We start from the raw sequence: 144,179 nt of genomic DNA on the forward strand, positions 1-144,179 counted from the left end.
TTAGTTTGTGCATTCTGAAAGCAAGTTAGTTTCACACGCCTAAAACGTCAGAGTTGCTTCTGCGAAAGCATTGGTCCGGCCTTCAAGTTCTGTTAATGAGGTAGCGACTGGTCTTCATTCGAAAGGAACCGTAGAAGAAAGACCAGCCTCGAACTAGTGCTCCTCACTGGAGGGCTGGCCCTTTTCTCTGCACCATCGACCTGCAGAAGGAGCGACCGTTACATTTGAGGGGAGGGAGGAAATGTTAAGGCAGCTTCAGGATCAGAGCCCTCAGGAACGTGGGCTGGTCCTCCCAGGCATTTCCCCACCAAAGTTCCCAGAGGCCTACTAGAGCAGCCCTGGCGCAATTTTCGCTCTGGCCGCCTGGTAGAAGCGTGTGCACTCGTTGGAAGCAAAGGGCTAAGAAGAGAAAATGGGGCAGGTCTGGCTGGAATCTCTGGAATCTCGAACTATCTGGATCTTCAAGAAACGGTTCCAGGTTTCCAGTCAAGGTCCTCTCGTATCCCCAAACGGGTCTACTTTGGAGACTGAAGCCTGTCTCCCGAGTGCGAGTGGAGAGTTCCTATCTGGCTTCCGGGACCCCAACGGCCTTGGGGAAGCCAAGCCTAGTCCAATAATAAGAATCTGCAGGTTCAGCCTGCTTCTCGGGAACAGAAAATGGAAGGCCAGTATCCAATTCTGGGAGTTGAACCTCAAAGGCTTCCTTGGGTCCCCCGATGAGTCCTTATGAAAAAAATCTGTGATCCCAGAGCGCCACGGCGCTGCCAGAGGCCAGAGGTACCGGGTTCTCCCACGCGCCAGAGCCTAAAGTGGCAGTGGCTTCGCAGGGGTTAACGCCACTGGCGTCTCTGTTCCCTGCCCTCTCGGCTTCAGAATGAACCTTTCCGCTCTCTCCCCTGCTCCCTGGCTGCTCAGTTGTCAGGGGCTGGACTTGGGGGCAGGAAGGGGGACGCTGTAAACAAAGGAATGAACAGAGGCGTTGTTTCAGACGCGGGCTTTAATCTAAGAGGAAGAGATTAATGGGTTATTGGTGACCTCTGCGGCGGCCAATTTTCCACCTGGGGCGCCGCCGGGGGCAGGTGTCAGCAGCTCCCTCCCAGCTTCTGCAAACTGGTTGCCTGGAGTTGATTGCTACTTGTAGCCATCTCGTTTGTAGAGTAGACCTCCCGCTGAGGGCCTGACAGGCTGTAATCTTAAAGGGAGCGTATCTCCAGGTCTTTTCTTCTGCTGCACTTCTGGGTCCGCTTGACCTGCCCAACGTAAAGCCTAAATCCTGCATGAATCTCCATCTCCTTCCAGGAAAGCCGCTTCGCAATCTGAACTGTTGAGAGACTTGCTGGAGGAAGAGGCATTTGAGAGCGAACTTTAGGTTTGGAGAAGAATTTTCTCACACGAGAAGATCGTTGTCTGTGGAAAGCGGAGGGACGTAGTGTCCATGCAGGCAGGGGATCTCTGGGTGCAAAAACGCCCCGAAAGTGGAGATGCGGTGTGCACCCAGATGCCAGTGGTCAGGGCCCTGCGGCTGCTCCCACTATCCAATCCCTCTCCTGCTTTGCAGGGAACTCATTAAGTAGCCATTAGTCACCCAACGCACACAGATACACAAGATGCTCCTCCGCCCCACGAATTTAAAAAAAAACCCGCGTAAAGTTTAACCAACTCAGCTGCTAGGCTGTCACCTTGGGGGGCCGGGGGTGGCAGCAGGTCGGAGCCGGAACTGTTGACCCTGCTCGCCCGGTGAGCAGCGGACAAGAGAAGGCTTTGGGCGAGAGGGAATCGCTGTAAATTTGGGGTCTCCAGTGGCAGGAGTGGTGCACCAGTGTGTGTGGAATGCCGTTGAGGTGGGAAACCTTGCCAAAGAGCGGCCCCACCTTTCCAAAGAGCGCCCCCACCTCCGCAAGACTCGCAAACAGTCCTGAGAGCGGCGCATCCCACCAGCCCCAAACCACCACCAGGCTGCCTCCCCCACCTCCCTCGTCTTTTAAAGCGTTCCGGGCTTTAAAAACCAGTCCGGCTGTTGGCCTACTCCACGGGAAACCTGCCCCTTGGCCCCTTGGCGGGCGCTCTCTGGCCTGTGGACCCCCAAGGATCGGAGATCGCTGCAGGAGCCCCAGGTTCCTGAAACTAGCGCAGCGTCCCAAGCGGGGTCAGGAACGACACATCCCCTCTTTAGCCTTTGTCTGGGCCCAAGCCCGGCTTCCAGAAAAGCAGCACATGAATCTGCACCACCCCCTCGGCCCAGTGTGCACACACAAGCAGGTAGATTTATGGTGCCCTGCCCCCATCCCACCCCATCCCCCAGCCAGCCAAGTCCGAGGACAAAGCGCCCCACGGCCATTTGAATGCTAATGTCTGCGAGCCTAGCCGCCGAGCTAGCACAAAGGCTGGCTGGGCCCGGGGCGCACGCGACCGCCCAGCCCGCCTCTCCTATCCCCCAAGGGCCACTCGACGGACTGTGTGACCTTGGACCAGTCTCCCAGCCTTAGTTTATTCTCGGGAGAAGTTAAAGGACTCCCAGAGTGCCTAGCAAAGGCCTGCTTGTGATTCTGAGTTACAGTCCCCACGACCACAAACGACGCCAAGGACCCTGCGGGCCCCGGGGACTGGGGCAGTGTGCGGAGGCGTCCGCAGGACTCGGCTGGCAACACGGTCCGCTGCAGAACAAGCGCTGGATAGAACGAATTATACTTATTCTCCCTCGGGTTGCCTTCTCTCCACATCTCTGCCCACATTACCAACGCGATCGTGTGCAAACAAGGGGCGTGGTCACTTGCTAAACTTCCCTTCCAACCCCACTTTCACCATACCAAGAGCTGTCAGAGATGTGGAGCTGTGCGAGCCTGGAAGCTCTGTACCCTCGAAGGTCCGGTGAGGTGGGCAAGGCAGGGCTGACTGAGCCCCTTCAGCCGCCCGATGAGTTGTCTAAGCAAGCTGAGACCGAGGCCCGGGTTCTAGTCTAGCAGCTTGGCACCTTTTTTTCTGTGCCGCCAGTTAGGAGTGTTGTGAGTTGCGTCTCAGTGTGCTGTCAGCGTACATTCTGCCCTGGGAGTATCGTAAAGGCAAGACGTTTACCTACCCTTTGGTTTCCCCTGGCGCCCAGAGCCTGGAGAAGTTCAGGGTTCCTGGCAGCCCCCTCAGCTTGCAGAAATCAAGGTCCAGGCTGACGGCAGCCGGCGCCTGGCAGGCTAGGGGATCCGCCAGCCCTGAGGGGTTCGGAGAGGCGAGGGCTCGCCCCTGACCATGGTGCTGAAACAACAGCACCGCTTGGGGCAAACGACGCGCCGCAGATAGTGGTTTGCTTAACCCGCAAAGTCACCGGTCCACCACCTCTACCCAGGTTTACAGGCCGGATCCTCTAAGGAGGTCCCCGTGGACACACAGACCCAGAGAACGGTCAAGTTTCCCTGGGAGTGTGGTGGAAAATCTGCGCTATGCGGATGACTACTTCGCTACCCTAGCAAAGCCTCCTTTTCTCTCCGTGGGCCGAGGGGACTTTTCTTGAACATGAGCAATGTTATGGCCATGTCTGAGAGGCCAGGCGATGGAGCAAGGTTGGAAGTGCAGGGTTCCGGCAGCTTTAGCTGAGGGAAACTAGTTTGGAACTTCGCCCACAGCGAGGGGGCGGGCCTCATTCTCTGAGTTACAATTGCGTTTTCTTTTTCCTCATTCTAAGATCAAGAGCAAAGGGGATAGTAGCGTGGTTAAGGGCAGTGACTTTATAATCACATCGACATGGGCTCTACTTCTGAACTGCCAATAACTGGTGGATTGCAAGTAGACCCCTTTGCCTCTCTAAGACCCATATTTCTCATCTGTGTAGTTGAGGCAACAAATAGTAGCTGTTTCAATGGACTGCTGTACTGATTGAATGCACTTGCCCTTGCAGGACATAAGCTCAACCTCAGTACATGACAACCAAATCCACTGCCACCGAGTTGATTTCAGCTCAGTGTGATCCCAAGGGCATGCTCCCTAGGAATCTGAGGCATTAAACCTACAGTGGAACAAATAGACTCTCTTTCTCTCATAGAACGGTTGGACTGACAGTGAGCATGCTATCATAAAATGTGTCTGACTCCTTTATTTTATCTTCTTTTCCATCTTTCCTATTCTCTATGATTTTACTATGATCTTTGTATATTATAGCCGTACAGTTGTGCCTATGGACCCTGCAGTGGTTAGAGGCTGGTTTACTTTGACACATGGTATTTTCAATATTCTTCTCTAGCACCACAATACAAATGCATCGATTCTTCTACTGTCTTCCTTTTTCAATGTTCAATTTTCACGTGCATATGAGGCAATGGAAAATACCATGGCTTCTTCTCAAAGTAATATCCTTGTTCTTCAAAACTCTAACGCAGTCTGGTGCAGCAGATTTACCCAATGTAGTATGTCTTTTTAGCTCCTGACTGCTGCTTCTATGCACATTGATTGTGGAACCAAGGGGGGGAAATCCTTGAAAACATCAATCTTTTCTCTATTTATCATGATATTATCTATCAATTCAGTTGTGATGATTTTGAGTTTGTAATTCATACTGAAGGGTACAATCCTTGATCTTCATCAGCAAGTACGCCCACTGAGCCTCACTTACAGCAAGCAAAGTTGTTCTACTGTATATAGCAAGTTATTAATAAGTCTTCCTCCAATCCTGATATCATATTCTTCTTCATGTAGTCCAGCTTCTCTGATGATTTGCTCAGCGGACAGACTGAACAAGCATGAATGCTCTTACATGCCTTTCCTGATTTTAAGCTATGCAGTGTTCTGAATTCTGTTCACAAGACATCCTCTTGATCCATGCACAAGTTCCTTGTGAGCAGAGTGAAGTGTTCTGGAATCCCCATGCTTCTCAAGGCTGTCCACAGTTTACTATTGTTAACACAGGTTAGTTCCTTTGCATAGTCAATGAAACACAAGTGATGACCCCAATTAGAGCAGCCAGTCCACAGAGAGGACCACATGGGCAGCCCACTATGAGACATGACAGCACTCACTGACCCATGGCCCTGCAGGGAACAGCACCTGAGACACAGTGTGGGAATTGCGCCCTGAGGCAAAGCACTGGGGGAGTGCAGCAGAACAACAAGGGAATGGAGCAGCAAGGTCCCCAAGGAATGCTGAAGGTGACCTTTGGGGCCAGGGCGTGGTGCCCCAACAGACTGAACTGGAAAACACTCCTAAAGGCCAACAAATGATCCTTGAACTAACTACAAGCTTTTCTTTCTTGTTGTGTTTTGTTTTGCTCTTTGTCAGTGGGTTGTTGTTGTTGTTTTGTTGTATATTGTTCCTTGGTTTTGCTCTGTCTTTTTTTTTTTTTGCATGTTATTATCTCTGCAGGTCTGTCTGAATAAGATAGGCTGGATGGACAATCTGGAGGAGAAAACAACGGGACCAACACTTCCAGGGGGACATGGGAGAGGGGGAGGTAGGGGGAAAGGAAGTGGTGTTAACACACCCAGGGACAAGGGAACAACAAGTGATCCAATCGGTGGTGAGGTGGGTGTGGGAGGCCTGGTAGGGCATGATCAACGGTAATGTAACCAAGAGGAATTGCTGAAACCCTGGTGGGGACTGAACGTGATCGTGGGACAGGAGGAAAGTCAAGGGAAATAGAGGAAAGAGCTGAGAGGCAAAGGGCATTTATAGAGGTCTAGATAAAGACATGTAAATATGCAAATATATTTATATATGAGGATGGGGAAATAGATCTATGTGCCTACATTTATAGGTTTACTATTAAGGTAGCAGAAGGACATTGGGCCTCCACTCAAGTACTCCCTCAATGCAAAAATACTTTCTTCTATTAAATTGGCATTCTATAATGCTCACCTTCCCTACACAATCTCTGAAGACAAATGGGTGCATAAGCAAATGTGGCGAAGAAAGGTGATGGTGCCTGGCTATCAAAAGATATAGCGTCTGGGGTCTTAAAGGCTTGAAGGTAAACAAGCGGCCATCTAGCTCAGAAGTAACAAGGTTCACATGGAAGAAGCACACCAGCCTGTGTGATCACAAGGTGTCGAAGGGATCAGGTATAAGGCATCATCAGAACAAAAAAATCTTACCATTGTGAATGAGGTGGGGAGTGCAGAGTGGAGACCCAAAGCCCATTTGTCAGCCACTGGAGATTCCCTTGCAGAGGGGTCTAGGAAAGGAGACGAGCCAGTAAAGGTGTGATGTAGCAACGCTGAAAAATACAACTTTCCTCTAGTTCCTAAATACTTCCTCCTCCTCCTCCTCCTCCTCTTCCTCCCCCCGCCACTATCATGATCCGAATTCTACCTTGCAAGTTTGGCTAGACCAGAGGATGGACACTGGTACAGATAGGAACTGAAAACACAGGGAATCCAGGGCGGATGATCCCTCCAGGACCAGTGGTGTGAGTGGCGGCACTGGGAGGGTAAAGCAAGTGTGGGTTGGAAAGAGGGAACCGATTACAAGTATCTACATGTGACCTCCTCCCTGGGGGATGGACAACAGAAAAGTGAGTGAAGGGAGACGTTGGATAGGGTAAGATATGACAAAATAATAATTTATAAATTATTAAGAGTTCATGAGGGAGGGGGAGCAGGGAGGGAGGGGGAAAATGAGGAGCTGATGCCAGGGGCTTAGGTGGAGAGCAAATGTTTTGAGAATGATGAGGGCTATGAATGTACAAATGTGCTTTACACAATTGCTGTATGTATAGATTGCGATAAGAGTTGCATGAGCCCCTAATAAAATGATTTTTTTTAAAGAAACACAAGTAAACATCTTTCTGGTATTCTCTGCTTTCAGCTAACATCCAGCAAACATCAGCAATGATATTCCTTGTTCTTTGTCCTCTTTTGAATCCAGCCTAAACTTCTAGCAGTTCCCAGTCAATGTACTGTTGCAATAGTTGTTGGATGATCTTGAGAAAATTTTACTTGCATTCAACATCAAAGATGTTGTTCTACAGTTTGAGCATTCTGTTGAATCATCTTTCTTCAGAATGGGCACAATATGTATCTCTTCCTGACAGTTGGCAAAGTAGCTGTCTTCCAAATTTCCTAGCATAGACAAGTGAGTGCTCCCAGTGCTTCAGAAGTTTGCTGAAACCTTTCAATGGGTGTTCTATCAATTCCTGGAAACTTGTTTTTAGCTAATGCATTTAGTGCAGTTGGAACTTCTTTCTTCAGCACCATTGGTTCTTGTTCATATGCTACCTTCTGACATGGTGGAAAGTCAGCTAGTTCTTTTTGGCACAGTGTCTCTGTGTATTCTTTCCATCTTCTCTTGATGCTTCCTGCGTCATTCAATATTTTCCCCATAGGATCTTTCAAGATTGCAATTCAAGGTCTAATTTTTTTTCTTGAGTTCTTTCCAGTTCTGATATGCAAAGCTTGTTTTTTCCTTTTGTTTGTCTAATTTTAGGTCTTTACACATTTCATTATAATATTTTACATTGTGTTCTCTAACTTCACTTTGAAATTTTCTTTCTTTCCCCCAAGCCAATTTTATCCAGCTTTATTAAAGACGCTTTCCATAAACAATCACGGTCTTCAGGCAGGATGTGGGCAGACGATCACTAACAGCATACAGCAGCTTTCAAACTCCCTTCTTCAATGGACCATCAGAATCAGAAAGCCACTGTAAAACCCACTGAAGTCTTCAGCTGACGCTCTGAACAAGGAAAGTTTAGAGTGAAGATGGACATTTCACATTTAACATGTTGTCATAACAACTTTTCACAAGCCAACCCTGACTTTCAGAAATGAAAAGAACAGGGCAGAATTACCAATCTGATGATCCACAATCTGAACAAAGGTGGCGCTGCTCTTTTGAGGGATGCCATGAGGATGGCGTCACTGGAAAGTCCAGATCGCCCAATAATCTAACAACCAATGTTTTGAGGTCAGGTCCCAACAGGTGTCTGGTTCATGGATGCCAAGTCTGTGCTAAAGGCAGAGAGGGAGAGGAAGATATGGAGGATGTAAAAACAAAGGTGTGCTTTTCCCCTCTCACAAGGTGTTTGTGCCAAGGTGGCCCACGTGTGTCAGTGTCAGGGAATCCCTTCTCCTGGGAACCCAGAGGGAGTCTCTCACACCTAGCAGGGCAACGTGTTGTCTTCCACTCCATCCAGCTTTGGAGACAGCTTATGAGTAACATTTGCCCCTGCCCCCCCCAAGACAACAATGAAGTGTTCTGTGTGCTAAAAACATAGCTTAAAAAAAAGTTTAAAAAGTGCATTTTTATAAAACTTGATAAACACAGTATTTCAAACTGTACAGTCACCAGAAGTACACAGGTATCAAAAATGCACACACTTTGCATCTCGAGCCTTTCAGCTTTCCGTGCCTGCTCTGTGTTGGCGTCTCCACCTCCCATCCTTGCCAGCCTCGCTTTCCCGTTTCCCTTTGGGCACCTTCTCTCCCTTCTTGGCAGGGGCCTTCTGAAGCTTAGCTGTGGTTTTGGAGGATCAGGTTTAGCATATAACCTTGCTGACCTCCTCTGAGGTTCACCCTTCACCTTGACTTTATCGCCCTCAGCATCCCCTTCACCCTTTTTCTTGGGCAGGTTGGCGGTAGAGGTGCACATTCACTGGACTCGGGGATGGGCAGCACACAGGCTTTGGTTGATCCGGGGGTGATTCTCGCCTCTTCACACTGCTTCCCTTTGAAATGTTCTATGCAGCTCTTTTACTTCACCCTTTCTTCCATCTGCTTTAGCTGCTATATGTTAAAGAGCACGTTTCCCATCTATCATGTGCCCTCCTGCTTCTTTTCCATCGCCGAGTCCATATTGTTCATCTACTGCTCCTTCCTCTGTGTCCAACTTGTGCATTCCAGTCACCAGTAACTGCCGGTGCATCTTGATCTCATGGTTCATCCATTTCCAACTGAAGTCATTGGTAAAATTCTCCAACTTCTTCATCACTAGCTTTGGTGGTTGGTGCATAAATTTGAATAATAGTTGTATTGAATGGATTTCCTGGAAGGTGGATAGATATAATTCTATCACAGACTACATTGTGCTTCTTGATGGATTTAGCAAGATCCTTTCTGGCAATGAATGACACACCATTCCTCTTGTGTTATTCCCAACATAGTAAATCTTATGACATTCTGATTCAAAATGGCCAATACCAGTCCATTTCAGCTCAGGAATGCCTAGGAAATCTATATTTATGTGTTCCATTTCATTTTGACCACTTCTAATTTTCCTGAATTCACACTTTGCACATTAGGAGATGTTTGCAGCTGTCTCTCCTAACCTTGAGTCGTGTCCCATCAGCAAATGAAGATCCCGGGAGTTGCCTTCCCCCCCCCCCCCGGCTTTACCCCCATCACGTCACCATGTCGACTCCCCTCCAAGAATCCAGCTGCTCTGCAGTCACATTTAGAACACCCTCGGACCTGAGGTCCATCTGCCGGCAGTATCACTGACAAGGTTCTTCCTTGGTTTAGGCCAGAGTGTCAACTTCAATTAAAACGCAGGCCATTCGGTGCAACAGGCAAGATTCACGTGAGCCACATCACATTGACACATTTTGTTAAATTTCTCTTTTGAAGTGAGGATTGCGGAATATGGACAGGATAATTAAACCACTATATAATTGCTTTTATTTAAACATGTATTTTTCTTAATGTATTTATAAAACTAAAATTACTTTTTTTTACCTGAAACATGCCAGCACTTTCCTCCTACTAGTTTTCACTTACCTCTTATGTTGTGACCAGAAAATATGACAAAGTAACTAATAAGACACACAGAATGTTGGACAGCTGACAAACGTGATGCACGATCGTAATAGCTTCCCTCTAAAAATGTTAACTAGCACTGCCCAAGGTATGATTCATAACAGCACAACCCAGAGTGCGCTTTTAACCTTTTCACTACTGGGATCTGTTGACATTACATGACACTGAGAGTGGCAGACACCGGATGGAGTCAGCTCATTTATACACGTCCACAGGCCCCCAGGAAAGGCACTGGGCCACGCGTATACTCGTCTTCAGTAGTTAAAGGGTTAATGAGGAAATTGTGCATACGGTATTGACTCGATCTCCGTAAGCACTATTTTTTTCTTAACAATATTTTCTATTTTCATTTTATTTCAGAGCATCGCGGGCCACAAAGTATTGCCTCGGGGGCCGTATGCGGCCCTCGGGCCGCCAGTTTGACACCCCTGGTTTAGGCTTTGGGGATCAGCCACTGTTTCAAAGCTCTGCAGCAGGTTTCCACAGGCTTCTTTCTCGGACGTGAGGAGCGGGGTCCTTCCTCATTGTCTTCTCTTACCAGGGGCGCAGTTTCCAGCGCCACAGCCACACAGCCACCGCACTTGGCAAACTGACAGACAAGTGGTGGCCTCAATGCACCAGGTACAGGGAGGAGAGATGCTTTCTGCTGAGTGGTTTGTGGCCACGTGGTGCCACCTTAGAGGCTGCCTTTCAAATCGGCAAAGGAGTTCTGGTGACTGGCATTCTGAACCTACCCAGCAGCCCTGTGGGCCGGCCAACACCTGGCAACTTGCTTCTGGGAAGATTACTGTCCCGAAAATGCTCTGTCCCAACTCTGCTCTGTCCTGTTGAGTCTCTGTGAGTCAACAAATGGACTCGACTGTACCTCACCATGTCCTATTTACTACCTGTTTTCTACTCCCCACCCACCCTCCTAGACAGAGAGACAGACACACACACACACACACACATCTGTGCACACTAATGCGGCCACACACACTTTCCTAAGGGCAAACACACCAATGTTCAAGGAAAGAGAGACTAGGTAATTCCAATAACTGTTATATGTTGGACTGCTAACTGCAAGGTCAGCAGTTCAAAAATACCTGTCACTCCATGGGAGAGACAAGACTTTCTACTCCCATAAAGAGTTCCATTCTCGGCAGACCACTGGAGCCAGTTCTATTAGGTCCTATAGAGTTGCTATGAGTTGGAAATGACTTGATGGCAGTGAGTGTGGTTTGGGGTTTGGAGCTGAAGCAGAAGTCACCCCTCCTCCCCTAGTGCTGGGTTGGCTTCAAGGGGAACCCAGGAGGGGACTGCTAAGTGAGCATTCAGAGCCCAGTTAATCCTTGCCTCTCACTGACTGCTTTCAAAGGCCTCCCGCCCCCACTCCCAAAGGCAGAGATTTAGAGCGTCTGGGCCCTGGACACTGTACCCACTGAAGGGAAATTTACTGCCTCTAGAGAGCCAGGGCCTGCCTTGGGGTCTTGAATGCATCTTTTTCCCCTTTGCCTCTGCTTTATTAGGTTAATCATTGCTTCAATTGGTTGCCATGGTTTGGGCAAACCCATGGCGACTCTGTAATGGAGCCTGAAAGACTTGGGCCCCATTTATCATCCTCAGTGTTTGGGAGGCCCAGAGCCTCATGTGCCTCCCTCGGGATCTGGACACCACCCTTCTGCTTGGGGCCCCCAGGCCCCTTTTGAACGAGGAATGAACAGGTGGCGACTTGGAGGAGAGGACCCACAAAGGTGGGGTGAGCCCTGCACTGTGTGCCCCTCCCCCCACTCAACATGCGTGACATTGACACATTCACACATAGTCACATACGCTTGCACCTACACACACACACACACACACAAACACACGCTCAACCCCAGGATTCTCGACACAGAACCCAGGGTTCAGGACACAAGTAGTTCTGCCAGACTTCCTTGTTTTATGGCATTGACCGGCAAAAGAATGGGCCTCAGTGAGAAGGAGGCGGTGCCTACCCCTAGATGTGGGCTACCTGAGTCTTGGCAGAGCCAGGTGTTGTCTCCCTCTTTACTCCCTTGTTAAACACTGAGCAAGCCTGCAAGAACTTGCAGACGGACATGTGAAGGCTAGTGAGGAAGCTAAGCCACAGAGAAGTTTAGCAACATGTTCACGATCACACAGTCAGGGGACGCCCAGGGTAGAGTCAGCCTGCTAAGTCAGATTTCATTTTATTTTATTTTCATTAGGGACATTTTAGAAATAAAGGGATCAGTATAACGAACGCCTAAGCATCCATCACCAGAGTCAACAATTTTCAGCTCAGAGCCAACTATCATCTTTCACCCACATGGCTACCCGCTGCCCCAGCCCAGCCTCCATGGGGAACCGAGAAGCAAATCGCACACATCACACACCGTCAACCACAAACGCCTCCCCAGTGTCCTCTTGGCTCAGAGGAAGATGTGTAATAGAGCAGGGCCGCTAAGCACATTGACGACGGCCAACACAAGGGCTCCAATTCCAGCTCTGCCCCTTCCTGGCCGTGCGACCTCCAGCCAGTGCACTGGTGTCTCTCAGCCTCAGTTTCCACATTCCCACTCTCATTGGGGAATGGTGCCGATTAAATGAATGGTTGTGCTCCGCCTTAGGGCCAGGGGCAGAGTGAAAAACAACTAATCAGAACACATTGCCTTAGAATTGATTCTGACCATAGCAGCCCTCTAGGACAGAGCAGAGCTGCCCCATAGGGCTTCCAACGCTGTACTCTCTGTGGAAGCCAACCACACACCTTTCTCCCATGGGTCGGCTATTGTGTTTGAACTGCTGACCTGTTTGTTAGCAGCCAAGCATCTACCCACTGCACCGCTAGGGCACAGTAAGCCCCTAGTAAATGGAGTCTGCACAACTTCCATTCTTACCGCCTCTGCGCTGCCAGCAGATCCCGGACTCTTCCTGGCTAGCAGTCAGCCCGTGGCCTCCAGCTTCCGGCTCTCTTTGCGCCCGCCCTGGGGTAGATAGCAGGGCACTTGGCTCCCTGGGTTCTCAGGACACAGACTTCGGTGGGGCGCTGGCTCCAGGACCTGGAAGCCTCTGCTGTGGGGGGTTATGCTCAATCCTGCACACAAATCCCTTCACCTCCAGCCTCCAGGGGGGAAACCAGGCCCAATTCCTTCTGATGTCCCCGTGATCAGGTGCCGTGTACAAGGTGGCAAGTGCGTGCATGGCCCTGTGCGTCTGTGAGCACGGTGGGACGCCCTTTCGTGTGAGCAGCACATTCTTGTGCCGCAGTGTGCTCCCTCTAGGAGCCCCTGGTTAGCCAGGAACCAGGCCGGTAGCAACTGGTGGAATGAGGCGTGACGGCATCAACGCAGCACTGCGACTCCGGGGAAAACAAGTTTGAGGAGAGTGGATGAGGGCCGTGCAGAGGACACCGCGGACGTGGGGAGCAAAGGAAGGAAGGAGCCAGCTAGCGCGTGCTTCCTGTGCGCGTGAGGGCTGAGTCCCAACAGATGACCATGGCCCTGAACCCAGCCATACAAACAAGCTCGCACCATCAAGTTGAGGCGGTGTCACAGCGACCCGACATGGCCGGGTAGAATTGCCCCAGTAGGTTTCTGAGACTGTAACTCTTCGCAGGGCATCAGAAAGCCGTGACTTTCTCCCGAGGAGAGACTGGTGGATTTGAACTACCGACCTTCCAGATGGCAGGCCAACATGTAGAAACACACAGAAAAAACGAGTTTCTTTCAAGTGGCCCCAGGGGACCCCCAGAGTGTGGTTACATTTTCTGAAGGAGGCTGCCAGGCCTTTCTTCCAAGTGGCCTCGGGGTGCTCTCCCAGCTCCCACCTTGAGTTAGCAGGCACCCACAGTTCCCCATGTCTCTGCATCTCTGTTATTGGCAACTCGTTTTGGGTGGAGGGCTGCCTCTGCCTAAGCTTTCTTTGTGCCACTCAGTGAGATCAGAATCCCTACTCCCACTTGGCAATGGTCAACCCTGAGATGGGGAGGAAAAGTAGCCGGTGCTATCTATTAGCTGGTGAGAGCCAGCGATGGAATCTCCCACCTAGGTGGTCTTGCTCCAAAGCCTGGGGTGTCTAACCACCGCTCTCGGTAGCAGGCTTTCTCTCCCTGTTACGGTCTCAGAAACCCACAGGGGCAGTTCAGCCCTGACCTATAAGGGTCGCCATGGCGTCGGAATGGGCTCAGTGACAATGGGGTTGCTCTACCAGCCCCCCCCCAATTTTTTTTAATATGGAACGCTTCATGAATTTGCGTGTCATCCTTGCGCAGGGGCCATGCTAATCTTCTCTGTATCGTTCCAATTTTAGTCTATGTGCTGCCGAAGCGAGCACTACCAGTCCAAATTGTACTGTCCAACCTAGACTTCCAAATGTTTGGTTTTATTCGTTGGCTTTGGGGTCTTTGCAAACACACCCACCAGGAGAGAGGAAAGCTTCACGCATCCTCATGCAGCTCCTGCAACCACCGCCTCCTGGCCAGCCTGGCTCTCTCATCCATTCCCCTCATTTCCACCCGTCACCGCTGCCTGCATGCACCTGGGTTTTGGAGGAGAAGAATTGTAAAGTGAATCTAAAACTTCTATTGTCTCCCTGAGTAAGTAAACACCTCAGTGTCCTTTGTGGGTTTTTTGGTTATTTTTTAATCATTTTGTTGGGGCTCTTACAGCTCTTATCACAATCCATACGTAGGTCTATTGGGTCTATGTACATATGTTGTACACGTTTGTACACATTTGTACATATGTTGCCAACATCTTCTTTCTACTTGAGTCCTTGGTATCAGCTCATTTCCCCCTTCCCTAACCCTCTCTCCCTCATGATCCCTTGATAATTTATAAATTGTTATTATTTTTTCATGTCTCACACTGACCACAGTCTCCCTTCTCCCACTTTGCTGTTGTCCATCCCCCTGGCAGGGGTGTTAGATGTAGATCATTGTGATAGGCTCCCCCTTTCTTCTCCCACCTTCCCCGTCTGGTATCCCCTACCTCCTGGTGTCACTACTCTCATTATTAGCCCTGAGGGGTTTATCTGTCCTGGATTCCCTGGGGTGCAAGCTCTTAACTATACTAGTGTACATGCTCTGGTCTAGCCAGATTCGTAAGGTAGAATTGGGGTCATGAGAGTAGAGGGGGGAGGAAGCATTAAAGAACTGGATAAAAATTGCATGTTTCATCAGTGGTATACTGCACCCTGATTGGCTCATCTCTTCCTTGTGCCCCTCTGTAAGGGATGTCCAGTTGCCTATAGATGGGCTTTGGGGCTCCACTCTGCACTCCCCCTCATTCACATTGATATGATTTTTTTTTGAGTCTTTGATGCCTGATACCTGATCCCCTCAACACCTCATGATCACCTCAGTGTCCACTTTTTACATAATAAAGTCATTTAAAACACACAGCCATCGTCATACATCACAGAAGGAACAACTCTGAAATACCGTGCTCAGACACAAAAGGAAAGGGTAGTGGTAGCTGCCCACCAGCAGTGCCATGGGAAAAAGACGTGGCTGTCCAATTCTTACAGATGTAAGGCCTTGGAAACCTATGGGGCTGTTCTACCCTGCCCTGCAGGGCCATGCTGGGTCAGAACTGATGGCGCTGGGTGAGGCTGGGATGTTTTTGCTTCTTGGTTTGGGGTTTTGATCCTTTGTAAAAAGAGAAGAGCAAACAGAGACTCCCTGACCTTGGATTCCCTCCTTTCCTTTCCCCAGAAGGTGAGCCAGGGGCCCCTGCTGGAGATCCCAGCACCAAGCGGCCAGCCCCCACCCCTGTTCCAGCTCCACAACATCCTGGCGTCATATTGGGTTGACTTTGTGCAAACCACCCCTCACAGAATGGCCTCCACACCAGCCCCAGCCTGGGTTTGCCTGAGGACAGTCTGTTTGCAGCACCCAAGAGGTCCTGTCTGGGGATGAGCCAGATGTGGACACCTGCAGCCTGATTCCCCTGGCCCCATGGCCCAGCTCCACTGTGGAGTGTCCGCCGAGGCAGCGGAGCCGCCGCTGGAGATAGCAAGCAATTTGCAGGAGCCTTTGGGAGACCCTGGTTTGCTGCCTCTGGTGAGTGGAGGTCCCGAAGCCCCCCACACGCATACTGCACACACACCCCACAGCTGGTAGCCCAGAATCCACACCCAGGAGGCCAAATTCAGCTGTCTCCTCCCTCCGTCTTTCTCCCTCTCCAATCTAATGACAATCCAAAGAGCTTCTGATGGGGTTTTAAAAGATGCACCTCCATTCACCGTCCACCAAGCATGAAAATCCGGCTGTTGGCCGCCATTCTCCGGCCTCCAGGCCCGGCAGCCTCGGGGCTCTTCGCTCCCTTTTCACGTCCTTTTGTTGGACTCGCCTTTATTTCATTCTTCTGTCTCTTGCACACACCCTCCTCCCCGCCCCTCCCTCCATCCCGGTCCTTCTCCTTAGCCCTCCCCCAGCACTCCCAGTTCCTCTGTCCACAAACAAAAAGCATTGGACCCAGTCTGGGAATTTCTTTACAGCCCCCAGGATGAAACCCAACCCCCTCGGACCCGCCTCTGCTCACTCGGTGCTTTTAAAAGGTGGCAGCAAAAAGCTAGGCAGAGCTCAAAAGGCCTTGGGCTTCCGGAACAAAACTGTCTCTTGCCTGGCTGGAAATGGCCTCTGGGACCACTGGTTTGCACCACTGGCCTCCCAGCTGTGAAAGTGGAAGCCCAGAGAGGGCAAGGGACTTGCCCAATGGCACACACACACACACACACACACACACACACACACACACACACACAGTTAGTGGCAGAGCAGGGCCCAGAGGCACAAAGACTAGCTCCCCAGTCTCGATTCCCTCACTGATGGCCATGACTCTGTCCCCACAGTGAATAATCCATCCCCCTTTATGACGCCCTCTCCAAGCCCAGGGCTATAGCTTGAAGGCAGGTATCCTCTGGGTCCCTTAATGCTTAGCACACGTAGGTGATAGAGAATGGTGGAGGCGCTGGTGGTGATGTTTTAAACAAAACTTAACAAATAGAACTTGGTGGGGGGGGAGGGGGGGCGGGGGGGGGAGCTGCCTCCTTTATCTTTGGGCCCCTTAGCAGCCAGTCCAAGCTTTGTTACTAGGCCTTAAGAATGATGGCTAAGTCTTTGGGTCCAAGGGAGAGGGGTGAAGAGAGGCATGGTCAGCACATCCCTCTGAGGACAATCCATGCTGAGGGGAAAGCGCGGGGGACCCTGCCTTTCTCCAGCAGGCAGGGCGAGGAGATGGGGAACGCTCAGATCCTGCCAGGCCCCGGTTGGTGAAGAGACGGATGGACATCTCATCTGTGACAGCATGAAACCAGAGGGATGAGACACTGGCGATTTGTGGAAGAATGCGACTGGAATTGTCTTCACTGGATGTCTGCTGTGGGTCAGGCTCTGTGCATGTGATGGGCATGGTGAGAGAGGGTCACTGTTGAGAACCTACAATGGCCTCGGACGGGGCTACAGGTCAGGTTCAACAGCACACCCCAGCCAAAGCTCAGCTTCTTTTTGGCTACAGAAGTTGACCATCTTGGTGAATGGCGTCACTAACCGCCCACCTTGCCTAAGCCATGCTCAACTCCGCCCTGTGACTATACACTACAATGAGTGCCCAACCAACTCTCTCTTCTTCCGCTGACCTGGACGGTTGGCCCAGGCACTCTGAGGTGCCGGCGGGAGCCCCATAGCTACCTCTGCTTCCGCCCCAGCCCTCAGGCCACTTCCACATCTCCCCAGCAGCACAACGCTCCCTCATTAGTCTAGGAATTGTGGTCAAAAGCAGGAGCTGTGGAGTCAAGCTCCTGGATTGAAATTACACTCCAGCCACCGACCAGCTTGGTGGCCTTAAGGACCCTCTGTTAACCTCAAATGTCCTCAACTGTCATCTGTGAAGTTGGGCTAACTGTAGTAACTTTCTCATGAGATTGTGACAAAAAAAAATCCACGCACAGTCGACAATATACAGTAAACATACAGTATATAAAAGTGCTACTGAGACTGCAGGAGCCCTGGTGACGTAGTGGCTACATGTTGGGCAGCAACCCGCAAGGTCAGCAGCTGGAAAGCACCACTCCCTTCTGAGTTACAAACTCGGAAAGCCAGTTGGGCGGTTCTACCCTGTCCTATAGGGTCGCTGAGAGCTGGCATCAACTTGAGTAGAGTTGAAATGAAGGAACAAGCAAAAAACACTGCCAGGCCCTGCGCCATCTTCAGGCCTGCTGGTGTGGCCCGCCATGGGCAGCTGTTGCGTAGGGCCTGCCAACCCAGGGTACGCACCTTCCCACACTCTATGACACAGCATTCGTAGGTTTAAACCCCCAACCCGAAAACCAACTACCCTGGGTCAATTTGAATTCATGGAGATGCAACGCAGGTAGCTTTTCTCCCAAGTCCCCTCTGGGTGGGTGCAGAGAGCCACGAGTCAACCTCTGGAAACCATTCTAGAAAACTGTGCTAGAAAACCTCTCCTTTTTGGCTAGTCGCCCAGCACTTCACCACACACACACACACACACACACACACACACACACACACACACACACAGACTCTTTCTTGGACTAAGGGGAGGTTTCGTGGACGAAACTTGCAGTCCCTTTGGTGGGTACTGCAGAGGGGGTTGGGGTGGATGCTTCATGGACATTGCAGAAAGGACTTGGTATTTTTGTTTGTGCTCCCTTGAAAGTGGCTCCAGGGAACAGCCTGGGCCAGGGAGCAGGGCGATGATGGTAGGAGAGAGCCACAGCCTTCTGGGGCTCCCCATCCATCAGCACTGACACACCTGGCCCCCTGCAAGGGCTCCGGGCCCAGCTGCTGAGCAACGGCAGGTACAGAGCAGAAGCCCTTCCCGCAGCCTCAGCGCCCTCCTCTTAGGTCAACAGACAGAGCAGGTCCTGTCGGCCAGTTGGGACGGGAAGATTAATGGAGCAGGTGCAGGCTGGGGGCAGACAATCACCTGGCCTGACAAGGTCCCTTCTGGAGATTGAGTGCCTGACCTGGACCGTGAACCAGGCTTAATGCCATTCAACCAGGCAGCCTGGCTGCAAGTGGGTTGGAGGAGTGAGCCTGCCTCTGTCGCCCACTCTTCCCCTGTTCGTGTGGCCCCACTCCACATAGAGGGGTACAGAGATCCCCCCTGGAGCCCAGCCTGTGATATACAGCTTTCACCTGGTGGGGGATTCTCCTTGTTTGTCTCAATTTCCTGACCAACTCATTGCAGAAAAGCATGCTGTTGTTGTTAAGGATGTCAACTCACTTTTAGACCCATCGCTACTTCCTGGGAAGGAGTAGACCTGCCTGGCAGGGTTTTCTAGGCTGTGATCTTTATGGGAACAGAGAGATTACCAGGACTTTCTTCCACAGAACCACTGAGATCAAACCACCACCACGCCAGTACCCACGGAACACTCAATATTGCTTCCACAGGCTCCCTCCGAAAAGAATAAATCAGCAAAGTATTCAACCCACCTGTTCATCATCTCACTCAGAGGTTAGCACTGCTCACACAGGGACGATATTCTTCCAAACTTTCATGGAGAGAGAGAAACAGACAGGGAGGTGCCCTTGTACTGTTTTGTTTTGTTGCTTCCTATATTACAAACAACTCCCAGTGTCAACAGAATGGAGTGCTACTTTGTAGTGGTTATATAATCATTTGTCAATTTGAAAGCATTAAGAGTGTATGGGTGGAGTCTAGCCTATCAATCAGGTAATTGCCAATGAGGCCTCTGTGTGGGCATGGCCTTCTCCTGAGGATTCTGGGAACTCCTGTCTTCCTCCCTGGAGGCGGGAGACAGTTTCTCTCTTGATTCATTCTCTGGGAGACATTGCAGCTGACAAGACACATGGAACTACACTAGTGCCCTGAGCTGGAAGAACCACATGGAGACCCCTGCCAGCACTGAGATGCTTCCACTGCCACTGGATCCACAAGATCTCCCACCCACTGGCCTGTGAACCTTCCTGCACTTGGCGTCATTGCATGTGTTGCATGAGTCTGAAGAGGACTTTCTAAACTGCTATCAGACCTACGGGCTATTATCAGTCTTCTGGACGTGACCTGGACGGGGCCGGGATGTTTGCTTGATGTACAATTCCTCTTTACACAAAGCTCTCTCTTACACACAGATGAGTCTGCCCGGGTTTGTTTCTCTAGTCCAGACCAGCACGTCCTTCTTTATTTTAATTGCTACACATATCCATATTCTGTTTCTTCATCATTTATTTAACCCCCAATCCCGTTGTTAGATAGGTGGAGTGTATCCAATGATCATCCTTTACAAGCAACACTAAGATGAGCATGTTATACAAACAGCTTTTCACAATTTCTGTAGGAAAATGTCCCAGAAGTGAAGTTGCCGAATCAGAGGGTGTGGGCTCTTCAAGGCTTCTGATGCATCCTGCCACCGGGTTGCCTTGAGTCAGAATCGACTAGACGGCAGTAGGTTCAGGCTTGGGTTTGGCTAAAGGGTTATTTGTTGCCAGTTGCCATCGAGTTGGCCCATGCACTGCCCCGTGTTCATTCTTTGTTGGTGAGCAGGTCACGGTGATTCGAAGGACTTTCCTGGGCTGGTCTTTGGAAGCAAGCCACCAGGCTTTTCTTCCTAGTGCACTGTGCACTCCCAGCTCTGCTGAAAGGGGCTCAGGATTATACGTAGGTTTACTGGGGCCTGGGCGCTGCCCCTCCTGGACTGTATCGGTTTTCAGAAGGCGAGTAGTTTGGGCAGTGGTGGGGCCCATCTAGCATGGACCCCACTCCCTAAACACTTGGCATCCCAACTGCCAACCAGAAAGAGGGGCTGTGGACCCGGCAGGGAGCGGCGGAGCAGGCTGGGTGGAGAGTGAACAGGCCAGAGAAGATGACGCCAGGGCGGTGGCTCAGAGGGGACAAGTTTGTGCCTAACTGGAAACATGGGATGGGTGTGCCCATTTCCTCTGCGTGAGTATTCCCGGTCGGGGAAAGCACTAGGAAGTAGGGCTCGCATTTTGAGGTAGAAGGATAGGAGAAGGGACCCAGCGCTTGCCCTTGGCCCTCACAAGTGTCCGCCTTCCCCATTCTTGCCCATTGAGTCTTTCTGGAGTCAAAGCCTTGTTCCATGTCCAGACCTAGAGGGTCAGCAGAGACACCTTCTCTAAACCATTAGCTTTGTGGCCCGTGAGCAACTCAGGGAGCACCTTGGCCCCTCAATTTTCCCATGTGGAAAACGGGGTCAATAAACAGATTGCTCCGACACCATTGCTTAAGGACTGCGGGGGCCGACCTGGGCTGGATGAGCCTCGGGAATGAATGGCAAGGAAGGAGATGCTGCTGCTTTTCTGTCCTCGGTGCCCTATGTCCTCAGCAGATCAATCTCTGGTGCTCTGCTGCAGGCCACCGGGACCCAGAGGGGCTCCGCAGCTTAGAGACTGACGCCCAAGTCTAGTCCCCCGGGCTCGGGGTGGAGGAAAGGACAGGGGCCGTTCCAGAAGGGCTGCCAAGTGCGACTCTCTGCCCTCTTCCACTCTCTCCTTGCATCCTCCCACGGTCTCTGGGATGAAAGAGCGATTTGCTGCATTCGCCTAGTGAAGAAACTGAGGCTGCGTGGGTCTTGGTTGGCACAGCTGGTGGGCACTCCAGGTCTGTCTGATGATTCCACGGTCCTGTCTGATTCCACGGCTCTTTGGCCAGGCTGTCAACAGCTGAGACTGTTTCCCGCATCACTAGGAAGGACCTTTTGAGGGACAACTAGTTATGCCATGGGGAAAGTCCCCGCACCAGAGCTTGTGGAATCTGAGGCTGTGGAGATAGAAGGCAGAAACGGCCTCTGGAAAGCTCCCTGCCCCCTGGCGCCCCCTTGGCCTCCTCTGCATGGGGCAACCAGCTGGTGACCCCACCTTGTGCCTCTGACAATGATTTAACCACTGGGCGGGGTGGGGGTGGATCTATAAAGCTGCCCTGGGGGAGGGGTCTCATTGCAATTTTTTTGGCTCTGCCACTAGTTAGGGGTGAGGGGAGGAGGACACAGGGAGAGGCCAGGGAAGCTCCTGCTGCTGCGTGCTTTACTAAAGGCCCTGGGGGCCCACCAGGGAGCGCCTGAGATCTACCCGGCTCTCTTCCTCCACCCCGTGTGACAGCCCAGCTCTTCCCATGGACACTCAGACACTTCCGAGCTATTGTCCCTTGTCTCCCCTGCCCCATTAGGAGAGAGCCTGCTGGCCCCAGAAAGGAGCAGAAATCACCCGGGTCTGACAGTGTGGGGACCGAGGGATTCCTGTCCCAGCTCCTCCACTGCCTGTACCAGAGCCTCGTACAGGGGCCACGAGGGGCCACGCAGGCAACAAGGACAAATGCTAGTGGCCAAGTGGGCACTGTGGCCACCCAGAGAGGCCATATACCCTTAAGGATCTCAGTTACTACTTAGATTCAAGCCATTGTTTCTATGTGGTGAGAAAGATGCCAGGTGGTACAACTTTAAATTTTTTCAAAAGTAGCTGGGAATGGAAATTTGTGTACGGAGTCTTCTCAAGGTTGGCAAATAGGGTTTAGAGAAAACAAACTAAATTTGTGTGCTGAACCTAGCCGCAGATTGGAGCCTCTGGTCTACACATAGAAATCTTAAAGGGCTTAAGTGGAGAGCAAATGCTTCGAAAATGATTAGGGCAAAGAATGTACAGATTGCTTTGCATATTTGATGTATGTATATGTATGGATTGTGATAAGATTTGTATGCGCCCCTAATAAAATGTTAAAAAAAGAAATCTTAAAGTCAAAAGGAACCATAAGCATATTTCATCTGGCATAACTGTTTTGTTTCAGATGGGCAGATTTGGTCCAAGCCACATAGAGAGTAGTGGTCCATTGGGCAAGGAACTCCAGTCTTCCATCCCCAAGCTGAGCCTTGGCCCCAACATCCCTGAATGGAAGCCGCTGCACAGGGGAGTGAAGGGAGGGGAGTGAGACTGCGGGCCTCCCTCTGGCCAGGCTCCCCAGAGGCACCGCAGACATCTATCAGTACTTCACTGCACTCAACAGGCCATCTCTCCTCATCACAGCCCCTCCCTATCCGAGAACCCCAGCCTCAGCCATACCTGGGAGGACGGAGTCTACTATCCCCTCCTATCATGGAGAAGCCACGCATTGTGGTGTCGCCTGCGGCAAGTGGCCTTCCTAATATGGAAACTGAGAATCAGTCATACTTTCCCTCGAGGTCACCGACAACACTGCACCCACCACTGGGTCCCCCTACTCACAAGGCCAAAGGAAGAGTTGCTTAGTCTCTGCCGAAAGCCTGTACCAAGAGGAAGAGGCTGGGCAAGCCAAGATGGACGATTTCTGTGAAATTCACCAACCAGATCAATGGTGTTAGGTCAGGTTGACTAGAGAAACAAATCCAGTGACCCTCATCCATGTACAAGAGAAACCTTTATATCAAGAAGTAATTACATATCAAGAAGGCATTCCAACCCAGTCCAACCCAAGTCCATACATCCCTTACAAGTCTATGAGTCCCTCTTCAGACTCACGGAGCTCATGCAATGACACGGACTTCAGGACGACCCCAAACCCGTGAGTGCAGTCTCCTGGATTCAAGGTCGGTGAAAGCATGGCAGGGCACCAGTGGCTCTCAAGGTCAGCTCTCAGGGGCAGAGTCCCAGCAAACAGAAAGGTGAAAGAAGGTTCCCTGAGTCCTTCGTGTGTGTGTGTGTGTGTGTGTGTGTGTCAGAGAGAGAGATCCAAGTGAGTTTTTCTAAAGGACAGAAGACGCTTCATATTTTACATTGACTGAACACCGGCAACGTCGTGGGACTGCACACCCACACATGGTAGCCTGAGGCCAGAAAGACCCAGGCTCGGCGAGGGGGAAGGGCAAGGACGATGAAAAATGGAAAGGCTTGGCGTTCTCATGTTCACGGTATTTGGGGCCTTCCGCTGGTCGAAGGTATTGGTTGACACCAATGGCCAAATTAAGCCCACCGGGGCCTAGTTTGGGCCACCCAGGTGTACCGCCCACCTGGTTTGGGCTTGAATTGGCACATGCCCAGTAGTCTTTATGACTGGCTGAGGTTCCCCTGGTTCTCTGCAGCAACCTCCTGTAAGGGTCCTCCAGGCATGGCGAGGGACAACCCTGTCCCTATCCTGCTACTGAACACTTCCCCACTGAAGGAGTATGGACCCAAATCTTTGGGGTACTGGGTGATGACATCTCTAGCTGCTTCCTGCTGACAAAAGGGGGCACAACATGGGACTTTGGATCCACACCTTCCTACTCTGTTGGAAGGGGTTGCCCTCTCAGGGCCCACGATGAATGAGGTTGGGGTGGTCCAGGGACTGGTGGTCCTGAGGTTGGGGTGGTCCTGGGGTTGGGGTGGTCCAGGGGCTGGTGGTCCTGGGGTTGGGCGGTCTAGGGGCTGGTGGTCCTAGGGTTAGGGTGGTCCAGGGGCTGGTGGTTCTGGGGTTGGGTGGTCCAGGGGCTGGTGGTCCTGCGGTTGGGGTGGTCCAGGGGCTGGTGGTCTAGGGGCTGGTGATTCTGGGGTTGGGTGGTCCAGGGGCTGGTGGTCCTGAGGTTGGGGCGGTCCAGGGGCTGGTGGTCCAGGGGCTGGTGGTCCTGGGGTTGGGGTGGTCCAGGGGCTGGTGGTCCAGGGGCTGGTGGTCCAGGGGCTGGTGGTCCTGGGGTTGGGGTGGCCCAGGGGCTGGTAGTCCTGGGGTTGGCACACTTGGCTCAGAGACATGGGTAACCTGATGACTTCTGGAAGAAGCAGAACATGTGGACAGTTTAGGTAAGGTAAGAGTAAGGCTGTGAGATAGCAGTGCCCTTGCAGTTGGAGGTTACTGTCACGAGAAATTTAGAAAAGGAATCTTAGGACTAGAAAAAAAAATCATAGAACTGTGTGAGAGGCCTGGTAGGGATTCAGCAAGGGCAATGTAACTGAGAAATTACTGAAACCCAAATGAAGGCTGAGCATGACAAGAGGAAAGTAAAAGGAAATAGAGGACAGAAATAGGAGACAAAGACTATTTATAGAGGTCTAAATACAAGCATGTACATATGTAAATATATTTATGTAAGATGATGGGGAAATAGACCTATGTGCATATGAGATAGTTTATTGTGTCAACTGGCTGATAAACACATGTGGAGTTAATTGAAGGGCTGAGGGATAAATGGCTCAGTGAGCCTCACCTTTCTAGTTCTTGGGTCTCTTGCTTTCTGATGGTTGGACCAGGGTGCAGCTGCCTTAGCCAGTTCCCTGCTTCAACAAGCAAGGCTCACTTCCTGCAAGACATCCCCGAGGAAAAGACACATGGACCTACCCCGATGCAGCCCTGGGTGCTGGAGCAGCCGTGTGGAGACCCCTGCCAGGGCTGAGATGCTTACATGTTCACTTATTTGGCTTCCCTCCTGCAATTAGTGTCATAGTGTGTGTTTTGGTGTCGGACATGTGGGTTAACGTTGGACTTATGAGTTTGGGCAGTACTGGGTTGAGATGTTTTCTTAATGTGCACTTAACCTTTATATAAAACTTTCTCTTATACATGAGTTTCTGTGGACTTGTTTCTCTAAAGTACCCAAACTAACACAGCATATATTTATAGGTTTAGTATTAAGGCAGCAGATGGACATTGGACCTCCACTCAAGTACTTACTCAATGCAAGAACAATTTGTTCTATTAAATTGGCATTCCATGATGCACACCTTTCTGTCATGATCACAGAAGACAAATGTGTGCATAAGCAAATGTGATGAAGAAAGTTGATGGTGTCCAGCTATCAAAAGATATAGCATCTGGGGTCTTAAAAGCTTGCAGGTTAACAAGCAGCCTTCTAGCTCAGAAGCAACAAAGCCCACATGGAAGAAGCAAACCAGCCTGTGTGGCCATGAAATGTAGAAGGGAACAGGTATCAGGCATCAAAGAACAAAAAAATCATATCATTGTGAAAGAGGGGGAATGAAGAGTGGTGACCCAAAGCCCATTTGTAGGTAACGGGACACCCCCTTATAGAAGGGTCTCAGGAGGAGACAAGACAGTCAGGGTGTGATGTAGCAACGATGAAGCATACAACGTTCCTCTAATTCTTAAATGCTTCCTCCCCCCGACTATCATGATCCCAATTCTACCTTACAGATGCGGATAAACCAGAGGATGTACACTGGTACAGAGAGGAACCGGAAACACAGGGAATCTAGGACAGATGATCCCTTGGGGACCAGTGGTGAGAGTGGTGATATTGGGAGGGTGGAAGGAAGGGGGCTAGAAAGGTGGAACCAATTATAAGAATCTACATATAACCTCCTCCCTGGAAGACGGACAACAGAAAAGTGGGTGAAGGGAGGCATTGGACATTGTAAGACATGACAAAATAATAATAATTTATAAATTATCAAGGGTTCATGAGGGAGGGAAGATGGGGTAGGGAGGGGGAGAATGAGGACCTGATACTTAGGACTTAAGTGGAGAGCAAATATTTTGAGAATGATGGCAACGAATGTACAAATGTGCTTGACATAATGGATGGATGTATGGATTGTGATAAGAGTTGTATGAGCCCCCAATGAAATGATTTAAAAAAAAATCTTAGGACATGGGTGACAGTTTACTTTAAACATAGGAATCGTGTTAAGCCTTTACTGGCTTAACGAATGTGGAGTGCTGGTGAAACACCATCTTAAGACTGTCCAATGGCTCACAGGAGTGCTTGTCTGTATGCTTCGCTTCGCAGGGGTCTGGGTGAAATGGTTTCCAGTTTCCCTGGTGAATTGTGCCCAGGGTCCAGGGAAGAAGGTAATAACATGATAGGCAGCCCCAGTATCTAGGAGGAGGACTTTTACTGACCTCCCTGCCACATCGATTGCTCACCTGAGGTTCTACAGCTGTCTCCTGCTGCTTCACTGGCTGGGTCGGGCCAATCCTCAATTAGCAACTGCCCACTGGCCTGAGGATGCCTCCCCTCCTGGTTATTGGCCATAGGACAGAATACTGCTCAGTGGCCAGTTTGTTTGCAGTGGTGGCATGGCCCTCATGGAGGGGGGGTGCAGGGGTGCCTATTCCAGTTAGGGCAGTTCTGTGCCCAGTGGCCCGGCCCCTGACACACATAGGACTTGGCACTTTGTTCACAGGTCTGGGAAACCTGGGAGGCAGTTGATGGGCAGTGGTTAGCAAGTGTGGCCAGTACCTGGGCATGTCTAATGTTCGTCCTTCTCTCCTCCTGAGCCTGTGCCACCACCACCCCGGCCCCACCCCTTGATTCCTTTTTGTAAAGGGTGGCATTAGCACTAGCAACGATCCCCAGGGTCCTCCCTATGAGGCCACACCCAAGGAGGCATCATCAGGCTGTGACCTGCATGACGATTTGAATTCCATCTCTGGTAGTGACATCACCTGTTGTCAATTTGAGTCTGGAGAGTGAAGGGGTGGAGTTTAGCCTGTCAGTCAGGTCACAGCTTGATGATCTCATTTGGAGGCATTAAGGAGATAAATAGTTCGTTGGAGGTGGGACACACACTCTCCCTGCAGGACATTCCTGTTCATAAGCCAGATGGAGCTACACTGATGGAGCCAGAGCCTTGGAGCCGGAGGAGCCATGTGGAGACCCCTGGCAGTGTTGAGATGCTTACACCACCACTGGATCCAAAAGACTTCCCATTCACTGGCCTGTGATCTTCCAGCATTTGACATGTTTTGCATGAGTCTGGAGAGGACATTATAGATTGGTTTGGATACATGAGCTAATATTGGACTTGTGGACTTGAGCTAGGATATTTTCTCAATATTCAACTGCTCTTGTATATAAACCTCTTTCTTAGACACATATGAGGATCTATGGATTTGTTTCTCTAGTCCACCCAGACTAACACACCACCCCTACACTTTTGTATGTCTTCACGTTGACATAGTACCATCAAACTGCCACATAGGTCATCCAATATTCCCAGTAGCAGAATGATGGAGAGAGCAGAAATAGGGTAGGTCCATTACGTTAATGGGGCTGCTAACAGAGAGGTCAGTGGTTCAAATCCACCAGCCACTGAACAGGAGAAAAACGAGGCAGTCTGCAGAAGGACACCAGTAGTAGTTGTTAGATGATATTGAGTCAGTTCCGAACATTGGTGAGATTCAAATCATGTAACAAACAATTCGCTACCCTAATGACCTTTTTTTTAAACCTTTTATTAGGGACTCATACAACTCTTTTCACAATCCATACATGTACATACATCAATTGTATAAAGCACATCTGTACATTCTTTGCCCTAGTGATTTTCAAAGCATTTGCTCTCCACTTAAGCCCTTTGCATCAAGTCCTCTTTTTCCCCTCCCTCCCAGCTCCCGCCTCCCTCATGAGCCCTTGATAATTTATAAATTGTTATTTTGTCATATCTTGCCCTATCTGGCATCTCCCTTCACCCCCTTTTCTGTTGTCCATCCCCCAGGTCACACATGTAGATCCTTGTAATCGGTTCCCCCTTTCCAACCTACTCACCCTCTACTCTCCCAGTATCGCCCCTCACACCCCTGGTCCTGAAGGTATCATCCACCCTGGATTCCCTGTGCCTCCAGCTCTTATCTGCACCAGTGTACAACCTCTGCTCTATCCAGACTTGCAAGGTAGAACTCGGATCATGGTAGTGGCGGGGGAGGAAGCATTTAGGAACTGGAGGAAAGTTGATTCTTCATCGGTGCTACATCGCACCTTGACTGACTCATCTCCTCTAGACCCCTCTGTGAGGGGATCTCCAGTGGCCGACAAATGGGCTTTGGGTCTCCACACTGCACTTCCCCCTTCATTCATTCACTATGGTAAGATTTTTTTTTTTAATGATGCCTTATACCTGATCCCTTCGACACCTCGTAATCGCACAGGCTGGTGTGCTCCTAATGACCCTTTTAAGTATATAAAAAAAAATTTACTATGTGAGTTTGGGTAGATTATAGAAACAAATCCATATATATATATGAGAGAGCTTTATATTAGAGAGTAATATTATATTAAGAAAACATCCCAGCCTAGTCCAAATCAAATCTATAAGTCTGATATTAGCACATATGTCTGATACCAGTCTATAAATTCCTATTCATCCCTTGACAACTTCATGGAGGATGGGATAACTTTACCACAGTGTACTTTCATGTTCAAATCCCAGCTTTACTGCTATCGCTGTCATACATTTTATTTCTACATATGGAAGGGCTTCAGACAGTTTGTGGATAGAGAATAAAACTTCCCCACAAACTTTTCAATGATTGTGCCCATATTATAAAACTTCAGAATATAGTGTTGTTATTTCAACTTCCTCCAATCAAGGATATATTTTAATGTTTACATTTACCCATATACTTACCACTTCCTGCTCTCTTCACTCCTTTGTTTTGATCCGAGTTTCCACCTGGCATCATTTTCTCTTTTGCTAAAGGACCCCTGTAACATTTCTCGGAGAGAAGATTTTATGGCGATAAATTCTATCCGCTATAGGTTACTATGGAAAAACAAATAAGTCAATCTTCGTTTCTGAAGAATTTTAATTGGGAACCGAATTGTAAGTTAATAGATATTTGTTTACTTTAAAGTGACAAAAGCGTCTTCTGGCTTGCATTGCTTTTGATGAGAAGTCTGCAGTCATCCTTATCTTTGCTCCTTGGTATGTCTTTTCATCTCCGACTGCTCTGAAGGCTTTGTCTTTGTAAAAATGGCAAAATGGTAGTGTGAACAGGTACAAGTAAGAGCTGGTAACACAGGGAATCCAGGACAGATAAACCCTTCAGGACAGATAATGAGATAGCCATACAAAGAGCAGAAGGGGAGGTGGGGGGAGAAAGGGGGAACTGATCACAAGTATCTACATATAACCCCCTCCCAGGGGGCAGACAACAGAAAAGTGGGTGAAGGGAGACATCAGTCAGTGTAAAACATGAAATATAATAATTTATAAATTACCAAGGGTTCATGAGGGATGGAGGGTGGAAATGAGGAGCTGATAAGGACTCAAGTAGGAAGAAAATGTTTTGAGAATGATGATGGCAAAAAATGTACAAATGTGCTTGACACAATGGATGGATGGATTGATTGTGATAAGAATTGTTTGAGTCCCCAATAAAGTAAAATGATTTTTTGATAATGGCAGTGTAAAACTTTGTCTAACTTCTCAAGGTGGGAGAGAAGAATTAGCACCAGCCCATTCCCCCAAGACACTTTCTACTTCTTTGATGCATTCAATATTTCATTGTAATGGCCAAACAGAATTTACAGACTGCACTTATAGTTATGGGGTTTAATAAGGAATAGGTCACAATTCAGGATCAAGAATGACTCAGAATACAGTTCTTCAATCAGGACAGCTTCTTCTCAGTCATGCCCAGAGCCAAACCTCCTTCTTGCTCCCAGCCTCTCAGTCCCCTTGGCCCTCCACCTGCTCTAACGGATGTCACAGCTCTTAGCTCCCTGGGTTGGCAGGTCGATGACAGTTCTATCACACTGGTCTCCTGTTCTCTGATTGCTAGGATTTGCTGTGCTGCACCACATAGTGCCTGCGCTTCCATGGTGCAGCTTCTTCCTCTCATTCTGTGTCTCCCTTGGGGCCTAGCTCAAACACACTGCCATGGAGTCTATCCCAGCTCATAGTCACCCTAACAGCCGAGCAGGATAGAAAATTTGAGACCAATCTCCTCATTAGGGTTCCATATACCTTATTTTCATTAGGAGTCAACTCTCCAGTCCCCTTGGTAGGTCACAAAGTTCTTATCTGCATGGTCTCATGCAATTCCTGTGTGGGTGTCACAAAGACAGTAGCTAGAAGACATATATTTAATAACTCATTGTGCCTCAGTCTTTATCTTTGGTGTTCAGCAATCTGATTGTAATGTGTATTGGTTTGATTTCATTTGTGTTTATCTTGCCTATGGTTCTTGTGCTTCTTGAACTGCGGATTTATAGTTCCATTCATCACAATACCCTACATTTAGGCCATCGGAGTAGGTCTGCACCCATGCATAGCCTATTAGAGTTCTCCATCTCCCTACTCCAGCAGTTGGTTCAGGGATGAGTGCAGGACTAAATTGGGCCAATCAGAACCCTTCCTTAAGATTTTGTCCATCGATGGTAGGAGAAGAAGGCTTTTTCCTAGGGCAACACTAGGCTAGATTTATGTAGGTCTACAGCTTTCTGCAGTCACATTCTGCACTCTTCACCTCACCCATCTCTGCAGCAGAGGGGCTTAGGGCAGACCGTCTGAGCCAAGAAGAGCAGAAGTCCTGAACCATGAGTGACATGAGTGAGGCCAGCTTCACCTCTGCATGTCCTGTTTTAATGACCCAATAAAACCTCTTTCCTGCTGTTTGCAGTCACTACCAAATAAAAAAAGCAAAAATTCTATTGACTTCATAGTTCATGGTCTTACTCTAGATGTCTGCAGAGAGCATCATGTACTTTGTGTGTAGAAAGAAAATACAAAACCTCCTGTGTATGAATGGGAATCTTCCCGATGGAAAAAGTCCCATAGAAAGGGCTGAAGGGTGTGTGCAAGGATATGAAGGGGAGACTGTCCTCCAGGAGGGCAGGGCCACCTCTATCACTCCTACCCTGTTTCCCAGAAAAAAAGAGTGTCTTATATTAATTTTTGCTTCCAAAGATGTGCTAGGTCTTATTTTCAGGGGATGTCTTATTTTTCCATGAAGAAGAATGCAGTTCACATTTATTGTTTTATTAAAAGAGACCTCGCACTTCCTGTCTGCTGTGACCAGAATTACAGTAGCTTCGGGGAGCCTTATATTTCAGCGGGAGGCAAAACTGTGAGTAGGTCTTATTTTCGGGGATGTCTTATTTTCTGGGAAACAGGGTAGCACTGAGTTGTAACCCAAGAAACATTTGCTGGAGAAAAGAATTAATAGACATACAAGGACAGGGAATATTTACTTAAGTGTCTACGTTGGAGTGTGAGGTGCACAGACATCTGGAAGTACAAGATCAGGAACAAGTGATGATAAGTCTGGGTGAGGGAAGGGCACATATTCTTGAATCAGGGAGATAGCGACACTCAGATTTGGATTTAAAGGACTTTCTGATTGCAGAGGGAAGTTGGGCTGCTAACTGCAAATTCAGCAGTTCGAAACTATCAGCCGCTCCGCAAAAGAAAGATGAGGCTTATTCTCTTTTCAGCTTGTGTCTTGGACTAATTCTGCCCTTGGAGAACACCTTTACCTGTGCAGACTGTGGCCTCCTTCCCTAAGCATCTGACTGACTGATCCAGCCCGCTGAAGACTAGTGGGTACCCCTGGGTCTCTGGATCACCCATCCTGAGTCCCAGCACAGCAGCGATGGCTTGCAGGGGAGGAAATCTACCAAAGTTCGACCTGGTGGCTGATTGGCCTGCGGTCGTGGGCGGGACTGACCCTGGGAGACACCCACTTGGAAGCCCTGATCCTCTTCGGACTCATGGGAATTTCCCCAGGGGAGGGAGGCCGGTCTGTGCTATCCCACCCGTCGGGCTTGAACTCCCCTGGAGTCAATGTTCCCCCAAAAACCGCTCTGGGGAAGGAGCAGTAGGCAATGTCCCCATTCCGGGGAGGGCATTGACAGGGCGACTCTGAAATCACAATGGTCCTAGGTCTGTCCCGTTCTTCTCCGCCTGAGTCAGCGGTACCCAGGTGTCCCCCAGGGGATTCCCACCCGACGACCTCTCGTGGACCAGACTAGACCTGCGCCCACAGGGTTTTCAATGGCTGCGTTTTTCCCCAGGCGCTGGTTCAGAGACGTCTCGGTGGACTTGAACCTCAGCAGTTCAGGCAGCAGCCGAGCAACTTACCCCCTCTCACGTCCAGGGCCTCCTTCCGGCGGGCCTGGAGCGTCCCAGCGCTTGGGGGGGCCCCGAGCGGCCGGAGAAGGGGGATCCGGAGGGAGGGAGTCACAAAGAGCACGCTGTGTGGCCTCGGGCAGCCTGGCTTTTGAAGGCCGATTTGCTCCGGCTGGGCTGGAGGAAGCGAATGCTAATTTCTTCCCCAAGGGGGTCTCCAGGCTTTCCTCCCAGGCCCGGAGGGGGCGGGGGAGGGGTAGGCGAGCGGACGCTGGGCTTTCTTATGGGTCGCCCTGGACCACTATCCTCCTCCGCACACCTTCTGGGACCCCAGGGATCCCCACCACCCTCCAGAGCGCCAGAAAGGAAACATGCAGTTCAGCGAAGGCCGAAGAGGCCCACCGTACCCCGGTTTGCCGGGAGCTCCGTATTTGGGCTACAAGGTGAAAGGCGAGTCTGGCAGACAAACAGAAGCAGCCACATCCAGGACCCTGGGGCCCTGGCACTTCCTTGCAGGACCGCTAGGCAGAGGCGGATGCCCGCGTCAGCCCTCTGGATGCCTTTGGCCCAGGTGAAAGCTGGTTCGATGCTCACCCTCGCCTACGCCTTGCTAAGAGGGTGGCATCTCCACCTGAGAAGCCCTTGCCTTCCTTGAAGCCTGACAAGCTGGGCTATCTGAACTGTATCTCTTTTGAGAATGAGCCGCTTGCCTTTTCTACTTGCCAGCCCCACCCCACCCCCACCCCCGGGGGCCAGTGGATGAGGCATGGGGCGGCCCAGGGCTAGGCGAAAGATGGGAGAATGGCGATGTTGGTTCGGGCGATGAGTCAGAATCCTCTCGAAGGCAGTGGGGTTTCTATTTGCATCCGGGATCTGAGCTTTTTTTTTGAAGGTAAGATTTAGTAGTGTTTAATGAGTTCTAACACTTGGTTAATTTTAAGTCAACTAGTTCAAAGGACATAAGGATGCGTCTGAGTGGCTGCCGCAAAAAATGGGAGTGAAGTCAGGGGGAGCCTGGTCTGACACGTTCAGACAGATGGGCGGGGAGGGGGCTTGCCTCGTCAACACCACCCGATGGCTCCCTGGGGGAAGAGGCCCTCCTGCCCCCGTGCCTCCAGGGACTGGCAGGTCCCCTGGCTATTGAGAGTAAAGTGAAAGTCCCCAGCTTCATCCCTACTGCTGCAGGAGCCTCCCCCTGCCCCCTTCGACTGACTGATGGCTTTGTTCCTCTCTCCGAGGAGCCTCCGCACACACTCACCACCCTGCACCACACCACACACCTCACTACACACACACACACACACACACACACACACACACAGCCCCCCTCCTAGCCTCTGCCCTTCCCCTCCCTTTTCTCTGCAGGCTGCGAGGCCCCTCCAGGAGCCCCTTTGTGAGGTAATTGGATTTCTCCCCTTGTTAGTTTGCAATGAAAATGTCATCTATTCCAGCCCACCGCCGGGGGAGGCCCAGCCCCCATTCAGCAAGCCTGGCTCTGTGCTGTGCAGCTATTCAGGCCTCCCAGTCTCCCTGTGGGGCAGCTGTGGCCCCTTCCCCACCCGCCCGACCAGCATGCCCGGCTGGGAGTGGTCCTGACAGGGCTGGAGCGGCTGGCTCCGGAGGCTGTGAGCCTTCCCCTGCAACTGCTATGGTCACCACGACCCGCCCTCAGCAAGGAGTTTGCCTTCAGGAGCACCCACTAAGGAAGTGTGGGCACATGGAGGGCAGGAAAAAAGAAGGGAGAGGCTTCTGCCGTGAAGGGAAGTTCCACGATGCCCACTGAGTGGCAGGCGAAGAGCAGAGGCTGGGAAATTCACTGCCATAGAGTCCAGGTGGGCTCATAGAGACCTACAGATGTTGGTAGAATAGATATTGTGGGGATAGGGGGCGGTGAGGAGTCCATCATTTCAGAAGCCCTCCCGGGGCCTCCCAAGTTCCAGGCTTCTAACTGGGGTAGGGCCAGGTTAGGATGGGGTGGGAGAAAGTGGCTGACCACATTTTCAGACATCTGCCGAAGTCCTTCACCATGACTTTGTGGGGAAAGGGAAACAAGGGGAGGAAAAGGAAGGCAAGGCAAACCTGGTGCTTTCCTAAACTTGAAGATGCTAGGTAGCCAGACTAGGGGCTAAGGGGGGCTGTCTCCCCAATGCCTGCATGGGCTCACAACAAAGGGGTTGGAAAGAAAACAGGCACCTGTTAGACACCTGTGGAAAGATCCAAACTGAACATGCTCAGACACAAGCCAGGGAGGTCCCCCTGGGTGCACAGACTAGGCCCAGCCACATGACATCAGCCAGGTGTGCTTAAACTCAGCCAGTAGGATCAGTCAATACCTTCAATCACGCCTCCCCAGCCAGTGGGGTAAAAGCAGTTCCCAGGCAGGCCACCCCTCTCTCGCAGGAGAGAGAGAGAGAGAGAGAGAGAGAGAGAGAGAGAGAGAGAGAGAGAGAGAGAGAGAGAGAGAGAGAGAGAGAAGGAACCTCTCCCAGGGGCAGGACCACCATTCAGGCCTCCCGCTTGGCCCCTGGGGTCTCCTGTGCCTGTATACATTCCACGTGGTTTTTCAGCAGTGCCCTAAAGCACCGTGTGCTTTTGAGACTGTAAAACCTGAAATTTCCCCTTTCCTCATAAAAGTGCTGCTTGGCAGATTACAAACGTGCCTCCGCTACATGAATTCTTTAAGTGCTGGAAAGCAAGAATTGAGGCAAAACACCCCAGAAACCTAACAAAAGGGGAGAGGTAAGCAAACCCTCCCCACCTCCTGCTACGGAAGATGAGGTCTGAATAGGTGCTCAAATCATGCATCCGCTAAGTGGTGAAGTCTGTCTCACTCCAAAGCCCGTGTGTCGTGTGTCGCTGACGGCTAGACTGACTACTGGTAAAAAGTATGCGCTCTCTGGGATAGCATAACCATTCAAAACTAGGACCTGCACGCACACTATCTTCCCACTCACTGCTCTGGTCACAGCCCAGCTGAAGGGCAAAGATGCAGGATCAGGTCCTCTGCGCAGCTGAGGACTCCAGGGAACTCCTGTCCACCTGTGGACAGCTGGGAGCCACCACTGGGCAGGCGGAGAAGCTCAGACCCCCAGGGCCTCCATCAGGGAACAGGAAATTACCAAGAGACAGGTGAGGACTTGGCACCAGGAAGAAAGTTCTGAGACTAGATAGAATGGGTTATTTGAGTTGGGCGTGGCAGCTGAGGGGGGAGGCTAGACTATAATCAGCTGGGCCCAAAGGCACTTTATACAGTGGTTCTCCACCTTCCTCATGCCTTGACCCTTTCATACAGTTCCTCATGTTGTGGTGACCCCCAACCATAAAATTATTTTAATTGCTACTTCATCACTATAATTTTGCTACTGTTATGAATCCGGCGACCCCTGTAAAAGAGTCGTTTGACCCCCCTAATAGGGTCGCGACCCACAGGTTGAGAACTGCTACTCTACAACATCCTCTTTCATACAGTTCCTCATGTTGTGGTGACCCCCAACCATAAAATTATTTTAATTGCTACTTCATCACTATAATTTTGCTACTGTTATGAATCCGGCGACCCCTGTAAAAGAGTCGTTTGACCCCCCCTAATAGGGTCGCGACCCACAGGTTGAGAACTGCTACTCTACAACATCCTCTGAAACTCTGAGGCCAGCTAGTATGACCTCCTCTCTTTCTCACTCCCAGACTACAAGCCCTCTGGGTTCCTCCTGTTCCTTCCTAGACACCCTCTCTGTGGCTCACCATTCCCCTGAAAGGACCTCGCCATCCTAGCCACCTTCTTGGGGGTGGAATGAGGACACGGGCCCGCAGGCTCCTCCCTGAGCCGCAGTCATGGCCGCTTTTCCTCTGGGTGTGAGCGTGGCCTTCCTTCCCTGAGGAACCTCTCAACCGTGGCTGCAATTTCTGATGACCCCGTCTTTTCCCCAAACCCACTGCGGCCATTCTGACTTATCGCAACGCTGTAAGACGGAGTAGACCTGCCCCTGTGAGCTTCCAGGACTGTCACGCTGTACAGCAGTAGAAAGCCTCTCTTTCTCCTGAGGAGCTGGCTGGTGGTTTCCAACTGCTGACCTTATAGTTAACAGCCCAATGTGTAACCATGACGCCTCAAGGGCTCCTCATATTTGCAAAGATGCCGGTATTGCTCCTCTACACTCCACCTGTAGCCTCTGACCTCCCAGTGCTCCATCCTGAACTTTATTGGGTAGGTTGCTAGATTAGGGGCAAAGTTCTCTCCCCAATGCCTGCATAGGACCCCAATGCAGGGGTCGGAAAGAAATCAGGCATTGGGTTTCATATCAGCCATCTGCGGTGGAGCCGCTGCCTGGTGCAGATCTTTGTGAAGGCCCTCATGAGGAAGACCATCCCTCTCAAGGTCGATCCCGCGCCTACGACAGAGAATGTGAAGGGCAAGATCCAGGACAAGGAGGGGATTCCTCCTGACCAGCAGCAGCTGATCTTTGCTGGCAAGCAGCAGCAGGATGGACGTACCGTGTCTGACTAGAGCATTCAGAAGGAGTCCACGCTTCATCTTGTGCTGAGACTTAGTGATGGTCCTAAGAAAAGGAAGAAGTCTTACACCACTGCCAAGAAGAACAAGCACAAGAGAAAGAAAGTTAAGCTGGCCGCCTTAAAATACTGTAAGGTGGATGACAATGGCAACATCAGCTGCCTGCGAAGCCGGAGCCCGACCTTCACTACCCCCCTCCTCCCCGCTCCAGCTGGGAGCACCGCAGGAAGACGTGCTCCCTGGGCTGGGGTGCTGTGCACGGGGCTTCCGGGCCCCAGGACGAGTCTTTCCTGGTCCCAGGACAGCCCTGTTTGCCTTTCCTTGGAGCAAGAATTTAAAACTGTAAGTCCTGTGCTCAGCCCACCCGTCTCACAAAGCTGGGGGTGTAGTTCACAGAGGAAAACGAGAAGTTATCTTATTGAGCTCTCGCTCTTCCTGGACTGTGCTGCTGGCCAGTGGCCACGATGACAAGTGGGTGTTGGCTGCGGTCGAGCTGACGTGCCCAGCCATCAGGTTGTTCAAGGCTGTAGCTTGTTGAAAGTAGCATGCCAGACCTGTCTTCTGAGGCACCTTGAGGTGGGTTTGAACTTCCAACCTTTCGGCTACTAGTCAAGCCCTTAACGCTTTGCACTGCCCCGGGTCCCCAAATACCCATTATTCTCTTTATCCTATTTAGGAAGCCCTTCAGCTATGTAAATAACCCCCTGGGTGGCGGGCGCCAGGTCTGGAGTTGTAACCAATTAATTGAATGGGGCAAAGATAGACTCCTTCAGGCGTGGGACATACAAACCCTCAGCAGCCCACCGTCACTGCCGTGTCCTCTTGCACAGTAACCTGGGAGGTGCCGGGTGAAGATGGTGGAGCCACACGATACAACAGGTCCAGCGTCTGGGATTACCGTTATGAGATAACTAGCAACCAATGGAGAACTCCTGTTTGGTCGTTATTTGAGTATGAAATAAACTATTGTGCTAAACCTCTGAGATTTAAGGGGGGGATGTTGCCTTATTCATACACCAACTGACAAAACAAGCCCCCACTGCCATCCAGTTGATTCTGCCCAGAGAGACTCCCTAGGACAGAGGAGAACTGCCCTTTGGGGTCGCTGAGACCGTACATCTTCACAAGAGCAGACATCCTCGTCTTTCTCTCACGAGGGGCGAGTTGGGGTTCGCAGTCCCATGCGTAACCCAATATGCAACCACTCCTTACCGACAAAACAGCCGTACTCTAGCCGGGGGCGCAATTCTCGCCTGGAGCTAGAAAACCAAAGGGAAGAACAAGCAGAAAGAGTCGAAGAAAAAATTCTCAATCCTCAAGTTGCAATGTTGAAAGAGTCTATAGGCAAGATATTGAATGTGAAGCAGCAGATGAGCATTAACCCATGCTTATGGATTTGGGGTCATTAGACTTTGGTTCAGATCGCTTGCTTTGAGGGTGTCCAATGAATGGTGACACAGGACTCCCAGATACTTATTTTTGAATGCTCGCTTTGCTTTTTGTATGACACGTGTTAGTCGGCAGGCATGCTTCTGCCTTTGGGAATGATGGTACTGAACGTTTTGCCCTATCCCCAGCCCTTGTTGTTCATATAGATCGTGTCCAGTCACTTAAGCTTGTAGTCTGTACCAGTCAACAATTCATGTATTGCTGTCTGAAAAGCCTGATTCTACATGCAAAATGTCCTACTCTCAACAGTGCTTTAAATTCTATACCATTGGCTAAATTAATGATATTGCCAATAGAATTAAGTAGGCCCCAAGGGGATGATTTATAATATTCTTTATTTTTAAATGATAATGATGTCTCTAAAGTGAACCAGAGACATATATAAACCATAGATATATAAGTGAATTTGTGGCTTGCACTTAATAGTAGCTCTAACCTAAGAACAATTTGTTTTTATGACATGTCCTACCCTATACTCACCCTCAGGAAGAGATCACTGAAAATATAAGTGCTATCCCAAAGTGTGATGGAGAACGCAGAGAGTGCCAGGCTACCAGAAAGAATGGTGTCTGGGGTCTTCAAGACTTCTTCAGCCATCTAAATGAGGCATCAACCCCGTCTGCATGGAAGAAGCACACCAGACTGTGTGATCCAAGGATTGTAAATAATAAAATCCAAATGCGAAGGAGGGAATGGCATCAGAACTTAGAGTGAACACTCGATGTGCAGAAGCAATGGATGACAATGAAAGTCTAAATTCTATTTGCAGGGTCCCCGCGTGGATTCAACCTCCGAAGAAGCCCCTCAATCGTCCTCCAGGGGCGTGAATGGCATTGCTAGCAGACAGAGTGCATCGGAAGTGGATTCCCACTGATATCGTTAGTTTAAAAATTAACTCCTTATCCTTTGGTCTCCCTTCTAGCCCATTTTAAAATTTCTCTAGCCTTTATTATTTCCTCCTTCCTTTTTAATCGAGGTTTTCCTATGTTTTATTGTGTGTGCGCTTTTCTTTATATGAATCCCAGGATCAGTAAATTTTTAGAGACAGTAACTGGATTAATAGCTTTGTAGGGTTTTGACAGGAGAGGTTGGGGTGGGGGTAGAATGGGGAGCTAATAATGGGTACAAGAATGAAGAAAATGTTCTAAAATTGATTGTAGTGATGATCACATGACTTTTTAATGTTTAAACATAGTATGAATTGTTTGGTATGTGATTCATATGTCAATAAAACTTAAATAGTTTTACAAGAGATTGAGTGATTCAGGAAGCAGCAATGGAAGATAGAAAGAATGCTCAGAGTCACGGTAGCAAAGACAATTGGTTAATATTCAGCCATTTCAGGAGATAATATATGATCGAGACCGATAGTATTAGAGGAAGAAGTCCAAACTATTAGCAAAAAACAAGACTCCTAAATTTGACAGAATACCAATTGTAATGTTTCAACAAATAGATGCAATGCTGGACATGGTCACACACCTATGCCAAGAAATTTGGAAGACAGTTATCTGACCAACCACAGATCTCCATCTGTGTTCATTCCAATGCACTGCCACCACATTGCTTCTGACTCATAGTGACCCTGTAGGACAGAGTCAAACTGCCCCTGTGAGTTTGTGAGACTGTCACTTTTCATGGGAGTCTCATCTTTCTCCCTTACAGTGGCTAGTGGTTTTGGACCACTGACTTTGCAGTTAGCAATTCAACAGGTAGCCCACTGCACCACCACGTGTCTGTCACTTTGTCGTACTGTGGTGACTTTGTGGTGCTATGATGCTGGAAGCTGTGTCACTGGTGTTTCAAAGACCAGCAAGGTCACCCAAGATGAAAAGGTTTCAACAGAGCTTCCACACTAAGAACAGACTGTGAAGAAGGAACAGGATGCTCTCTTCTGAAGCATTAGTCGCTGGAAACCTGATGAACAGCAGGGGAACATTGCCAGACACTGAACAACTCATGAACAGCAGTGGCTGATGCCAGGCTGGAAGATGAGCCCCTCAGGTAAGATGGCACTCAAAATATGAAGATGCTCTGCATTCTCAAAGTAGAGTCAACCGACCACAATGACGTGGGTGAAGCCAAGCTTTGGGGACTTTCATTTGCTGATGGGTTATGACTCAAAATGAGAAGAAATCGCTGTGAACATATATTAGGAATTAGAACTTGAAATGTACAAAGTACGAATCAAAGCACATTGGAAGGGGTCCTGAACAAAACAAAACACATAAAGATTGCCATTCCAGACACTAATGAACAAAAATAGACCGGTATTGGCCATTTTGCATCAAACAATGATTTACTATGCTGGGAGTGACAAAATCAAGAATAGTGCTGCATTCATCATCAAAAAGGACATTTCATATTAATATGGTTGAACAATTAAATTGTATGACATGCAAAGTATATGCCAGTAAAACTCTTTATTTACTTTTAAAAATGACATTTCAAGATCTATATTGAATGTGAATGCAACATACCGGCATGAAGCAGGGAACCAGTAGAGAGGTCTGAGGGGCCGGCACCAATCCCATCTATGTGGACAGCCCCCCTTCCGCCAGAAGAGTTTGCTTCGGAGGACAGCACTGAACTACAGCTCAGGTGAAGGGGCATGTCTGATCAGAGCACATGGGAGCAAATGAGGGGAGAGGAAGAGAGAGTGGAGCACATCCTCGCCCACCAAGCCTTGAGGACGATATCCCTGCTCAGAGCAGCCAGTGCACAGAGAGGGCCATATGGCCGGTCCCATTACAAGACACGACATCCCTCACTGACCTACGGGGAACAACTCTGGAGCCAAAGTGTGAGAATTTCACCCAATCTTACCTCACCACACTGAGGCAAAACACTAAGGGCGTGAGACAGAACAGTACAGGGAACAGAGAAACGAAGTTCCCAGGGAATACCAAAAGTAAATGTCAACAAACAGACCTTTTCTTTTTTGGGTCATTGTTGTTTGTTGTTGTTGTTGTTGTTGTTGTTTTGCTTTCTTTTGTTGCTTGGTTTTGCTCTGTTTTGTTTTTGTGCCTATTATTATCTCTGAAGGTCTTTCTAGATACAATAGGCGGGATAAACAATCTGGAGGACGATTCAGGGTGGGAGGACATGGAAGAAGGGGAGGCAGGGGAAAGGAAGTGGTGTTAACAAACCCAGGGACAAGGGAACAACGAGTGATCCAAATCAGTGGTGAGGAGGGTGTAGGAAGCCTGATAGGGTGTGGTCAAGGGCTATGTTACCAAGAAGAATTATTGAAACCCAAATGAAGGCTGAGCATGATAGTGGGACAAAAGGAAAGTAAAAGGAAATAGAGGAAAGAGTGAGGAGGCAAAGAGCATTTATAGAAGTCTAAATGCAGGCATGTACATATGTAAATATATTCATATGTGATGATGGGGAAATAGATCTATGTGCATATATTTATAGGTTTAATATTAAGGTAGCAGATGGACATTGGGCCTCCACTCAAGTACTCCCTCAATGCAAGAACACTTTGTTCTATTAAACTGGCATTTCATGATGCTCACCTTCCTGACACAATCTCTGAAGACAAAGCAGGTACATAAGCAAATGTGGTGAAGAAAGCTGATGGTGCCTGGATATAAAAAGACATAGCATCTGGGGTCTTAAAGGCTTGAAGATAAACAAGTGGCCATCTAGTTCAGAAGCAACAAAACCCACATGGAAGAAGCATACCAACCAGCCTGTGTGATCACGAGGTGTCGATGGGATCAGGTATCAGGCATCAAAGAACAAAAAATCATATCGATGTGATTGAGGGGGAGTGTGGAGTGGGGACCCAAAGCCCATCTATAGGCAACTAGACATCCCTTTACAGAAGGGTCACAGGGAGGAGATGAGACAGTCAGGGATCAGTATAGCACTGATGAAACATACAACTTCTCCCCACTATCATGATCCCAATTCTACCTTACAAATCCGGCTAGACCAGAGGATGTACACTGGTAAAGATAGGAACCGGAAACACAGGGAATCCAGGACAGATGAACCCCTCAGGACCATTGGTGAGAGTGGTGATACTGGGAGGGAGGAATGAAGGTGGGATAGAAAGGGGGAACCGATTACAAGGATCTACATATAACCCCCTCCTTGAGGGACAAGAGAAAAGTGGGTGAAGGGCGACGTCAGACAGTCTAAGATATGACAATAATAATAATTTATAAATTATCAAGGGCTCATGCGGGAGGGGGAGTGGGGAGGGAGGGAGGAAAATGAGGAGTTGATACCAAGGGCTCAAGTAGAAAGAAAATGTTTTGAGAATGATGATGGCAGCAAATGTACAAATGTGCTTGACACAATGGATGGATGGATTGTGATAAGAGTTGTACAAACCCCCAATAAAATGATAATAAAAAGTAGATCTATCTTGAAGTACAATGTTGTCTGTGATAAGATAACATCTATCCACATACAGGGGAATCCAGTCAATACAGCCTTTATTCAAATCTCTGTGCCAGCCACTCAAGCTAGTGTTTCAGAAATTAAAGAATGTTATCAACTTTTGAGTCTAGAAATTGACCAAGCATGCAATCAAGATGCATAGATGATTATTATTGATTAGAATTAGAAGGTTGGACACAAAGAACGATAGTTGGTAAATATGGTCTTGGTGATAGAAATGAAGCTGGAAATCATATGATAGAATTTTAAAAGATCAACAACTTCTTAATCACCAATAACTTTTTCAACAATATAAATGAAGACTGTATGTGTGGATTTCTTCAGATGGAATACCGAGAAATCAAATGGACTACATCTGTGAGAAGAGACAATAGAGCAGCTCGATCTCATCACCAAAAAGGAGGCCAGGGACTGACTGTAGACAGAACAGCAATTGCTCATGTGTAAGGTCAGCTGATGCTGACGAAAATTAAAACAAGTCCACGGGAACCTAAATATGGCCTTGAATGTATTCCACCTGAATTTCAGGAACATCTCAAAAATAGATTTGATACATTGAACATTAATGACAGAAGACCCAATGAACTATGGGATGACATCAAGAACATCAGACATGCAGGAAGCAAAGGTCATTAAAAAGACAGGAAAGAAAGAAAAGGTAAAAGTTTCAGGAGAGATTCTGAAACTTGCTCTTAATTTCAGAGTAGCTAAGGCAAATGGAAGAAATAATGAAGCCAAAGAGCTGAACAGAAAATTCAAAGGGCAGCTCGAAAAGACAAAGTAAAATATTATAATGAAATGTGCAAAGAACTAAAATTAGAAAACCAAAAATGAAAAACATGCTCAACATAGCTAAAATTGAAAGAACTTTTAGAAAAGCAAGGCTTCAGTTAAAATATTAAAAGAGTCTATGGGCGAAATACTGACCCATGCAGGAAGTACCAAAGGAAGATAAAAGGAACCCACAGAGTCATTATATCGAAAAGAACCAGTCAACATTCAGCCATTGCAAGCGATAACGTCTTAGTGCTGAAGGAAGAAGTCCAAGCTGCACTGGGGGCATCCGTGACAAACAAGGCTCAAGGAATTAACAGAACACCAAGTAAGATATTTCAATAAGTTGTTGAAGCTCTGGAAGCAGTGGTGGGATTCAACCAGTTCACACCAGTTCAGCAGGACCCACACTGAATTTTTGTTGAGTTCAGCGAACCAGTTGTTAAAATGGTACTTAGAATCAGGGTTCTCTAAGGTGAAAATTACAAATTTACATTCCTTACTCTTTTTAAAGGTTCATCTGTGTGTAGTAATGTGAGTTAATTTTGGCCATGGGTTATAAAAAATTAGATGGAACGATGCTTGTAATATTTACTTATTCATTTCATAAAACTCAGGATATTTTCTATGAAATACGTTTTTATTCCTTTGTGTTTGTTACCTCCTAACCAAACATATCATTTAAAGAGAAAACATAACAAACAACCAGAGGGTGACACAGTGTCATTTGTTTCAGCTTGTGTTACGTCTCAAGTTGCCATGAGATATTATGAAGGGAAGTGCTCCAAGAGGTAAAAACATTGTCAGGACAATTGCTGCACGCTCAGCAAAAGGGCAAAAGAGGATTTTCCAAAGATGAGCATAATATGTTCAGAGAAGAGCAGTTAAGCACAGGACTATTGTCTGACTGACCTATCTCTAAAGGAATGGAATCCTACCCGGCCAGTGAAAGGAGAGATCACACAGCCAATAATGTTAGGATAAAAGTGAAGAATATTGCTAGTGAAGATGCCAATTAAGAAGCAACGTGGAAATAGCTTAAATAACAGCTATTGTTGAGTGTCAGGTATTATTGAATGTTTTTCATGAATATTTAAAAACTTATAATCTAGGTTTGTGTACCTCCTTTATTCTTATTTAAGTATTAACTGTATGATAAATAAATTACCCTTTCAGTATATCATCTTTTTTATACTTGAGACAGTCATTAGGGGAGCAAACTGATTGTTGAATCATTTAATCCCACCGCTGACTGGAAGCACTCACTGGCCTTTGCCAAGAAGCTTAGCTGATAGGTCAACTGACTAGAAGATTCATATTTGTACCCATTCCAAAGAAAGTTGACCCCAGAGGCTACACATATTATAGAACAATGCCACTGATAACACACAAGTAAAATGTTGCTGAAGTTCATGCAGCAGGAAGTCAGCAGGGAGCAGGGAGCAGCCAGACTCAGGCTGGATTCCAAAGAGGATGTGGAACAAGGAGTGTCATTGCTGATGTCTAATGAATCTTGGTTCGAAGCAGGGAATACCAGGAAAATGTTGTGTTTCGTTGACTCTGCAAAGACACTTGACTGTGTCCATCATAACCAACTATGGATGGCAATGAGAACAATGAGAATTCTAGAATACTTCGTTGTATTTGGACACAAACTCTCCATGGTTTAAGATTAGGAAAGATGTGTGCCAGGGTTGTATCCTTTCATCATACCCTTTCAATCTGTATTCTGAGCAAAAGATAATCAGAGAAGCTGGACTGTATGAAGAAGAATGTGCATCACAGTCGGAGGAAGGCTTATTAACAAGCTTTGATATGCAAAAGACATACCTTGCTTGCTGCAAATGAAGAGGACTTGAAGCACTTGCTGATGAAGATCAGGGACTGCAGTCCTTCAGTATAGATTACAGCTCAATGTAAAGAAGACCAAAATCCTCACAACAGGACCAAAAGGTAACATCATGATAAACAGAGAAAAGATTGAAGTTGTCAAGGATTTCATTTTGCTAGCTCCATAATCAATGCTCATGGAAGCAGCAGTCAAGAGATCAAAGGACATTGGGTAAATCTGCTGCATAAATCCCTTTACCCCTAATAAAATGATTTTTAAAAAATGATGATGGCAACAAATGTGCTTGACACAATGGATGGATGGATGGATTGTGGTAAGAGTTGTACAAGCCCCCAATAAAATGATTTTTTTTAAAAAGATCCCTTTAAAGTGTTGAAAAGCAAGTCACCTTAAGGACAAGATGCCCATGACCCAAGCTATGGTATTTTCAATTACTTCGTGTACATGTGAAAGATTGATAATGAATAAGGAAGGCCAAAGAAGAATTGATGCATTTTAATTATGGTGCTGGCAAAGGCTATTGAAGATACCGTGGATGTGTTTGTCTGGGTTGACTAAAGAAACACATCCAGAGACAATCATATGGATGTAAGGGAGAGTTTTATATCAAAGTATAATTGTATATTAAGAAAACATCCCAGCCCAGGCCATATCAAGACCTTAAATCTGATACTAATCCATAAATACTAATCCATAAATTCCTCTTCAGACTCATGCAGCACATGCATGGATGCTGAATGCAGGAAAATCACAGGCCAGTGGTGGAAAGTCATGTGGATCCAGTGGCAATGGAAGCATCTCCAGGGCTGTGATTGCCATCAGCATGGCTCCATGTGGCTTGTTAACAGGAAGGTGAAGCAGAGAGAAAGTGTGTCCCACCTCCAGGGAGGAAGAGTTGAAGTTCCCAGAATCCTCATGAGAAAGCCATGCCCACAAGGAGGCATCAATCAGGCGGTGGCCTGATTGACAGGCTAGACTCCACCCCTTAACTCTATCAAGTTGACATGAAATTATGTAACTATCACACACCACTCCTTGTCAACCTGACACCTTTACACAACTCTTTATTCATATATAATTTTTAAAACAAAGACAATAGTAAAATCATATTTGTGCCTAACAGGATAAAACTAAAATGCATACAATTCAATATGTGCCAGCTTCACTTAAACATACTATTCTCTAAGTGAACTAAACAACAATTCTATGCCTAATAATACCTAATCCATAATCAACATATAAAAGTTTGTAAGCCAGTCACTTCATGCCTTTATCCTCCCCACTTTGGGTATCTGCTCTCTATACTGCCCACTTACATCAACCCAGTGCTCTGAGAAGACAAGCATGTTCTTTGAAGTGAAGAATCTTCATTCCAGTTGGAACCTTATGAGTCTGCATCCATAAGCAAAGTCAAATCAGGACAGGCCATCCATAAAGTCAGCAGCAATATGCACCAGTTCACACACTCAAAAATCTCATCTGGTTGGGTTCTGGTCAACTTAATGTGGGTCGCCTCACTTAGCCTTACCAGGGTGTCCATTAGTCACCTCATCTTGAGAAGATGGGCCCCATCACAAATTCTCAACAACCCTACCCCCCTTGGGCTAGGTCATGAACTTCAGACCAACCAGCCTGCTCTCATCTTCTCCTCTAGTTCCTGTGAACCAGGTCCATGGGTGTCTGTGGCCAAATTGTGAAGATGGAGAGTGGATGCTTGTTTGACCCCTGCCTCATGGTAGTTTGTCTTCTTTGGCTAGCCAGAGGTCAGATATGTCCATGCTGTTTACTGGGTTGTTTCCTAGAAAGAATATGGGAAGTTAAACTTTTGATTGTTTTCTTTGGTTATTCCTGTCTAAAGTGGCAAAAATGAATGTGATTAATATATATATTTTAAGCTCAGGGGTTGAAATCACCCGGAATTTCTCAGAGACCATGATGCTTAGTAAAAATGACTGAGAGAAGGTCAAAATGGCATGATGAAGTCAAAGGCCAAAGGCCATATTTTGTATCAATAGAATAGATAGATTATACTTTGTTATAGATAGATTGACTGTGTTAAGATTGAGAGTTTAGGATCTGGCTCTACTAGGTTTATACTGCTTTCTTCTGCCTGTTGTTATTGATATAATGATTGATAGAAATTGGGAAGTATAAATAGCTTGTAAGCTCACTGTTTCAGCCATCAATTTGAATCTTTAACAGGATTAGGTCATGCCTACAAAGAAGGCTCTGAAAAGATAAGCCCCACCCAGTGCTTTGGAGTACTCAGGACATGTGCTTTCAGAGAGACTTGCCTAAGGGGCTATTGACAGACTGAAGAAAAAAGGAACTCTTTGGTTTTTTGAATTTTGAACTAGTGGTTTGTAGCTGAGGCTGGAAAAATTTGGAGCCATGAAAGAACATGAGGAAGTTCTACCCAAGATAAATTGACACATTTGGTTGTGACTGTAACCATGGGCTCGAATATGGTAGCAATTGTGGGCCAGGCAATGTTCCTTCTCTTGTACATAGGGTCACTATGAGTCAGAGCAACCTCAGAAGATCTAAGAAAAAAATACATCAACTCTGAAACTCATCTAGACCTGATAGATTGCTAAATTACAGATGATTAATCACATTTAAATTATGCAAATGATCACAGGTCTATTCAAATTAGTACAAATATTCCGATTTTGACAATAAGATCTGTTGCTGAGGAAGCTTGTACTCTGAGTCATGTATTCATCTGACAACTATTGATGGTTTCTCTACGATGTGTCTTGTGAGCTACAGTGAGTGTAAGGTCTCACACTTGTCCTCTTAGTTTCGCTCTTCCCTTTTTCCGTAGCTCCCTTTCTTCTCCTGTTGACTCCTCCTTGATTTTAAAAACTATTTTAAGGCGAACATTTATTAAGCCTTAGACAAAGACAAAGCGTATGGATGAGAACGATCATTTATACGAGATCATGATGGGCTCTGAGGGTTTGCTGAGATTCAGAGACTTCAAAGGACATGGGAGGACGAAGGAAAATGTCACCACACCACGACTAGTGTCAGATCAATACAGCCCGGTGACAAGTGGAAGCACAGAAGCAGGAGCGGGACCTCACTGAGACCTGTACGTTCCATCCAGAAAAGGTGATGAGGAGATTCTCTCTGGGGCTTGGTTGGATGCACTGACAGCCCTCACCCACAGTCCCTCCGATTCTGGCTGAAACCTGCTCACAGATGGGAGGTGGGAGGGGCTGGAGTATGAGGCACCCAGCCAAGCCCCAGCCTTGGGGAACATACTCCACAGACTTGTTCACTTCTGAGTGTGAGCTCTCCTCTTACTTTCCAGGCAGTGTGTGTGTGTGTGTGTGTGTGTGTGTGTGCACATGTATGTGTGTGTGTTCTAGAGAACTGCCTCCTGCCTCCTCCCACCCCCACTGCACAGCTCGTCTTGAAGTTGCTTTCAGAGACCCCCCTTTTGCTGCCAGCAGGGTCTGGATGACCCTGAAGGAGCCCCTCTATTTCTCTAGAGGCTCCCCAGCTTCACCCAAGGCATCAAGGAGGACAGCTTAAGCCAATCCCCAAATCCCCACTTGAGAGTACTAGGTCCCATCCAGCTCTCACTAGAGGCCTTTGCCTGGGGCCTTGCTGGAAGCTCCTTCAAGAGCAGGCTCGCTTTCTGCTGCTGTGACAGGGACTTTGGTCGGATGTTGGGAGGGAGGTTAAGGGGCAGCCACATCATGATCCCCGTGGCAGACTGCACAGAAGGGGAAGGACAAGCATGGCAACTCCCTCAGCTCTCACACCTGGGCCCCTTAGGCACTCCCTCTACAGAAGAGGTGCGTGTGCCTGGTGGTGCTGGAGAAACAAATTTGAAGTACCACGAACTGCTACAAGGACAATCCGCTCGATATTGGAAGAAGTAAGGCCAGAGGGCTTCCTAGAAGAAAGGATGGTGAGACTTTATCTCGTGAGTTTGGGCCTGTTGTCAGGAGAGAGCAGCCCCTGGAGAAGGACATGATGCTTGGTAAAAGTGAAAAAGAGGAAGAGCCTGGGAGACATGGGTTGGCACAGTGGCTGCACCCAGAGCTCAGGTTGAGGGGCTGGCACAGGACCGGGCAGTGTTTGGTTCTGTTGAGCATAAGCTGGCGATGGCACCGAAGAAGACCACTACAGAGGCGATGGATGCCTGAGAAGGACCAGGATTTGGCCACGCTCATAGCTGGGAAGGGAGCCCCCCTGGCTCAGGATGTGTGATACTGCAGGACCATCGAATCCTGGAGGCCCCCCGGAACTTTGGGCAACGACCACTCTCTCTACAGTGTTTGCTGAGTATCCACCCTGCTCCAGCACCACAGGCTAAGCCAAGGACAGTACAACACAGAACCGATCCAAATCCTTCCCACATGGGGCTTACCTTCTAGTGGGAGAGGCCAGCGGCCGTGTGCAATATCAGTAATATGCATAACCTGTTGGATAGGCGTCATGTTATTATTGTTAGTCCTGCTTGCTCAGTGAGGGGCGAGAGGGAGGGGGAAGGACTTGGGGAGGTGCTCATGCTGAACCCCCCTATAGTCTGAGAACTGTCCGGGGAGGTGTCTTCTCTCACTCTGAGGACGTCTGGGAGGTGAAACGACACCGCTCAAAGCCACTCAGCCCATAAGCTGCACTCTGCTCAGAATCCCAGCTGACCCTGCTTAGCCATGGGTCCCTGCCACCCTCGCCAGCTTCAGTCCAGGCCCTCTGTGGGGTGACTAAAGGTCCAGGTCAGCAGTTCAAACCCAGCAGCAACTCCCTGGGGGGACGATGGTTTACAGCCTCGGAAACCCTAAGGCCTGTAGGGTCTCTTTGAATCCAATGGCCTCCATGGCCACGTTTGCCTCCGTGGGTAGCGCACGCCTGCGGTGTTCCCTGTCTGGCTGCTCCCGTGGAGATGTCTTGGAACACCTAGCCATGGAGTTCTGGAAATCCTAAGAAGCACAGGTCTGTTCCGGAAGAATGAGGTCGCCACGAGTCAGGCTTGACTTGAGGATTGCCCTTCACAGTATTGTGCCTCATAGTAAGGGGAGGAGCGAGCGCACTCTGGCGGCATCTCCTTGACCGACGGGCAGAGGTTGTTTCTGGACGCGTGATTCCGAGCCGCGGGCAGGCACCGCCGCCCAGTGGTGACGCGCGGGCACGCCCGCGCAACTCATTTTCTCCGCAGAATCGCGAGCCTCCACTTCTCTGGACCTTCAGGACCGGGTCAGCTTTCCCCCAGGGCTCCAAGGCCGTCAGGGCAAGACCAAAACAGAGGCACAGTGCTCTTGCTGGGAGCCTCCCAGTCCTGGGAGATGGGTCGCTGTAGCAGTGACCTGGGAGTCCCAAGAAGGAACTGGAGCTAGTGGAGTGTCTTTGAGTGTACAAGCTACTGTCCCCAACCTGTGTGTGTGTGTGTGTGTGTGTGTGTGTGTGTGTGTGTGTGTGTGTGTGTGGCGGGGGGTGGGGGTGGGGGGTCGGGAAAAATACGGATTTGTACTTTTGTGGTGCGATGACCCATAGACCCAGGTGAACTGGAAAAGGCCTGGGTCCATGCAGGACATGTTGGCTGGAGCAGGGGAGGTGTCTAGAGCTGCAGGCAGGACCTCTGACAGGCCGGGCAGAGGAAGTGTTAGGTCTCTCTCTCGGGGCTAGATTTCAGCCTCCATCCTTGGCTCCACGAGAAAAAGATTTCACGCCAAAGCCTGGCTCGTGATCCAAGTGAATTTAATGAGAGTTAAAAGAAGCTTCAGGTTTTACGCGGCACCCATAGGATTCCTTTGACCATGCGGCCTGGCAGAGACTGCTCTGGGTCACGCAAGGATCTCTCTCCTCCCTCAATGACGACCAGACCAGCCCCTCTCCTTTCCGGTCCCTGCCTTTTCAAGGGTTACCGGGGAAGGCGTGGTGAACGACCCCCAGGTCGCTCCCATTGGCTGAATTGCAATCACCTGGCCCAGGTGGGCTGCTCCAGGTGTAATGCCCATCCGAGCCCACTCACGGGAAAATCTAGCTTTGTCCTATGCTGGCTCTCCTGGGCATGCGTAAATGGACTTCCCAATTCCCTAGGCTAAGCTGCCTAACAGAAGGACCTTAGAATCAGGCATGTGCTCAAATCCTGGCTGCCAGCGCATCACCCAGCCCATTCCTGAGCCTTCTGGAATGACGGGTCTGTCACATGGTGGTTATGGGGCAGTCTGGTGAGAAGGGGCCCTGGCTCCCTGCCCCAGAAGCGCTGGACTGCTCCCTGCCAGGCCAGCACTCCAAACCCACCAGCTGCCTCTTGGGAGGAAGAGGAGGCCGCGTGCTCTCACACAGATGTACAGCCGCAGGCGATGGAGGGTCTCTAGGACTCAGGATGCACCGATGGCAGTGGCTTTGAGGTTTTTCTGGAAGAAACAGCTGCTTTTGGAGCCGTGGAACGGTGAACATGTGAAGACAGGCAGCTGTGGCTGGTGGGTGGGGCCACCCAAAGAAAAAAGGCTGTCCTCCCAAGGGCCAGAGCTCCTGCTGCACAGCATGGCCCCACCCGGTGACCCAGGGAGCCAGCAAGGGCCACTCATCAGTCTCCAGGGTCCCCTGAGGTGAACGCAGCTGCTGGCCTGGCTATCAAGGTGTGCTTGGGGCTTATTTAACCATGATGCTATCCCCCAGCCCAGCCCCACTCATTCCATTTCTTCAGTCAGCAAAGGCTGAGTGCTTCTGTGTGTCAGGCTCTGCTGGGTGGGCACAGTGGGGGTCAGACGGTCACGCAGCAGCACATGCTGACGGATTCATTTGTTTTAACCCAGACCTCTTTCCTGCCCTGGGCATCCATGCTTTGACATGGCACAGGAAACTGCTCAGCCCTCTAGTGTGTGCACCCCAAACTGCAGGGCACTTCACAGGAGTGGGGGGCCAACCCTGATCGACAGGAGTGGGATCTGATGGAGAAATCATCCCCTTTCACCCCTTGGGTGACAGCTTGGTGTCTGTTTCCCAAGCCGCCTCAGGAGTCTGGAAAGTGGTGGCGCTGTGCTAATGCCATTGTGTTCTGGCCTCCTCAGCTGTCTTCCTTGTTGTTTCGGGTCCCCTGCCCCTCCCTCTTGTCAGCCCACCCCCATCACTTCCCTTGTAGGGAGAAGCAAGTGTCTGGGGGTCAGCTTTCAGGGGAACCCAGGCTAATCCCATGGGAACCACAACTCTCCATAGGTCCACCTCCAAGGAGCCTTGATTCGGTTATGGAAACAGAAGAGAAATTCAGAGCAGGTCAGAGAGTGATTCAGAATAAGGAGAAAGTCAAAGAAAGCCAGAAGGCCAGGAGGTGGGTGGGGAGAGGTTTGGGGAAGGTTTGTCAAGGATTCGCGTGGGGCGTTTTAGGTGGTATAGGTGTTGGTAGTTACACCATAGTTTGTCTGTTTGAGGATTGAGAGTGAAGGGGTGGAGTCTAGTCTGTCAATGGGATCATAGCCTCTGAGGCCTCTGTGGGGCCTGCCTTTCTCCTGAGAATTCTGGGAAATCTGGATTTTCCTTCTGGAAGACAGGAGACACTTTCTCTCTCTGCTCACTCCCTGGGAGGCATTGCAGCTGACAAGACACATGGAACTTCACTAGTGCCCTGAGCTAAGGAGCCACATGGCCCTACCTGGACGCAACCAGACCTCTGAAGCTGGAGAAGCCACAGAGAGACCCCCGCCAGTGCTGAGATGCTTACACCACCACTGGATCTAAAGACTTTCTACCCACTGGCCTGTGACTGTCCCACATTCTGCATCATTGCATGTGTTTCGTGAGTCTGAGGAGGACTTTATAGATCGGTATTGGACATATGGGCTAAGAATATCGGACGTATGGGCTTGGACTGGACTGCGTTGGGATGTTTTCTTAATGTATAATTACCCTTTATATAAAACTCCCTCTTATACACATATGCGTGTTTATGAATTTGTTTCTCTAGTCTACCCGGACTAACACACATGTCTTCCAGGATGGGGAGAGTGGTAGACAAGTCAGTAAGATGGGTGACACTGGAATGTTGGATCTAGGGATGTGGAGGTCAAGGGTCACCTTGGGGAGTGAGACAGGAACAAGAATCTCATTAGGGAGGGATAGAGTGAAAATCAGAGAGAGTGCAGAGCCCCATTCAAGGAGGGAGCCAGGAAGGGCAAGCAGGAGAGCATGCATCTATCTGAGGCAGGCCCTCACACTTAATCCTCAAAGTAATCCCCCTGCTTTTGAGCACTTTAAAGAGGTCTAGTTGTGACCCCACGCAGTGTGTCCTTTGGTCTCTTGCCTGCTGCTCTCATGAGCATGGCTTGTGGATCCAAGCAAGACAAGATCCTTGACAACTCCAATCTTTTCTCCATGTATCCTGATGTCACCTACTGGTCTGGTTGTGAGGATATTGATTTTCTTCACATTGAGCTGTCATCTATACCGAAGGCTACAATCTCTGATCTTCATCAGCAAGTGCCTTTAGTCCTCCTCACTGTCAGCACACAAGGCTGTGTCACCTGCACATTGCAGGTTGTTCATAAACCTCCCTCCAATCCCGATGCTGCGACCTTCCTCAGACAGTCCAGATTCTCTGAAGATTTGCTCAGTGTACAGATAGACTACGTGGGGTGAGGGATTCCAACCGACTGTGGTGTTCCTCGTTCTGTCTGAACCATGGTCTCGTGGTCCGTGTACAGGTTCCACCTGAGCACAACGAAGGATCTCGAATCCCCCTTCTTCCTAATGCTAGCCCTAGTTTGCTGTGACCCCTCATCAAATACCTCTGTCTAGTCGATAAAACACAAGCGAACATTTGTCTGGTATTCCCTGCTTTCAGCCAAGATCCATCTGATGGCAGCAGTGATACCCTCCGTTCCAAGTTCTCTTCTGAATCTGGCGTGAGTTTCTGGCAGCTCCTTGGTTATGTTCTCCTGCAGCCATAGCTGGAGATCAGTCAGCACTTGCATGTGATATGAACGCTTTTGTTCTATACGTGGGGCTTTCCTGTCGGGTCTCCTTTCTTTGGAATGGGTACAAATATAGATCTCTTCCGGCCGCTTGGCCAGGAAGCTGTCTTCCAAACTTTTTGGCGTGGCCAAGTGGGTGCTCCCAGTGCTGCATCAACCTGTTGAAACTTTGCGGTTGGTGTTCTGTCGACTCCCAGAGCCTGGTTTTTGCTAATGCCGTCAGCGCAGCTTGGACTTCGTCCTTTGGGACTGTTGGCTCTGATCACGGGCTTCCTCTGGACGTGGCTGAATGGTGACTGGTCCGTTTGGAGTATTCCGCCCATCTTCTTTTGATACTCCCTGTCCAACAGTTTGCCCGTAGGATCTTTCAATACTGCAGCTCCAGGCTTGGAACCTGTTCACTTTGGGTGGCCTCGCTGATGTATGCAGAACAGTGACATGGCTTTTAGCCTGACAGCCACCCAGGAGCCACCACCGGATGGCAAACTGACAGGCACGGAGCTCACCAACGAGTTCGTGGTTCGTATGAATGTAAGCGCAGAAACAATAGAGTGAGGCAACGTGACTCCATTCATCACGTAGTCTTTCACCACGAACATGAATCCTAAACAGTATGAAGGCGCCTGCAGCTGTGGCCCAGGAGGAGGCCCGCGGGCGCGAGGGTTGACACCGCGAGGGACCACTCCGGGAAACGACAACCCGAGTGATCAAAGCAAAGGTAATGTGGAACCGAAGCGGACACTAGCTGAAGACTGCAGAACGCTGAATGAACTGTACACTTTATAGATGTGCCAACACAACCTGAATGGATGTCAACACACACAGGTTGAATGGCGTACGCCAGACCAAGGAGGAGGAGGAAGAAGAGAGAGAGCATATTTCGAATGAATGTACTATGTAAAATTTTAGGAAACGACAGAAAGATGATCAGTGACCTAGAACCAGCTGACTGAGTGGCGCAGGCGTAAGGGGATGGGATTGCCTGAAGGGGGACAAGGAAAAAGCTGTGCCCATCATCTTGTGTGTGGGGACATGCAAACACCTGTCACTGTCCATGTGTGCAGTTGGCAGCATGCTGAGGGCGTTGCAGAAAGGAAGTAAAGGTTTGAATCAAAATCTCAAGTAAATTAGTAGTAAAAAAGTCCAGACTGGAAGCGCCTGAGTCCCCTCCAGTTTCCCACGGCAAGTCCTCCGGCATCGCCCCTCTCTGTGTTCACCGTGTGGATAAAGGACTCATTTCCTGTGTCATTTGTCTGTCTCTGTCATAGGAGGTGTCCAATTGATGCTTTGAGGCACAACAGGGAGAGGTAGCAGGGACCTCCCCACCCACAGCACTGGGGAAGGCTTCTCCACACCTGTTGGCTTGCTTTCGGGAGAGGTGTGAGGAGGTAAGTGTCAGCTGGAGTGTCCACCCAGGAGCCTGGTCCACAGACGCCGGCGCCACTGCACAGGTGTGTCTGTGTGGTGGTAGAAAGTGGGGGAGAGCAAGGTAATGTGACTTCAGATAAATGACCTTGGTGTCATCTCCCCACACCCCCATTGCCTCTGCCACCTAGCTGCCCTCTTCCCTCTTGGCACAGAGACACTCGTGCCAGAGGGCCAGGGGGTCTCGTCCAGACACAGGGCTGGAACAGGTCTCTGCTCTGAACCCGCAGGGTCCAAAGGAGGAGCAGACAGAGGCTCCAGCTGAGAGTGGGGGGCTGTCCCACCAGGAGACTCACAGCAGCTGCAGCCGCCCCTGACCTTGCTCCCCCCCGCTCCCCCCTCCCCCAGTGCCTGCACCATATGGACTGGAGGTGACAGGGGCAAATGAGCAGAGGGCCTGGGTGTCCCGTGAGATGCCATCTGAGTTCATGGCATGACTTTACTCCTACGCAGCTTGGATGATTCGTTAACTTGGTGTCTGTTTCCCTGTTGAAACCAATGGAGATAGCAAGTGCGGTCACACCCAGCTGAGAGGATTGAAGGAGCCAATGCTCAGAACATGCCTTCACCTGTGTCCTCACCTGCTCTACGAAGGATATGTGTTTGCTGTCATGGAATGCTTCGGTCCTTTCTAAGACCCCTCTGCTGTCCTTCCTCACCTCACATCAGACAACTCAGGGCAACACCCCACAGCCTAGCATCTGAGAGTGATGGGCAGTTACCCCATCACCCATCTCTTCAGGCCTGGGATCCCTTTAACGTTTTGTCACAAATGAACTGAAAGTTTGCAGAGCAGATTGGTTTTCCACTTCGTTCCAACTCATTCGCTGCAATCCCCTCCACACACCGCCACTTACACCGCGTCCTGTTTCCTTTCCTTTCCTAACCTTGGCCGCTGGGTAAATGCGGCTCTACTGATCGCAAATGGTTGGTTGTCTAAGGAGTGTGTGCTCCCTACCATTCCTGTTCTCCCCGTGGACCTGCCCGCTGCTTTGCTGAACATAGAGCCATGGGCGTGAGTTCGTTTCCAGACAGGAAAGGTGACGAGGGGCCATAGTCTAGGGGGTTCTGCCAGTCTGTCTTCAACCGGTGTGGTAATTATATAATTCATGTTCACTTGATAAATAAGCTATAGGGGTGGAGTCTAGGCTGTCAGTCAGTCTGAAGACATCTCCTTATGAGGGTGGCTTTCTGACGTCTCTTTCTCCCTGGAGGTGGGACACACTCTCTCTCCCTCAGCCTTCCTTTTCCTGCTGCTGAGACACTCAGAGAGCTGGAGCAGCCATGTGGAGACCGATCCATGCCAGCATTGAGATGCTTCCACTGCCACTGGATCCACAAGACTTTCTACCCACCAGCCTGTGATCTTCCTGCATTCGGCATCATTGCATGGGCTGCAGAGTCTAAAGAGGAATGTATTTATAGTCCAATATAGTCTAATATCAGAATTATGGACTTGATCTGGGCCGGGCTGGGGTGTTTTCTCAATATGCAATTGCTTTTTGATACAAAGCTCCCTCTTGTACACATAGGAATGTCCCTGGACTTGTTTATCTAGTCAACTCAGGCTAACACGGCTAACACAACCAGCCAGCCTGGTCTTTTGTCTTCCCTTCCATATGTTTGAAATGAACTTGTACGTCGTTAAAGAACCCAAGTCCATTTTGGTTTTGCTTTTCCTGCTGTTTTCCCACTCAGACCAATGTCTGCATCCGAAGGATAAGGAATCTGGGTGGTTTTTAAGGCTGTGACCCTTTAGTCTCTCTCTCTTAAAAAAATTTATTTTGGTTTTCAAAGAAAAATACATTCTGTGAAGTTGCACAGCCCCGGACAAATCACATCGGTAACAGTATCCCACCCCACCCCACCCCCCACAAATAAGCCTGGGCTTAGTATGACGCAGCGCTTTGTTCCCCAGTCTCCTCCCACTCTGGATCTCTTTGCGAGCTGTTGGTAGCAGTGGTCGCCGGGCACCATCTAGTTCTCCTGGTCTCAGGGTGGTGGAGCCTGGTGGTCCTGTGGTCCACTGGGCTGTTTCCATGTGTCCAGTTTTCTTCACTTGACTTTTTAATACCCCAGTTGCCACTCACCAAAGCGGGCTGTAGAACACTGTCTTTTGAACTGTTGTTCTAATTGACCTTGGCGTACCCCTAGACAGCGATCCTGAGTCCCTGGGTCCCTGGGTCCTGTGACTCAGGCCCTCAAGGTGTTTCATGGTCTGAGTTCTCGCAACTTTACCTCCTTTATGCCCCCCTGTACGCTTGCTGCAGGTAACCTGTCCAACCTATTCGTGGGTGTCCTCCTACACTCCCTCCCACACACCTTCGGCCTGCGTGCCTACGGAATGGGGACTCTTGAGGGTTAATTTCTCTTGACCTAAGGAGTAGCACCTACTTCACACAGAGAAACGGAGTGCCTGATGCCTGCAAGCCCTGCCTTCTCCAGCAGAGGGCGATCAGCACCACACTTTGCTGGTCATTGAGCCTCCACCCCACCAGACCCAGGCCCTGGTACACACATGCCTGGTAAAATAGAAGGGCAGGGAAAAAGAGGAAGCCCCTGGGGGGAGACGGATGGCGACGGTGGTGATGACAATGTGCTCAATGCAACGTCGTGAGGATGGTGTGAGACAAGGCAGTGTTTCTCTCTTTCTGTTCTAGGTGGGGTCGCTGAGTCCAGACTTGGTCAAGGAGCCCTTGTGGAGTGGTGGGGTTACACCTGGTGATAGTTACATAATCTGCTGTCAACTTGAGCCTTAAGAGTGAAGGGGTGGAGTTTAGCCTATTAATCAGGCTGCAGCTCGGTGACCTCATTTGAAGGCACTAAGGAGATAAATAGCTCACCGGAGGAGGGACACCCGCTCACTCCTTTGGATTCCTGCAGAAAAGACTCAAGGAGCTACACCAGAGCCCTGGGGCTGGAGGAGCCATGTGGCAGCCCTAAGACGCTCCCACCCACTGGCCCGTCATCTTGCTGCTTTTGGCATCATTGCATGTGTTGCGTGAGTCTGAAGAGGACTTTATAGATTGGTATTGGACACATGGGCTAATATCGGACTTACGGTCTTGACTGGACTGAGATGTTTTCTCAATATTCAACGGCTCTTGTAGATAAAGTTCTTTCTTATATGTGTGTCTATGGATTTCTCTAGTCCGCCCGGATGCACACACGCCTTGTGTGAGAAAGATGGGACTTTCCACGCCTGTAAAGTGTGTCAGTCTCAGAAGCCCACAGGGGCCGCTCTGCCCGCCCTAGCAGGTGGCTGTGAGTCAACACTGACTCCACAGCAGTCAGTGAGCGAGCCTCAGACGGACCCTTGCTTCGTGCCCTCCCCAACCCCACCCCGCTCCCACGAGGAACTCGTGCGCAGCCTGTTTCCCAGGTGGTAACACGAGTGTTGTTCTCTCTGCCTCCAACCCCAAGATTTTCCACAAGTGAATCCTTGGGAACACCACCAGATCCCGGGGAGCGGCACCCCCAAGCTGCGTCGCAAAGCTTCCTGGGCCTCGTGTCCCAGTCTTCCCATAGAGCCCTCCCACTAACGGGGGCTGGACTGAGCCCTTTCCCAACCCATCCACACCCAAGAAGCACAAAACACAGACGGGGGTAAAAAAAGAATCACATCTTTATTGTTTGGTTAATGAGCTGGTTTGAGGGGCCCCACAAGGGTAGGAAATACCAAGTTTTGATTAGTCAGAGACTCCTGTTAACTGTAAAAACATATAGTGTTTTTAAAAAATCACATAAAAAGCAGGCCAAGCAGCCACCCTGTACAAGGCTCAAGGCACCCGGGTGACTGAGAAACATGGGCAGGGGCCCTGGGGCCTAGTGGAAGGGCTGGTGGGGCCCAGATAGTGTCCCTTTATCCCCAGCTGTCACACAGACAGACACACACACACACACACATACAGACACACACACACACACACACACACATTTTCTTTCCTGGTTTACAAATCACCAAGCCCACCGCCCTGGAGAGGACGCCTTCCTGCAGGGACCCTGTCGGGCAGAGTGGAAGCACCCCACTGGGCTGCCAAGGCGGGACATCTGCACAGAGGCAGACTGACACATCGGCGGAGTCCCGCCACCAGCATGTCTGGTGGTGAGCTTAAGCCACGGCACCGCCAGGGCCCCTCAACTCCCCTTGGGGCGGGAGGGGGATAGAAACCGCTCCTCCTAGACAAGGCACCACCGAAATTAGCCCTGAGCAGAATGCTGAGAGCCCCCTCCCCGGCCCAGCCACCTCCCTAGAAGGCCCTGGAGGCAGCCCACCCACCCACCCACACGCACTGCAGGATGGTGGTCACTGTGGGGGAGGGCCCCAGTCCTGTGCTGCCCCCATCATGGACTGAGAAGCATGTGGCACAGTAGGTGGTGGATGGGGGGCGAGGCCCCTGGGAGGTCCAGCGGCTTTAATTGGGGTAGCACATGCAGCAGCCGGCGCCCCCCGCCTCCATACCAGGCTTGTCGCCAGGGTTCAGGAGCCCATCGGTGACAGAGCACTCCTGGATGATGTCTTCCACGCGGGTGATGTACAGCAGCGTCAGCAGCACCCCCAGGAACTGGGGAAAAGGGGCAGGGCCCGTGAGGACCTGCTGGGGTGTGGCACCCTGCCCGGAGCCCCCACAGGGAAGACCTCTCCCCAGCCAGGGCCCTCGTCTGTGCTGCCTGGCAAATCCCAGCATGGTTCCCTGTCCCCTCTTGGCAGAGGCCCCTCCACTCAGGGATTCCAGCCTCCACCCAGATTGACCACTCCCTCTGCGGAGCCTCCGTTTCCTCCTCTTTCAAAAGGGCGTGGTCACAGCAGCCACCCCTTAGAGAGTGTTGGGGAGACGGCGGTGGCTGCGTAGCCCAAGTCAGGCTCCATGAGCAATGCCATCGCCACCCACCGGCTCCATATCGCCCGCCCTCCCGGGATGGGCCCAGCGGACTGCTGGGACAAGGACCTTTTCAGCCCGCCCCTCTGTGCCTTCCAGCTCCTAACCCCATCATCCAAACGTTCCGCCCAACCCACACTCCGGGCACTGGCCTACCTGAGGAAGCAGGATGCCCAGCAGGATGCCCGCCATGATGGTGTAGTTGTCCATGAACCAGATGAGCACGGCGTTGGTGCAGCCCCGCACATAGATGATGTCTTGCACGTTGAGGCGCTGCGTGCAGAGAGGCCATGCAAGGAGCTGGCAGGGTCTGGCCAGGACCCACCCTGGCCCATTCCTGACTCTGCTGCTCCACACAGCCCTCCCCCGGAGCTCCTACACAGTGTGAATGAGGGGTGGGGGGCTGCAGGGCGTTTGTGAGGGCCCGTCTGTTGTCATGGGATGGGACCACAGCCCCTGGGCAACCCTACCCTGCCTGTAGTGCCCCTCAGAAGTCCCCAGACCCTCTTGTCCTAACAATGATCTGAGTCAAAGGCCTAACCCTAGGTACATGGGAAGCCCAAAGTCCTGCTGGCACATCGGTTACCTGTGGGGCTGCTAACTAACTACAAGGTCAGCGGTTCAAAACTAACAACTGCCCTGTGAGAAAAAGATGAGGTTTTCTATTCCCGCCAAGAGTGAAGGTACTGGAAACTCACAGGGCACTTTTACTCTGTCCTGTAGGGTCCCTGAGTCGGGATCGACTCGATGGCAGGGAGTCGGGTGTTTGGTGTTTGCTGAATGGCTTTCATATGCCCTGAATTTGAATGGCCGCATTTTAGTTTGTTCAGAACTTTATGAAGAGTTGGTCACTAGACTAAAAAAGCAGGCCCGTGTGGACCGGGTTTACAAGATCTGAGCATGTTAGCCCACAGCTGCCTCTGCAGCTCCTCCACTCAGGAATTCACAGGCGCACAAGCGATGGACGATGTCACCACGATGCCACTGTGTCTCCTCTGTATCGATCTACTGCCTGAGCACTGACACGCTGAAACCAGTGACATCATGGCAAGCTGTTCTCATGTCGCAGGCGTTACCTCCAGTCGTGGTGCTGACGGCTTTGACATTGGGCGTGTGGGGAGGTCACCAAAAATAGTCACCATGGCCTTGAGGTTGAGGCCGGGTCACCACGCACGTCCTATTCCCCACAGCGTTCCTGATCACTGGACCTTTGTCCCCAGGGCCCTCTGCATGGACTCAAACCTGCAACCTTTCGGTTAGCAGTGGAGCATGGTAGCTATTAGCACCATCCAGGGATGCTAAAGGGAATTACCAAGTACAGTGAGGCCCGCGGAAGCCGGAGCCCATGTAAGGCAGAAGCCGGTCAGAGAAAACACCCACACCCCAAACTCTGCCCGCAGTTGATTCCAACTGCTACTGACAGAGCAGAACTGAAATGCTCCACAGCGAGTCGAGGCTGTGAGTCTTCACGAAGGCAACCGTCCATTTTCCTCCCAAAGAGTCCTGAGAGTGCTTGATCAGCCGGTTGGTGGTTCGCAGCTGGACACTTAACCCACCGCTCCACTGGGGCTCCTTCGGTGGGAAGGAAAACTCTGTGTTTCCCACCGAGAGGGGTGTAGAGAAGCAGTTAAGCCTGCACCCTGTCCAGGGAGCAGCAGCTTTCCAGACCTGGAAAAGCCGGGCCGGCTTCCCAATTCTCGTGGTTTCACGGCATCTGTGACACAACTGGCTGTGGAGTCTGGAATGTTGAGAACCACGGCTGGTCTGGGCTCCTCAAACTTTGCCATGCACCACAATCACCGCTCCCCGCCCCCCCCAAGGTTCTGATGTGAGGGTGCTGGGCAGAGCCCTTGGCAGGCATTGATCAAGCTCCGGGTGATGCTGCCGGCCGGGGTGCCACGACTCAGAGACCTCCCTCCGACCCAGCTCACGGCCACCGAGTCACCCCGCCTCCAAGTGACAGGAGGGGCTGCCACGTGGGGTTCCGAGGCTGTGACTCTTTATGGGAGTAGAAAGCCTCCTCCTCCTCCTGAGGAACAGCTGACGGTTTTGAACTTCTGACTGGGGGGGTGCCAGCCCGGTGCACACCCACTATGCCACCAGGGCTCTCTGAGGCCTCTCTAGACCATCCTCACGGTTCACTCCCGTCTCAGCGCCACCGCCAGCTTCTCTCTGTGTCCAGGGAAGCCATGCAGGAGGTTGACCCACAGGGTCCGCTGGATTCCCATGGGTCCGGCTGAGGGAGCCAGGGTGAGCCACCACAGAGCAGAGGCTCCAAGGGCAGAGGCAGGCTGGGCTCTCGGGCGTGCCTGAGCTCTGGGGATACCAGCCAGGACTGTGGTGGGGCTCCCACAACCATGCCAGCCTAAGGGGAGCCTGGCTCCCTGAGCCCTTGAGCCCCTCTGGGTCTGCGTGGGGATGGAAAAACTCAGCACCCCCCCGCCCCTGCGAGCCCCTGGGTGGTTGTGGGCTGGGCGTGGGGTCTTTCCTGGGGAAGGGATTCAGAGACTTACCTCCTTGTTAATCGTCTGGTAGCCACACATGGTATTGACAACTTCAGTCTGGAAAAGAAACAGCGACCCTGTTGTTCTCCCCATTCCACAGATCAGAGAACTGAGCTCACGCGGGGCCCACTGTCCCCAGTCACAGCGCGGGGTGGAGCGGAGATGCCGTCCCAGTCAGTCTGGCTCCAGAGCCTGCAGCTCAACCCCCACCCTCCAAGAGATGTCCAGGGAGGGGGCATGAGGTTGCTGGGCCCTGGTGCTTGGAGGAAGGTCTGCCAACCCACCCGCAGCGCCGCCCCGAAGACCCTGCCTTTCTGATGAGTTCATCTGGCGAGAGGGCAAGGTGATTGCCGTTCCACTGGAAGGAAAACCTCAGACCACAGCCACAGAGCCAGCTGCGGTTTCCCCAGGGCCAGAGCGGGGTTTCAGTGAGCTGCCCCCAAGTGCCGGCCTGGGAAACACCACGGCCAGGAAGTCCCCGACCAGGCAGGTCCCGCAGCCACAGGGCCCCATCGACAATGAGCAAGAGAGCCCCCGGCCCCGCCCACCGTCCACCCCTGGGTGACAGTAGCTGGGTGTGGGGGGGTGTTCATCCATGAAGGCAGGGTTGGAAAGTTCCCGGCAAACATGGACTGGAAAGTCAGTGGGATGTTCCCAGGCACTTTTGAAGCCGCCCCCCTCCCACCACCCCCGTTGACTGAATGGACGGGAGGCCGCTCTGTCATCTAGTCTACAAAGCAACGGCGACCAGTAGCCCCCCGGGGTTGCTTGTGACACAGGAACAGTCCTGGTGCTAGCACAGGGCCTGGTGAGGCCGGGGGTGTTTTCCAGGCCTAAGAAGGCCGAGGCCGGGCAACTGTTCTTTCCCTGAGAGCTGGCCTCATCAGGGCCGGGAGGGGGGGGGAGTGTGGCAATAAGCCCTGGGCTAGGTGGTCACCAGGGGCCTCACACTCAGTAATCAGTGCTCAGCACCCACCCAGCAGTCAGCATTGGTTGTGGGATCTCCCAGCCCCAGAGGGAGCCGGATGTGGGCAGTGCAGTGCACAAGGACACACTGGCAGTGGGCGCCTCCCCCTCATCCATTCGTTTATTTAATCAATAAATATTGAGTACTATTTTTGACACTTGGCATGTAAGAGACTAAAAATAAAGCCCCACTCTTCCTGGGATTTATAATCTGGCAAAGGCGACAGAAAATGAACCATTAACACAATCCATCCGTGAACAACATAATATGCAAGAAGGGGACAAGAATCAGCAGGGTAACCACGTTTTGCCAGTCCTGGAGGCCAGACCCGCCCCTGCCCTCAGGGTGCAGCCCAGAGCCTGCTCTACCTCCCTGAAGGAACGCCTCCTTTCTCCGCACAGTGCTCGGCCGCGTCCTGGGTTTGACCCAAGCCTGCCTGGGTTTGACCCAGAATCACAGCCTACAGACCACACGGACTGCGGAAGACTTGCAGGCCCCGGGTCAGCTGTCCTGGGGCCTCTCGGAAAGGGAGCTCCTGAGCTGCCACCCCCCAGAAGCGTGCTCTCCCCAGCACACACGGGGTGGACATGCTGGGTTCCCCAGGGCTGAGCAGCTCACAGAAGTGACAGACAGGAGGGCAGCCTTGCCCGGGTCTTTGCCACTCCGGTGAGAAGGCCGCCCTGTGTTATAACGAAGGCCCAAACCTTAGTCTCCTTGATGTCTCTAGCATCCACCTCCCACAGCTGCCCACGTACACTTGATCCAGACCCCGGGATGCCACACTGAGAAGACTGTGGGGCAGGGGTGGACACGGCCCCGGCCAGCCCTGTGCTTGCTTTCTGGCTGCTTCCCAAACTGAACTTCCATCTGGCCTCACTTTAACACCTTCCCCAGCCCACCTGGCTCTGAGCCTGGGCTGGTGGACGCTGTGAGGACCCCTCCATGTGCCAAGAGTGCTGCCAGCTGACCAAGGAGCTTAGTTGTCCACATCTGCTGTCACTCAAGGGGATGGCTTCCGCTGAGCAGAGCCGTTACGTCCCATCCTGCGTAGCCACTCCAAGACCAGTCGACCTGAGGTATTGAGCTCTGGCCCCAGCTCCAACCCAGGACAACGCTGAAGGACCCTCTTAGGACAGCCTCCAAGGTGTGGATGAGGGCCTCTTGAGACTGCACCACAGCTGAACTCCTGCCTCTGCCCCAGCCTGCTTCCACCTCCTGCCTTCCACAGGCAGCAATTCCAAGAGCACCCACTACTGCACCTCCAGATGTGGATTGGCATCTCAGTCTGCTTTCGCAGGGACTGTGACACCTGGCACGAGCTCCTTACTGAAACCCCTGTGTCCACCCCTACCCCCATAGTCTTTTCTCAGTACAGCATCCCCAGGGTCCTGACCAAGTCTCAGTCAGACCCGCCACTCCTTCCTGGAGCCCAGCCAGCTCCCTCAAGGTAATGCAGTGCACGGAAATGCGAGTGTCCTGACTGTGGCCTTCTGGGCACCATGGTCTCTCTGATCTCGTCTCCGGTGGGTCCCCTCCACACCCACTCCAGGCATGCTAGTTTCTTGTCTCAGCTGCATCAGGACTCTGCCTAACCTCAGGGCCTTTGCACATGCTGATCTACCTGCCAGGAAGCCACTCCCCCAGGTGCCTGCCTGGCTCACGCAATCTCACTTCCTTGGGGTTTTTACCTTTCTCCGTACCTAACATCACCACCCCGCAAAGTCAGTCCCTGCTTTATCATTTTCCTACTCAGCACGGACCACCCCCAACGTGTCCAGGCACACCTGGTCTCACCTCGCTCCACTTGAGCACACGCCAGACACCATGTTTTGTATTTTTTCCAAACTGAAGGCTTGTGGAAGACCTGGGTCAAGTAAGCGTCTTGTTTTTCCGACCCCGTGCGTCCACTCCTGTGTCTGTGTGTCATCCTACGGTCATTCCCATGCCGTTGCAAGCTTGTTCTTGTTCAGAATGCTGCTGCATACTTGCCAGCGTGGACCAAACTTCCATGTGCACCGGGAAACCACAAAGCTCGTGCGGCTCCCTTGATTGTGTCATTGCTTTGCAATGGCCTGGAACCGAACTGGTGAACTTCTGAGGTGCCTGCATAGGTTTCCTTTCTTGTGTTTGCCAGTTGCCCCCCAGAATGATAGCTCCCCATGTGTCCCCTGCATCCCCAGAAACCAGAACTTGTCTAGCACATAGAAAAATTCACTAACGAATGAATGAATGACTACAAGCTGAGCTTCCACATTTCTCACTTTGGACACGCAGGCGCCGCTGCCCTCACAGGCCTCGGAAACCGCCCGAGTCTCCCCAGCACCCCCCGTGCTCAGCCAGCCATCCTAAAACAGCAGCTCAAATTTCCCAGCTCGCCGCCCTCCCGCCCCTCTGGGTGCCCTCAGCCCTGGCTCCAGCACAGTGGGTGGGGCCCAGCCCCCAGCCCCACCCCCACCCAGCAGCAGCTGTTCCATGTACAGAATCGGCAGTGGGCACGGAGTGGTGGAGGCCAGCATCAGAAGAGAAAATTTCCATGACTCTTCGGAGCATGAGTCATTGCCTAGCTCACCGCCCCGTTTTAAGGCAGAAAGGAGGCGATTTCTGAGCACCATCAATCACGGAGGGCTGACAAAGGCACTGCCTTCCAAGCAGTGGCTGCACAGGGCAGGGGCTCAAGTGGCTGAGGAGGTGAGCGCCCTGAGGGAGGTGGAGGCTACTGTTCGTATCACCACCCCCCTCCCAAGCATCCTTTTGCTGGTGAGCAGCAAGACCTCAACTCCAAGGTCACCGGAATTCCCCAGAGCGAGGCCTGCCCTGGCTCTGGCCATGCCACTGGCGGAGCCTGGCTTGCACACAGTTCAGCTGTCTGCATTTCATGCCGGCCTGGTCCCTCTGAGCCCAGGCAGCTAACCCTCCTGTGCCTCGTTCTCCTCACCTGTAAGATGGGAAATCACAGAGCCTATCTTTGCGTGCTGAGAACGAACCGAGTGGATAGACCAAGGGACTGGGCAACTGGAACGATGGATGCTCACTCCCACTGCTCCTACAGACAAGGTCCCCCCACTGCGCCTCCTGATGTATCCCTTGCTCTCACCCCGCAGGCCCAGGAAAGCCGGGCTTTGGCCACCACCTCCCGTTCACTCCACACCACCCACCCCTGAACCCCCATCCTAAACTTGAGCAGCCAGAGGAGGCCCCGCCCCCAGCCCACCCCCGCAGGAGAGGCAGTACCGAGTTTCTGAAGCAGCAGGTGTAGGGCACCCCGCAGGCCAGGGGCCCGGGGGCATCACAGTCGTGGTACTGGTTTTTGCTCCAGTCTCTGTAGTCTTCGCCACCGCAGCACTTAAACTGAGGAAGGGAGCACACAGGAAAGAGGGGCTGTCACACTGGACAGGCCCGCCAGGAGGCAGATGGGTGGGTTGGGGCCACAGGAAGCACATTAGAGTCACAGTTCATCAGGTCACCACAGGGGCTGCCCGGAGGTGGTGGCATGGATGAGGCACTAGGCACAGGGCCTGGCACCATGCAGGAGCCCAGTGGGCATTAGTCACCAGCACAGTCCCCTGGGAGAAGGAAATCCCAGGCTAGCTGATGGCCGGCCACAACCAGAAGCCTCCCTCCCCCCAGAGTGGGCTGGGTTCTTGGGGCCTGGCGGCCAGCACAGCCCGGACAGAGAAGGGGCTCTGGAGGCGGCACCTGTCTTGGCCACCGCGAGCAACCAGGCAACTCAGGGCTGAGCCCAGGGAGTGGTCACTGCATGTGACTCAGGCTTGTGAGAAGTTGGAGCGACTGGGCCATCTGAAGCCTTCAGGTTCATGTCCCCAGAACCAGCTGCTGGGGCTGGGTGGGACCCCAGCACTGCTGTCCTCGTCCAGAATGTGACAATGTGGTCGTCACAGTTAATGTCTCTTCAGGTCTCTCAAAGTACCTGGCACTTGCCCTGAATCAAGTCAAGGCAATCCTCACCCAGTCCCAGAGGAAGGAGCACCGGGCTCCCCGCCCCCCATGCAGATGGGGCACCCGAGGCCTGGCACTCCATGTGACTGATGTGCGGAAGCCGCAGAGAGGCACGACTGACCTACCACATGACGATTACGGTTACACCGACAGACTGGAAGGACAGGTACAAGGTCCCAATGAACTCACGGCCACCATCGTATTCAAAGGAGTGTCAGGGAGGAAAGGGGAGGCTGGCTTTGTGCCCCGATGAGGGGGCACTGGGATTGATGAAGGGCTCTCTCCCCATCGGGTGTCCTGGATTTTCAGGGAGGGAGCTCCCTGTCAGTGAAGGAATTTGGCAATGGGGCCCTGGGCTGGGTGGTTGGAAGTCACCCCCAGCTCTAGGACCTTTGTCCATTAGAGGCTGGAACCCTTTAGTGGCGTTTAGCTACACCTGCCTCCACCCCTGTGTGTGTGTGTGTGTGTGGGGTGTGTGTGTGTGTGTGTGTGTGTGTGTGTGTGTGTATGCGCACATGGGCAGAGAAGGGTCCATGGAACCGGAGAGGGACAAACAGAGGGAAAACATCCCGGCCCAGGTGCATGAACCAAGGACTGAGGGAGAAGGTTGGGGTCTGCCTCCGCCTCTCTTGGTGGGCCATCTGCTGCCAGTCCTCAGCTCTCCACTTGGTTAGTCACCCCCTTGTGCAGGCCCTGAACGGCGGCAGATGGCACCAGAGTCTCACCTGCTTCTGTACAAAATCCATAATGTTTTTGAAGTCCAGGTCGTCATAGTAGTTCACAATCCCTCTGCGGATGTTAGCGTTCAGAAAGTCAATGGTCTGGGGAGAAGGGGGAAAAATCACAAAGGAACAAACCACACAGTCCCAGCAGCCTGACCACTACAGTGTCCATAGGGTACGTAGGCCCCACCTCTGCCCTGTTTACCCACAAACCCCACGCCACCCCCACCTGGTGTCTGGCTCCCTCTGCCATGCCCAGCAGCTGCGGGTTCACCCCGCTCCACACGGCTCCAAGGGGCACACCGCTCAGAAGCAACAATGCTGGGTGGGGACTGGACAGTCATGCCCGAGCTGGACTCTTCCCCTGCCCCCGCCCCCCCAAGGTCTTTACTACAAGCTCTGATTTTATAGAAGAGGAAGGACAGGCCCAGAGAGGGGTCACCGAGCAGGCCAGTTAGGGCCCAGCAGGGCCCAGGCCACAGGCCTCTGACTCCCTGGTGGGGCTTCTTTCCGTGTCTGGGCAGCGCTCAGGCCCACAGGTCACCCACGCCACCCGGCCAGCCCGGCGGCAGCTGCTCCCTTCCGGGAAGGGCGCTGCAGGCCACGGGCTCTGGTCCCGCTGGGCGCTGCGTCAACAGGCGGACTGCTGTGCAGAGATCTGGAAGCACAAAGGCCCCCCGCAGCGGGGAGGGCCAGGGTGGGGGCAGGCGCCACTCTCCCTGTGACAATCGGAGCTTTCACACAGAGCGGCGAGCTTGGCACAAAGAGGGCATTCTCAGCACCGAGGCTGGGGCAGGAGAGCCAGACTGGCAGACTGGTCCTGGGGAGGTGCCTACAGGGTGCATGGAACAGCAGGGCACTGGGTTCCGGGACCTCTGGCTAACACGAGACACCCTCATGCCTCACTCTGCCCCTCGGGGCTTCAGTTTCCCCACCTCAGAGCCCATGATGAGGCCTCTCTTTTGTGTTAGGGGAGAAGAGGGGGGGAATAAAAACACATAGAAAACAACAGTTACTATTTCAATGTTTTGCTGAATCCCGTCAGCATCCCGTCCCAGTCCTAAGCATCCTCCTCCCCATTGATGCTTCTGCGACCACCGTTGTAGCCACTGCACCAGTGAATCCCACTGAGGGTCTCACCCTCTTCACTGCCCCACTGCCGCACCCGGCATGTCTCCAGGAACGGTCTCTCCTGATAACGTCTCCAAAGTACATGAGACCGAGTCCTGCCGCTCTCACTTCTTCCGACCAGATCCTCTAGCCCTCCACGGTGTCCCGCCCTCTTCGCCCGCACCACGCTGCAAACACATCAATTCTTCCATGTGTTACTCAGTGCCCAACTCTCACGTGCCCACGAGAGCACTGAAAACACCATGATCAGGCCCGCCTCGTCTTCAGAGTGCCATTCCTCTTCAGCACTGGGCAGCAGGGCTGGGCAGCGGGTTTGCCCGCTGCAAAGCATCCTTTAACCTCGCGACTGCTGCTCCCACTGCACCGCCTGTGGAAGCAAACGCGATGAACTCCTGGACAACGTCCACCTTTTCTCCTGACGTTACCTGTGGGGCCGGTTGTGAGGATGTGGGTTTTCTTTGCAATGACTTGTCACTCATTTTGAGGCTGCAATCCTTGATCGTTAAAAGCAAGTGCCCCGAGTCCTGTTCACTTTCACCAAGCAAGTCTGTATTGTCAGCGGATAGAAGGCTGCTGATCCGCCTTCCTCCAATCCTGATGCCACATTCTTCCGCCCACAAGCCAGCTTCTCTGATTATTTGCTCAGGCTACTGATTATGTGAGAGGATACAACCCCGATGCACATCGTTCCTGATTTTCAAGCAGGCAGTACGCCCTTGCTTTGGGCGAACATCAGCCTCTTGGTCCAGATCCAGGTTCTGCATGAGGGCAGTGAAGTGTTCTGGAATCCCCTTCTTCTGAAGGCTGTGCAGTTTATGATCCACACGGCTTGTGGCATTCTCTACTTTGAGTCGAGATCCATCTGGCTTCATCGACGACAGCCCTCGCGTCACGTCCTCTTCTGAATCTGACTTGGACTTCTGGCACCTTCTTATCAGCAGTCATCGCACAACCTTGGACAAGACTTTACTTGCACGCGATACTAACGATATGACTCGATCGTTTCTGTGTTTTCTATTTGGAATGGTTTCAAATAGGGACCTCTCCCAGTCAACTGGCCAGTAGCTGCCTTCCAAAGATCTTGGGATGGCGAGTGAGTGCTCCCAGTGTTTCCTGAGCCTGTTGAAACATTTCACTGGGCGTTTGGTCAATCCCAGGAGCCTTGTTTTTGGCTAACGCCTTAGGTGCCGCTCGGCCTTTCCCCTTCAGCCCCATTGGTTCTTGCTCGTAGGCTACCTCTTGAAAATGGCTGAATGTCGACTAGTTTGTTCTGGGAAAGCGACTCGGTGTATTTATTTCTTCTATGTTCTTTGGATACTTCTCTGTAGTGTTTACTATTTTCTCTGTAACAGTGTTTTTAGTATTGCCTTTCAAGGCCTGAGCTTTTTCTTCAGTTCTTCGATATGTTACACAATTCCATGACCTTCATCACGTCACCAAGTGGGTAACCATCGCCACTCTGTTCCCAAGGAGCGCTAGCTTGAAGGGTCACGTCTAGTTCTGAGGCTAAGCTGAGAAGAGCTGATAGGACTCTTCATGAAGGACAGTCCCCGTAGCCACCCAGGGCGCAGACACGGATTTATTTCACTTCCGAGTCACGGTCTCCTTACCTGCAGAATGGGGCCAAAAATGCCCTTGGCCTCGCTGAGAGGTGGTGGCGTGGAAATGAGCTAAAACGACCAACGCGCTTCCAAAGGAACACAACTGGAATGTTCCTTAGATGGAGCTCGGGGAGACTTTGACCTGTGTAGTTCGGACACATCATCAGGAAAGACCAGTCGCTAGACACAGACCTCCGGTCTGGAAAGGGGGAGAGGATGGGACGGCCTGTAGCAGAGCTGCAAAAAGAGCCTCAAACATACCAGGGACCCTGAGCACAGCCCAGGTCTGGGCAAAGGCTGCTGTGCGTCGGACTAAGGAGCCCTGGTGGTGCTAGCCACATGGCTGGCAGTTCAAACCCACCAGTTGATCCTCAGAACAATGAGGCTGATAGTCCATGTAAAGATTTACAGCCCTGGATACCCTCTGGAGGGTCGCTGTGAGTCAGGGAAGACTCAAGGGCAGCGGGTTTGGGTTGGGTAAGAACACTAAGGTTAGTATTTAGCAGGGAAGCCTGCGAGAGGTAGGGTGCCTGGCACACAGTAGGGATGGGTATTGATTACCATCTTCCTTCTTTTTTCCCCAGAAGACAAAGCAAAGCCCCTACCGCTCTACTGCATCCCCATCAGAAGCATCTCCAGTGGAAAGCAGCTGCTCCCAAGACAAACCAAGGTGCCAATTCTTGCTCCGAAGAACTACCATCGGGGGCAGCCTCCAGGGCAGGAGTCCCTGGGTTGCCAGGCCAGGCCAGCATCGGTCCCAGGACCCACGCAAACACCTGCCGGACCAGAGAGGCATGTGACTGGTCAAAGGTCACACAGCTGTTCAGTGGCAGAGAGAAGCTGGAACCCAGGAGGAAAAGCTCCCAGCTGATGCCCTTTATAGAGCCAAGCACTCAGGGACTGGGTCAGGAAACAAACAAAGCCAAGTACTCAAGGTTCAGTTCGGGGATCCTCTCCCCAATACTGGGGGGAGAGGACCAGAGGGGCACAACTGCCACCTCCTTCCTGCACGCCACACTGCTCAAAGCCAAGGTCTCTGGGGCCAGAAGGAAAACCCTCTGTGGGTGGTGGGCAGTGGTTCCCTCCTGAGCAGACCTGGGAGCCAATGCCAGATGTCGGCCCTGAGGGCAGGAAGGATGGTGGCACCGGGAAGGCCTTGAGCTCACCAGCCTGCTGCCCAGATCTGGTCCTGGATCCAGATTCACGAGACTTGGCCTCAGGGAGGACCCACTGGCCTCAAGCCCACCCTCCCCAGAGGCCTCCATTCATGGTGCCTTTCCAACCCTGCTGGCTGACGTGACAAGCCAGGGTGCGGGGGTCCCCACTGTCGCTGCTCTAAGTGCCATGATGTGCGCACTGGCTCTTTGCGACCCTCTGGACAAAGGACAAAGTGCTGCCCAGGCCTGAGCCATCCTCACACGGCTGTTCTGTTCGAGCCCACTGTTGGCTTCCTCTCTTACACCGACTCTGTTTTATCAAACACAATGTCCTTCTCCGGGGACAGGTCCCTCCTGATAAGATGTCCGAAGTATGTGCAATAAGTTTCGCCATTCTGCTTCAAGTAGGATGTCTTATGAGGGTCTTTTTCTGAGACAGATGTCCCGGCTTTTCTAGTAGCTCATAGTCCTTTCAAGATGCTTGGGCAAGAGCGCAGTTCAAAGCTATCCATTCTTGCCTGTCCTCATAAAGAGATCATTACAGATACGGGTGCTGTAGCAAAGGGTGGTGAAGAGCACATGGTGTTTGACTATCAGGAAGAAGCAGTGTCTGGGGTCTTACAGGCCGGTCTTAAAACAAGCAGCCATCTAAATGAAATGTCAACCAAGTCTACATGGAAGAAGCACACCAGCCTTTGTGATCCATTGATGGAAAGAACAAATTCCAAATCCGAAAGAGGGAATGGTATCAGAGCTTAACCTGTGAACACGCAGTTGGCAGAAGGCGATGGATCTGTGGATGCCAGTGGAAGCCCAAATCCATTCTCAGGTGCTCACATGGATTGAGCCTCAGCGAACCCCCTCTGGCCACAGTTGAGGGATATGACAGAGAGCTCTGTACTCGATCATGGCCGACGTGGCTAGGTTAAAATGCAATACCTTGCATTTGATTTCCCTTGTGACCCATTTTAAAGTTGTTCCCATTTTTAATATTTTCTGCTTTCTTTTTGAATGAGGTTTTTCTGTTTGGTTTTCATTCGTTTGTTTGATGGTTTGCTTCCTGTCTGTACTTCACATGATTTTCTATGTACGAAGCCCAGGATCGATGGGTCTGTAGGGTCAATAACTGGATTGTTAATGACTCAGGGCATGGCAGGGGAGGATGGGGGAGGTGGGGGGCTAATGGCGATGAATACACGAAGAAATGCTCTGAAATTGATTGTGGTGCTGGTTGCACAAATCTTAATAAAACTTGAATGATTCAGTTGTACGATGTGTGAAGTATAGCCCCCCAAAATAAAAAACAAACAAGCCAATTAATTCTTTCCTGGTCTTTATTCACTGTCCAGATTTCCCAGGTTGCAGGGCCAGCTGTCTGGCACCGGACGCGGGGTCGGGAGGGGGTGTTGAGCTCACGGTATTAGAGCACGCTGCAGGGGTCCTTTGGCTGAGTTAAGGGCGGGCAGTGGCATCAGGCTGGGAGCATGCTGAGATGCACACCCTCCAGGTCCACGCTGTCCCTCCCTGCCGCTCTCTCTGACCCTCCCAGCTCCCCACACTGAGCCCTGGAGAGGCTTACAGTGCCCAGAGCAGAGGTGGGGTGGGAGGAGGTGGCAGACCCAGGAGGAAGGAGGAGACGTGGTTGAGGGGTAGGAGTGGGGGCACTTGGGAGCTCAGTGGGGACAGCTACCTTGTCTCCCTAAATCGTCTTCATCTCTGAGCACTTCACAAAGATATGCGGGCACCAGGGGAGGCCTCTGTGAATCCAGGCCTTCCATCTGGTGAGCAGGGAGGGCAGCCTGCGGGGGGCCTCATGGCGTTGGCAGGAGGAGCAGATGGGCCCCTGCGGCAGTGTTGGAAACCACGGGGAGGCAGCTGCCTCCAGCCCCATCAGGGCCTTCCTGGGGTCATACTCACTCTTGTAAGTGTCCCCTGCCCCTGCTGGGTGCTGCCCCTTTGGCTTGAAGGGTCATGTGCTGGGCGGCTCTGCCTGACCATGGGGTCATGACACTCAGAAGCAACCTCTCTGAGGGTAAGAGGCTGGAGACTGAACTGGCTAGATTGTGGTGCAGAAACACATGTGAACTGTGCTTGGTGAGAGGAAACATGCAGTTGGCATGGTACCTCTTCCAGGCAGCTGGCCCAGACTGCTCCATGCCGTTTTCTCCTCCTTACCCCACACCTCTTCCTGTCACCCCCACTTCCCTGCTCTCACAGCGGCACTGTCTCTTATTTTACAAAAACCACTTGACATTGGACTTGGAAGGGACCTTATTTTCCTCTCCATGCTATTTTCCTCTTGGTTGTGAAAAAAGACAATAATGTAGGGGAGCTACGAGAGCATATCAGAGGCTTTGGTGACATAGTGGGTCAGCAGTTGGGCTGGGAACCGCAAGGTCAGTGGTTCAAGCCCACCAACTGCTCCTTAGAAGAAAGAGGAGGCTGTCTGCTCCCATAAAGATCCAAAGCCTTGGAAACCCACAGGAACTGGTAGATTCTGTTGTATCGGGTCATTGGAAGTCAGAACTGACTTAATGGCAGTGGGTTTGGGTTTGGGAGTTTGGAGGGAGAAACAGAAAGGTCAGAATGAAAACCCCTCTTGTCCCCCGCCCCCCAGAGGAAATAAGAGCAGATGCCATTACTTCCTTCAATCCTTTGTTCTGTCTTGTTGTTGGTTCTTCATTGTGAAGATCTAACTGTGTTGGCAATTTTGTACCCAGTTTTTCCCATTTTTCAAGTTATAGATCCTAAGCTCTTAATATCATGGCCACCCTGAGCCTCCATACCTTGGAGAAGCCTGGTGGTGGGTGGGCCTATACCAGACTTCACCTGAGACTCTCCCTGGGGACTCCAGTGGTGGGCAGGGCCCAGCATGCCCACGAGGTCTAGCTGAGGAGACGGAGCCCACACCACAGGCCAGGCAGCTACAGATCTGGGGACAACTCTCGGCCCAAACCCACAGCATCCCAAGACGTGAGGACGGAGGGTCCCTGGGAATGTCAGAGGGCAGTACTTTGTCTGGCTCCCCTCCTTGAGAAGGGGCTGGTGCATGGCCCTTGCTACAGGACACTGGAAAACGGCACACAAGACCGTCTTCATGAAAGGGCTTGGGAAACCTGACATGCCCCTCACATAGGGGGCAGTTGAACAGAGCCCCCGATGCCGCTGACCTTGAACTACACGTGGGTCCCATCCAGGAAGCACCAGCTGGAACTGTTGGGAAGCTTGGCCTGCTGGGAGCCCAGCCTGGCCGCCCTGGGCAGTAGCCCGCATCGGCCGCTCAGAGCAGGTGCCTGGGTAATAGGAACGAGGGAAAGGGAGAAGGTGGCAACAAGACCAGATGGAGAAGCATCCTGAGAGGCTGCCTCTGCCTTGCCATGCCATGCCGTGTGCTCTTGAGAGGTTCTGAACCTCTCTGGGCCTCCACAGGACCCTCCCTCTCTCCTCCTGGAACTCATAAAACAAGAGCAGCCCGGGACTCTGCAAAGAAAAACCCAAACCTCCCTGCTGATTTGGGTGGGCCATGGGGGCCGTAGGACCATTGACACTGACTTGAGCCCCAGGGGCTTTCAGCGGCTGGTATTTGACAGGAGGATTACCAGGCCTCTCTTCAAAGGCACCTGGGTCAGCAGACTCCTTCCCAGCTCTCAAGACCCTGACTTGGCAAGCAAGCTCTCCCAGGGCTCACCCCAGCATGGTGGGCCTCAGCCCCTTGGCCTGTCCGCAGCAGGCACTCTGTCTCATTAACTCCAAAGCAACCTGTGTCACCACACTCACTGGCTGCCCACTGGCCAGCGGCCCTCAGCCTCCCCTGAATGACCCCTGCAGCCTCCTAGGGGCCTCCATGCTCCTCCCCTGGCCACCCCACTGCCCTCTCTCCACTCAGCAGCCAGAACCATCTTAAAGCCCACTGCCAGTGTGCCCTGGTGCAGGGTTTCTGGGGCTGCCAATATTTACAGGGCAGACAGCCTCATCTTTCTCCTGAAGAGCAGCCGATGGGCTTGAACTGCTGCCCTTGTAGTTAGCAGCCAGTTAGCACCTAACCCATAGCGCTCCTTTAAAACCATGTCCATCCCACACTGCAACCCACCAACCAACAAACAACCTTCAGAAGCCTCCTACAGCCTTCAGAAAGACCCCCAAACTTCAAAACCACAGCCCGAGGGCCTAGGCGCTCCATCCTTACTCACCTGCTTCAGGCAAGCAGTGTCCACACTGTACTGCTCACCTGCCGAGTTCATTCCTGCCCCAGAGCCGCGGCTCCTGTGGGTCCCGGTCCCTCTGCTCTTCTGAGACTCACAATTAAAGCCTCAAATCAAATGCCACCTTGTCCTCCACTGTGTCACCCCCCTCCCATTCCAGGTGCGCCCTTCCCCGCCCGTCCACCCTCAGACCCTCTTGTATCGCCTGTTTCATATTCATATTAGCGGTGCTTCTTCGGTGTCTGATCCCCCGAGAGGATGGAAGCTGCCCGAGGGGCTCTCCGTCTGGCTCACCACAGCACCCCTGGTTTATAACCCAGCGCTCGCACAGTGGTCCTCTGATGAAGGAACCCCCTGACCCACCTGGTTCCGGAATGTCAAGGCCACCACACCACCAATGAGCTCGATGATGAGGCAGATCCCGAGGATGTACATGAACTGGAAAACAAGATGCAGTGTCACCAGAAGGAACTGAGGGGGGGGGGCGGGGGTCTGCTCTGAGGTCTGAGCATGAGTTAGTCAAGGCTGCTCCATCCACTCTTACTGACTCCTAGGCCTTGCCCCCTTCCTCCCAGGAGTACACAGGATATGGGCAAACATCCCCTGGAAAAGCCCGTCTGTGGGGTTCATGGTCAGGAAGAGTGACTCAAAATCTCAGTCCCCTTGCTGCCAAGGTTTATCCCAGAGGTCCGCCGATGGTCCTGGTGGGAAGCACCTGGCTGTCCCCACAGACCAGGCTAAGAGGTCAGGGCCTGCTTGATGGGCAGCCTGGGGCAGGGACCCCCAAAGGTGGAGCAGGGGGCTGACTGGGTGCCTTCGGCTTGGAGGATGTGACCCTCACCCTACCCTTTATCTGAGAAAGGGCCTTGTTCGACTTCCAGCCTCAAGCAGCACAAGGACTTGCTTCTAGGGGCTTCTATCCAAGCGGAGACATGAGGCCAAGAAAGACAATCTCTGTAGAATGACTAGTTCCTGTCCCTGGGGGTGGGGGTGAGGGTATGTGTGTGTGGGGGTAAGACTGGCTCCACCCTGACACTTGTGGGCCCATGGCCCACCCCAGGCCCAACAGAGCCAGGGACTTTGGCGAGAGGTACCACGAAAGGCTGTCTGAGGTCAAGAACTCTAAGGACTCTATTAGCTGGTGCGTGACCCTGGGCACTGGGCAGTCACCAGGCAGGCAGGTGTGGGCACAGCCCCAGCTGGGAGGGTGAGAGAGAGCCTAGGTCTGTGGTGGGTTTGCTGGTGACATGAGCTTGTTAGGTAGTCAGAACAGGGACCAGAGTGTCCCCTGGGCATGTTTAAAAGTTCAGGCTCCAGGCCAGGAAGGGGTGGTACACCTAGGTGGGCGGCACTACATCTGTATTGGCCCCATCTAGGCCAGGTGAACTTAATTCAGCCAATGTGAGTCACCAGTACTGTCGACCAGGCCTCCCAGCGGAGGGCCTGAGAAAGCCAGAATCCGGAGCCCTCTGCCTATTCTCCCAAGCTGCTTCTCGGCAGACCTTACAGCATCTCCTCCGGCCTCAGGCCTCCGTGTGGGTGTGAAGCACCCTGAATGCGCCTATGTACAGCCTGACATTTCTTCTATCCTTTGTAAAACTCACTTGGATCACAAACCAGGCTTTGCTGTGAGTTCTTTCTCCCTCCAAGCCAAGGACTGCAGTACTTCACTTCTCACCCAAGAAAGGTAACAAGCTCATGAGCACACCGCCAGGAACCTCCCTTCTTTTTTTTTTTTTTTAAGCTTTTGCGAGTCGTTGTGATTTCTGGGGCTCCCACTCAGAACCATGAGCTCAGACAAAGGGCTCGGGAGGTGAGCGGCATCCTGTTTCATGGGCACTACAGAGCCAGCAAGTGTGGATGGGAGGGTCCAGGAAGACCTCCGCAGGAGCTGGCTTGGGGCACGGCGGGGAGGATGCCAGCTGCCACTTCCAGCTCCCGGAGACGGCAGCCCCCAGCGCACCCTCCCGCCCCTCGGGGGAGTGGAGCGGACTCACCGACTGCAGCATGCACAGGTTGTCCCGGAGCGAGGCCAGCACACCGATGAAGGAGACGAGGAACATGATCACGCCCAGGAGGATGAGGATGATGGCCGGGGCGAGGAAGGCACTCTCCAGGGTTTTGTACTTCTGCCGCTCCACCTCTGCATAGATGCCCACAGACAGGACCAGGCCCCCGATCAGCTGCAGGGGATGCGAAGGCAGGCGGTGAGCAAGGACGGTTGGCGCGCCCACAAGCATCCTCTCAATCAGGAGTCCGTCTGTCTGGGGCTGCAGTGACCGCCCAGCAGGCTGGGCTGAGGCTGGGCACAGCTTTTGAAGAGGGCCTGCTGGGCCGGGAGAAATGCCACGGGCTAGGGAGGCAAGCAGCCGGGGGCCACAAGGAGTCTGAGTATACCACCACCACCACCCACACCCCACCCCACCCCACACCCGACAATGGGTACAAGGCACACTCTCTGCCCTGCTAACCGCCTGCGCACACGGAGCGCACCCAGCCGGCCGGCACTGACCAGCAGGGCACATGAGGAAAGAACTGCTTGAGCTGGCATTTCACTTAACACCGAGAAAAGCAGGCCTCACGTCGAGGGCGGCTGCTGACAGCTGGTAGGAACGGTGGGTGGCTGGAAGAACTTTAAGCAAAATGGCTCTTCATTTTCCTAACAGTAAAGAGGAGCTTGGAGCACCCGTGGGAAACACAGACGGGAAGGCCCCTCCCACACACAGCACCCGGAGCTTGTCACTGGGCAGCCTGCTCCCAGCCCTCAGGCCGGCTGGGCCACACAGCCATGCCCTGCCCCCCTCACCCCGATCTTGCAGTAGACTCCTCACTGGTCCCTCTGGGCCCTGTTCCCCCCAGGGTGGCCAGAATGCCCCCGTAAACCCGAGCTAGGGCAGGCATGACTGTGACCTTGCGAGACCTGCCCCGACCCCAGGCTGCCTGCACCGACTTGGGGCTCACTCCGCCCCCTCACTCCGCTTTCTCACAGGGTCCCCCGGCTGCTCCTGGAACCCACCAAGGGTGCCCAGTCCAGGGCCTCAGCACTGGCCCTCCTCCTTCCTCGCCCTGGTCAGTGAGGCCCTCCTCCATCAGGAGGGGAAACTTGCTGTCTGTGACACTCCCGCCACCCTGACCCGTCTTATCGATCCTGTGCGTCCCCAAACGTCACACACTACAGATTTCCCTCTCTCTTTCAACCATTTGTGTCCCTTCCAGAGCACAAGCTCCCCACGGGCAGGGGCTCTCGGCGGTTTTGGGGGCATCCCCAGCGCCCGGGGAATCCAGACAGGCAGGAAGCACAGTCAACATCTGCAGTCAATGCTACCCAGTGAAGGAGAGCAGGGGTCCCCCCCCCCCCGGCTTCCTGACCCCACCCTTCCCGAGGGTGACCAGAGCTGGAGGCAGCAGGGAAAATACACAGAAGCTGGAGATGAAATGGAGAAAAAACAGGCAAGATGTCCGGAAGATTGGGATCCGGAGATTGTGAAAAGAGTTAATACCCTCAGCTGCTAACTAAGAGGTTGCAGGTTCGAATCCCCACCCCCACCCCAGAGGAGCCTCAGACAAAAAAGCCTGGCCATCTACTTCTGAAAAATAAGCCATCCAAAACCCCGTGAGCCCACATCTTCTTTGACACACATGCAGTCGCCACGGGTCAGAATCGACTCCGTCGCAATGACTACCCAAGGCTGCCGCTTTGGCTACGAGTCTACTTGGCTTTTCATTGGCTAATGTGGGGCTGCCTATTGGTCATTGTGCCCCCTAAGTAGCCCTCCTCACCAACCTCTAAAGAGCACCAGGACCGTGGTGGGTCCATGGCACTGCCACTCCCCACTGCACTTAACTAAGGCCCGAGAACATGATAGCCAGAAGACTCCTCAGAAACCGCTCGGCCTTCATTCTGCTGGATTTCACATCTAAGCGACTGCTCTGGGGTTGAAGATAATCCAGGCTTACTGAGATGCGTGGCCCTTGCCTGCAAGGAATGCCTTCCCTGGACACAGGAGGAAGAGGTGCAGACACTAAAACACTGGCCATATCGGGACAGCAGAGAGGGAAATGACTTCATCAAAATTTCCCACTTGGGTAATTCTCTTTTCATTTGCAGGGCAGGGGACACACACACACACACACATACACACACAACTTCAGTAAAGTGGCAAAACCACAGAAAATCAAATGTCATTGACCGAGAGACCGGGGCTGTCTAGTCAGTCCAAGCTCCAAAACCTGGACTGTGGGGAAACCAAGACTCAAGGCCAGCCTAGTCCCCTAGGGCCTTCAGAGAACAAGGCCTCCCCTACCCCTTCGAAATTATTCCATCCCCAAAGAGCTAATCCTGAAGTCCTAATTCTAAACTCGGCCAGAAATCCCTCTACCCTCAAACTGAAAATCATGAGCCCCCCACAGATCTGAGGTCTTCTGAGCCCATGTAGAGCAAACAAAACATTTGGAGAAGGACATGGCATATTTGAGGATGGTAAAGATGGGTTTCTACCTTCTGGTGCTTTGGTTAGGCATTCCGCTGCTAACCACAAGGTTAGTGGTTCAAACCCACCAGCCACTCCATGGGAGAAAGACGAGGCTGTTTGCATCTTGGTCTTGGGAACCCTACGTAGGGTCACTATGAGTTGGAATTGGGGTCAGATCTGTTTGAAAAAATGTCATTCTCATGTAATCATGGAACCAAAGCACTACGACATCTGACTGGTTGCAGTGCTGAATTCACATGCTTTAGAGAGCCCTAAGCTGTCTCAGAAACAGAGGGTTTGGGGCTGGGCGGTTAACCACAGGGCAGCAACAACTCCTTGGGAGGACAAGATCTTCTGCTTGTACAATGAAACCCAAAGGTGCAGGTCTAGCCCATCCTGTAGGGTCACTGTGAATCAGATGGACTCAATGGCCATGAAGTTCTGTTCTTCATATTGTCTGGAAGGAGGGCCGTCAGCCCTGACCTCTTTCCCCACAAGCCTGCCCCAGCCCTCCTTCCAGCCTGAGGCTGGACTTCAGGGTGAAGGCACGGTGCTTGGGAAACCCTCCGCAAACCCCAGCGCTGTCATCTGCCCTGATTCTGAGCAGAACGGACCCAGCCCAGCCCTCTCCTCCATAGCACTCTGCAGCATCTTCTATTTTTACCAATTCCCCAAAGAAGGACACGGAGCTCTGAGAGCCACCCGGAGCAGCTTTGCCAACCGGAAACTAACCTTCCCTTCGCGCCGAGAATATTCCCCCTGCAGCACTGCTCTGCCCGTGGGAGAGTTCTCTGATCCACAGAATCCACTGCACCGCAACAAGCTTGGCTTGGTTTAGTTTCTCTTCCAGGGTCCGTGGGGCCACAACAATTGCCTGGAGGCCGTAAATGACCTCTATGAGTGGGGCTCAGGGGGAGTAAGAATGGGGATGGGGAAACACCAAACCCCCATGTAAACAAACAAACAAACTTACTTACTGCCATCAAGTCTGTTCCGACTCCTAGTGACCTTATTTAAGGGCAGAGTAGAACTGCCCTTGTGGGTTTCTGAGACTGTAGTGCTTTACAGGAATAGAAAGCCTCCTCTTTCTCCAAAGGAGCAACTGGTGGTTTTGAACTGCTGACCCCGTGATTGGCAGCCTAGCACATAACCACTGCACCAGCAGAGCTGGGGAAAACGCACTCATGTATTTATCTGCATGAACCTCTAACTGAAATGTGGCCTTTTTTCCCACTCTGCGTGCAGATAACAAACCAGTACCGGGGGCTTTATTGCCCACAAACAGCATTAGTTATTGGAAATGTCTTGAAATAGCACTCATATTCACCATGGCTGCACAATTACGGGAGTCACTAGATCCACTTGTTGAGCTTATAATTTTAATATATTGAATTTAAAAGCCCATTTTTACTATATCATTTATTTGGTTTTCTTTTTTTTGTTTTATTTTAATAAATCATTTTATTGGGAGCTCTTACAGTTCTTATAACAATCCATACATCAATTGTATCAAGCACATTTGTAATATGTTGCTATATCATTTCCAAAACATTTTCTTTCTACTTTAGCCCTTGGGATCGGCTCCTCTTTTACCACCCTCCCACCTTCATGAATCCTTGATAACTTATAAATTATTTTTGCTTTCATATTTTACACCATCCATTGTCTCCCTTCACCCACATTTCTGTTGTTTGTCCCCCAGTGGGGAGGGGATGTTGTACATCGATCATTGTGATAGGTTCCCCGGCCCCCCCCTACTCTAGTGGTATTACTACTCTCATTATTGGTCCTGGAGGGTTTATCATGCCTGGATTCTGTGTGTTGAGAGCTCTTATCTGTACCAATGTACATACTCTGTTCTAACCAGATTTGCAAGATAGAACTGGGGTCATGATAATGGGGGGGAGCATTGAAGAACGAGGGGAATGTTGTGTGTTCCCTTGGTGCTGTACTGCACCCTGACTGGCTCGTCCTTTCCTTGTGACCCTTCTGTAAGGGGATGTCCAGTTGTCTACAGATGGGCTTTGTGTCTCCACTCCGCCTTTCCCCACAATCACATCGATTTTTTTTTTGTTTTGGGTCTTTGATGCCTGATACCTAATCCCATCAACACCTTGTGATCACACAGGCTGATGTGCTTCTTCCATGTGGGCTTTGTTGTTTCTCTACTAGATGGCCACTTGTTAAACTTCAAGCATTTAAGACACCAGATGCAATATCTTGTAATAGCCTGGCACCATCAGCTTTCTTCACCACATTAGTTTATGTACCCATTCTGTCTTCAGTGATCGTGTTGGGAAGGTGAGCATCACAGAATGCCAGGTTATTGGAACAAAGTGTTTTTGCATCGAGGGAGTACTTGAGTAGAGGCTCAATGTCCATCTGCTACCTTAATACTTAACATATAAATATATGTACATAGACCTATACCTTAGTGTTATATATTAATATATTTACATATCTGCGTGCCTATGTTTCTATCTCTAAATGTCTTTTGCCTCCTAGTTCTTTCTTCTGTTTCCTTTTAAAATCATTTCATTGGGGCTCTTATATATTTGGCTTTCTAATATTTTAATAGTATACTTTGTGATGGTTAGATTTTATGTCAACTTGATGTACCTGAGTGAAGGTCGAAGTGGCATTCAACCGGTCAGTCAGGTCACAGCCTGATGACGCTTCCTAGGGGGGTGGCCTTTTGTAAGAGGCACTGAGCAGGACTGCTCTCTCCTGCACCTCTTCCCCTTCCCACTTGCTTGCATCCTGGTCTGGCTCTGGTGCAGCCGATGCAGCCTGCCCTTCCTGGGTGCTGTTGGCACCCTGTCATACTTCTGAGGAGCCATGTAACCGGGCACCCATCAGTCTGTGATCACCAGCTTCCTTCCCACGTGGTCTTCCTGCTTTATCCACCTACGGCTGGGTGAGTCTGAGAGCTAGTGTCTAACTTGAGTTGGGCTGGGTGGGCCACTTTCTTGATGCCTATTTATTGCTCGATAGAGGATTCTTTCTGATACGTGTGTAAGTGACATTTGTTTTGTTTCTCTCTAAATTCAGCCTAAAACATGCATACAAAGGGGTATCCAAAAAACCCTAATTTTTCCCCAAAGCTGTGTGTTTAAATTTTTTAAAATAAAACAACCTTAGCACCTTCAAAGTACTCTCCATCAATCACACTTAATACATTTGTCAAATCTGCAATTCCATTCTTGGAAGCATTTTTCAAACTCATCTGTTTGGATGGCTGACCGCACCTCCCTCATTTTTACCTTCACCTCTTCTAAGTCTTCAAATCTCTGTGTTTTCATGATCTTCTTCAGTCGAGGAAACAAAAAGAAGTCACACAGAGCGAGGTCAGGCGAGTCAGGTGCATGGGGCAAGAGAGGCATGCTGGACTTTATCTTTTTTTTTCTCTCTAAAAACTGGCACACTGAGACGGCTGTGTGAGCAGGTGCATTGTTGTGGTGGCAAAACTGATCCCCCATCTGTCACAAATCAGACCTTTTTGTCACACACTGTTTATCCAAACTTTTCAGAACCTCTAAATAGAAAGTTTGATTAACAGTCTGACCTGGAGGCATGAACTCCAAATGCACTCTATCCCCCTCACATCAAAAAAACAAATAAGCAAGTGCTACAGCTCTTTTAGAATTTGTCTAGCAGGTTTTCTGGTCTTCCCGGAAAACCCCCCCCAAAAACAAAAACAAAAAAAACAAATAAGCATCAGGTTTTTTTTGGGGGGGTACCCCCTTCATATATCTCAATCGAATTGGTTTTTATGATTTTTTTTGTATTTAAATATCTTGTTCTAAGGAAGGTGTCCACAGGCTTTCTGAGAGAGTCAAAAGACACAAAATGTTGAAGATTCTCAGGTTCATGGGAAGTTAGGTTCAATTCCCTCATGGAGAAGTACAGAAGGCTCTGGAAATTCAAACAAAATATAAGAGGTGTGTTTTAGTGACTCAAACCCTCCAAACCACTGCCATTGAGTTAATCCCATCTCTTGGCGACTCTTTGCAGGTTTCAAAAAATGTGAATCTTCATAGAAACAAATAGTCTCATCTTGCTCCTGCAGAGCAACTGTTGGGGCTGAACCACCAACCTTGCACTTAGCAGCCTGTGTTAGGCAGGGTTCTCTAGAGAAGCAAAACTAGGACGCTTATGACTATATATATATGGATACGTTTATATAGCAAAATGGAATAGAACAGCAAATTTAGTTCACACAGCAGCAGAGCTCAGTCAAACTCATGTTCGCAGGGCAGTTACTGTACTGAAGGGCCTTCCAACTCACGGGGCCACTAGCCCAACGCCAAGGAAGCAGGCAGTAGGAAGATGAAGTGGTGAGGTAGAGCAGAGGCCAGTGACAGTGTAGCGAAGCAGGTCACAGTGGAGCCTCAAGGTGTAGCGCTGCGAAGTGGCTGGAGGGAGGTGCGCAGCTGGAGTGGTGGCAAGGGGAGCGGAGTTGGCCGCGGGCAGCAGACCCAGCAAGGTGGGGCATGGAACAGCACAGCGACGCAGTGCACCATGGGATGCGGGTTGGCTCGGCCCACAGGAAACACGGCACACAGGTTAAGGCAGGTCAGCCAGCTCAGGCAACGCGCTGGTCTGACCACCAGGGAGAGAGAGAGAGAGTGGCCTACCGAGAGAGCTACTTATCTCAGTGGCACCTCCAAAGGAGGTCACCAGCTGTGACCTGATGGACAAGCTAAACTCCACCCATACCTTCTTACAGGTGTCATGTTGGCACAAAACCTATCCCACATGCAACACCTAGCCATCCATACCATCAAAGCTCCAGTTAACTGGTACTGCTGCCATAATAGAAATGCCACAAGTCTACGGCTTCAAAGAAGAAAAACTTGCTTTCTCACAGACCAAATCAGGGTCTCAGCCTTGTCAATTCCTTCTATGGGCTTCTCTGCTTGATTTTGGAGCCTGCTGGCGATCCTTAGTGGTCTTTGGCATGTTGTGCATTCCTTGGCATTTGCCTTCTCCCTGCATGCGTTTCTGTGACGATTCTGCTCGCTTTAAAACTCAACAGTGACATACCCTACACTGCATGGCATCATTAATGTAACAAACAAGATCACATCCATGGGCCGAGACTGTTTGTTTAATCCATAGCAGGTATTAAAAAATTAGAATGGGCTTCCTGGAAGAGTCAACCTTTCCTGGAGAGCTCCAAGAACTGCTTCATTTTGGAAAAAGAGCTCAGGAGACACTCAAGGTCCCATCCCAGGGCTTTTGGGGCCCAAATAAAAACCAAGTTGAGTTTCTAGCTTGAAAGGCAATGCAAGTATCTAAACTCCAAGGTGGAGAAAATTCTAAGTAAAATGGAACTAGAAGGCCTCTGCATCCAACTCAAAGGCACCTTGGCCTCTGAGACCCGAAGCCCTTCTTCCTAGCACACCCAATAGGGACTGGGTGATCTCACCCTGCAGATGGCCAGGCTCCTACTCAGCACACTGTTACCAGTTCATCACGTACAGATCAGGGCCCTGGGGAGAGCAGCACAGGCAAGACAAGGGGCAGGAGCTCTCGTTCTGTGCTTGTCTTTTATTAGCTCCATCGCCTTGTCCATGTCATTTCCTTCTTTCGATTTAATTTTTCCCCTGTAAAACTTAGACGCTACTGCCACTGTGTTACTATTACTAGAGTGAGATGTTATGCTTGCACCCTACAAAGTGACGACCATATCTCCCTGGCTTCTCATGCTTCCTCTCTCTCTCTCTCTCTCTCTCTCTCTCTCTCTCTCTCTCTCTCTCTCTCTCTCTCTCTCTCTCTCACACACACACACACACACACACACACACACACACACACGAACATTTCACTGATGTTCTCAAAGAAGTGAGAGGTAGAGCCAGGATTCACAGCCAAAGCCCTAAGTTCTTACCAGCTAAACTCATCTGTTTGGCCAGCCACTAAGCCTACCTAAACTAAGCCTTCCTGGAAGACCTGGGGGATAACTGGTGTGAAAAGTAAGAAGGTGACAATAGCAATTTCCAGGATGATCATGGTCTCCAGTATAACAGGCCACTAGGCATGTGTGGCTAGCAATCTCTTGAGACACAGCTCATGTTACCAAGAACCGAATTTTTCACGTACTTTATTTGCATTCACATAGTGGTCAATGTATAGGAGAGCTCCAGAGTGTCTTTTCTTTGGAGGCTGCCCCTCACCACTCCCAGACTGCTCTTTTCTGAAGCCAGAGACCGCTGCCTTCAATAAGCCATGTGCGAACCAAAATCAAAATGGAAAGAAGGAACATGGCAAGTGACCCAAAAGAGACCATGAGAATCATGGCAGAAGATGCTGAACAACCGAAGAGCCTAGAAGAATGGACACATTTTCAGAAACACACAGCCTATCAAAACCGACTCAAGAGGAAACAGAAAGTCTCAACAGACCTGTACTAAGGGAAAGATAGAATCAGAGATCAAAGGCCTCCCAGTAACAACAAACATTACTCGACTAGATGGCTTCACTGGGAAAGCCTATGAAACTTATTATATTTTATTTTTCCTATGTTTGAAATTAACTTGTATGTCACTAAAGACCGTGGCAGCAAACCCAAACTCACTGCCATCGAGTGGATTCTGGTGCACGGAGACCCGTTTCCCAGTGACAGCAACCCACTGGCAAACACAGCAGGGTCAACTGAGTGCCGGGGTTCAGAGAGGAGGAAACCCTAAAACAGACGGGTAAATTATTTTTGAAATATAATTTCATACCGAGGCAAAATATTAATCCACTAGGAGGTAGACTGAAACATTTACTGACATCCAAGTTCTCAAATTTAAGGTGCCCCCGAACCCCAACACTCTGTCTCAGGAAACCTCTGAAAAAAATGTCAAACAAAATCCAAGACTAATACAAAAAGAAGATGTGGGCTTCATACAATAGGGAATTGATATATAAGAGAAACAGTGGACTTTTCAGGATGAAGCTAAAGGAAAATCTCAGATCCTAGAAAAGAAGCAGTCCAGGATTGGAGGGCTACTAAGAGCAATAGAAACACTGGAAGCGCTCACTCATCGAGGGCAGGAAATTTGGAAGACAACTACTTGGCCAATTGACTGGAAGAGATCCATATTTGGACCTATTCCAAATAAAGGTGACCCAACCGAATGATCAAATTATAGAACAAGGCCACTGGTCACATGCAAGAAAAAACTGTTTCAGCAGTACACTGACAGGGAGCGGCAGAGGTTGATGCCGGACTCGGAAGAGGACATGAAACCAGGTTATCATCACTGATGTCAGATGGTATCTTGGCTGAAAGAAGAGAATGTCAGAAATACGTTTTATTGATTATGCAAAGGCATTCAACTGTGTGGATCGCAACAAACTGTGGATAGCCTGGAGAAGAATGGGATTTCCAGAACACTTCATTGTGCTGATGAAGAACTTGTACATGGATCAAGAGGCACTTATGCAAACCGAACAAAGGCATATAACATGGTTCAGAAGTCAAGAAAGGCATGCCAGGATTCTACCCTGTCACCATACTTGGGCAATCTGGATGCTGAGCAGATCATCCGAGAAGCTGGGTTATATGAAGAAGAATGTGGCATCGGGATTGGACAAAAGCTTATTAAGAACCTGCAATGTGCAAATGACACAACGTTGCTGGCTGAAACCGAGGAGGACTTGAAGCACTTGCTGTTGAAGGTCAAGGACTGTGGCCGTCTATTACAACTCAATGGAGAGAAGACCGAAACCCTCACGCCGGGACCAAGGGATGACCTCATGGTCAATGACGAAAATGTTGAAGTTGCCGGCATTTCCTTCTACTTGGACCCACAATCAGCCATCATGGAAGCAACATCAAGCAATCAAACAATGCATTCCAGTGGGTAAGTCTCCTGCAAAAGACCTCTCTAAAGTGCGAAAAAGCAAAAATGTCACTTATAAGGTTAAGGTGCGCCACACCCAGCCCGTGGTATTTTCCTCACAAGCATTGAAATTTGGACAATGCGTAAGAAAGACAGAAGAACTGATGCGTCTGAATTGTAGGGTTGGTAAAGGGCAGGGCACATACCACGGCTTCCAGAGCAATGAACATATCTGTGTTGGAAGCAGTATATCCAAGCTACTCCTTAGAAGCAAAGGGGGTCTCACATACTGTGGTCTAGTCCCTGCGGAAGGACAGCGTGCTTGGTAGAGGGTCCGTGAAGAATAAGGAGACCCTTGGCAAGATCTACTGACACTGTGACTGCAACAATGGGCTCAAGCAAGGCAACAATTGTGAGGATGGCAAAGGATTCGGCACTACTGCATTCTCTTACACACAGTGCTCGCTGTGAGCCAGAACCGGCTGATAGCACCGAATAGCAAGACCTACATGAATAACAGTCCCTGGATAAAGCTCACTATCATACTGACTAGAACATGACTCAGTTTCCACTGGCTGTCTTCCTGCCTTCTTCAAAGGTGTCCTGGATCTTCTTGGACCTTGATGGTTTCATGTTGTGTTAGTCCGGGTAGACTAGAGAAACAAATTCATAAACACTTCTATGTGTATAAGAAAGAGCTTTCTATACAAGAACAATTGAATATTGAGAAAATATCCTAGCCCAGTCCAGATCAAGTCCATAAGTCTGCTATTAGCCCATTTGCCTCATACCAGTCTATAAAGTCCTCTGCAGACTCATGAAACACATGCAATGGCACCAAATGCAGGAAGATCACAGGCCAGTGGGTGGGAAGTCTGGTGGATCCAGAGGCGATGTAAGCATCTCAGTGCTGGCAGGGTCTCCACGTGGCTGCTCCAACTCAGGGCACTAGCGTAGTTCCATGTGTCTTGTCAGCTGCAGTGTGTCCATGGGAGTGAGCCGAGAGAGAGAGAGAGAGAGAGAGAGAGAGAGAGAGAGAGAGAGAGAGACAGAGAGAGAGAGTCTCCCGCTTCTAAGGAGGAAGACAGGAGTTCCCAGAATCCTCACGAGAAGGCCAGGCCCATACAGAGGCCTCATTGGCTATGACCTGATTGATAGCCTAGGCTCCACCCCTTCACTCTGAAGCTTCAAATTGACACCAGATTAGATAACTACCACACATGTATATTTTAGGATCATTTTATCAAGTTCCAAGCTAAACTGCTGTGATTTGATCGAAATGGCATTGAATCTGCGGGTCCCTTTGGAACAAATGAACACCTTTAACTATATCAGGTCTTCTCATCCGTGAACAGGGTTAACCCCACTTTTCTTATGTCTTCTTACGGGCGCCCAGGTGACACAATGGGTTGCCCACTGTGCTGCTCACTCCCAGGTCAGCAGTTTGAAACTACTAACCACCCTTCGGGAGGAAGATGAAACATTCTATTTCGGTAAATATTTAGTCTCAGACACCTACAAGGGCAGTTCTCGTCTGTCCTGTGAGGTCACAGTGAGTCAGAATTGACTCCATAGCAGTGAGTTTGGTTTCTGAATTTTTTATTATGATGGATTTAGGAGTAGTGCTCTCTTCCCTGACGGTCTTGGCAGACCTGGGGGATGATTTCCAGCAGTGTTTGTTGAACTTCCTAAGCCTGCCTGGGAAAGCCTTCCGCAGCTGCATGCAGGAGTGGCAAACGCTAGCTTTGGAAAACAAACTGTCTGCAGGGAGCAAAGTGGCCGTGCCAGTCGGCATGTGGTCACAGAGCCTTGATTTAAGGCTCCCACACATACACAGCACATTCCTGAGTGGGAAGAGCCTCAACCAGGAGCTTTGCACGTCCGGGCAGTTTAATCCGGCCTGAGAAGGGAGTAGAATTTCTCACCCAAACCCTGTAAGGAGCAGCAGGGATAGGAGCTGAGCAAACGTCTGCCCTCCTTGGGAATGCTGGGGGACAGCAGGCAAGGCGGCGGTACGACAAGATGTGGTGTTCTCGAGACAAGATGCAGAGCAGTCAGCACTTCCTCCCGGAGAGAGAAGGACTGCTTCACTTGAGCCCTGAAAGTTTCCAAAACGCCTGACTTAATGCCAGCCGACCCGCCGTGACGCAGAGTGACCCGGGAGATCAGCTAAAGAAACAAACCTGAGACGTGATCGTGTTCCAGCTACTTCACACCCGAGAAGAACCACTGTGGTGAGCTCATCCTGGAGTAGAGCCTTGAAAGGGTTAAGGGTAAGAGTGACTCATGGGCATCTGAAATCCATGGCAGCAGACAAGGGAAGGGCAGTCAGGAGCAAGTTCACCAGCCCGCCCAACACATTCTCTTCTCTCTGTGGAAGAAAGAACTCACTTTGCCCCTTGTCTCCCCTTTGTGGAGAACAACCTGTGTTAGACTGGACCTTTGGACTTGGTCTGGACTGGGCTGGGATGCTGGTATAAAGTTCTCTGGCCCACATATGAACATCCATGAATTTGTTTCCCTAGTCTACCCGGACTAACAACCATGAATTTGTTTCTCTAGTCTACCCGGACTAACATCCATGAATTTGTTTCTCTAGTCTACCCGGACTAACATCCATGAATTTGTTTCTCTGGTCTACCCGGCCTAACACACTGGTTGTAAGAAGCGGGTAACTGTAAGCATGGGTTGTGGTCTCCATGAACTCTGTGAGCCACTGGAGAGAATTCATGAACCCAGAGTGGCAGCGAGTCCCAGCTCCGGGGGGCAGGGGGACAGAGAGAGACGCTGCCCAGAGTCAATGAAGGTGGGTAAGTCCTACTAGTTTGTGACCCAACTCCAGGGGCTAGAGAAAGCGGCGGAGGTTGGCTGGTCTGAAGTGCAGGGAGTTATGAAGCCTCCTGGGCCCTCCCTGGGCGGCCAGGGACGCTTTGACCTGTAACTACGGGTGAAGTCTGCCCTCTGTGTGGGATGTCAGAGAGAACACGAGGAACAGCGAGAGGTGGGAAGATCTGGGTCCAGTTGCAGCTGGGATTGGAGTCCTGGCAATTGAAGGTGGCCTTCCCCAGCTTGCTCCTTTTCTTAGTGCGGTTGGTTGGCAGCTTACCCTCTCTCTCCCCACCTGCCTGACCAGGATGCGTTCCCACAGCACCCGAGTGATGGCATCCGGGTACTATCTTCCCACATGCTAAGTCGCCCAGGCCTCAGCACTGCGTGGGCCCCATGCCAGTCCCCAGAGCCAGGCTGACTCATTAGCCAGAGGCCATCCTCACATGTGACAGTGGTCTCTGGAATGTACCCAGGACATCTGGACCTGGCAGTGGGGACAGGAAACCCCCCAGCTCAGACTGTTAGGAGCTACATCCTAGGCCTCTGGGTTGGATGGGAGTGGGGGATGGAATCTGGGATTCTGGGGTATGGGTTTGGTGAAGAGCTAGGTGGGGCTAGCTAGGGCTTCCTGGGGGGCCACTACTGTGCAGGGGCCACCACTGTGCCAAACCATAGTTGCTCACCGTGCCCCTGCCCCTGAGGTGCCTCTTCCTACACAGCCCACAGTACATGGTCTGTGGCGGCTCTGCCTCTCGGCGCTGCAGACCACCAGCAGGAGCGGGTGTGATGGCCTGAGTCTCCCCTTCTCTCTGACAACAGGCTCCCAGGGGTGACATGGGCCTCCATCACTCCTCTCCTTCGGAGCCCACTCCTCTCCACCAGGGGCTGGGACGTGCGCCCCCCAGCTCATTCTTCCATGACTGGGCATCTTTACCAGAGTCTGCCTGGGAGTTGTCCCTGTGAGCTCCCTGACCCTCTGGGGTGCTGAGAGAAGCCACAAGAGAGAGGGGCTGGGGGCTGGGGGTGGCGGGGCACAGGAGGGTGAGTGTGCAGAGGGACAGAAGCCTCCCAGCCCAGAGAACCACATCCCAGGGGAAAGCCAGGTGACTGAGGCAACTATAACTGTCTATCCAAATACAGATCGTCCATTCAATGTTGCAATGATGGCGCTTACTAAGCAAAGCAGGGTTCTCATTCTTAATGATACATGGACTTTTATAAGCAAGAAAAGCAGACTCAAGTTGGTTTTCATGTAGAATGGCTCCTAGCTAATTCTCCCCACCGCTGACTGGCCTGTGTTCAGTAAATGTGACTTCCACACTGTGGTAACACTTCAAGACCCAAGTCAGATGCCAAGGTTAAGGCCAGGGAGGGAGAGTCCCTATCTGAATTCCAAGGCAGCACTCACTGCCCGGCTCTGGGACAAGATCATGGGCTCGTCCCGGCCCCGCCAGGAGCCTGATCTGCTGAGAGACACGGCAACACACCAACAAGCACAGCAGAGCCAGGTGAAAGCTGGGGCTCAGGGAGGAGGAACCCCTACATCAGATGGCAGGTCAGGGAAGGCTTCCTGGAAGAGGAATTATCTGAATGGAGGCGATTTAATGGTCGAGCAGAAATTCTGGAGGTGGAGGAAGGGCGATGGGTTTCAGATGCCTGTGAAGGGTCCAGAAGGTCAGCAGTGAGCCCAGATGGAGTTGTGATGGGGTATGGGGAAGAGGCATCTGAGGCTCCCAGACAGCCGACCCCCACGGCCAGGTCTGCGGGAACAAGTCGCCTCAGACAGCAGGGACTCGGTCTCTCACAAGTATGGAGGTCAGAAGTCCAAAGTCAGGGCGGCATTGGTAGGGCCAGACGTTCTCCTGGAGGCTCTGGGGAAAATCAGAGCTTTGTCCCTTCCGGAGTCTCGGGGCTCTCCGGGGTGTCCCTTGACGCAGTCACATCAGTCCAGTCTCTGCCTTTGGGATCCTGTTCCTCCTCCGCTCTGTCTTTGCTGAGTCTCTTTCAATGAAGACATTTGTGTTGGCCCAGGACCCGCCTGGCAATCCCGGTGCTCTCCCCACCACAGGCTCCTTCACTTAATCACATCTCCAACCAGCAAAAGTCCCAGCCTTAGGGAACCCTGCATTCTCATGGGAGAGAGCCAAGCAAGTAATTAAGAAAATATATATATTATCATGAGTATAAGCACTCAGAAGAAAAATAAAGCTGAAAAGGAAGCCTGGGAAGCTGGGGGAGGGTTGTCTTCTTAAATAGCAGGGCCTGGGATGGTGACCTTTGAGCAAAGACCTGAAGTAAGGGAGGTACCAAGTCACATCCAAGCAGGGACAAGGCTTGGGATATTCCCAGTACGTGCCCAAGGCCTTGGAGGGGGCAGAGACGGGGGTGGGGGCGCTGGGACAGCTAACATCTCCTTTCCAAGAGGCACACACTGAACTTAGGGGCCACTGAACATCTGCTAAGCGGATGGAAAAATCAGGAAACAGATGCGGTGATGGTTGAGCAGTGTAATGAACGTAATGCCACTGACCTGTTCTTATAACAAGTGGCAGAAGCAACGCACACACACACAAGACCACGAGGTCTTGTTGCAGACAGAAAAGACTGAGGTCAGAGAGGCGGAGACTGAAGAAATGCGGCCTTAGAGCTGGGGAAGAGGCAGTCCAGGTGGGGCGTTTTAAGCCATGCAGCCGACTTCGTTGGCTCGAGGGGCGGGGGCGGGGGGTGTACACTGGGAAGTGTGCAGAGCGGCGGGATCTGGCTTTGACTTTGAAGTGAGGGCCCTTGGCTGCTGCACTGAGAGTAGACTGGGGTGTGGAGCGAGCCGTGGGGAAGATTGCCAAGGGAGACCAGTTGGCAGAAGTAGGAGAGGGCAGTGGCCTGGATCAATGTGGGCAGTGGAGTAGGATCAGAGAGACCCATAAAAGAACTTAAACAGGAGACACAATCATCACGTTTTATTCACCCGGAACAGCAGAGGGAGAGAGAGCGCCAGGGACCCTGGAGGAAATGAGCCGTATTGGTCTCCATGACCATGACCATGCCACGGCCGTCGTGTGAGGGGCCATCTGGTGGGACCCTGTGTGCAACAGAACTCAACACTGCCCACCGGTCCTGTGCAGTCGTCTCCACTGTTGCAGCCGCAGCACCGATCCATCTCGCGGAGGGTCTTCCCCTGGTCTCCGAGCCTCTACTTTGCCAATCTTGAGGCCGAACTCCAGAGACTGGTCCCTCTGCTTTGCTTTCGAGAGTTCTCGTGTCAAGCAGAATCTTCCCACGGCCCCAGTGTCGCCCTCAGCTTAGACACTCATGACAGGGATGAGGCATGCACTTCTAGCAAAGCACTCTGGCAGGACAGGTGCGACCTGCTTCGGCTCATGAGGAGAGAGTGAAGCAAACCTGGTACCCAGGGTGAGGTGCAGACCCCTGGCCTGGGTTCTTCAGAGAGTCCAAAGAGGGAGCACAGGAGACTGGAGACCCTGTTGGTAGCTGCTACCCAGTTGGTTCTGCGTCCTGGCGACCTGCTGCCTAACAGGAAACCCTGCCCTGTCCTGGGCCATCTTCAGCATCGCCGGTAGGCTTACGTCCACCATTGCAGCACTGTGTTGGACAATCCTGTTGGGATCTACGGGATGCTCACGGGCACATTTCCAGAAATAGATTGCCAGACTTCTCTCCCCACCCATAGTCCAGAAGCTCTGCTGTAGCCCGTCTCACATGGGGGAGGCCGCCTGGTATTTAAAATCAAGTGGCGCCGCCTGCGACGCTACAGCTACACACAAACGCCCGTCATACACAATCGACAGATGAGTAACGGTTGGTTAAGGCACAGAACAGCCAGAAGCAGTGCGTGAGCTCAGAGTGCACCCTGGGTTGGATTAAACATCACAAAGGACATTTGGGAGGACAAATGGGGAAACTAGATGGTGGACTGTTCGCTGGATGATGTCTCTATTTAATGGTGGGCATACTTTTTAAGCTAGATCAATGGGGAGGTTGGGTGGGAGGGTGTCCTTCGCAGAGAGCTGAATGCTGGGGTACCGAAGGCCAAGATCTCCAAGAACTGCAACTTTCTAAAGCTGGTTTGGCAAAAAGGCAGGTGATGCATCGAGAGGAGAAAGATGTGACGATAAGATGCTAACAACTGGTAGCTCAGAGACAGACACAGACATGTGAATAAATGAACTCATCCGTGGATTAAAAAAAATCTGCAAGTCAATCTGTCTTCTCCTATCATGTCTCGAGTTAGGAATTCCGGATTTGGGGCTTCTCCAGCAACTTGCTAGGGCCTCTGCCCACATACCGGGCAGCCTGCGCACACTCACCGGCTGTTCACAAAGGTGGCCAGGAACAGGCAACACCTGCCCAGCTGGTTTCCCCACGCACATGTGGGCAGCAGGCCCTGGGTCTCCAAGCTCTGTATTTATAGCCTCTCCACACGGCTGGCCCTGGGTCCCGGAGAAGACCAGGTGACCGCAGGCTGGACATGCAAGGAGTCCGGCTCTCGCTGAGGAGCACACTGTCCAGGCCTGGGAAGACCTAGTCTACTGCTTGCCAACATTTCCCGCCACAAGGTGTGAGTGTGAACTCGCCGGTGGCGACAAGGCTGGAGTTTGGCACGCAGTCAGAGGCACCTCAGAGGATGAAGATCTGTGTCTAACCACGCAGCCCACAGAGCCAGCTCTGGTCTCAGGCACATGGGGTTCCCCATACGTTGGGGATCGACGCACGGTAACAGCTGGAAAGAGATGAAGGAATTACCATTGATTTTCCTAGGCTCTGTCCGTAATGGGGATGGGGTCATACCTGAGGATGTTCGTTTTTAGAAGATGCACTGTGGGGTACTCGGAGTGAAAGATCACAACATCCAGGACTTGCTATGCCAAATATTAAAATGGCCAAATCCAGGTGGATGGGTCGTGGGGGGTTCATAGAACCAGTCCTTCCCCGGCTTATAAGCACTTGAAAGGTTTGACCACGCAGGCTGAGCAATACCCAGGTTCACATTTACCAAGTGGAGGTCTGCTCCCAGGGCCGAGCCTGGCTTTCAAACCGATGCTGCACGTCAACCTCCATGCGATGGGACAGCCAGGGCCCCGGCTCAGCCCTGGCCTGGACCTACTGCCCTCACCAGATGTTTCACAGGCTGCTCCCTGGGGCTAAATATAGACTGCAACAGGAACCCAGCTATTATCCACCCCACGAGCTTCCAGAAGGCAGGATGCAGGGCCCTTTGTGTGTTCCTGCGGCTGGCCTCACCCAGGGAAACCCCCGGTATGTCACAGGGGCCAGGAGGGACCAAGACAGGGTCGCCAGCCACCTGAAATCCTCTCCTCCACTGCTATTTTCAAAATGAGGGGAAGCAGAAGACACACACAGCAAGCCAGCATCCAGATGAAGCCTGGGCTCAGCCTGAGCCATGCTGGCCTGGGTGACGCGGGGACACACACACACTGGACTTGGGGGTCCCTCGGTTGATTCTGTGCAGCCAGGCCGTGAGTAAACCATTTCCCTTTCGGAGAGTTAATTCCAGAATGACAAAGAGAAAGGACATCTGCCCGATGGTCACTGGAGGAGCCCTGGCGGGTCTGGGGGCAAAGCACTGAGTTGCTGAAACTGCAAGTTCAAATCCACCAGCAGCTCCGGGGGAGAATGACGAGGCTGTCTGCTGGCGTCAGTGGCAGTGGATTTGCTTGTTCTAACGGTCCCTTGAAGTCCCTGGGTGGTGCAGACAGTCAATGTCCTTGCTGCTACCCAGAACACCCGAGGCCAGGCTGAGTCCACCCAGAGACACCTCAGCTGAAAGGCTTAGAAATCTGCTTCCAAACCAGCGACCCCGGAAAACTCCCCACTGTGGCACGAGGGGGTCAGTGTGACGGCGGCTGGGCCTGTTAGGGGTGGCCCAGAGGGCCCGGGTGACAGCACAATTGCTGTCTGCACTGCCTCGTGAAGCCCTGCCCAGGCAATAGAATCCCACTCTCCTTTCAAGGCCAGCAAATACGATGGCTGTAACACGTGCCCACACCGACCAGGAAGGGCCAAAGCATCATACTCCGCAGAGCCTGGGGCTGGACAGTGCCACCCCGAGCTTCCGCTGCTTCCCCACCGCCACCCAGCTGGTCCGATTGGGGTGCTAGTTGTGGCATCATTATTGGCCGCCAACTTACTGGTCTTACTAAAATAAATACGGTACTAACCTAATCGCAATTGGTGAAATCAGACTCGAGGTATTGTTTCTTGAGTAGACATGACACTGAATGCACACAGATTTAATTAAATGCCTTTCCTGATTTCCGTGGGCCACGTAAACCCTTTCAAGGACCCCGGTGAATGAGCAGATGAAGACGGTGCTGGACCAACCCCTTGACTTGGCATGGGGGAAGCTGAGGCCCAGAGACGCTCGTCATTTCCCCCAAGGTCACACAGTGAATGAGCCATCAGCCAGCAGCTGTGACCAGGGTCACCCAACTCCCAGGGCGGCGCCCCCGCCCCGCCAAGCTGCCCTCCCTCATCAAGAACACCCGGGAAATTCTCAGCCGTGTTCGCGCCAAAAAAAGGAAAACCAAAGATCTGTTTCTGAAGCACAGTGATGCCACACCACTTCTGCCTTACAGCCACACCAGGGACCCCAAAAGGGGCCAGGGGCCATGCCCCATGCCAGGCGGCTTCCTCCTTTTCTACTCAAGGTGGCAGTCAGCCACTTCACTAAGGGACCCCACCACACGTCTAGAAAATTCCTAGCTTCCTGGAGCCCCGCTCCCTGGATGTCAAACTGGGTTGCCGGAGGACTAACTGTCCAGAAAAGAACTCGGCCATGCACCTGTGGCACAGCAAGTGCTCCCAAGTGGTCAGCTTTGAAAAGACAATGCTGGGGACAGAATGGGGGCCTCCTGATGGCACCGCCGAGGGTGGGACCCTAAACTCCAGCGCCAAGGAGACCACAGTGGAGGAGCAAGTCAGAAAACCTCCCCGGCGGCAGGGCAGAGGGTACCTGAGCAATTCCTGCCTCCAGGCTGTTTCTACAAAGGAGTCGTACCCTTGAGCCCTGAGCGGGCCAAGTAAGAGTTAAGTGGCCACTATCGGGGCTGCAGGGTACCCAGAGTTCAACGTCCCACTGCTGACCAAGTGGCCACACCCCGGCCTCCTGGGAGGCTTTGCCCCTCCCCTTGGCCAGGGCCTGCCCCATCAAGGACCATCCATAGCTGTTCTGAGCTTGCTGAGGGGACTCAGGAGCTCTGGCTTCTTAAGAGATAAGGGATACTCATCTGTCCCCTAAGCCCAGGCCCCATGCAAGGCCAGCAAACAGCAGCCCCAAGGCCAGTGGCTGAGGGTGCGGTTGAGCCGGTGGATGGTATTCTCCGCCGGCTGGACTGTGGCCCTGCAGAGAACACGCCTCCCCCACCCCAAATCCCCACTCCCGAGAGGCCAGTCTATGATTAAGTCACACGTCAGATGTTGGTCTCCAGCGGCGGCAGCAGCCCCATTTACAGGGTGGACGCCCAGGCCCCGCCTGGAGAGAGCCAGCCCTGGGAGATGAAGTCACCTAGCTGTGCCACTGCCACCTCTGAAAGGCTGGGGCTGCCTCATGGGCCCACTGGGGACGCCCTGAAAGGAAGAGCTGGCCCCAGATGCCCAGGACTGTCAGGGCTATGGGGGAGGGGAGCCATGGAGCATGCGGGGCCTCAGCCTGGCCCTGCCTGCCCTCTCCTCAGTCTCTCTGCCTTGGTCTTTGGCACAACCCACAGAAGGAGAGGGCTTTCCAAGGCCCTCTAGGGACCCGGGTGTGGTGCGAACGATTCATGAGCTCCCTGCTAACACAAAGGTTCGGTGCGTTCAGAGGTCGGTCGATGGGCTCGTGACTACAAACCCCAAGAAGCACAGCTTTCCCCGGGGTCACGTGGGTCCCGGTCGACTCGATGGCAGCTCCCGTGCAGAAAGTGCTCAACAGTCGAAAGTCATGAGTTCAGGTCCCCATCCTGCAATTAACTGGCCGCCAGCTGTTGCTCAACCCCAGCCTGACCAGCCCCCCGTTTTTCTCATTCAAAGCATAGAAGGCCGCCACCACCTGTCACAGATGGCCCACGGTGACCAGAACTGCAGGCTGCTGACACAGCGGGGTCGCAGTCACCGCTCCAGCATCCTGCGCCGGGGTCTCACCGACAACCGCCTGCACAGCTGCAGGCCAGAAACAGACCTCATTCCGCAGGAACAAAGTTCACTTTGGAGTGGTTTTCCCTCACAGTCACACAAAGCAAAAAATTCCAGAACTCGTGGACACCCCCACTCCTGCCCTCACAGGAAAAGCCGGCCTTCCATGCAGTGCCCCCAGCCCAGGCTGTGGTTCCCACCCATCTCCACCCAGTTTGAACTCCAACCCCAAGACACACACACACACACCCCCACGCCCTGTGCTCCTGAGGCCCTATCTAGAACGCTGCCTCCCTTTGAGGGATCCCTGGGCCTGAGACACCCCCAAACCAGTGTCTCCCTATCCAAGGAGGTTGTTGGAATTGTCAGGGAAGTTGAGAAAAGGTTAGGCACAATAACCTTGGATTTGGCTCCTGAGAGTCAGCATGGAATTCCCCCCAGACACAGCCAGGAGCTGCTCCTACCACACATTAGAACCACGGACGGTGGAGTCTGCATGGGGATGGTATAAAAGTAACCCGGGGGCCGGAAGGCCTCCAGCCGTAGAGTTGAGACCCTGGGGCAGCGGTTCTCAACCTGTGGGTCTCTACCCCTAGAGGGTCCTGCATGTGGACTCCCGGAAGTGACCCCAGTTGCTCAGGATTTTCCTCTGGCCTCCAAAGCCAGCACATGGCCACACCACCCAGAGGACTTTGCCCTTGGCCCTCTGCCAACCACGCTGCGGCAGTGCCGGTACCTCAGCACCTGTCACAGCACCTGACCCACAGTGGGGCCGCTGGAGCCCAGCTCTCCCGGGGCCACACAGCCCACCGCCAGCAGGAGACAAGAAACAGGCCCAGGGAGACTGTGTGACTCTCCAAGGCCACAAACAGCATCCTGGGAGGGGCTTCCAGCAGCCTGGGAAGCAGTGGTTCCTGTCATCCGGGCGGAAGGGAGAGGGCTGAGTGAGGAAAGAGGCGATGGGACCAGCCTGTTTTCCTTCTACCTCCCAGCAAGTATTTAGCCCCGCAAGGCCAAGATGCAAATGCTTTCTCTAGGTGAGGAGGGCCCCTGGAAAGAATTCGAAACCAACCAAAGCAGGCACTAGTTCCCCTCTGCTGTGCTACCACGTGCCCTCTGCTCTCAGGATTTCGCTTCTCAGGTCCTCAGTCTTCTCACCTGTGCAATGGGATGGGAGCCTCTGCCGGGACTGGCAGGGAGCCAGCAGCTACTCTGTAGCCCTGGGTCCCTCTCCACCCAGAAGAAAGAAGAATGAGTAAAGTCAGGAGGCATGGAAACCATTAGTCCAGCGGATTCATGGACCACACACACCTCAGCCTCCAAGACCCTGACACCAGATGCTCTAGGTGGTGTCTGGCTGCCGCCACCGACCACTCTGAAAGGATGGAATTAGACCAGCGGTTCTCAACCTTCCTCAGGCCGCGGCCCTTTCATACAGTGCCTCATGTGGTGGTGACCCCCAACCAGAACATGATTTTCCTTGCTACTTCATCACTGTAAATTTGCTACTGCTATGAATCATAATGTAAATATCTGATATGCAGGATATATTTTCATTGCTATAAATTGAACACAATGAAAGCATCGTGATTAATCGCAAAAACAATATGTAATTATGTATTGTGAGATATTTATTTCTAATGAAAAATAAATGAAATTTGGTCTTGAAACACGGTGTAGCATGGGTAACGGTCTTCACACCGTGTACTCGTATGTGGTCGTATCTGCATGTGGGCGGACCCACCTGGTGACGGAGAGAGGAGCGGTGTCTCGGTTCCTAAGAAGATTAGAAATATGTTTTCCGATGGTCTTAGGTGACCCCTGTGAAAGCGTTGTTTGACCCCCACTGGGGTCGAGACCCACAGGTGGAGAACCACTGCATGAGAAGGTCCTGGACAGAGGGGGAGAAAGATGTGCAAGAGAGACCAAGTCATAAATGAGTGCAGGCTTACTAGTCCGAGAGAGCTGTGTGGACAGACGCCCCTAAACCATGGCCTTTATTCACTCTCTGCGTCCAGAACAGACCGCGCGGAACCAAGTCCAGAGGGTGAGGGAAGTAGGTGGGACAGAGAGCAGGAACACAGGAGGAAGTGGGCTAAGGAATGGTACAGAGGCGATTGCGATGGATGAACTGAAACAAAACGTGTATGACCTGTTGAAGGTAAAATGAATGATTTGCTCTGTAAGCCTACACCTAATTTACAAGAAAACACCTTTTAAAAAAAGGGACAACAAAGTACGGGGAGGCATGAAGATGTCCACCCACCCTCCAGATTCCTCCGCTCAGTCAACACCCACTGGTCACCTGTGGCCCTGTCCAGTGCCCCCCTGCCCCGCCCCCCTTCTCAGGCACTCACCCTGCGTGCACACACTGATAAGAACTCCAGAGTCACGCCTTATCTGTGCCTCACCCCTGTGGGAGGTGTGGCTAATGTTCCTTGATAAGAAAATGGAGGCACCGAGAGATTATGTGGCTTGCCCATGCCACCTGTCTGCCAGGCTCCTGCGTGCTCCCGCAGGTCAGAGCCAGGCAGCCCAGCAAGAAACAGCATGGTCTGGCTACAGGCGCCCAATTTCTCCTTCCATCTCTTGTGGGCTGAGCCAGTCCACACAGGCCTGTCCGTCCCTCCCTCCCCTTTACCCAAGGTCCTGGCGTGGGCTGAACTCATGCTGCCACCCTGATGGCCCTTGGTCTGGGCAGTCCCTGCCCTGGTCTCTCAGAAGGGCTCCTCCACAGGCCAGCCTGCCTGGGCCACAGGTCTGATCGACCACAGCCTTTGCCAGTGGTCACACTCTCTGCCCAAGAGCTACATTGGTAATGGCTTTGTCCCTCCAGAAGAGGCCACGTGCACAGACCTCCCAGCCCACGGGGTAGCCACAGCCATCCTCTCTTGGGCTGACAGTCTCCCCGGCAGAATGCCCCCTCCTCTGGAAAGATGGTGTTCGAGGCTCTAAGTACATCCTGTGATACAGCGCCCATGCCCGGGAGAGCTCACCTTCAGTCACAGGAAGCTCGCAGTCATGGCCTCCCCGCTCTTGTGACCTAAGTCCTGTATCTCTGTCTTCTGGCTGAAGCCCCCCACAGCCCTCAAGGACATCAATGAGGGGGCTGGGGAGGGGGCTACACAGTAGAACCTGCACTCGACTGGTGTCTCCAGGTGGTACTGCCATCAGGTCCGGATCCTTAAACCTGTCCTCTTGGTCACTCAGACCCAAAGTCCTCCTACACCCAAGCTCCCACACCTTCCCCTCAGGCTTGCTCTGGTGCCCTCGCCCTGTTCCAGTCAGGCTGGCCCACCCCAGGGGCCAGTGTGCGCTCTGCAGATCCTCTGACCCTCAGCTACAAAGTCAGCTCTTCAGAAAGGCCTTTCTTGGGCACATCGTCTAGAGTGCCCAATCCACCAACTCAAGCACCTCTCGTAGCTACCGAGAGAACAGGGTAAAACCGCCCCTCTGGGATTCCAGAGCTGCAAATCTCTTTAGTCTTTTAGAAATGGAAAAAAAAAAAAAAGCATTTGTAATTACTTGCTCTCGTGTGGTTTTAGAAAAATACTTGAGTATGATGTTATACATGAAAATACATAGGGTGAGACTTCTCTCGTTTTGTTTTCCAAATGAAGATGCTTCCGCGCCGAAGCACCACCTTCTGCAGCACCTGGTTGTTGTTCAACTCAGATATTATCGGGTGTGCATTTCCTGTGTCCCAGGTGGCATCAATTTGAAGTCATTGTGACGCAGAAATTACTCTCTCAGAGAATGGCATGCTCCCTGGAAAAAGACCGGGTCCACTCCAATATCCTCGGGTTTGCTAAATGACAGGCATAGGATTGCAGCCCAGGCTCCAGGTGAGCAGACACATATCCAGGAATTCCCGATCAGATTACTGACTAGCAACAGGTGGGGCCAACTTTGGTAGACAGGAGAGAACATGACAGAGCTTGTTGAGGTCAGTGGGTTCTGTTTTTTCGTGATTTATCCAGGCTAAGAGAGTAATCCCATTTTCTTCAATTGTATTATAACGAAATATAATGACATTGATCCTTCTGGTATGATTGAAACAAATTTCAGTTATCTATTCAATTTGGTTATTTTCCAGGTATAAGTCCTCAATAGAAGCAGGAAGACACTGTGGTATAATTCTAAATTAATTTTTGCCTAGGCACAGGTAGGATAGGCTCTTCCAATGCTTGAAAGCGAAAGGACTGATATTGTTTTCACTCAGACTGTTTTGTTCCAAATCTAACATGATGGGGGGCAGTGAATGTAATTGCATCTCATATCAAAGTCACCAGGTTACAAAAATATTACCAAGAGGAGGCTCAAGAGTCTGAAGGCTCTCCATGCCTCTGTTCTGGTTCTGCTGCTAAGAAAAATTCCAGGCAAGGGACAAAGTTTAGACAAGAGTCATAGAAAAGGTTTGAACAGAAAAAATGAGTTTATTGAAGGGGGACTGTTTGGGGAAAGAAATCCAAAGGGCTCTTTGCTAGTCTAAAAGGCCAAAGTTATAAATCTTTACAGGAGTGGAAAGCCTCATCTCTCTCCGGAGTGGCTAGTGGATTTGAACGGCTGACCTTTTGATTAGCAGCACAATGCTTAAAACCCAGGACACCACCAAGGCTCCTACCATCTAAAGCAGGGACTATATTCCTCCTACAACCTACTCCCCAACCACAGCTAGATTTGCTTCTAGGTTTGTCTCTCTTCCCCAAAGCCCACACTGAAGTCTAGCTGTTTCCTAGCGCCAATCACAGGGCCTGGCATACAGTAGACATTGAATAACTACCATATATACTCAAATATAAGCCGCCCCGAGTATAAGCCCAGGTACCTAATAATTTCCTGGGAAACCAGAAAAACTGATTGACTCGAGTATAAGCCTAGGTTGGGGGATTCAGTATGTGAATTAACAGAGAGACCAGAGGGGGTAGATGGAGCGCAGCCACAGACACATCCTTACCAGTTCAGCTGCCGGTGTAAGTGAATCACTACGGGTACTTCTGCGAATTGGAGCCGTCCACGTCATAGGACGGCTCTGATTGGTTAGATGTCAGTAAACACACATTTAAAGCCCTGCAGTGTCAGTGGGGCTTTGAGTGAATAGCGGAGCAACAGCAATCACCCGCGAGATGTTACACCTGACCCGTGTATAAGCCCAACCCGTTTTTCAGCAAATCTTCTCCTCAGAGAGAAAGGCAGGGCAAGTTCTCCCTGTGTCCCTATAAGACAGTGGTTCTCAACCGTCCTCATGCTGCCACCCCACAGTTCCTCATGTGTGGTAATCCCCACAGCCATAAAATTATTTTCGCTGCTACTTCTTAACTGTAATTTTGCTACTGTTATGAATCAGAGGACCCCTGTGAAAGGGTCCTTCGACCCCAAAGGGGTCGTGACCCACACACAGGTTGAGAATCGCTGCTCTAAGCCATCTTGCCCCGGTGTTTGGAGCCAGTTGGTACAGACATTTGATTACCAGCCCCTTCCTTATCTGTTTACCGTGCCCCACCCTGGGTTGGCATTGTGAGTCACACAGAGAGAAGAGGCAGGGGGTGGGGAAGGCAGGCAGGAGGGCAGGCTGCTACTCCGGCTTCTGCAGGCACAGAACACCCAGAGGGGTGAGGGCCCATCTAGTCCCATGACTCAAAGGAGCCCACCCCTCCCGGGCGGGATCCTGTGATGAGCAGGCCCAGCCTGAGAGCAAAACACAAGCTGTTTGATGGGGGGCTGGGAAGTGAGGGTGTTGGAAGGCTCTGCAGTTCCCTTCCAGGGTTGCTGTCCTGACTCCCCAGGAGGACCAGGGGAGGGGAGGCCCAGCCTGTGCCGAGGCCAGCCTGTCAAAGGGCCGTGCTGATCCGCTCTGACAGCCATTAGGCACGGTTGACCAGTTCTCCAGCGTGAAGGCTGCCCCACTTTCAGCTTGAGATTTATTATTTCGTAGAACCAGAAGGCCAGGGCCGTGCCGGATGTGTCCAGCACAACCAAAAGGAAATGCAGCAAATAAACAGATATGCCCGTGTCGGTATAAAGACGTACCGGGATAAAGGTTCATTGAATGTCACCATGATTCTTATCTGGGAGGAGAACTGAAGATGATTTATTTGTGTCCTCACTGTGGCTTTCCTGAACTGTTTGGATTAAAAAAAAAAGTGCATGTATTATTTTCACGAAACAATAAGGCTCTTTCAAAAGTATTTTTTTTAAAAAGCCTGCTGGAAGCCAAATTCACTTGCTCTTCCATCTGGGTTCATCTAATATCTAATGCTGAGCTGGGAGACCAGGTACCTGGTGTTCCTTTCAGAAAAGGCTGCCTTCTACCAGGGCGGGACTCAGGGGTAGTGGGTGAGCAAGGTAAACCCAATGAAGTAACTGGAGTCAGGCAACCTTGGCCTTGGCCCATCAGAAAGATCACACTAGCGGTCCCCTTCAGAGCCTTCTAATCCCGCCAGTTTTCCGTCTCCGGCTGTTAACCAGCGAGAAGAATGAGGAAGGAAAGTAGAAAGAGGGCAATACCGAGGTCGCTGATGACCCTGGAACCGCACGGCCCTGTGTCCACTGCACCTCGGCCAGTCTTGGGAACCGATCTGCTACACTTTCAGACAAGGCCATGGTGTGTGAGTCACACAGCACGTAGATTTGGGATTTGAACCCGGGCAGTCTGGTCCACAGTGCACACTCTTTCTTCGTCTTCATTCCACCCTAGGGAAATATGAGGAGCCCCAGGACAACACAGGAAGCCCTGTGCATCCTTGGCGAAGCGCCGGGAGGAAGAGCTCTAGAATCTGTAACCAGATCTCTAGAGTACCCTCTGGTCTGTGCTAAAATTAGAGGTGTGTTCCAAAAGGCTGAGGGTACATGTGTCAGAATGATTCACCCTGTGTGGACGAGGAGGCGCCAAGTGGTTCGGGGGGAAGCTCATTTGTAATGGAGGCGTTCTCGCTGCCGTGTACTGAAAAGAGCGTTAGGATGAAAATGAGGATACGCTGGGGCTCTGTCCAGCTCTGACGCACGTCATCTGCAGGAGGGACTAACCTGAAAACAAACTCATTGCCATGGGGTCATTTCCGACTCATAGGGACAAGGTCCCAATGAACAGGCCGAGAGAACATTACACGTGGCCCAAGGTGGCAGAGGCATTCGATTGTGCAGAGCCTCACAATGGAGAACATGGAAAATGAGGATCCAGGAACACTTCACTGTCCTCATGCAGAGCCTGTACACAGACCAAGAGGCAACCGCTGGAGCAGAACAAGGGGATCGGGAGTGACTTAAAAATCAGGAAAGGTGTGGTATCTGAGTTAGTTTATTGTGCCAACCTGGCCGATAAACACACATGGATTAATTGAAGGGCAGAGGGATAAATGGCTCGGGAAGCCTCGCCTTTCTAGTTCGGGTCTCGTTTTGTGATGGTTGCACCAGGGTGCAGCTGCCTTAGCAGTTCCCTGCTTCAGCTTTCAAGGCTGACTTCCTATAAGACATCCCCAAGGAGAAGCCACATGGACCTACCCCGATGCAGCCCTGGGTGCTGAAGCACCCGTGTGGAGACCCCTCCCAGCACTGAGACGTTTACACATTCACTGACTCGGCTTTCCTCCTGCAGTCGGCATCATTGCATGTGTTTTGTGAGATGGTGGAGGACTTTGTGGATTGGTGTTGGACATATGGGTTAATGGGTCTTGGGCAGCACTGGGTTGGGGTAGTTTCTTGATGCACACTTAACCTTTACATAAAACTCTCTCTTATACATGAGTTTCTGTGGATTTGTTTCTCTAAAGTACCCAGACTAATACAGTATCTTTTACCATACTGATTGAATCCGTATGCTGAACAAAAAATCCAAGAAGTTGGACTACATGAAAAGAATGCAGCAGCAAGATTGGAGAAAACTCATTAGCCATCTAAGAGACGCTTGCTGTGCGCTATGGCCTTGCTTGCAGACAGTGACGAAGGCTACAGCACTTCGTGATGAAGATCAAAGACTGCCTCCTTCGACAGGGATTGCACCTCCACACGAAGAAAACAGGCACATCCGCAGCTGGATCAATAAGCACCCTCAGGATAAACGGAACTCAGATGGAAGGTGTCGAGATCTCATTTCACTTGGATCCACAAACATCACCCATGGAAGAGGCGGTCGAGAAAGGTTTTTAAAAAGGGTATTTCACTGGACACATCTGCAGCAAAAGACCTCTATGACGTGTGAAAAGCGAAGGCGTCACTCTGAAAAGTAAGGTCCAGCAGCCTCAGCCGTGGTATGTTCAATCGCCCCGCCCCCGCCCCCTCCCCCCCCTGCATACCAAAGGTGGGCAGCAAGTGAGGGAGACAGAAGGATCGATGCATCAGAATTACTACGTTGGCCAAGAACATTGACTATTCTACACGCACTGCCAAGAGGAGCAAATCTGTCTTGGAAGAAATACAGCCAGAATGCTTCTCAGCAGGGAGGATGGTGAGACTTCCTCTCCCTGACTTTGGACGTGTGATCAGAGGGATCAGTCCCAGGGAAAGGCGACATGCTTGGTAAAGTGGGGCAGTGGGAAGGAGAAGGACCCTCATGGAGATGGATCGACACAGTGGCTGTAACAATGGGCTCACACACAACTGTGCGGACGCGCAGGACCAGATGGTGTTTTGCTCTGCTGTCCAGGGGGTCGGTCATGAGTTGGAACAAACAACAAACAAGCTGACACCTGACAACAGGAACAACAGGTCATACTGACTCCCAGACTAAAAGAAGTATTGATTTCCTCCAATACATCTGATCACATCAACAAGAGGAACAGTTTTTATCTTGGCACCAATTTGTCTTAATGCCTCTCAAACGCCTGCCAACCGGCCTTTTTAACAAATAAGGGCAGGCCTCGGGTTCATAGCAGGCCCAAGATGGAATGGCACTATTTTATATTTCAACATCCCACTACGGATAAAGAGGAATACTGATTAGTCAACACCACATAGTACAAAGTCGCCTATTAAAATGCAATTTTAAAAGTGAATCAGAAAAAAGAAAAGAGGGGGAAAAAAAAGAAAATGATTAGGGCAAAGAATGTACAGATGTGCTTTATACAATTGATGTATGTATATGTATGGACTGTGATAAGAGTTGTATGAGCCCCTAATAAATTTTTTTTTTTAAAGTGAATCAGATTAAAAAAATATATTAAGTCAGCAACATTCCAATAGATGTAACCTCTACATAGAGAGCACTTTAGCAAAATTTCAAATGTATACATAACCAGGTCAAGGTGGTCCGCTGTTAGGTGTACAGTGGAGATTACCCTTGGAGGAGACGGTGGGGACTGAAGAGGGTGGTGGGGGACAGAGGAAGACTTTGGGGTTCTGCTAGCCATTCTGTTGGTTGATCAGGAAGCTGATTTTATAGGCGTGTTCATGTGAAAATTCATCAGTGTGGAGACTTATGACATGTACCGTTTTCTTATGTAAACGGCACATTTACATATCCTTTAACCCAGTGAACCCTAGACAGCAATTCCACTTCCAGAAACTGCCCTGTAAACGCAGACGTGTGAGGCAGGGCAGGTTCAAAGACACTCGCGGCAGCACTGTTGGACACGATGAAAAACTGGACGTAACCTACGAGTAGGCTAGCTAGAGATTGATGAACTGCGTGGTGATAGCCCAGGGGCAGGCCAGGTGGCTGTGGAACAGGATGGAGCAGCCCCCAGCAGGCTTCCACAATTTACAGGGATTTAAAGGTACGTGAAAAAGTAAAAAGTTTTTAAAAATTTTTAAATCTTAAAAAGAAGAAAGAAAAAGGGGCAGAACTGTCTACAGTGTGCTACCTTATATCGGAGAAATGCTATCAAGTCATAGTGAACCTGGAGGTCAGAGTATGACTGTCTTGTAGGTTTTCCTAGGCTGTAATCTGGGAGCCAATGACAAGGTCTTTTCTCCCCCAGAGCTGCTGGTGACTTTGAACCACCAATCTTGTGGTCTGCAGTGCTAACCATTGCACCTCCAGGGCTCCTGGTGGATAAAATATATTAACGAGGACATCCCATGCAGAAGACATCTCAGAAAAGACACACAAGAAAGTAACCCAAGGGGGAGGGAGCACCCGGGGAGAGGGGGGAGGATGAGGAGACTAGCCGTTTTGTACATTTAAATGTTGTACCGTGCCCATGCGTTTCCAACACCACGACAGTTTTTAAAGCAAACGATTACAGAAGCACTCCTACTAGGTTAGCCACGATTTACTTTTTAAAAATTTTAAATAAATAAAACAAATGAAGAATAATAACCATTGGAGGCAATGGGCAGGGGGAGGGGCGACTGGAATCCTCTGGAATGGCTGGTGGGGACGCAAAACAGTGCCTCAAATAACAAACCCACAAACAAAACTCGAGGGAGAGGGGCCAGAGGACCCAGTGATTTCCCTCAGACAGACAGACAGACACCCTGGGAACCTCACAGAAGTGAAACAACACAGAGATGCACCTTGGGGCTCTTCCCTGCACTAGCGACAGTGGCAAAAAGGCGGAAACAACTGACATGTCCATCAACGAAGGAAAGATGCAGCACATACACACAATGGAACATGGCTCACCGACAAAGAAGGATGCAAGCCCAAACATCTTGGAACGTGGATGAATCTGGAGGCTGTTATGTTGAGCAAACTAAGTCAATGGCTCATGTACAAATAATGCGCATTCTCCCTTCTGTGAGAAGACATGAGGAAGTACAGGGGCAGAAGGTCATGTTCATGACTGGTGACCAGAGCTGTGGTGGGGAGTCGAGAAGGTGGTGCACTTTTGACATAGCAGACATGTAACTTTTGGTGACAAGAAAGGGACCGGTGAGTGAGGGCGACGTGGACACGGCTCAGTGAACGTCACCACCGGTACTAAGAGTATGCAAGGAAATAGGGCCTGCTGGTAATTGCCCCCTGGCATAGATAATTTTTTAATTATATATTGTGAAGCAAAGCCATATATGCCATATAGAATGTGGGTATATACCACATATACTCATGTATAAGCCGAGTTTTTCAGCACACTTTTAATGCAGTTTTTGTTGTGAAATTGGATGGCTCGGCTGATATTCAGGTAGGCTTATACTCGAGTATATACGGTGTAGAAGCTTATGTGTGTAACCGAAACCAAACCCACTACCACTGAGCCTTTTGTGGCCCATCACCACCAAAAGGGCAAGCACAGAACTGCCGACAGGGTTTTCCAGGCTGTACATCCTTGCAAGGCAGACCGCCACACCTTTCTCTTGAAAGTGGGGGGTGGGGTAGAACCACTGACTTTTTGGTTAGTGGCTGAATGCTTAACTACTGGCACATCCCCCACGACACCACAAGGGCTCCTTTGTCTATATATTAGGGTAAGTCAAAAAGCTTTGCTCAAAGTCACAGAAAAACCTTTACTTGTAAAAAATAAATCAAAATGTGAAGCTAGTGCTTCTCAACATATCCTCCATCTCCGCATAGGTTCCCAGACGTTATTGGTCTACCACTTCCTTATCAGTAAAATCCTTACGGTCCTCCGAGCCCTCCTGGCAAGTAAGCGTTGTGTGCAGCAGCCCACAATCCAGGATAAAGAGGGCAAGTGTCTGCTTTTGCAGCCCCCTCAGATCATACCAAGGACCTCTGGTGGCATGGTGGGTTACATGTGGGGCTGCTAACCGCAAGATCAGCAGTTCGAATCCACCAGTCGCTTCTTGGAAGAAAGATGAGGCTTTCCACTCCAGAATGAAGTTACAGCCTCGGAAACCCACAGGGGCAGTTTTACTCCATCTTGCAGGATCACTATAAGTCCGAATCGACTTGATGGCAGTGAGTTTGGCTTTGGTTTTGGATCACTCCAGAACACACCACCACCACCCGCCCCCCAAAAGGCACTTTAGGGAACACTTAGGTCTACATCTAAAGACAGCATTTCTCTCTGTGGGTTAACCCTTCCTACAAGAATTCTGCGCTCTTGCCTTTACGGCACGGTAGCCTCGAGGGTTCGAAGCGGGGTCCTTTGAGTTTGGAGGACAAAGGCAGTCTGATGGACAAGACCAGGGCGGTAAGGTGGGCGGGGTAAGCTTTCTCTGATGCAATTCTCGTAGGACAGCCCTAAGAAAAGCCTTCCCCAGGACAACTCTCAGGCCCTTTCCCTCACTCATGTAGTTTTCCCTCTCCTTAGAAATGTTCCACAATAAACCATCACGGCCATCCTGTGTCCTTCGAGAAAATCTATCAAGCTCACCCCTTGAGGATTCCCACATGTGGTTGCTGGCACTTCTGAGCTAACCTCTCTGACTTCGCGGGCTTAGCAGAACCCCTGCAAAGTCCGTTTGGACTTTTTTTTTTAAAGGCCCCCTAATGATACTTTGACAACTGTGTGACTGAGAGAATTTGTCCGCAGCCGTCGGCTGATTGCCTAGACATGTTTAAGCACCTTTTGTTTGTAATAAACCCAGGCACGTAGGAGCTACAAGCCAGTAGCAGCACTTAAGGGCTGACCATGGGTCTATGTGACTGCACGCACGCCAGACAGGGCTTAAAAAGAACTCATGGAGAAATTACATTATCATTTAATCCCACGTCTCTAAGAATTTTTGGAGCCCCCTCTTATAGTCATATGTACTCATATAATAAATGCAACTGAGGTATAGTTATTGGATGTCACCGAACACCTTGCGGAAATGGGTTTCTGGATTTGTAGGATTGGCTCTGTGATCTCTTGGGTAGTGTCCGGAGTCTTAAAAGCTTGAGAGGAGCACCTAAGATACAGCCGTGAACCTCTACTCGTGAGGAATAAAGAGAAAGTGATGGAAATCGGAGAGTCGAAGAAGGAACTAACCCAGAGAACCAGTAGTCTACCTGAACCACGGCCTCATCTCCTCGGAGATCAGAAGCAATAGCGGGTGCCCCGCTGCCATCTTGATGGGGAACAGTGGTTGGACCTTCACAGAACGGGAGAAGAATGTGAAACAGACCACACATTCCTGAAAACCAACTGACTCATGGGCCTGATTAAGACAGGAAAACTCCCTGAGAGTTCTGTATCCTTTAACACTACAGCCCTGAGATATTGTTATACCTTTGTACCGTGAACCAAGACTAACCCCTGAGACCACAATAACAAAGTAGCTCAAAACCTAATGAATATCACCTTTAAGTACTGTGCTTTTACAAAAATCACCTATGTGTGACCCAAAGGTTAACCATTCATTTCAAACAAACGTACGCATGAAAGGGGGCAAGGAGACTGGATGAATGGAAGCAAAAAAGCCAGGCCAACAACGTGAAACTGGCCATGCATGCATGTGAAGAACACAATCAATGTCATTGGGCATCTTGTGTCCCAAGGGTTGAGTGGGACCCTCAGCTGCTGTGTAAGCCCTCATCATACACGCAAAAAGGTCTCTCTCTAATGTCTCACAGAAGGTGGGTGCATGGCTACAGTAAAATCCATGACCCCTTAATCTAGACACACAAGCTACAATGAAAACACTAGCACTTTGGGCTTATAAAGCAAGCAACCCTTGGCCCTGCTGTTCCTCCTCCCAAGAGATAGCGCCAAGATAATGGGGTTTCCCATAAACGGCTTTCAATTAACATAAAACTCTGTTCAGGACAAATTACTTCCTCACCCTGGGCCTCCACCCCACACCCAAACCCAGACACCTGGATCTTTCCAGGCCGGTGCTAGAGTTCTTGGCACGGTGGCGGTCTTTTAAACAGAAACTTTTCCTGGAATGGGAAGTCATGGATTTGGTAAAGCCACTTAGTTGCTTAGAAGAGAAGCAATCCAAGTTTGAGTCCTGCTTGTCCCTAGAGAAGTAGTCCATGCAGCCACCCAAAGAGTAGGCTTCGCTGAGAGCTTACATGAGCAGACTCAGAGAAGGCCTTGGCAACTCTAGTTCCATTTTCTTTTAACTGCATCACTTTCTTTTGAATGGCACTCTATTTGATCACCTACCGTCACCTCTCTAGATCACTAATCTAGAAATACTCCATTGAGGTCATCGGGGTATGTTATCCGGGTGACAGATAAGAAAACAAGTTCAAGAGGCAAAGAGACTGGCCCATGACCACAGGTGAAGCCAGATATGTCACCTCCACCTTCTGATCCTTGGTCTTCCCATCTGCCCCCCCACCCAGTTTGGCCTTTCTTCTTTCATCCCTGGGATCCGACCTCAGAGCAAGAAACCCAGAATCAGAGTGGAGGGGCTTCCATGTCCACCCCACCCAATGGTTCTCAGCATTAGCTGCACACTGGAATTACTAGGAGGCTTAAATGAATGCAGAAATCAGGGTCCCGTCCCAAGAGCATCTGAAACCAAACCCTTACAGGTGGGTCCACACATCTGTAGTGTTGCTGTTGTTGTTGCTTAGAATTTCTCCAGTGGATTCCGATGTGCCTTTGGATGAGAACCACTGGATTAGAGATCAAATTATGCCACTTCGGCCCCACAGACAACCTTCTACATCCCTGGACTTCTACCAATCAGCCCTCTGGGCCCCCAATATTGCTCATCTCTTTGGCCTGTGACTTGGAGCCAGAGTATTGGATGGGACCTGGGACCAGCCATTTTCTAAATGTTAAAACCTCTGAGGCTCAGACTAGGAAGTGCTCTCCCAATGAAGTCACTAGCGGAGGAGGCCTAGAACCTAGATCTCCTGGCGGTCACATCAACGAGAGGGGTCACATGGAAGACCCACAGCTCCTACCAGCACAGTAAGTGGGGCGCAGGGAGAGAAAGAAACCAGGAATGGGTATGTGTGAGACCATGTTCACAACGTCGCCAACCTCAGTCACTGAGCAAGTCTGCCCTGGTGGCATACTGGGGGCGGGGAAAGTTCTAGAATGGTGGGGGCTATAGCCAATTGGTGGGAAGATGCCCCCTTTCTAGGTGGAGAAGCAGCCAAGTCTCAAATCCCTATAAGTAAATTCAGTGTCTTGGGTGGCAGAGAAGTTGGGGGGGGGCGTGTGCAGCTTCTCTGCCCATGCTAATAATAATAGCACATGGTCAAGGGTGGATTACCAAATAAGCAACCTAAGTATGTAGTTAAAACACCAACAAAGGGGAGCTTCAGTGGTCCAAGCAAATACCTGCGGATGCTGAGCAGGGAGGACATAAGGAAAGGCTAGCACTGGCCGGAAGGGGGCTGAGAGGGAAGAGGGGCAATGAAATTGATACCATTTTATACATTTTGTATACAATCACAACGACATTTTCCTTTTCATTTCAGACCAATCTGGTAGAGCCTGATGTTCTCTCTCGCAAACTCACTCTAAACATGTGACTCAGGACGTATCTGGTCCAGCACAAAGCAAACCAAAGCACATCTGCAGATTAAGCCTCCCCTTTACTGTGAATACTGCTCTTTTCCATCAATCTCACCCCCTTTGGGTAAAGCAGGCCCAATGATGCTACAAAGATGCAGCATCAAAGAATGGAAATGAGTTTTTAACTATTATTCCAAGAAGAAAAACGCTCATGGAGACCAGTGACTGGCTCGCCAACAAATACTGCTGGAAAAATGAGTGCAATTTTCCGTCGCCTCCAAAGGAAGGAGCCTTAGTGGTGCTAAGAGTCAGGCACTGGTCAGAGGTTCAAATCCACTAGCTGCTCAGCAGGGGATGGCGATAGGTTTGGTTTCACTTTGTCCTACTACTTATTTGACTACTTCTGACCTGAAAAACAAAGCCACCGCAGTGTTGCAACAATGAAACACACAACTTTCCTCTACTTCCTAAATGCTTCCTTTCCCCCACCCCCCACCCCCTGCCACACCATCCCCCCCTCCCCCTATCATGATTCCAATTCTGCCTTACAAATCCAGCTAGACCAGAGGATGGACACTGGTACAGATTGGAACTGGAAACACAGGGAATTCAGGGCAGATGATCCCTTCAGGACCAGTGGTGAGAGAGGGATACAGGGAGGGTGGATTGTTAAGGAGGAACCGATTACAAGGATCTACATATAACCTCCTCCCTGGGGGATAGACAACAGAAAAGTGGGTGAAGGGAGATGTTGGACAGTGTGAGATATGACAAAATAATAATTTACAAATTATCAAGGGTTCATGAGGGAGGGGGCAATAGAGAGGGAGGGGGAAAATGAGGAGCTGATACCAAGTAGAAAGCAAATGTTTTGAAAATGATGCCAACAAATGTACAAGTGTGCTTGACATAATGGATGGATGTATGGATTGTGATAAGAGTTGTACAAGCCCCCAATAAAATGATTAAAAACAAAAAAACCAAAGTGACATGTTCCTAATCATTTTTGTTGTTGTAGTTTTACTTACTAGTTTGCAAATATATATTTTTATGCTTGATTTTATAAATTGTATTTATTTTATAAGCTTTATTTTCATTCATTTAAATTTCTTTACTATGTTAAAACTAAATTTCTAAAGTGATGTAATTTTATACCCAAGTTAATTGAAGTTGCAACAATTAGGCAGAGCACAAAAATGAAAACTTGTGGAAGTTTTTTTTTTTAATAGGCGGTCAAGAGGGTAGGGCAAGACTTGTTAATCTCTAAAAACAATTAAAAATTAATTTCCTTCTTAAGACACAATGAACCAGAAGAGATTTCTTAAATTACATGTTGGAATTTAATTGGTGCAAACTGTGCTGAAGCTACAAATACAATAGGAATATAACAGAGCACAACAGAAATATAATCTGCTCCAAACTCTGCGTCCATTCTTGATCTAGTGAAGATAAATGTTGAAAGGGAAACTGAGAATCTGAAATCGTCACATCAGCTGATGTCCAAAATGACAGAAATACAGATGCTGCTTTGTACAATAATTTTTCTTCTAATGATGTAAGTTACTGGGTGGAAAGACGGCCAAGTGATTGTTCACATCACAGTGGACCATTTGAAATTTTCTGTCTAAAATTTCAGGATGCTTAATGAACAAAATTCTGTAGCCAGAATGTATTTCCAGAGTGTAACGCTCCTGGGAAAAATTATGAGAGGGAGTGGCTACTGTATTCGCCATCTAGTGGCTCGGAAGATTGTTTTGTGTGCTAACTATTCAGTACAAACGCTTTTAATGTCCAATTTGCTGTGGGTGGATTTTGTGATAGGCGCATCTAGAATATGATTGGGAAGCAGGCTTGGACTTGACTCTGAAACCGGCAATACAACTGCAGGAAGAACAGCAGGACTGGAAAGCCATTTTGCAACACACTGTTGATCTGCTAACAATCGCTGAATGCACACTGTTTTTGTTTTGCTTTGTTTTGGATGCACTGTTCTTTTGAGGGAAAAAAATGAAGTGCTTGGGGGAGTTTACTCCATCCCACGTGCTCAGTTCAATCCATTTCCAGTAGGTCACAGCTTCAATCTCAAAACATGAAAGCATAGACAATGCAACCCGCCGATGTCTAAAAGTATATGAGGAAATTTAATAGGGTTTGAGCAATGGTTTTCAGTGAAATAAATAGTTTGATATTTGTTTATAGATTCCACTCCTGATCCTTCTCACACTGACCAGCTAAGTATTTTTTTACGATATAGCTCCAACAGATGGAAAACCTGTCAGGGGACTTATCACATTTACTAGCTTAAAAAGTCATATCAGGGAATGAATTGCAAAGCAAGTACTTTTCACTACTTATGTGAAATATGCAAAATGGATTTTTCTACGTGCAGAAGCTAGTCTTACGACAACGCTGCCAATATGCCAGAGTGTTATAAAGGCATGCAACAGAAGATTCTAGAATCCCCAAACGATGTGCTACCTGCTCTCTTCATCTTATTGATGAACACATTTCTTGTCACCTCTACTCATTGATGGGCAGTTCTTAAAACACAAGCAATAGCCCGGTACTAAACTGTCATCCCAGTGCGCACCGGGGAGTCCATGCTTAACAGTCCCTCTGATTCTAGATGCTGAAGACCAGAGACACACAAAGGATATTTCAAAAGAGAAACTGACACCAACAAACACTGGAGTGTGTATTTATGTGTTGATTATATAATACACCGTTTTCATCAGATGAACCAAGCTGTTTAATTCACAACTACATTTAAACACACACACACATATCTACCAGTCGTTAACAGAGCATCTACATCATTTAAGAGAAGACTTGAAAACTTTTGAAACAAATATTGCTACATCATCAAGCAGGGTAATGTCACAGAAGCATTAAAAAGAAACAAGTAAATACTCCGAAAGTATCATTGCCAGAGATTAATTTCTGGGAAGCATGTGCTACAGCATCACTGACACACTTGAATCTTGCATGAAAAGAAAAGAGAAAATGTATGAAGTTCTTTCACAAGAATTTTTTTCTTCTTCTTAAACAATGTGGGTATATTTAATGAAGAATGCAGGAAGGCATCCAAGAAATTAGTGCAGGCTGGTCCCAATGACAAATAAGTGGGCAGTCAAAAAGCATTGGTACAAAGCCATAGAACTCTTTGTCAAATAAAAGTATTACAATGTTTATTTTGTTTCTCAACATAAATGCCACCACCATTTAGACATTCTGAAGGCAGGGTTTCCATCTCTCTCTAACTCTTCCTGACGAACCCAGGACTCCCCCATTTGTATCATGTCAAAAAGGAAGTTTTGGTGCCTGTAAATGACTCAAATCCTGCTCCTTTGAAAGGTTGAGTTCAGGAGACAAGAAAGAAGTCTGCCGGGGCAAGATCAGGGCAGTAGGTTGGGTGGGGTAAAGTTTCTCAAAGAGACTCTCATTGGACAGCGCTTGCTACGCTGGATGAATGAGCAGGTAGGTTGCCGAGATGGGAAGAAGTCTTCCATTGAACTTTCCTGGTCTTTTCTCACCGATGGAGTTTTGTTTTCTTAGAACTTTTTAATCATAAGCCCCCATGATCGCCCTGTGTCCCTCTGGGAAATCTCCCAAGACTGCCACTTAGCAGGCCTGAAAATGCAGTGACCATAACCTTCTGAGCTGACCTCTCAGTCATGACTCTAGCTGCCCCAGCAGATGGCCTCAAATGCTTTGATGGGCACCCTGACAAGTTGAAGACCGAGTATTACTGAGAGGAGACTTGTTTGTAGCCAACCACTGACTGCAGATGCCTATTTCAGTCATTTCCTTTGGAAGAGAAGTGTGTGAGTGTGTGCGTGTGTGTGTCCTGGAGCCCCACAAGCAATACTTTTGACTTGCCCTCGTCCTCACTGCCTCCTGGTTGCAGATGAGGAACTATGGTTTTGAAAGATTAAGTAACTTCCCCAAGGTCACACAGCTAGAAAGTGGTAGGGGCACGGTTCGAATCCTGGTCCAACCCATATGACAGTAACTACTACCATCTGCCCCAAACAATGCGGGAGACAAGTAAAACCCAGACAAAACAACTCACCGGCTATCGAGTCAATTCTAACTCGTGGCGACCCTAGAGGGCAGGGTAGAATTGCCCCCACTAACTCTTTATGGGGCGAAAAAGCGTCATTCGCCCCGCCCCCCCCACCACCACCACCACCAGGCCCCGCTCCGCAGAGGGGCTGGTGGTTTCCAAAGGCTGACCTCGTGGTGTGCCGTCCAATGCGTCACACCACTCCATCATCTCTCCTAGGTGAAGTCCAGCAGTAAAAATGTTTGAGCACCTAGCAGCAGCCAGAGACCCACCCGTCAGGTCCCTACTGCTCCGTAGAGGCGTCGCGAGCATCCTCCTTCGACCAACGAGGACACCACGACGCCGAGAGGAAATGTCTTTCTCGGAGGCGGCTGGCAAATCAGTCGCTGGGAAAGGTGCCGGAATCCCCGTCTCCCGGCCCGGGCCACCCAGCCTAACCACTTTCGCCCCTCGGGCGGCTGCGGGAGGTCCACACGCGGGTGCGAGCAGGCGTGAAGGGCGCGGCCCACGCGGGAACCCAGGCCTGCCCAGCAGGTACCCGCAGGTGAGCCACCTAGCGCTAGGGGGCCACAGTTCGGCAATCGGCTCACGGAGCAACTGAACGGCAGGCTGGGCGCGCACCGCCTGGATGTCTCGGTTCCGAGAGGAGAATAGACGAAAGGGCTCCCCTGGGAGCCGACTTTGGCTCGAGTCTACGCCGGGCGCGGGCGCGGAGGGGGGTGCGGGGAAGTGGAGGGAGTGTGCCCCACCCTCCAGCCCCCGGGCCCTGCTGCGGTCACTCACCCAGAACGCGGTGGAGTAGACGATGAGCGAGAACTTGAGCCAGAGGTAGGAGAAGCGCGCGCAGTAGCGCACCTGCTCGCAGTCCCCGCGGGGCATCCTGGCCGCTCCCCTCGCGGGGCTCCGGGACTCCCGGGGAACGGCTGCTCCTCCTCCGCCGCGCGCGCGGCCCCACCTGCGTCTGCCCGGCCGCCGGCCCCGCCACGGGCGCTCTCCGCGGACTGACACCCGCGCGCCGCAATCCCGGTCCCCTCCGGGGAGGCGGCCAGCGCCGGCGGCCAATGGGAGCCAGGCGGCGGCCCAGCCCCCGGGAGGGGCGGGCCGGGGCGGGGCTCCGGGGCTGGACTCGTGGGGGAGGCGGACCGAGCGGAGGGGGAGAAACCGGAGCGGAGGGGCTGCCAGTGCCGATCGTGGGAAGGGAGGCGCGGGAGTGAGAGTGGGCGTGCCTCTTCGGGGGGTCCACAGAGGGTGCTGCTTGAATGCGGGCGCTGGGCTGTTTTCCAGAGGGGAGGGTACCGGGAGCGGGCAGAAATGCACCTCGAAGGTGTTCCAAGTGTGCACGTGGGTGTGCAAGACGCAGAGAGTGGGATCGTGTATCTCGGAGCGGAGGAGCAGCTACCAGGTGGGGGGAAGGGGTCCCCGTGGAGTTGGGACCCCGAGTTTTCTCGTGCACGATTCCCGGCTTGAGGTTTTTCACCAGACGACCTTCGGGAATCCTATTCATTAGGGCTAGGTGTACCCAAGCCCTGCCCCCGGGGGCCTTCTCCGCCCGGAACCTACGCCCCCCACCCACGCCCACCCCACCCCAATCCCTAGGCGAGGTCCGTAGCTCCCCAGTCTTGGCACACTCTTAGCGGGGTCTCACCAAGCCTCTTTCCCGCCTGCGTCCCGCTAGACGACCTCGACTTTTCACGCCGTTCATGCTCCCTCTCCTTGGCCTAACTCAGCCTCCGGCGTGGGAGCCAGGCAATTTGCGTCTGTGGCATTTGGTAATTAACGTGTGGCCCCGCGGCCAGGGCTGGGTGGGGTCCCTGGTGGTGACTCCAGGAATGGCAGTCCTATCCAAATCTCTGCCTGGGGCCGCCACCAGCTGCCATTCACCCATTTTCAAGGCCAGGGAGGAAACATTGAGTGAGGCAGGCTCGGCTAACCCTGGGCCCGGCCTGGGGAGGGAGGGGCGCCATGCCTTCCCTGGAAGACTGGAAAGGACGGCAGTTTCCTGGTAGAAAAGGAGTCACTCTGTAAGGGAGTTTGTGTACAGAGAGAAGCAGAACCAGGAACTGCTGTTAAGTCACCTTCAGATGAATAACAGGGCTACCTTCCTACTGTAGCATTTAAGTTGTCTTTCTGGCTCAGGACGAACTTCTCATGCCTCGGGGGATCCTAGGCTCCTTACTCCGCTCTGCAGTCAGCCTCAGAGCCCTCTGGTTCAAGGGCTAGACTCGGTTCCTATCCTCTAGGGAAGCAACAAACCCCTCTCTCCTCAGGAGGATGAGGTCAGCCGCTTGCTCTCTGATGGGCTAGCCTTTTACCCTATCCCTAGGGGTGACCTCCTTCTCCTTACAGAGCGGAGCTTGCCTCTTTCCCCACTCCTTATATTTGAATCATCGCCTCAGCTATCCACGCCTCTCACCTGCCCGGGTTTCTTCCCAGTTGTCCCTGGCTCTGGTTCTGGCTGACCCGACCAGCTGTGCTTCATCTCTTCTTTCCAATAGTCTCCAGTGACACTCATTTTTTAATAGCTCCTCCCATGTCTCCCTGAGCCCCTCATGTCCCCTCCTCAATAAGACGTCCTGGGAGATGAAGGAGAAACACTTTGACTGATGAAACCCTGTCTTTCTCTCGCTCTCCACAGTCTTTCCTGGGCTCTTGCTAAGAGTTTGTCTTCAACTACATTGGCCATCCCTGAGAGCTCATGTCTGATATGGAATCACCATGAACTTTTAAGGCATTCTGATAGCCACGCCCCCTCCCCTAAGCCTAATCAAAAGGTTGCCAACGGGCACCTGGGAATTATTATTATTATGGAGCTCCCCAGGACATTTCTCAAGTACAGCCAGGATTGAGAATTGCTTCTCTGGAGGCAATGGTCACAGCACGACCAGCCACACCCCAAGGGTCACTCAGCTGGTTAAGTGCTTAATAATGGGACCTGTTACCACTTCCCATTATGTAAATAGCTGCATCATGACCGATTTCAAGCTCCCAACTTAAAGACATTGAACATAGAGTTTACACACACAGCCCTGCAGAAACAGCCAAGCTGGGCCTAGCAAACTGCTGACGCTGCCCTTGGCGATCCAACCCAAGCCTTTCCTGATGAGCATGTGGTTGTGATGGGTGCCGTGAGTTGGTCCTGCCTCAGGGCAGCCGTACACGTAAGAGAATAAATCACTGCTTGATCCTATGTCAGCTTCACAGCGCTTTTCCTATGTTGTGGCCCACTGTGGCACGTCACTTTGTCCATCCATGTCACTGAAGATCTTCCAATTGTTGTCGACTCTCTGCTTTACCAAGGATGTCCTCTCCGTGGACTGGTCCTTCCTCAGTTCCAAGAAGCGTTTCAATCACTAGCTTAACAAGTATTAGAAATGAGCTTTCACTCACTTGACATTATTAATATTCCTGAAATGTCCAAAACTCACTGCGATTGAGCTGCTTCCCACACAGAGTGACCCTACAGCACCAAGTAGAGCTGCCTATCTGGTCTCTTGACAGAAATGAAAGCCTCATCTTTCTGCTGCAGAGCATCTGGTGGATTCAAATCACTGACTTTGTGGTGATTGTCGCTCAATGTGTTGTCCACTCGGCCACCAGACCTCCCTTTCAAGAAATATAGATGGGCTTTTCTGGTCTCTGGCGCTCCAGGAGAAGCAGTCATCTGTGTAGACATGGTCAAGTCCATGAACTGCACCATGCCCAACCAACCTCGAACTTGGTACCGAAATGGCATTATGAAACCCCAGTCACAACGATATGAATCTCTTAAGGGGGTGGGCCCCAAGTTTCTGAGGAACATGCACTTTTCTAGGAAGCCCGGGGTTCTGAATAAAATGTAGGTCAAGGCCATGGGTGCTCGTACCAAACATATCCAGGAGATCCGGGATAAGGCCTCAATGTGCATCAACAAGGCCATTCGACTGGTCTACATTGCCCTTCCCAAGCTTGGCAAACGGGCCCGAGCTGCCGGCCAAGGTCCATAGCCAAGGTTCAGAGTAAGGCAAGCACTCCAGCCAAGGCCTCAACTCAAGCTCAAGCTCTCAAAGATGCCCAGGCTCAAGGTCCAGCTCCCAAAGGTGCTCAGGCTCTCACAAAGTAGAGCACTCATCTGAGGACAAGAGCGCCCTGAGCTGCGTGTAGCTAGTGTCTTCCTGTATTATTTGTACAAAGAAACCTAAGGCAGGCAAATAAGTAAAAGAAAGAAATATAGACTGACTGGAGGAAGTCAGCTTAACCACCCATCCCTTGTTCAGAGCAAAGGAATCCAGCAAAGCCTGAGTCTGTCCTCTTGTTGTCATTGGGTGCTGTTCTGACTCATAGCAACTGGGTGTTTAGCGGCATGAAACACCGCCCGGTCCTGTGCCACCCTCGCTGTTGGTCGTATGTTTGAGTCTGCTGTTACAGCCACTGTGTCAATCCATCTCCCAGTGGGCCCTCCTCTTTTTCACTGCCCCTTTCCTTTCCCACGCATGATGGCCTTCTCCAGGGACTGGTCTCTCCTGACGACATGTCCACAGTATGTAAGACGAAGTCTCACCATCTTTGCCTCCAAGGAGCACTCTGGCTGTACTTCTTCCACAATAGATTCATTTTTCCTTTCAGTAGTCCATGGTACCCTCTAGCACCACAATTCAAATGCATGGATTCTTCTTCAGGCTTCTTTATGCAGTGTCTAACTTCCACATCCATACGAGGCCATTGAATATACCATGACTTGAGCCAGGCACACCTAAGTCCCCAAAGTAACCTCCTTGCTTTTCAACACTTGAAAAAAGGTCTTAGGCAACTGATTTACCCAACCAAATTTGTTATTTGATCTCTTTTCTGCTGCTTCCAGGAGCCGTAATTGCGGATCCAAGCAACAGGAAATCCTTGACAACGTCAATATTTTCTCCGTTTATCATGATGTCACCTATTGGTCCAGTTGGGAGGATTTTGGTTTTCTTTACATTGAGTTGTAATCCATACTGAAAGCCGCAATCCTTGATCTTCATCTAGCTCTTCAATTCCTCCGGCCTGCACTCTTAGGGGACATTCAGTGGGTGAAATCCTTGAGGAATCCTGTGTCCTGGGGTATTCTACTTGCTGATGTGACCCATCACCCCAGTCTAACAGTTACACACAGTCACTGAACCTGCTTCTAGAATACTGAATGCTGCTTGGAGTAGATCCTTCTTGCACGATGGTAGTCAGGGGACCTAAAAGCACAGAAAGCTGGGCCTTTGTTGAGTTTACAGAGCACATGATATGAACTGGCTTTGTGGCTGCTTGCTAAGAAATGTTTGCTTTGTAGATATTTGTCCAGGCAGCACAATATGGTCCCAGATCTTCTTTCATGATAACCTGGCAGGGAGATTATCAGGGGAAATAGTTCATGTTTAGGCTTTACTGCTTTTGAAAACCAGGCCTGGTGCCAGAGTGGGTTATGCAATGGGCTGCTAGCCACAAGGTCAGCAGTTTGAACTCACCAGCTAAACCTTGAGAGAAAGATCAGGCTTTCTGCTCCCATAAAGATTTATAGCCTTAGAAGCTTGCAGGGGCAGTTCTACTCTGTCAACTCACTACCACTGAGTCACAGCTTGTGGAAAAAGTGCCTACCGTGGCTTGCGTTAGTGTTGTGACTTGATTTTCCCATCTGTGAAGAGGTTAGAGTTTCTCCCATCTTGTCTAGCTCTGACAAGTCCATCCACCTGTCAACCGACAGACAGTATGAGCTCCTACTCGGAACCGTGCCCTCCTGCAGGCTCTGGAAGACACTGTAAACAAGACACACCAGACCATCTGCTCTACTCCAGTTGGTTCTGTTCCATTCTAGTCGGTTCTTTCCTTTTGCGGGGAGAAAAGAGGAGACATGAATATAAAGGAAATAAACACATGAAAGGGGTCATTTCCAGGACTGATAAATGCCAAGCACATGAGAGGAGGGCAGCCAAGTGGAAGCAATAGAAACTAGAAAGGCCAGGAGAACGGAGAGTTTCCACAACAGAAAGTCCCTACAAGGGACTGCAGGGAGAGGAAAGTGGTGAGATCAACTTCCCTGAAGGAGCTTTGGGGAGAAGCCATGTAGCTTTGGTCATGGCTGAGATTTCTTGCTAGTATCGGTGGGAGTCATAGGTAGGTTTTAAGTAGGAAAGTGAGAGGGAATCTGACTTAGGCTTTAGCAAGCCCCCTCTGCTCACTGCACGCACGGAGGACAGGCAGGAGTGGCCTGACACTGGCGGGGAGGAAAGCTAGCTAACTTAGAGGCCAGTGGTCCTGCAAGGTGGTGTTGACTTGGACTAAGGGTAAAATGCTGGAAATGGTTACACTGGTTGGATTTGGCATATATGGTAGACCTTATAGTCTACAGGGCCTATAGATGGGTTGATGAGAGTGGGAGGAAAAGGGTCATCAAGGTAAATTGGGGGGGAGGGTTTTGCCTCCAGCAGCTGGGTAGCTCTTGCTGTCGTTTACAAAGACAAGGACGTTAAGGAAGAAGGGTGCTGGTAGGGAGGATTGGGCTAAAAAAAAATCAGTTTCTTTGGTCATTTTATTTTTTGAGATGTCTTTTTGAAATCTAACTGGAGTTGTCTCGGGAGCTCTGAAACCAGACCTAAGTTGGTTGGAAATAAATTTGAACGCCATACACCCCCATTTAAAGCATGGGACTCTGAGAGGTCACCTCTGGAGAGGATGCAGCAAAAGAGGCAAAGGTTGACCCTGGAGCCCGCCAGCAAGGGAAGAGAAGGTGCTGACAGCAGGGTAAGAGGAAGATGTGGTCATGGGGTTGCTCAGAGAGAAACCACCTCATGGCTGTGGGGTTGATCTGAGTCGTGGCCACATGAATGCAGAGTAGAGCAGTGTGTTAATCCGGGCTGACTAGAGAAACACATTCATAGACACTCATATGTGTATAAGAAACAGCTTTATATAAGAGTAATTGTAAATTGTACACAAAAAATCCCAGCCCAGTCCAGATCAAGTCCATAAGTCCGATATTAGCCCATATGTCCAGTACCAGTCTGTAACTTCCTCTTCAATTCTGACTCATGGCAACCCTATAGGGCAGAGTGAAACCTTGTAGGCTTCTGAGCTGGTAACTCTTTGTGCAGTAGAAAGCCCCATCTTCTCCTAAGGAATGGCTGTGGTTTCAAACTGCTGCCACCCAGCGGGAAACTGCCACAGTGCCAGGGTTACTTAGTACCCCAAAGAGACCCAGAATTCAAATAGGCTGTACAGGCATGCCTTGGAGAATTTGTGGGTTTGGTTCCAGGTCCCTGTAATAAAGTTAATATGGTAATAAAGTGAGTCATACGATTATTTTTGGGGGAGAGGGAGGGCACAGTTCACAGGGCATATAAAAGCTATGTATACATTACACAGTTGGCTGTAAGGTGTGAAATACCACTGTGGAAAAGTTGAAATGTTAAAATAGTGAATTACAAACACATGGCACAGAGACACAAAATGAGCACATGCTATTGGAGAAATGGTAGCGGTGAAGTTGCTCGTTCTTTTCCTCAGTCTTCCGTTCTTATGATAGAAAGGACATGTAGAATATATATTTGTATATCCATTTCAACACATATTTAAAACAGTCGCTGTTACCTTCATTTCATTTAACCTAAGATTAATTCCCAGATGGCATATGTCTAAGTTACTTGATGATATTTTGAAAAATATGAACTGGTCTATATTTCCTAGAGAAAGTTTATAATTATGAATCATCTATATTTTATTATATTGATAATTATTATTGATTACTATTTATTAATATAGATAGCTCTGGGTCTATTTCATACTTACATCTCTATTTTTTTCTTACACCTTTAAAATGCCCTTTTACACCCTTTTACTGGAAATTCATGATAGCTAAATAGTACTGGCGGATTTAGAACGTTCCATTCCAGTCGTATTTGGGACGATGTAAAGAAATGGAATACAAACTATTGAAATTCAAAAATAAAATCTGAAGTCACTGTTAACAAGGAGAGAGAAAAAATTGCTCACCACAGGGTAGCCACACACTCCATTTGCACGTGTGATCCTCCATAAAGTAAAGTACGATCAAGGAGACATGCTGCACACTCCTCTTCTTTCGTCCTCAGATTCTATTCCCAGCGTGCTGTATTCGGAAGTCCATGTATTTACCCTCAAGAAGGGACTTCAATTGCCCTTCGAGCTTTCTTGACTCTTGTTCCAGGGGGGAAAGGACCACAAATTCAAATAATTTGACGGAGACTCCCTTTATTAAGGCTTAACTAGGACACAGGCAAGAAAAAAGACCACTCATTCGATGACAGAAACCATCAGCACGAGGCCATAATGGAGCCCAAAGGATTCCTGACTATGTCGCTTATTCTAGAAGATAGAAAGCAACGCAATCCTGAGTGTCAGTAGATGAATGTTTTGCTGTGGCAGGCGGGACTGTGGACATTGGAAAATCACCGTGCTACATACATGACTGCAGATTAGAAACGTTTATGGGATTGCCTCTGGGGCACTCTGACCATGTTGGCTGTGATCATGTGAGCCTGGTATCTCAATTTCCATTAAGGACCCACCCAGGCAAGTGCCTAAGGGTTGGCAAGTAATCCACTTTCAGACACATTGTGGGAGATAGACAGACTTTTCCCCAGCTTTGTCTCCCCAAAATATATGCCAAACATTAGAGGCTGTTTGCCAGCATATGGTGGGAGGTCAGATGCTTAGAGATATTTTCTCTAAAGGCATTCAGCCATCAGTCTGGCCCACTGTAGATGGGGCTCACACCTTACTGATAAGTATAGTAACTGTTTCCATGGAGAGCCAGAGAACAGGTCAAACCTGCTCAGTGACATCCAAAGTTAGGCTGCCATCCTGAATCTAGGATCCACCCATCTTGTCACATGTACACCCATCTTGTCACATGTGTACCCCCAATCCCTCCACTTCCTATTGCTTGTATACCCCTAGATCATCCTCCTTTTTACTGTATTACCTAAGGCACAGCCCCTTCCTATGACATATGTTCTCACCTGTAATTAGGGGGCTTGCAGGCCCCCAAAAGATAGATAAGCCTTGGTTAGTAATAAACTTCTCTCGCTCGCTCGCTCCTGCAATTCCCACCTTCCACATCCTCATGGGGACCACCGAGCAGGGCTGAGGTGAGCATGCTACCATGAAATGTGTCTGACTCCTTTATTTCGTTCTCTCTTCTCTCTCTCTCTCTCTCTCTCTCTCTCTCTCTCTCTCTCTCTCTCTCTCTCTCTCTCTCTCTCTTATTTTCTATGCCGTTACTATCATCTCTACTTATCATCACTGTACAATTGCGCCTGCGGGGCCTGTGATGATTTGTCAGGGGCGGGCTTCCCTGACAGTCTAACTGGCTAGACCAGGCTAAGTTCAATGGCCACAGTCAGAGGTCAGCCGTGCCTCCAACTTCCATCCAACTCCATGCTGACGCCCACTGCCCCTCCCGTGGCACGCTACGTCTCAGCTGAGTTGGATAATTCATCGCAATGGCCACACGGAACTAAAAGACTCCAATCCTCACAACTATGAGGGCTTGTTCCGGAAGCTAACAGGTTTCAAATCGGTTCCGGATGTGGGTCTTTTGTCCACAGCCCTTCTCAGCTCTGCTGGCCGGAATGTCTCTCTGGTCGTCGCCTCTCAGTCATATGGTCTGGACCTCCACCTCCTTGGACCCAGAAGCCTGCCTGCTGCTTTGCCTCACGGTCTCAGCGCTGCTCTTCTGCCCTGTCTCCCAGGTGCCTCTCGCATGCACTCAGCTGGTAGCTCTTCTGGCCTGATGGTCCTGACATTCTTTTCTGCTTTGGGGATGGCTCGCTCTTGTACACCCACGGAAGGACAACATTCCCATTATTGGTGTCTCAGGCACCCTGTTTGCATGGCCCCACGCAATCATTTGGTAGGCGGTACAAAAAACGGCTAGAAGGGGCATTCAAAGTAATCTCACTTTACCACACACAGCTTTACACATCGCCAGTCGATAGTCATAAGGAACTCTAAATGTCTGTCAAGGCTCTAAATGGATTTGGGGCTTCCGCTGTAAACGGTAGTTTTCTTCAAACGAAGTGGCCTCAGACACAGAATATAGGCCGCTTCTCCTTCCTCTCAACTCAAGGGTTTGTGCATATTCCCCACCGGCTATTTATGTGCTATCAGGTACTGAGCGGCGGCCTGCCACTTCATTACCTCGTAATTATTAATCACCACAACCAAGGAAGTCAGTTTAATCATCCTACTTAACAAAGAAACCAAAGTTCATAAAATTAAATCCTTTTTCTCCATTGGAAAGTTTGAGGATCTCTGACCCAGCATGCAATGTGCCTTCTACTCTAATGCAATTCTTCCCCTGGCTACTTTAGAAATTTTTTGTAAATATCATCCATAACAAATAGGAACAGGACACACGGCTAAATACTGAGAGTTTACCACTAGTCAGAATGGGACCTATGTGAAGCCATTCGTCATACTTCACAGAGCAGCTCTGTGAGCTTTTAAATTGTTTTGTAAAAAAGTATCCATCAAAGAAGTGTGGGGGGGGGCAGCTGCGAGAGCCTCCTCAACTTTAGCATGAGAATGGATATTATGTATCTTTCGATAAAAGGAAACAAGTGTGTAAGTGGAGCTGCTCTCAACCACAGTAATCTCAGAAGCAGGCCCACTGCCCCCACGCTAGCAATTAACATCACAAGGAAGTTGCCTCCTTTGGAATGCCCCACCCCACCCCCACCCCACCCCCTGGACTGATTCCTAAGTCCTACAGAGTCAAATGTGACCTCCTGAAAGGGATATACCCTATATTGAGGGCAAAATGAAAGACATGGAGATTGTCCCCGTTTGGGGCTTTTTACTGGACAGAATTACACAACTGCCTTTGCTGTGATCTATGCCAGGGGGATATCCCACCTCCTAGGGCCCTGCAGGGGTGAGGGGCACACTGGGCTTACTGTGGAGGAGTCAAGAGGCACAAAGGAAATGACTCAGTGCTCAGAGGAGCCCCTGCCCCTCCAGGGAATGCCCATTTTAGAAGTCACTGGAAAGCTGCCTCTAAAACCTTTGCTCCTTCTGGCCGCTCACTCCTCCCCAGGCTGACTGCCCTAGGTGCCTCTGCATGCGTCCTAGGACCTCCTTTCTGCACTGCACAGCTCGGCTCTGCTCCTTGCAGCCCCCCACCCCTGGATTGTTTCTGGGGCTTTCAAAACATCAGAGGACTGGCTTCCTGCCACCTTTGGGGTGGGGCAGGCCCACATCAGCCTTCAAGTTCCCCTTTCTCACTAAACCTTGAAAACTGAATTCTCAGCCAGAACTACATATGCCTCCCACCCCCACCCCCACTCCCGATGGCCCAGGCCCTACGTCCTCCTGCCCCTTGCTGTGGGAGGCTTGCAGTGGCCACCCTGTTCCAGGCCAGCTTGGGTTTGTGCCGCCACAGCACCTGTGTAGCCACTGGAAGTGGTGTGGAGGAATACGGAGAGTCGTGAACCTACCTGTGGAAGGTGGGAGTGAGGCATAAGCAAAACCCAGACTGGCTGCCATTCAGTAGGTTCCAATTCATAGTGACCCAGATTATAAATCTTTATTCCAGCGGACGGCCTCATCTTTCTCCCAAAGAGCAGCTGGTGGCTTCAAACCACCATCTTGCAGTTAGCCTCCAGCCGTTAACTCACCATACTACCACCCGACCCTTAACTCACCATACTACCATCCCATCCTTAACTCTCCATACTACCACCCCACCCTTAACTCACCATACTACTATCCCACCCTTAACTCACCATACTACCACCCGACCCTTAACTCACCATACTACCACCCGACCCTTAACTCTCCATACTACCATCCCATCCTTAACTCACCATACTACCACCCGACCCTTAACTCACCATACTACCACCCCACCCTTAACTCACCATACTACCACCCAAACCTTAACTCACCATACTACCACCCGACCCTTAACTCACCATACTACCACCCGACCCTTAACTCACCATACTACCATCCCATCCTTAACTAATCATACTACCACCCGACCCTTAACTCACCATACTACCATCCCATCCTTAACTCACCATACTACCACCCGACCCTTAACTCACCATACTACCAGCCAAAAGTTAACTCACCATACTACCATTCAACCCAACCCTTAACTCACCATACTACCATTCAACCCAACCCTTAACTCACCATATTATCACCCGACCCTTAACTCACCGTACTACCATCCAAAAGTTAACTCACTATACTCCTTACTAGAGGCACAGGTTTGCCCCATTCTGAGATTTAGCAAGACATTCGGAGCCCACCTTTATCCATATGGGTGGGGTGGGGGAGTAGAGGGAGGGAGGGTGCCAGTAGGTGGGTGGAGCCTATGGGAAACCATTTCTCAACTCCAGAGAAGAGGGTGTCTAGGGCATCCCGGGAATGGCTTCAGACAGAGCTCAGGGGACTAAGCTAGAGGTTCCAATTCTAGCAAGCAGGTGGGTCCACTGGGGAATGATCAGTCCAGGCTGGGGTCCTAAGACTGGGTCTAGGGTCAAGAGCTGGCAGAACCTATTAGACCTTTTTAGGAAAGTACAGGCTGTGCTCCAAATGTACACTCTAGGTGATACACGGGATGTTGGGGTGCTTGGCTCTAGGTGAATGGTATGTTCAGTAAAACTCCCCCCACCCCAAAAACAAACAAATAAAAAGACTCACTGACCTCTAGTCAATGCTGACTCACAGTGACCCTATAGGACACAGTAGAACTGCCCCTGTGAGTTTCCAAGACTGTCATTCTCTATCATTCTCCTTCGGAGAGGCTGGTGGTTGGCAACTGCTAACCTAGCAGTGAGCAGCCCAACTGGTAAGCACTACATCATCAGGGCATCCTGGTTGGGTAAGAGCAACCTCCAAATTAACTTAGAACCAAACACTCAATTTTGAATCAAAAGTAACTTTTGCACCAAGAAATACAGGCTGTGTTGTCTGACTTTGCACTATGTGCTGAGAAAGTTGCTTGGTCAGCAATTGTAGAGAAGAATGTATGCTTAAGAGTTTTGCTGCTTAAGAATATAACCTGTTAGCGAGGGATTACTAAACCCGAATGGTGGGACAAGAGAAAAGTAAAAGTAAATAAAGGAAAGAAGTAGAAAGCAAAGGACATTTATAGAGGCCTAAATACAGGCATGTACATATGCAAATATATTTATATATAACAATAGGGAAATAGATCTATGTACTTAAATCTGTATGTTAAGAATTAAGGTAGCAGATGGACATTGGGCCTCCACTCAGGTACTCCCTCAGCACAAGAACATTTTGTTATACTAATCGGCATTCTGTGATGCTCACCTTCCCTGACAGGATCTCTGAAGACAAAATGGGTGCATACACAAATGTGGTGAAGAAAGCTGATGGTGCCCAGCTATAAAAAGATATAGTATTTGGGGTCTTAAAGGCTTGAAGATAAACAAGTGGCCATCTAGCTGAGAAGCAACAAAGCCCACATGGAAGAAGCACACCAGCCTCTGTGATCATGAGGTGTTGATGGGATCAGGTATTGGCATCTAAGACCCAGAACAAAAATCATATCGATGTGAATAAGGGGGAGGGTGGGAGAAAGACGCAAAGTTCATCTGTAGACAATTGGACATCCCCCTTACAAAAGGGTCACAAGGAAGAGACGAGTCAGTCGGGGTGCAGTATAGCACCGACGAAACATACAACTTTCCTTTAATTCTTTAATCCTTCATCCCACCCCACCTCCACTATCATGACCTCAATTCTACCTTACAAATTGGATTAGACCAGAACATGTACACTGCTACACATAAGATCTGGAAATGCAGTGAATTCAGGATAGATAAAACCCTCAGGGCCAAAATGAGAATAGAGATACCAGGCGGATTAGGGGAAGGTGGGGGGAGAAAGAGAGAATCAATCACAAGGATCGACCTATATCCCCCTACCAAGGGATGAACAACAGAAATTGGGTGAAGGGTTACAGAGGATGATGTAAGATATGAAAATAATAATCTATAACTTATCAAGGACTTATGAGGCAGGGAGGGCGGGGAGGGAGGAGGAAAATGAGGAGCTGATATCAAGGGCTTAAGTAGAAAGAAAATGCTTTGAAAATGAAAATGATGATGGCAGCATATGTACAAATGTGCTTGACACAATGGATGAATGTATGGCTTGTGATAAGAGATGTAAGAGCCCCCCCCCATAAAAGTATTTAATAAAAAATTGTTAAAAAGAATATAACGTGTTCTGGAAAACCAGAGTCAGAACCGTTCTCAGAACAGAAGCTCACTCAAGGTAAAGCTCGTGCATGTCTTCCCTGTAGCCACACAGGGAGGGTCTTTGACTGCTTCAAGGTCCAGGGTACCCCATTTTGAAACCATTTCCTACATGTCACTCAGTCGCCAAACTGGTATCGAAGTTCCTTGTAAAAATGCCTTCGTTGTCTCCTCTTTGGATCACTCGTTCAGAATCCTCTGGACTCTATGATGCTGCGTTTGCCAATCACCCTGTCTTTCAGTAAAAGCACTTAGTTTTCATTCCAACCAAATGCTGCCGTTTTCCTCTGCAACAGAGTGACCCCGAGGCCCGGTTCACGGGTGAGGAGGCAGAGCAGATGCCCAGCCCATAGCCATTGAGGCCATTCCGAGTCATCGGGACCCCGTTCAGACCCACGGGGCTGCTTCATGGAGGGTCGTAGGTGGCAGATCTGGACAGGAGAAAACAAGCCCTTCTTTTTAGCTCAGAGCAACTGGTGCGTTTGAACTGTGGACTGGGAATTAGCATCCCAATGCTTAAACCACTGCGCCAACCAGGATCCTTGGATTCCCCACGGTGAGTTTAATATAATTCTAAATGAGACCCCCCCCCCCGACCCCACTTAGCTCTGTGTAGCACTGTCCTTTGGCTGTTTAGGTAGTGTCTGGCCTTTAGGTAGTGGTGGGAATTAGTTGGTTCCTACTGATTCAGCAGAACCGACAACCAATTTTTTGTTGAGTTTGGTGAACTGGATGTTAAAGTGGTACTTGTAATCAGGCAACTGGGCAGCCACAAATGTGGAAATCAAAAATTTACATTTCTTACTCTAACAATTTCCTGCACCCGTAGAAATGTTCGTTCTGTCCATAGGTGTATATGCATACACACTGTCCATAGGTGTAAATGCATACACACTGTCCATGGGTGTAAATGCATACACACTGTCCATAGGTGTAAATGCATACACACTGTCCATAGGTGTAAATGCATACACACTGTCCATAGGTGTAAATGCATACACACAGAACTATGCTTGCAGTATTTATTCATGTCATAAAACTCATTATACTTTTGATGAAATACTAGTTTTATTCCCTTGCATTTGATACTTCAGTAAGCAAACATATAACCTAAAGAGAAAAAGTGGCAAACAACCAGAGGGTGACACGCTGTCCTTCATTTCAGCTTTGTATTAGCCCTAAGTTCCCACGAGATAGTGTGAGTGAGTTAAGCCATTCCTGATAGTGTTCAAAGAGCTACAGATCAAGTTAGAACAATTGCTGTTAGTTCAGCAGTAGCAGAAAAGGGTTTCCAAAGACGACAGAGTATGTTCAGAGAAGAGCAACCACCTGATACGTCACACACAATGAACTATGTTCTGAGAAGTCACCTGGTCCTATTGTAGCAAACACCATGACTATGAGTCTAATCGGCCTCCCTCTAACGCAGCGGCTCTCCACCTTCCTCAGGCTGTGACCCTTTCATACAGTTCCTCATGTGGTGGTGACCGCCCCCCAACCATAAAATTATTTTTGTTGCTACTTCATCACTGTAATTTTGCTACTGTTATGAATCGGGTGACCCCTGTGAAAGAGTTAACCACTCCCAAAGGGGTCGCGACCCACAGGTTGAGAAGCGCTGCTCTAAAGGCCTAGGACCTTACTCCTACAGTGAAAAGATGGCTCAGGATAAATCACACAGCTGACGCTGCTGAGATGAAAATGAAGGCTAACGCAAGTGAGGATGCCAATCAAGAAGCCGTATGGAACTATCTTCAATTTCATTGTTGTCGGTTATTATTTAATATTTTATTCATGAATACTTAAAAATGCTTTCTTATAACCTAATCTAGTTTTGTGTACCTCTTTCATCGTTCTTATTCAAGTATTACATTTGATCTTAGCTAAAAGGCCTAGAAGCGATGTTCGTATTTAAGTATTAACTGTACGAAATACTAAACTCCCTTTTGGTATGTCAGTTTTTTACACTTAAAATGGTCGTAAGGGCAGCAAACCAGTTGTTCAGTTGTTTGAATCCATCCCTGCCTTTAGGATATGAGAGACAGTGCCGTAGGATGTTGGAACATGTATGTCATATATAAAGCCAAACTCACTGCCATCGAGTCATTGTGGACTGTAACCCTTGTTACCGTTGACCGGAGTAGAAAGCCAGTCTTTCTTGTGAGGAGCTGCTGGTGGTTCAGACAGCCAACCATGCAGATCGCAGCCCAACGGGTAACCACTGCAGCACCAGGACTCCTCTGTACCTCATGTGTGGTCTCTCATTAACCTGGTGTCCTGCTCTTTCCCTCTTGCTGATCTTTCCTCCTCCCAGGAAAACATCCCTCCACAGCACTCAAGGATTGGTTATATGCCCCCCCACCTAACTTCTGCAGAAAGGACACTCACAATCCACAGTTGACCCTGGAACAAAAGGTTTGGCCAAGGACAAAACAATTTACTGGAAATCCATCAACTTGGACCACATTTAAAAGTCTGACAAGTCACTTCCTGGACAAGAACTGTAACCCAATCCCAAAGCATATTCTTGGTCACTCCTAGTAAATTGGTTACATATTCATAACCCCCTCCATTTACTTCCTGGTGTACACATATATGATTGCAGAATTCTTTGGGGAGAGTTCACCTTGGCAACGGTAGGCCTGTCTGGCTCCTTGCTTGATCAACCAAAGTGAAACTTTACCCATTCACTTTCACCCAGTCTCTGTTTTTAGTTTCTTTACTAAGCAGAACAAGACCTGGATTGGCAACATAACTTCCCCCCAAGTTACTGCCCTTCCATGAATAAGGTGAGATGTCATCCACAAGAAAGAAGAGTTCTGGTTCTAGAAGAAGGTGCAGAAGGGGACTCTCCTCAAAGAGAAAACCTCTACCTGGCTTTCCTCTCCAAAGCTTTTTAGAGCTACCTGCCAGTGTGGGAGCCTGGGTGGTGTAGTGGATAGGCACTGGGCTGTAATCCCAAAAGTCAGCAGTTTGAAACCACTAGCTCCTCCACAGAATAAAGATGAGGCTTTCTGTTCCCATTTACATATACAGTCTTAGAAACTCACGGGGTAGTTCTACCCTGTCCTATAGAGTTGCTATGAGTCATTTTTGACTCAATGCCAGTGAGTATTGTTTTGTTTTTAATCAGTGATGTGAGGTACATAAGTGTTTGTATGTACAATTTATGAGAAAACAGAGAAGTTAGAATACTGTGATAGGTTTATTGTGCCAACCAAGCCAGTGGGAAGATGTGGGCAGGGTTTAATCAGGTCACAGCTTGATTGATGCACAACAAGATAAACCACTCTCTAAGGCCTGCCCCCTTCTGTCTTCCTCCCCAGTGCTGTTGCTTGAGCTAGCTCTTTGACTCAACCATGTACTGCACTACCTGTGGGCTGAGCCAACCTATGGATCTTATTGCTAGAACTTGAGGTTCCTTCAAGACCTGCTTTTACACACTGCTGGTGCATATATTTCTTGAGCTTAAGGCTGGTGGATCTTGTCGCCATGTATCGCTTGAGTCTGAGATCCCATTCAGGTCTGCTTCACAGACTCCACTGTCTGCTTCCTTGACCTTGGCCCAGCAGCCAAAGTGAGATGGCAGACTTTCAGTCTAATAATTGTTCCATGAAAGTGATTTGAACTGAGCCCTCTGTACTGCTGTGTGGACTAATTAGCTGTTATGTTCCTTCTCACTGTCTAAACCTGTAAAATAATAAGTGTCCTGGTTTGGTTTCCTAGAGAACCCTGCCTAACACAAGTACTTTCCCCAAGTCACCCAGGCATCAGAGTAAAGCAAGCAGGACTGACCACTGTGGTGATTCAAAATGTGCCAAAACTGAGAGGGTCTTTAGGTGTTGCTATTCCAGCCCCTTTGTGTTCTAGATGGATACACTTACTCTCAAAGAAAGATGACATCTTCCTCTTGGTTTTGTGGAGAAGCAAAGCTTGCACTAAAACTCTGGTTTCTGGTCTCCCACTCCTAAAAAAATAAAGAAAATATATATTCCTAGATGAAAAGTCTCAATTAGGAAAGTCATTTCTTCCCCATATTAACCAGTACAAAAAATATTCAATCTGGTCCCAATAAGAATACTAACACATTTTCAAAATTGAATTTGCTATCTGACTTAAAAATTCACCAGGAGAGGAAATGTACAAGAATAGCAAAGAAAATTAGGAAAACAACAAAAACAGTGAGCTTTAACTACTCCTATTACTAATTTTTTACGCCACCGGAGAATAACAGCAGTCCTTAATGAGTCCTATAGTGATTAAAACAGTGACTTTGGTAGTAGGAATTCCAAAGATAGTAAAACCCAAAACCAAATCCACTGCAATTGAGTTGATTCCTACTCATTGTGGTCTTGTAGGACAGAGCTGAACTGCTCCCTAGGATGTAGACTGTAAATCTTTAAGGAAATGGAAAGTCTCACCATTCTTCCAAGGGAAAAGGCCTAAAACAAACCTGTGGATGTGTGTGTGTGTGTGTGTGTGTGTGTGTGTCCTATGTCCTACATACCTTTGGCATATATATGTATATACTTGCTAATATATATCTTATACAATCTTATATATATATGGATATAAGAAGGGGTACCCACCAAAAAAACCCAGATTTTTTTTTTTGGTGCTATGTATTCAAAAAATTTTTTTTAAAACAAAACAACCTATCACCTTCAAAGTACTCTCCCATTACACTTAAAACATTTGTCAAATCTGGATTTGATTCTTGGAAAGATTTTTCACACTCGTGTTTGTATAGCTGACAGCACCCCCATCGTTATTTCCTTCACCTCTTCTACATCCTCAAATTGCTGTCCTTTCATGTCCCTCTTCACTCAGGAAACAAAAAGAAGTCACATGGAGCAAGGTCAGGTACGTAAGGTGCACGGGGCAAGAGAGGCGTGCTACTTTTTGCCAAAAACTGGCACACTGGCTGGATGAGCAAGGGCATTGTCACAAATCAGGCCGTTTTTGTTGTACATTGTTATGTGACTTCTCAGAACCTCTAAATAGAAAGCTTGATTTAACAGTCTGACCTGGTGGAATGAACTCCAAAGGCACTATCCTCACATAAAAAAAAAAAAAAGCATTGTCTTTATCTTTGATTTCACTTGACAAGCTTTTGGGATGATTGATGTTTGTTTTCAGGGTCATCAAAATAGCACCATGTCTTGTCACCAGTAATGACCTTGGGGAAAACTCTGGGTCGATTCAGAGCCTTTCTTTCAAAGCACAGCATGTTTCCAGTAGGCGCTCTTTTTCCTGGTCTGTCAGAACCTGAGGCACAAACTTTGTAATGACCCTTCTCATTCCCAATTATTCTGTTAAAATTCACTGAACCAAGCTCCAAGATAGTCCAGTAACGTCTCCATCTCCATCACGTCAATGGTCCTTCGTTGGTCTTTGAGCGTAAGTGCACAGATTTTGTTGACATTTTTGTCTGTTTGGGAAGTTGACGGACATCTAGACTGAGATTTGTCATCAATTGACATTTTACCTTTCTTGGAAAGAGAAAACCACTTGTACACTTGAGTTTTTCCCATAGTGCTGTCCTTGTAAGCTGTGTTCAACATCACAACAGTTTCTGCAGCATTTTTTCCAAGCAGGAAACAAAATGTCACAGCTGCCTGCTGTTCTCTTAAATTGGCCATCAAAAGAAATTAGGTTGGAGTGAAACTGCTTTTATGAAAAAATACACTGTGACCAGAGAGAACCTTCCCGGGCAATGCTACTGGATGCACTAACTCAGGGTGAGTTGCTCGATGCTCCTCTAGCAGGAAAAATGCTGTGTACTATGAAAATTCCACCCAGTAGAGCTTTTCCCCATTTTTTTTGTTTGCTTGTGTTGTGTTTTTTTTGGGGGGGTGGGGCAGTACACCCTAGTATATAGGACATATTAATACATATGATATATAATCTCATATATATGATATATAGCCATGTGTTAAAAGTAACACTTCAAATTATAATAGACTGTAGTAAATAGTATTAGATAAACTGGCTATATGCAGAAAAAAGTAAAAGTAGCTCCTTAGAAGAAATGCAAAAATAATTCTCCTTAGAAGTGAAGATGGCAGAAGAAAAAAAAAAGAGGACCTGATGCAAAGGGCTTAAGTGGAGAGCAAATACTTTGAAAATGATAAGGGCAAAGAATGTACAAATGTGCTTTACACAATTGATGTAGGTATGGATTGTGATAAGAGTTCTATGAGTCCCTAATGAAATGTTTTTTAAAAATTTAAAAAATTAAATTAAAAACAAAACAAAACAAAAAAAGAAGTATAGATGGCAAAATTTGACATGTTGGCTGTAGATTTGTCATCAAGAAAGACCAATCTGAAAAGGAAGCTACTGTGTTTGATAAAGTAGAGGATCACTGAAAATCAGGGAAGCTCCCAGTGCGGTGGACTGGCTCAACAGCTACAACAGAAGACTTCAACAGACCACCAAGCACAATGACAGGCCGGGCCAGTCAATGTTTCATTTGCTTATCCAGAAGGTCTCCAGAAGCCAGAGCCTGCCTGACAGCAACGAATAACAAACAATCATGTATCCCTATGACAACTAAAAATAAATTCCAGGTGAATTAAACAGCAAAGGTTTTCAAAACCATAAGTAATTGAAAGAAAGCATGGTCTGCGTCTAATTCCAGAGGTTAAGAAAGCCATAATAAAAACACAAAATTCATGAAAGAAAAGTTGAATCATTGACTAGATGAACTAATTAAAACTTTCATGTATGACAGATGAGATTATGAACCAAGTTTTCTAAAACAAATCAGACTAGAAGAATATATTTGCAACATTTAATAGACAGGGGATTCATTTTCAAAGTGTTTGAAGACCTCTTATAACTCAATGGGCAAAAGATAATTCAATTAAAACTGAGCAAAAGAGGAAATATGCAAACCAAAAGTTTTACAGAAATGGGAAGTATGGGGAGTTGTCTCAGATGGTAGACTCAGCAGCTAACACTATCAAGACCTTCTACAATAAAGGCTTGAGGAGCCAAGTGAAATGAAGACAGATAATAATGTGGAACCCAGAGATTAAAAGGAAAAGATAAAGAAATAGATTAAATACCAATGAGAACAAGAGGTTAAATGAAAAGAGCAAATTAAGAAGGCATAGGAATGATAAACTGCTGTGTTAGTCAGAGTAGACTAGAGAAACAAATTCATAGACACTCATGTGCATAAGAGAGAGCTTTAGAGGAAAGTGAAAGGAAACAGAGGAAATAACTAGGAGACAAAGGACATTCATAGAGGTCTAAATAAAGGCATGTACATATGTGAATATATTTATATGTGAGGATGAGGAAATAGATCTATGAGCACATATTTATAGTTTTAGTATTAAGGTAGCAGATGGACATTGGGCCTCCACTCAAGTACTCCCTCAATTCAAGAATACTTTGTTCTATTAAACTGGCATTCCATGATTCTCACCTTCCCGATACAATTGCTGAAGACAAAGTGTGTGCATAAGCAAATGTGGTGAAGAAAGCTGATGGAGCCTGGCTATTAAATGATAGAGCATCTGGGATCTTAAAGGCTTGATGGTAAACAAGCGGCCATCTAGCTCAGAAGCAACAAAGCCCACATGGAAGAAGCACACCAGCTGGTGTGATCATGGGGTGTCGAAGGGATCAGTTATCAGGCATCAAAGAACAAAAAAAAAACATATCATTATGAATGAGGGGGAGTGCTGAGTGGGGACTCAAAGCCCATCTGTAGGCAACTGAACATTCCCTTATGGAAGGGTCTCGGGAGGAGATGAGCCAATCGGGGTGCAGTGTAGCAACAACGAAACATACAACTTTCCTTTAGTTCCTAAATGCTTACCCCCTCCCCCACTATCATGATCCCAATTCTACCTTACAAATCTGGATAAACCAGAGGATGTACACTGGTACAGATAGGAACTGGAAATACAGGGAATCCAGGACAGATGATCCCTTCAGGACCAGTGCTGAGAGTGGTGATACCGGGAGGGTGCAGGGAGGGTGGAGTGGAAAGGGGGAACCAATGACAAGGATCTACATATAGCCTCCTCCCTGGGGGATGGACAACAGAAAAGTGGGTGAAGGGAGACGTTAAGACAGTTTACAAGATATAGTAAAATAATAATAATTTATAAATGATCAAGGGTTCATGAGGGAAGGGGAAGTAGGGAAGGAGGGGGAAAATGAGCTGATACCAGGGGCTCAGGTAGAAAGCAAATGTTCTGAGAATGATGATGGCAACAGATGTACAAATGTGCTTGACAGAATGGATGGATGTATGGATTGTGAAAAGAGTTGTACGAGCCCCCAATAGAATGATTAATTTTTTTAAAAAGAGCTTTATATAGAGTAATTGTATATTAAGAAAACATCCCAGCCCAGTCTAGATCCAGTACATAAGTCCAATATTAGCCCATGTGTCCAATACCAGTCTATAACTCCCTCTTCAGACTCATGCAACACATGCAATGACCTGATGACGCCAAATGCAGGAAGAGCACAGGCCGGTGGGTGCAAAGTCTTGTGGATCCAGTGACAGTGGAAGCATCTCAGTGCAGGTGTGGGTCTCCACGTGGTTCCTCCTGCTCCAGGGCTCTGGTTCAATCAGCACAGCTCCATGTGGCTTGTCAACAGGAATGTCTCACAGGGAGAGTGTGTGTCCAATCTCCAGGGAAGAAGACAGGAGTTCCCAGAATCCTCAGGAGAAGGCTTTGCCCACACAGAGGCCTCACTGACTATGACATGATGGACAGGCTAGACTCGACAGCTTTGCAGGTTGACAGATTATGTAACTGCCACAACAGCTAACCAGAACAGTGTGGCCATTTTGAAATATTGTATGCAATGTTCTGATTGGAGCAGGAGCCAGATACTGACTCCAATCACCCAGGACTACACTAGCACCCACACTGGTTATTAAAGAGACAGGGGCCAGTGATCTTACCCAGCCATACTCACCATACCTGCCATTCCTCCCACTGGGTAAGTGCCACTACCTGGTTTTGTACCATTGGATCAATGGCAGGCAGCTAACACCAACCTAGCAATCACTTCCCTCAACCACTCTGCATGACCAGTGGTCTGAGATTCTTTCCCAGAGACGTGTGGCAGACACTTCAGAGTCACTAAACTAGCAACAGAGGAGCATGCCTATATTACAACAAAACAGAAACAAAGAAATCAGAGTGAAGCAAGCTAACATATGATCAACAAATTAGTACAAGAATACCACAGTGTCTCAGAGACAACAATTTCAAATCTCACATACATGCGTGCACTCACAAAATACAGAACAAGATGGCTCAAACAAAGGACCAAAATATAGGGCAAGAAAATGTTTCCTGAGGAAGAACTGCTATTGGAACTACTTGGAAAGATATTCAGAAGATGTTTACTGAGGCCTTTTCAGCAATGTATCACAGAGATCAAGAAAACACACAGATCGAAGAAAGAAAGAAAGAAAGAAAGAAAGAAAGAAAGAAAGAAAGAAAGAAAGAAAGAAAGAAAGAAAGAAAGAAAGAAAGAAAGAAAGAAAGAAAGAAAGAAAGAAAGAAGGAAGGAAGGAAGGAAGGAAGGAAGGAAGGAAGGAAGGAAGGAAGGAAAGAAAAAAAGAAAGAAAGAAAAGTTAAAAAGTCAGAAAATTTCAAGAAAACAGAACAAGAACAAACTTAATAAGATTAATGGAAAATTAGAAACAGCACCCCAAAAAGCAATATGAATCCAGAAGATTACTAAAATTTCAGAAGTAGATTATGTACTCGAGGACAAAGGAGTAGAACTGAAACATTCAAAGACGGAATTAGTGAAACTCTTCTTTTTTAATTAAAAGATAATTTTACTGGGGGCTCTTACAGCTCTTATAACAATTCATACATCAACTGTATCGAGCATATTTTCACATATGTTGCCATGGTGCCAAAACTCTTAATATTAATCTGTAAAAGGAACAATCAGAAAAAAGACCAATAGCTAAATAAAGTGTAGGCGTCATGAGGAATCCTGTCAAGAGCAGTATCTTTTGGATGACCAGAATTCCAGAACAAGGAGAGTCAAAAGGCATTAAGAAAATTGTAAAAGATTTGTTGGATGACAACTTGCCTTATATTATGCAAAATTAGAAGTTTAGCATTTAAGAAGCTCAACGAACCCCAAATAAGATAAACTACAAGAGAAATGAATCTTTCAAAAGACAAAGAAAGAACCCTGAAATGAAGCCAGACTTCGCCAGAGCACTGCTCACAATAGCAACAAGGTGGAAGAAACCTAGGTGCGCCTCATGCACGAAAGCAGTAAACAAACCCTGGCACTCACAGGCAATGGAATCCTACACAGTCTTAAAGAACGACTGTGATCTGTGAAGCACCGTGT

At 50.0% G+C, this 144,179-nt stretch overlaps 1 protein-coding gene and 2 non-coding genes across 3 annotated transcripts; 1 reads left to right on the plus strand and 2 right to left on the minus strand.

Annotated features, from left to right (window-relative positions):
* Window positions 1-13,935: 13,935 nt before the first annotated feature.
* On the minus strand, window positions 13,936-14,042 carry LOC142429986 (U6 spliceosomal RNA). The gene has a single exon (XR_012780480.1). It is a non-coding gene; the product is annotated as a U6 spliceosomal RNA (small nuclear RNA).
* Window positions 14,043-60,243: 46,201 nt separating this feature from the next.
* TSPAN15 (tetraspanin 15) lies at window positions 60,244-120,514 on the minus strand. The gene is made up of 9 exons (XM_075533430.1): window positions 120,325-120,514; window positions 78,947-79,132; window positions 77,313-77,387; window positions 68,862-68,957; window positions 67,411-67,527; window positions 63,222-63,262; window positions 62,917-62,980; window positions 60,865-60,981; window positions 60,244-60,393 (listed from the first exon to the last, which is right to left on the minus strand). Exons 1-9 carry the CDS (start codon window positions 120,418-120,420, stop codon window positions 60,244-60,246), a joined length of 942 nt encoding a protein of 313 aa, XP_075389545.1. The 5' UTR covers window positions 120,421-120,514.
* Window positions 85,045-85,105, plus strand: LOC142430035 (U7 small nuclear RNA). The gene has a single exon (XR_012780524.1). It is a non-coding gene; the product is annotated as a U7 small nuclear RNA (small nuclear RNA).
* Window positions 120,515-144,179: the final 23,665 nt, after the last annotated feature.

Source organism: Tenrec ecaudatus, chromosome 16 (genome assembly GCF_050624435.1).
Source record: "Tenrec ecaudatus isolate mTenEca1 chromosome 16, mTenEca1.hap1, whole genome shotgun sequence".
Classification (NCBI taxonomy): Eukaryota; Metazoa; Chordata; class Mammalia; order Afrosoricida; family Tenrecidae; genus Tenrec; species Tenrec ecaudatus.

What these genes read in the sequence shown, in the direction of transcription:
- TSPAN15 (XM_075533430.1), bottom strand. Translation starts at nt 120,420, where the DNA reads ATGCCCCGCGGGGACTGCGAGCAGGTGCGCTACTGCGCGCGCTTCTCC. An exon ending in ACCTGTGCATGCTGCAGTCG is followed by an intron (nt 77,388 to 78,946) that starts GTGAGTCCGCTC and finishes CTTGTTTTCCAG; the next exon opens with TTCATGTACATCCTCGGGAT. An exon ending in CCTTGACATTCCGGAACCAG is followed by an intron (nt 68,958 to 77,312) that starts GTGGGTCAGGGG and finishes CCTTCTCCCCAG; the next exon opens with ACCATTGACTTTCTGAACGC.